At 39.8% G+C, this 144,179-nt stretch overlaps 1 protein-coding gene across 1 annotated transcript; it reads left to right on the forward strand.

Annotated features, from left to right (window-relative positions):
* Nucleotides 1-55,988: 55,988 nt before the first annotated feature.
* On the forward strand, nucleotides 55,989-116,448 carry adcy8 (adenylate cyclase 8 (brain)). Its single transcript, XM_061255966.1, has 17 exons — nucleotides 55,989-57,237; nucleotides 75,272-75,421; nucleotides 81,036-81,166; nucleotides 82,739-82,850; nucleotides 84,259-84,386; nucleotides 86,539-86,697; nucleotides 88,800-89,070; nucleotides 98,689-98,789; nucleotides 99,548-99,749; nucleotides 101,344-101,433; nucleotides 101,898-102,070; nucleotides 103,547-103,628; nucleotides 109,266-109,424; nucleotides 113,640-113,786; nucleotides 113,990-114,082; nucleotides 114,663-114,777; nucleotides 115,925-116,448. The coding sequence occupies exons 1-17, from the start codon at nucleotides 56,368-56,370 to the stop codon at nucleotides 116,446-116,448; spliced, it is 3,507 nt and encodes a 1,168-aa protein (XP_061111950.1). The 5' UTR covers nucleotides 55,989-56,367.
* The last annotated feature ends 27,731 nt before the right edge of the window (nucleotides 116,449-144,179 follow it).

A 144,179-nucleotide genomic window follows, 5' to 3' on the forward strand; every position in this document is an offset into this window, starting at 1 on the left:
TCAAAAGGAAAATACGTCAGAAATGGGAACCTGATTCTTTTCCTTGCCCTCAAGCCGCTCCTGGTATGACTGCGGCAGAGGTAGTCGCTGGTCTGCCACGAGAGGTGACGAGACAGGATAAGAGATACTGATCAAACGCCTGCAGAAATGCTTATCAGGAACGTTTAAGGCAGGCAGCTGGCATCAGATTTATTCTTCCAATTTCACCTCAGTGCAAGATGCCGACAGAGAAAGCAGGTGGGGTGCTGTTTTCCCAGAAGTTTGTCTGACAGGTTTGCGATTCCTCCGTTACAGATTTACAGTGTGTTTTCACACAATGGATTCCGATGGCGATTCATATTTATTCTACACAATACAGCACAACCTTCTTTTAATTATCTTGGTGGTCAACCTACAGTAAACACTTGTGTTTTTTGTCATGTCCTTTTAACCACATACAGGTGATACAGGGATGTTAGTTTGGGGAAGGAGCAGTTTCACTCTGCAGTTTGTGCACCAGTGAAGCTTGCACGAACATCAAATGAGGACATGAAAGCAGCTTGTTCAGGCATGCTGTGCTCACCTGATTGACCAGAGGGAGCCCACGGGTGTGTGATGAGAAAACGACACCCCACTAACCAAAATCCCCCCTCCCTACCTACCCTGAGGGGCAGTTGGGGTGACCTGGATTTAATACTAGACCATGGGACCAGAGAATAGTATCTCTCCCTGATGAGCCAAAAATAATATAATACAAATATTTGTATCTATCCAGTAGAGATACAACCATCAATAAAATATTTCAGAAGGTCAAGTCAGACTATGGCATAAGAGAGAATGCATGCGATTCTGGGCATGTGAAGGCTAGCCCATCTGGTCCGATCCTATAGAAGCGCTGCTGTAGCAGAAATAGCCAAAAAAGGTCCTGCTGGCCATGATAGAAAGGTGTCAGCAGAGTGCCCATGCTGACCCCAGCTCGCCATGTGAGCATCAGAACAGGACCATGGAGCAATGGAAGAAGTTGTGTAGGGGAAAATTCACAGAACGAAAGATCTCCCTCCTAAAAGCATGATAACCAATCACAAGTCAAAATCAGACTCCACCTTAGTGAGCAGGCTGGTTCCTCCAAAACTCTCGACGAAGTGTGCTAAAAGTTTATCAATATATCTGTATTAAAGTATGATATGTACCCTGTATAGTTCCAAACTGATTAACTGCTAAATTGTGCTAGGATTACACTGTGAGCCCAGCCAGCTGGCAGGGGGGGGGGGCCGTCTTGAACTGTGTAGAAAACTGTCAAGGACACGGGCAGAGCAAGATATGACTGTACAGCTGATTTCTCCGGGACTCTCGATGTTTTATGCCAGGAGTGTATCCATTTGACCTCGAACATTAATTACAGCTGAGCTTATGAAAACGCAAGAAACCACAGTGAAAACTGTCGAAATGAGAGCAAAGAATGCTATGTACATTTACTCCCTTAGAAGAGAATAATTAATCAAATGTTTAGTATGTCTGTATATTAGAAAAGTATATTAGAAGTGAATATTAATGAAATGTTTAGTTTGTCTGTATATTTTCAATGATTACTGCTGCTTAGTTCATCTTATAAAAGCAAAAGATACAGAGTGACGTGTATGGATGACGTGTTGGAAGGAGGGCATCCAGAACTTTATGAGGTCTGGTAGTTTGCCAAGAGCAGGTGCGGGGTGAAGTGAGGACACGTAGTTGGCAGAATGCCCTGAACTTTGTACAGAGTTGGCAGAGCATAAGGACCGTTGGCAATTTGCGACAATGACGTTGTGGGAGGAGCGTTGGGAGGAGTTACGATAAGAAAAGTGTGGGTGATTTGCCAGAATGAGGTTTGAGGAGGAGTTGTAGGTGGAGTAACTGTGTATAAAATGGGTGTACAAATGCCAGTCGGGGTTCAGTTCTGGAGAGCTGATCCGGCTTTATGCACGTGTGCTAATAAAGTCTGATTTTCCTGAAGATCTTGCTGCCTGGTGTCGTCTTTTCCCTCGCGAAGATGTTTTTCGACAAATTGAAGATTTGGACTCTGTCGTTTCCTAGACACGACAGTTGGCCTGGTCTCATGTTTTCTTTTACATCTGCATGTTTTCTTGTTATTTTGACATGTACCACCTACCTAAACATTGTTGCAGACCAAATATACTCCTTCATGGCAAATAATTGGCAATGGCCTCTTTCAGCAGGAAAATGATAATGCGCCCTGCCACACTGAAAAAATTGTTCAAGAACAGTTTGAGGAATATGACAAAGAGTTCAAGAAGATCTTGGCCTCCAAATTCCCCAGATCTTAGTCTGTTCAAGCATCTGTGGACCCCAAGTCCAATCCTTAGCGGCTCCACCTTGCAACTTACAGGACTTTAAGGATCTGCTGCTAACATCTTGGTGCCAGAGGGACACCATCAGAGGTCTTGCAAAGCCTCAGTGGGTCAGCGCTGTTTTGGTAGCACGAGGGGGAACTACACAATATTAGGCAGGTGTTTTTAATGTTGTGACCGATCGGTGTGTAATAGACCACAATGCTTTGCCATAGATGTACAGCATGGCAATTCACTTTTTGTTAACCATTTTATTTTAGCAAATTAAGAATCAAATGATTATACTTACACATAGCTTCTGATATATAAGAATTTGCAAACAAATTCATTTTCACAGGAAAGATACTTGTGTCACGGGTAATTATAATTTTGATCAGATGAACCTTTGAAGAGCAAAAGAGTTCTGCTTGCTTTTTAAAGGGCATGACAGACAATTGAACAGTGAGAAATAATGTATATTAAACAACTAGGTAGAAAGCCTTTGATTATTAGGAACCAAAATAATGTGAGCAAAATATAAATAATATTCTCTATTATTTGCTTCAGAGTAAACAGCCAATGAAATAAAATCTAATAATAACTAACACTGGTGTATCTACCATGAAAAATATTGCTATCCCTGAAGATGAGAGAGAGAGAGAGTAATGTTTTATTTCAATGTCTGAAAGACTGGCTGCTAGCCACCATAAACCAAAACATTTTAGCAACTGAACACACAATATAGAGTAATTTAATAAATGAATAATGTTTGATATGTACAGGTATGTGTTCCAGCAGATGATAAACAAATACTGATTGATTCTTCCAATGATTCATTAAACAAATCCAATACCAGCCAAACCCTTTGCAATCTTCATTTTGTAATAAAACATTTGCAGCCTTCCTTGCGAAAAAGTCTCACACAATCTTCTGTGAATTTCTACCCAATTGTACAAATGCATAATTAGTTATTTGTGCTCAATATAACAAAACGTAGGCTTCTAAAAAGTTCCACAAAGATCGTGAATACATTATAACCTAAATAAATTGCATGTAAATTACAGCTAATTGCTACACTGACAATTATCCAAAGTACTGACAGCTTTGGTATATAACTCACTGCCAGCAGGGGGGAGTTGGAATGGAACCACAGTGAGGCAGCCTGGGACAGCAGGTGTTCCACGGACAAGCAGACGAATTGGACAGACTGACCGGAAAAGAGTAGGAGTACAGTCTTGAGGAACAAAACATACTATATAAATGGAAATGTAAAAGCATTTTTTAACAGTACTTGCATTTCTTCAGGCTTCAAACTATGGCTCATCTTAGGTCATTTGATAAAATGGATGAATGAATAAATTTTAAAAATCATCATTGATTCAGTTAATAAAGATTTTATTTTGTGCCATATGTTACATGATGTCTAGCATAGGCATCAACATAAGCAAACTAACAGCTAAACATTAACACGGCATGAGAACATTATCAATCCAGCATCAAAGCCATTACCAAGCAGAAGATTAGAATCTATTATTGTATATACGCCATTACCAACCAGAAGATTATAAACTATTACTGTATATACTGCCAATTCAACAAACATATCAGCAGTTTACTCACTTTAAAAAAAGCTTCTGAACATTATGAATATTTTCCAAACACTATTCATTCAATTATCTGTGATACTTTTTTTTAAAGCAGTAGCCCATTTTCTTATTTTATAATATGCAAAGTTTGCTGGGAAATGTGAAATGTGAACATCTGCTAGTTGGGATTTCTACAGTCTATATGGAAGAAAGAGGCCAAAGGAGTGAGATACAGCAAAACATATCAATAACTGTTTGTTGTGCTCTGAAAATATATCTCGAATATGAATGAAACATCCACTGCTTCAGCCATTGTTGCAACAGGTGTGTGTGTGCCTGTGGGTGTCTGGGAAGGTTTAGCCTTCAAACTCAAATAGAGATGTGCAAAGTCATTGAGATGATGCGAGCAGGAGTTTTCTACCTGCTTACAATTGATTATTTATTATGTGTGCGTCTTCGGGAGGCATGGTGAAACTTTCCTGCTTTTGAAAAATTATCTGAGAATAAATCAATCAGCAACACAGCAAAAATGAACGCAAGAAATTTTGCCGAATGTAACAGAGTAAAAGTATGTTTCTTTTCTTGACAAGAGAAATTGGACACAAAGTATTCATGCATTATGGCTTATGTTTGGTGTCTTAGAGATTTGTTCAGGTATCAGGTTTGGCAGACCTGCAATATACTGTGTCCATGAAACCTCTGAAAGGCTATATTTTGTCCAACTTTTTTGTTAGACACACAATTGCGTATAACTGGACATTTCCATACTATGTATTTGATTGTGAGCTGTCTTGTGGGACTGAATGAGGAGCAACCTTTTAGTTACTTCCACCCACAAAGAAGCTTTCAGCAATCAGCGGATATACACTCAGTGACCACTTTACTATAACCCAGAACTTCTTTATATTTGTCCCCAAAGTTGATGTCAGCTTCGATACAAAACTTAAAATTCCTCAGGTGTCCCTAAATCTCTTGTAAAACCCCACGCTAACCCAATGACGGAATTTAGCGGGGGCCGAAGGGGGTTTTGCGTGTTTGTCCTTCTGGCGTTGCTGGGAGAACATTAGTAGGGTTAATTATTTTCCTCCGTACAGAGCACAATTATGTTTAAGAATATACTGGGTCCGTTGCCATGGGTCGGATATGGATTGACCTGCCCCATATCCCGCTTACAGCTGGCCAGAAACGGATCAGTACAATTCTTAATATTCTCCGTTCTCAAACGGGGCCGTATTGTATGCTTAGTGGTTACTATAGTTTTACTCGTTTATCTGACTCCATTTAAAATATAATTTAGAAATTTGGGTTTGCAACTTACGTGGACCTCGGGAGTGATTACATTCGACTTGTACCTGCGCCACCATTACTCAATATATGCTCCCGGGATTAACATTACTGCTGAAATCTCAGTTCGGTGGAGAACTCAGAGGCTGAGGGTCCAGTCAACACAATACATGCAAACCTGCCATGATAGTTGCGAGCCCAGGTCGGCGTAGCATTAACTGGGTTCCTTAGAGCTAATTTGGCAGGAACCCTTTAATTGGCAGAAACTTGCTGGAACTAGCTTAGAACTATCACAAATGTACCAAACCGCCAATCGGTTGGTCTTTTTCCCCCTGAGTATTCAGTTGTAATTTAGGCTGAAAAGGTACAAGATGAATTAGAGTCATGGAGATCACGCAAGTTACAAACAAAATAGTTTATTCGCAGACGGGTAGGTTATTGGCTTTAGAATATCACAATCAATTACAAAATACACAAATTAAGAATAGAGAGAGTAAATAATCATACCTAGCCTGCTTGGACTACACACAAACACAGAGTATAGAATATGCCGTGTGGAACATCGAATACAATCATCCGTTGCTAAACATACATACATACATACACAAGACATGTTGTGTAGGAAGTCGAATACGATCTTCCTGATACTTACATACACGTACAATATGCTGTGTGGGAAGTCGAATACGATCTTCCCAGATTGGTCTGTCTCCCTTGCTTTTATGCCAAATCTCGTCAAATCTGGAATTTAGACCCCCACCCTTGGGGGTTGTTGAGTAGGGAAAATGAGATGATTACCAAGAGAGGACGTGTAGGTTTTCCCTTGAGTTACTGGTATGTTACTGGAGTCCATTTGGTATGAAATGTATCTCATCCGATTCCTTGATTTTATCAGATCACAAACAGATTACCCTTAAATTTTATTATGTTGCAGTTATCATGAAACTTCCCTCCTGATTATCCTTTTTACATGCAATTCTTGTTACCATTACATAAGACTTAATGCAATAATACAAGGATCACATGGGCAATGTTTTCAAGGTTTTACCGGGTCTATTTACTATCTTAATAGCAGTTTTGAATATTTAATCTAGGAGAACAGTGACCGGTGTAATGGCAGCAGTGCCCAAATAAGGGCACTGCGGCATTGTCCGGAGTCTTCCCCCTTGGAAGTGACCAGGTATGGGGTCACAGGGAGGTCACCAATGTTCTGGAGGATTCTTTTCCCATGACCCAACTGCCCTTGGACCACTCATACATCTTTCCCTTAGTCTAAACAACATTGACCAGGAACCCCAGCTCTCAGGCCCCTCACAAATGGCAGCCCTTCCTGACCTTAAACACTACGCTATAGGCCGCCCCATCATATCTATGCATGCTGTAGTTGGGAGTTTTCAGGATAACTGCATTATGCTGTAAATATGTATTTGTGCCTCTCGTGGTAATATACCTTTTGGATAAACCTGATTTGGGTGTATGAAAGGAAAGGAGACACCCCAGACTGTTTGGTTTCTTCTCCTTATCTCCGAAATCCAGGCCTTAGTTCTTGACCCTAAAAGTGAGTCACCCATCTATAATTTACATCCAGGCCCACCAGGCAGGGGGCTAACACATGGCTTCTACAGAGACAGCTTTTGCCCGGTTTCCCCTCGGCTCCTGAATTGTTATGCTATCAAAGGTAGACTGTTACAAAAACTAGACCATTACACCAGTCGCACTGAATCAATCAGAATAACACCAAACATTACTATATTCTGACCTGGGATTATCATGAAACATCTTTATGCCATCTCCAATATTCCTGTGCTCTAACCTGTCAGGAATGTGAGAAAAGGGGGCCCCCCAGGGCCCAAGAAGGAGCCTCTAAGAATCCTTCTCTAGCTCTCCCCCACAGGCATGTGTGCCAACGGTGGGGGCTAACAATGTATGCTCCAGGAGGGGGGAAGTCAGCAAGCTGACCAGCGCATGAGAATAAATGTTACTTATGACTGGCTTACACTCTCGATATACAAAACAACCTTATATCTTTTTGTCCATACACATGAAACAGATTTTTGATACAAAATGTAAAGAAAATGAACCTTCACGTGTGTTTTATTTACATATACACTCACGGAGCCCTTTATTTACCTGTACACCAGCTTGTTAATGCAACTGTTTAATCAGCCATTCATGTGGCAGCAACTAAATGCATAAAGCATGCAGACGTGGTCAAGAGGTTCAGCTGTTTTTCAGACCAAATGTCAGAATAGGGAAATAATTTAATCTAAGTGACTTTGATCGTGGAATTATTGTTGGTGCCAGTATCCCAGAAACTGCTGATCTCCTGGGATTTTCATGTACAACAGTGAAAAACAGAAAACATCCAGTGAGCGGCAGTTCTGTGTGCAAAAACGCATTACTTAGAGAGGTCAGAGGAGAAGGGCCAGACCGGTCGAAGCTGACATGAAGGTGACAGTAATGCAAATAACCACACATTACAACAGTATGCAGAAGAGCATCTCTGAACACACAATGCAAACCTCTAAGTGGATAGGCTACAGCAGCAGAGCACCAATAAGTCTAACACATAATTCTAATAAAGTGCTCACTGAGTGTAAGTCTGACCTAAGCCAAATGCTGAAATATCACTGCTTTAAATTTTAAATTGAAACTCAAATGACATTCTAAACTAATGGACAGCCACTTAATTCTCTCACTCGGCAGGATGGAATTGGTAATAACATTGGGAGATTGGGAGAACTTTATGAATCTAGAAATATTTGATCCTTACTTGCTCCCTCTCAATAGGTAGGTAGGTCAGTGGGTGTGAAGGGAAGAAGTTGTCACAATGACCTCACCAGACAGGACATATATCTCATCAACACCAGCTACGGTAACATGCAGCATAAGCCGGTAGGGACATTTCCTGGGGTTGCCAGTCCCCACAGTGCAATTCCAGAGTGTTTTACAATTTATCAGGTATGAAACTGACAATCAGAAACTCAGCACTATGTCCTGAGAACTGAAATGTCCTGAGGGAGTGTAAATCCCAGAGAGGTATACTTGGTAGAGAGGTAAATCCCGGAGAGCTGTGCTTGACTCATCCATCAGCAATGTTGTGGAATGATAAACTATGAATACAATGCTCTTCCTTTGTGCAAACCAGCCGTCACAAAGTTGTTGTGTTAGCCTCCATCTGAAAAAAAAGTGTCGTATTAAAATCTAGCTGTGGGTATTTTAGATTAGCTTGTGGCTGATAATGTGATGTCTTAGACTAGATTCTGAGTCTTCAGTTCAAAGATCGTCTTCTCTTGCCTCTTGCCTTGCAAGTTTCCCATAGCTTATTGGTTATGTGCTGGAATCAATTCCCACTGCTATTTTACAAGGTTAAGCTTTCAACTTGTGGCAAGATCAACATTAAACATGAATAACTTGTTAATAAAAATTTTAGTCCTGCATGAAAGAGCTCATAATGCCAATGTTACCTCGGCCCCTTAAAAATGTCTTTACTCTACTCAGACATTGAACCTACGGTTTCTGTATTCAATCTATATTCGTCTTAAAATTTTGCTCACAATTACTTGCTAGGATTCCTTGTTTTCCCCAAGCACAGTTTGGCAAACCTAAATCAATGGGAAAAGTTTGTGCATGCATTTATAAAAGTCACATTTTCCCTGATTTATTAGGTCAATGACAAGGACAAATGTGAATTGAGTCTATAACTCAGTCTGAACACGGAAGAATCATCTTTGATTGAGGAGCTTGGAGAACAAACCATCCCTACTTTAATCCTCTCTGTAAAATTGGATATCGGTGATTCTCAGAGAGGGGAAAAACCAATGGCCTGTGTTGCCAAGGAGCTTGGATCACTAAAGCGATGAAACCTGAAGACACAATAATGTATGGCTGCCACAGATTGTTATGGGCTTGTAACTCAAAGGTTGTGTGTTCACTTCCAAGCTGGAGTGCTGTCTTTGTACCCTTGAGCAAGGTCCTTAACCTGAATTGTTTCAGTTAGAAGTACAGCTGCATAAGTTCATTTTATGTAAAAATATAACATACACAAATCACTACATTAAGTAGTCACTGTGAAAGCTGCCTATGGCAGCATGTTCCACATGCCATAATTTCAGTAAAACGCTAAACCGTCTCATCGTAACAAAAGTCAATACATGCAATTATGTATTATACTAAAATCTAATGGATGAACATGTACCCAATGAAGATGTACCCATAATAAGGAATCCATAGTTTATTCACATTTCAACTTGTGAGGGCAAGATGTGATGCACATGCCATAGTTTGCAAGAATATATTGTACCATACAGTAGTACACACTTGTCATGGATGTACTGTGTGAGAGTGTGTGTGTGTTTGTGTGTGTACACAGGATCCATGTTTTAGTCCTTTGTTAGCATAGTTACATTGTATTACTGTTGTAGTACTGCCTTAGCAGCCATGCATACAAATTCCTTGCTGGTTTTGCAATGCTGTCAGGTCTAAGATATAAGGTATAAGATATATTTTATTGAACCCTGTGGGGTACTTTGTCCTCTGCATTTTATATCAGGTAAATACATTTATATTCTACATTAGGTTGAGGCAGTTGCTAAATTAATATAACATAATGTTGCATTTATCGAAGGGCCTGGTCGAATGAGCCTTTAAGAGAACATTTTCTCAGATTCTCCTTTAAGTGCTATGTTTAGCTCAATACCTAGAAGCAAATTCCCAAGGTTCATTCTAATGTCTAAGATCAATGCAAGTGCTTCTGATGGTGCTTTTATACCCAAAGCCCTACAAAAAAAAACTTCAGAGAAAAAAGTTGGAAAGCTGTATTTGATGAAAACATTCAGATTTCTGAAATGTATTTCACACTTGTCATTTTTGGCACCCCTTTGAGGGCTGGTACAACTGCTGACAAATTGCTGTATTTCAGGAGTTAGTCTGACTCAGCAGATGACCAACAATTAAGTTTGCTGAGTAACTTTATTCTTAGCCCACATTTGCATGATATCATTATTGTTTCTTATCCTGGGACCTTATAATTTCATAATAATAATTGACTTCCTTGAGTGTGTGCTTATGGGGGCCTCTCTTCAGTTCAGAGCACTGGTTTTTCATAGGATGGCAATTACAGAACAGTAAAAGTAATCCCATTAATAATTACTTTACTTTTAAGTTACTTAAAAGGAAAAACATAAAAAGCCTTACTGAAATATAAAATCTGTAATGGGCACAAAATCCTTTCAGTGCTTTATTAAGCCAGAAATAAAAGATCCATCGATCCATCCATTATCTTAACCCGCTTATCCTGAACAGGGTCACAGGGGGGCTGGAGCCTATCCGAGCATACATTGGGCGAAAGGCAGGAATACACTCTGGATAGGTCGCCAGTCCATCGCAGGGCACACACACCATTCACTCACACACTCATACCTACGGGCAATTTAGACTCTCCAATCAGCCTAACCTGCATGTCTTTGGACTGTGGGAGGAAACCAGATTACCCGGAGGAAACCCACGCAAACACGGGGAGAACATGCAAACTCCACACAGAGAGGCCCTGGCTGACGGGGATTCGAACCCAGGACCTCCTTGCTGTGAGGCGGCAGTGCTACCCACTGCACCATCCGTGCCGCCGCAGAAATAAAAGATTGCAAACTAATATCTAATAAATTGTCAAGGATCAGAAGACTGGACCCAAGAGCGAGACCACAGAAGTTGATGTCAAAGTCTTTATTAACTTCAGAATAGTTCAGACATGCAAGGTTCAATATCCAGCAAACAGGAATGGCAGAGAATAGGCAGTTCGTAATCAATATTCCAGAAACAGGGTCAATAATCCAGCAAACAGATAAATAATCCAAATTGAAGTCGTGGTCACAGACGAAGGGTCGAAAACAAACATTGCAAAATCTATTACCTGTCAGGCTTTTCAACAACAACAAACAAATGTTGGATGAAAAATACAGATGGCTCCGAAAGTCTGAGACCACGTTGAAAATCTGGGACTTATTTTTCATATAATCGTAGAAATAAACCGAAAATTATAGGATTTTGAAAATGTAAAAATTATTTCAAAGCAATGCAAGAACTACTTGAAGACCAAATAACAGCAAGGAGTGCTGCACAATCCACAATCACCTGACCTCAACCCCATTGAGCAGGCTCAGGTATTTACATTTTTACATTACATTAATGGCATTAGGCAGACGCTCTTATCCAGAGCGACGTACAACAAAGTGCATACCCATAACCAGAGATAAGTGCGCTGAAATACCCTAGAGGGAAGTACAATTTCAACTGCTACCTGTACAACAAAGATAAGGACCAGGGCCTATTAGAATTTTTTTTTCGTGAGCGTGAAGTGGAAGTTCGGAGAGGGGGAGGTGCCAAGCGGCCTGTGGAGGCTGAACGAAGAGGTCTGGCAGGGGTATAGGGTCTGATGATGTTTTGGAGGTAAGCTGGGGAAGACCCCTTAACTGCTTGGAAGGCTAGCACCAATGTTTTGAATTTGATGCGAGGTATGAAACCAGGGCCATGTTCAGCCCTAATAAAACGTAACCAAAACGTTTATTTAAACTGAAACGGTGGCGCATTGAACATCCTGTGGCAAACTGTGGGTGAACTGACTGATGTAGTACGGGTTGCTCCTATGGCATCTGAGTAGGCATTCTGTGGGCTTTAAAGCATAGGTCTACAGTCCATCGTTACTGATTTGGCTTCACCCCTGACACACCCACCAAATGGGAGCAACACAACAGAAACCGTATATAAACATATTTTAAAGCACTGGCATCTTAACAAAGGTTAAATACATAGAACCACGAGTATATCTTGTTACCATAGTGATTGGAAATTGCACCGTGAAAAAAGGAATTAATGCCCTGGGCTGGTGAGACTTAAGGGCTTAATGCATTATTCAATCATTGCCGCCATTTTGAATTTTGCTTTGCTTTATATTTATGGGTCAGGTTGGGCAATACATTTTGAAGTTATGTTTTTGTCACGGATTATTTCCATTACAGAAAGCTTTGCTAAAGGAATCAGGCCGTAACCAAGTAACCATCTCATGTGAAACCACCTTTCACACAGCATACTGAACACTGGGGTGGTTCATTCCTCTTCACTGAAACATACTAACACTTTTCCAATGGGTGTATAATTTAATCAAAGTGTATCCCCTCTTTCTAGTCAGAATTTGATGCAGAAAATGACAAAATATTTTACAGCTTTTCTTCAAGAATCCCCTGCAATGCATCCCTATTCTTGTTGCAGACATTTTGTTTTCATTATCAGTTTTCATTCTTGGCGAGCCATGACTTTTGAGGCGAGGTGGTTATTTGTAGCATTATGCCACAGGCTCACATTATTTTCCCACTGGGCTATGACAATATAATATTTGATTATTTCAAAATGATAAACCACAGGTAAACATATGAGTCAGAGGTATAAAGATTCCTTGAATGTTGAACACACATTTTATATTTCATAAAAACCTGGTTGCAATAAAAATGTAAATAACATGTTCTTTGCACTCTGTCGATTATATATTGTATAATTAGCAAATGCATGCTAATTTAAACGATGTCCCAGTGTAACAAATTAACTGGACTGATAATTGCGGGTCATTTCGCTCTCTTAGATTGAACTAAAGGATTTATTTAAAACAAAATAAAGAAAAATATAGTCACAGAAGCATTGAATGGATCTGCAGTTCCACATGATGGGGGAGATCTGAAGTAGAGCAAAGCCATATACTGTGAATTTGACTGCCCAGTCAACCATGTATAACAGTTCACTGTGACCTTTTCTACAATGCAAGCTTGATTTGTGTTTTATGTGAAAAGAAATGAGAGGCTACAGGGAGAAGGGTCTTTCTGGTCCAAAACAGATCACCGTCAAATGATAGAGGACACTCAGCTTTCACCATTGTTGAACCTCTGCTGTTGTTGATGCTGTTTGTTTAATCTCTCTGCATAGTTCTGAAATTCTGTTCCTCATTTTAATTGGGAGAGTTCAATACAGCATAGTGTGGAAGCTTGCTGTCTGGGTGGTTGCACATTGCTCAAGAAAGGATAGATGTATTCCACATCACCAAAATAGTGACTTATTAGGCAGTATTTTAAGGCAGGAAGTAGATTTCACACATACAGTACAACTGCCGTTTGATGGCCTATTTTGAGGCAGCATCAGACGTGTCCTAATTTTTGAAGGTGATCCCACAAATCCCTCTGTCAATTAAAAATGTCTAGTTTACAAAAATGCCTAATTTTGTTCCGTTTGATTTTGCTGTGTGATGGCTAGATAGGTAATTTACTAGTTACTGAACCAGTGGTAGCTGTTAGTTAACATAATGGGAGCACTTTAATTTGCTAGCTAGCAAAAACTACACTACACAAAAAAACACTACATTTTTACCCAACTTGCCAATTTAGTAATTTGTTCAACATATGTTTAATGCAGGTGGTAACTTGAGAACAAGTGATTGGATGGGTAAAAGTGTGATAACATTGGTTGGATAGACTTGTCAATATCAGCTGACCCCAGATACCTTGCCAGCGTGATGTAGATGCTGCGTTCATAAGCTGTTCCATTTGCAAGAGATCACACCATTGAAAACAGAATACAGCCCGAAGTTAATTCATCCGAATACATCATGGGTATTATAACCTAAAACCTATTTCTGTATAAATAACTATTTCCATTATATTTAAGAGAGACAAATTATGGGGAAGACCAGGGAAGAAAAAGAGGTTCTGAAAGAAGTCGTGTAAACCTGTGGTCAAAGAGAGGAGAGGCACCACGGAAGACATTTAAAGGAACTAGTTAGCTCATACAGACTGTGTTTAAAATAAACCATGCAATATGACTCAAAGTGGAACAAAGGAACCAAAGACAATGGGAACAGCTGCACAAGCAAAAGGAAGCAGTTTATGATATACACGTACCTCTTCTCCAAATAATCTGCGAATCCATACTGGGTCAAAAATGAGAAAAGATTACAGTTATGTTTAAAAGATGGCTTTTTATTAGAAGTATAAAGCTAGAATGTATAAAGACAGGAAGCAAACAATCTGTATATGGTGAAAGGAATATGATAATCCGTTTATCATTGAAAGGTGTTCAAAATGCACACATACTGCTGCGTGTCCTTGTTTCACCTTGTTTCACAACCTATTGTTTCACTATAGGTTGGTAGCTGTGATCTGCAGCAGTTAGAGATAAGGCAGGAGCAGACTCTCAAAGCCTCTGACAGTTTTGGTTGGAGATTGCTACAGAGGGCAGCTAGGACCCCCCACCCCACCCCCCGACTCTCCCCAAAATAAAAAAGAGAGAAAGCATTCAGGCAACCAAATAAACCAAATAAATCTGTACAGCAGCTGACAGTTGTACTTAGTGTCAGACAGGCCAACCGAACCACAAATGCCTGAACAAAAAATGTATAAAGTTAGTTGATAGACATGTATTAGATTCTATTTAGGAAGAAGTTGAGCCGAGTAACAATCCTGACTAGAATAAAACTCTGGATTGGTTGTTGACAAATTTTTATTTACCTACTGCATGGTATCAAGGCTATGGGGCTGAGCCTTCGCTAGCACATTTACTAACTGAGCTACTTAGAAGCTGCCACTTTGCTTACGTTGTAGAAGAAGCTTTTGCATATCAATGATGGTTTTAGAAACTGTGTGTGTGGGTTCAGCTGCAGTTCAGGCTCCTGGAAGAGGGGATTTATTTCCAGGCTCTCTGCTATCTGTTAGCCTGAAGATGGACGTTCATCAAAACAGTCTGATTGAAATGTGCTGGAGAGGAGAACATGAGATTCATGCACTGCCAGTGCAGTAACTGTAGGTGCGATGTGCTTGGGTGCTCAGATGAAGCGGCCATCTTGTGAGAAAATGCATTGGATCCACAGCGCATTCATGAATCAGCTTTCCGAAGCACCAAGACTGACCCAGCTGAACTCTATACCCACTAATTTTAATGCTAACTTATCTTTCAAAGAAAATGTGCATACACATTTTAACCAATAATTACAGTGCTCACATTCTTTCAGAGGAAAGGCACACTCTAGGTGTACTCTTTGTTGCATATCTACTTTCACAAATGTACGTGTTTCAGGAATATTTCTGAAATTTTCAACATGAGGCCACAGCGGAGTACACTTTGTGTCATAGTCTGCTTTTGGCTCCTCCTTTACCATCATTGTTTAATACATGATGTTTACGTGAGAAATTTGTCATGAAAAATTACTAACCAAATCATCTGTTTCTCAGTTGTACACTAGAGTTTACCCTCATATATACAGTATCATTTCTGCACCATGGACATTTCTGCTACACTATAAACATATGGATCATGGTTCAAAGGAGTTCCACCTGCTTAACTAGTGATAGCATATCCTTCCTTCGTTCTGAAACACCTGCAGTGCATCACATCAATTTTAATGCACAGCCGCACGTCTGTAAAAATGAACACGTGGGATAAAAAATGCATAGGGGAGATATACAGCAAGTATGAATTAAATATAAACATGAAAACAAAAATACAATAAAAATGTAAAATAGGTAAAAGTTTTTGAAGGGTATATTTTTCTGGATTGAAGAAGATAGTAGCTTAATTCATTTTTCCCCCACTGTGATTTAAGAACTGTAATGGAATTTGCCTGCTGAGTGGATTAAATGTCCAGCTGGGAATTAAACTGCATTCCTGAAGAGCACTTTAATACTGCTACAGTAGTGAAACCAAGCTTATTTACAACTTCACCAAAATTGCCAGGTGTACAAGAACAATTAAAATTATTATATTTAAGGGTACTTTGTGCACTGACATTACCATTCTTGGAAATGTTCATATCATTGTATCATGTGATGCTGTTATACTGTATATCATCATCGGTCATTGTAGGAAAAAGTGAATGTTTGTGTTAGTGTAATTCACACGTACCTTCTGATCCCTGAGGTTTGGGAGGTTTTTGCTATGTAGTGCTAAGCAGTATATCAAAGCTTTTTTGAAAGTTAACAGTGTTAGTGCCTAGCAACAGTGTTATTTCATATTTTGTTCCTCAATGTGAATCTAAGCTCAGAGTCTGGGCGTATGGTGAAATATTGCTCAAGATGAATTGTTAGTAATTCATCAACTTGAAAAAAGCACAAACTGGGTAGGCTGCAGAAAACATTAAGCTAATGATAACCTATGATGATATGATAATCTAATCGAAAAACTAGCTAAAATACGACCAATGCATTTGCTGGCTATATTAATTTTCAAAGCAGTAAGAGTGAAACCAATAGCAATGAACAATGAAAAAAATGTAATCAAACTAAAAAATGGAGACTATTAAATGAAGCCAAAATGGCATTGGAATGGGAAACTGGCAATCACTCAGCTCTATTTTCATGTTGTTGTTGGTAAAAACAGGGGGCTTAGTAACTCTAGCCCAGGTACACAGCTACAAAGGGCGTACTGTATGATATCAAAAAATGTGTGTGTAAGCCCTGTGCTAACCCAAAGATGGAATTTAGCTTGGGTATCTGCGTGCTTGTCCTTCTGATGTTGTTGAAAATAAGTTAGTATGGTTAAATAATTATGAGCGCTATGTGGAGAGACTAGATCAGCCAATAAATAGTTTAGTTTGCCATTACATGTGTCAACTGCCATTAAACAACCATAGGTGAGGACAGTTGTAAACACAGTGGAAGTGACAGTTGGCTACTGCTACCTTGTTCTATTGTACAGGTTTCTGGGGGTGCCTTGAAACTGCCTGTGGGAAATCTTGAAACAATGTGGGGAACCTAGTTAAGGTGAAGCCATGGTGAATGCTTGTTGACTCTAGGTGCACACCCCAGCATACATTCAGTCCCTTTTAAGTTATGTAACATTTCAGATAGTGACTCATGCATCCTGCATTGCATGGAAATCATCTGTTAGAAGATCTTCTCTGGTACTAAAAGCTCAGAGTAGCCTTCATCATAAGGCAGTTTCAGAAGCCATATTTTATCCTTTACTCTACAGAATTAACTTCCATGCCAATCAACTAACCAGTTATCCGTAGTATCTATTATACCATTTAGTTTTTGGTATGAGTACCATATGATTGGGCAGACTACAGTTGATTGGCTTTGGCCAATAACAAGCATAACAATATGGCGGACCATTGATAAATGTTCTCTTATTTCTCCTAAACAGTCCATTAAAAAACGTTTTTGAAAACATGTGAGGCAATAAATAAGCAATGCTATAGCTGAAGCTTGATTTGTATTTGATCTGTAAAGCCTAGTTTGAAAGTTTTATCTGAGTTCTGTGTGCCAGGTGAGCTGCACTGACATGCACAGCAAGCCTCTCCATAGGAAATTAATAGTACAACATGATTAGTACAACAGGTCGAGCTTACATGATTAGTACAGCAGGTCGAGCTCACTCATAAATGTTCTTCCTACCCAAGTAAAAATGTCTTAATACGAGAAAAAAATTGGTGAACGCACAAAATTCTCTGAAATCACTCATCAGAGTGATTTAAGACAAAATCATACAAGTGGTTTTTGCATGAGGCCAATTTCACACTTTTAGCTGCAGTGTAAATAAAACTGTGATATATAGTACAGTTTATTTTTGGATGAGATGTATTGCCACTATTATATCTGATAAATTATCAGTGCTATAATCAGGGAGGCCCTTAAAGCCTCTTAATCTTCTTTCGGTATTAACATCCCTCCCTTTTCCTTATCTTTCCTACATTTTTCCATCTCCTCATACTCTTTTATTTCCAAATCATCTATATTGTTTTCCTCATCTTTTTGCTTTAACCAGGCATTATGCTCCTCCCCTGTAGGAGCAAGCCCACACTTCTCAACCAAGAATGTTATTATACATTCATGTTACGCATGGCCTCAGTCAGACCTTTAGCCTTGCTCTCTAGAACCCTAAATCTAAGTCCTCTGACTTCAGACTCCTCTGCTGACAATTAGGGCTGCTCATTAGCTCTGAACCACATATTTTTCCTCTTACGGGCGTGCTTACTACCACCTCAATGGTGTGTGCGAGGGGTTAACAATGCATTCCTGCTTAACCCATGTCCTGTCAATCTCTCATCAGGCGGGCCTAGGGCGGGGTCCTCGACACTATGTTTGTATGCAAGTGTTGACAAGATGTTTTTTATTTCGAACAAGCTTTACTGTTTGAGTCATTTTTATAATATTTTTTATATTATCGTGAAAAATATTGTCACTTTGGATAAGTTGTATGCACTTTAATCTTGCGGCTGTGTGTGTGTGTGTTGGAGTAAAATTGTAGTAAAAATAAATCACTATTCATAGAACCAGCTTTAAATGATGCCTTCTGAAGCATTCGAAAAAAGGTTGCACAAGGTCAGCAACAATGCTTAGGTACAGTCTGCTGTGGCATCCAAGAAAACCCCTACATAATTACACCACCACCACTACCAGCCTGCACTGTTGTCGCAAGGCAGGATGAATCCTTGGACTCATGCTGTTTACACCTAATTTTGTCCCTACCATCTGCATGTTGTAGCAGAAATCGAGATTCATCAAACCAGAAAATGTTTTTCCAATCATTAGTTCTCCAGTTTTGGTCATCACATACCCACTCTATCTTCATCTTCCTATTTTTAGTTGACAGGAGTGGAAACCGGTGTGGCCTTCTGCTGCTGTAGCCCACTCATTTTAAGGTTTGACATGTTGTGCATTCAGAGAGACCCTTCTGCGAACTGCTGCTGTACATTTTTTGTGCTATTTCTGTAAGATTGAATGAGTGTACACAATCTCCTCTGACCTCGCTTACTAACCAGGTGTTTTTACCCATAGAACTGCTGCTTGCTGGATGTTTTTGTTGTTGTTGTTTAACTCTAGAGACTCTATAGCGCATGGCAACCTGAGATACAGGAACCATTACATTTGGCACCAATGATCAGACCATGGACAATACCTATTATCTATTGGCCTAAAATAAAAAAATGGTCAAACCACTAGTAAGCTGCAAAAACAGGATGTACAGGTTACAGCCTGAAAATAATTATGTGAAAGAGCCTGCAGAGGTCTAGAAAAAGAATGATGTGGAAAAAAAATTCTTATGGACAGATGAGACCAAGACCAAGTCCTGTCTTCAGCAAGAGTAACCCATTTTCAGTTGAATTCAGGATTGGTGATTTACTTGGCCAGTCAAGAACATTAGATTAGTTTTGGCCCTGAAAAACTTGGAAGTAGTAGTGTAATGTTTGGGGTTATTGTCCTGCTTCAAGGTGTCATCCAATTAATTTTGAGGTATTAGGTTGGATTCTGAGCCCATAAGATATTTCTGTACACTTCTGAATTAATCCTGCTGCTGCTGTCAGCAGCCATCATCAAGGCAATTACCCCAGTTCCAGTGGCAGCCATACAGGGAAGGGGTGCTTTGGAGCATGAACAGTTCCTTTCCTGTTCCACACTTTCCTCTTTCCATCTCTTTGGCACAGGTTAGTACAGGTTGAATGCCTCATCTGTCCCTCAGACTTTGCTCCAGAACTCTTGTTCTAATGTCCTTTTTGAAAACTCTAAGCTAACGGTTCTGTTCTTCAGGCTTGTGGTTTGCATCTGACGGTGGTGAACCCTTTGAGGTTATGCTATTGTAGTCTGGTCTTTATGGTAGTCTTTGGCACATCCATGCCTAGATCCTGGAGACTGTTCTTGATCTGTTTGACAGTTGAAAATGGGTTTTTCTGCACAATTGAAAGAAGTCATCCACTACAGTGGACTTCTGTGTGTCCATGTTTTCATTCAGCCTCAGTGTTGCTGTCGCTTCATAATTCACTTCAGATACTGCCACACATTGACCCCTCAGACACAAGCCGATATTACAATTACAATTTACTGAAACTGGAACGGACAAATCCACCCACCCAGGAATCGACCCCGGCTTGATCAGGCCACGATGTGGCGGAGGATATGAAGAGGGATTTGTCAGTAGAATCAAGGAGTGGCTGTCCTGTGGGCCCACGGGTTAATGGCTCTGATTGCTTTTCCCCAATGAGAGAAACCCAGAGTCACAATCACCCTGTGTCACTGTCATGTTGAGAGAAAAAAATAATTAAAAAAATAAACGTAATCAACAAACTTCTAAAAAAATGCAATTGAGGGAAAACCATGAAACTTCACATTATGAAATCTCTGCATTTGCCTCAGAAAAATAAATGAGCAATTTTAAGTGAACCAGCATTCAAATGCTGGTTAAAAAAAAACAAAAAAAAAACAATAAAACATGGAAAAGTCAGGAAGAAGCCCTGGGATTAAAATGTGAGAACACAGTTGGTGCCTATTATGTTTCCAAAATAATACATCACTGGTAGCCACAGATACAGAATTAAATACTGTGGAGACCTTCATTAAGAAAGGTACATTGGTAAAATAAGTGTGAAAGTTCATTGTGCTGTTGCGACATAAAAGGTGACCTTTTTACCCTCAATACCAAATAGTTACCCGGGGGGACGAGAGGTGCCTAGCACCCTTCGAAGAATCCTTTTTGTGTTTTTGACTTTATTAGTAGAATACACTAATTAGGTCTGTAAATCTCCACAGCTCACTGGCTTCCTCAAAAGGCTGCACTGGCCACTGCCTTAAAGAATGTTGGTAATTAGGTTTACTCTTTCAGAACAACTTCAGTGTTTCAGATTAACATTCATCTGAAACATTCACTGTAAAACATATTGCTTGTTTAAAATGTCAGGGGAGTCTTTGGTCAGATAAAGCACAATATCAAATTAAATGTAGTCATATAGCCAATCTCTTTGTGCTAATAACATCTTGACAAGTGCTTTCCAAGGCTTTACATTTTTCAGAGAATCATTAACTGTCCGTCTTTTAAAATTAGACAGCATTGTTACTCATCGTATATCCCCTGGTGCACTTGCCATTTTGATGACACATTCCACTCTGTGAAACTAGTTAAAGAAATTTTTAACTTTAAATTAATTTAAGAGGGCAATGCACATCACATGGCAGAGGTGGACTCAAGTCATAGTTTTGTAAGTAAGCTTCAAGTCCCCTGCCAAGTAAAGACAGGGAAGTCTCAAGTAAATTCTGAAGTTAATGTAATCAGGTCAAGGCAAGTCCCTAACTCAAAACATGTAATGTGTTTCATGTGTCTCACAGGTTGTTGATGATGGCATACTTTGTGCTAATCATCATAGGGAGCAAGTAATCTTATCACCTTCTTATCGCACAGTTCCCCCAGTCCTTCCCTCCTGGATGAACAGATTATTTGCGAGTCAACCAATCATAATGCTTTGAATTCAGCTATGTGATGCTGCATCTGATCACATTGTTTGAAAATGAATTGTAGGTCAGGCTGACAGCCTTTTTTTTACACTTTATTTCTCTCCAAGGAAGCAGGTGGTCAGAGTGACTCGAGTCCACACCGCTGTCACACAGAACCACTGGTACACAATGCAAAATTGCTACTATCATGAATAAAGGGAGCATTTCTACTATAGTGAATGTTGTGCTGTGCTTAATTTCTCAACTTTTAAACAATTTAGAATTTTGAAGTTTTCCTCAGGACTAATTGATGTTGATGACTGTACCTTTAAAAATAATACAATGAAGGAGGCTGGGAAGAAGAGTAGTTGCTGTCAAGCCTCAGCAATGTAATTCCATGCTGTAGCCACTAGAGGGATGTTGTAGTATAATGGCCAGTGTTTAGTTATAGCATAATAGTCTAGTCGTCTAACAGCCAGTGCAAACGGCATGGCATGGGTTCACAACATCAAATTTAAGATTTTCTCTGTATGGAACATATGTAATTTTCAGTGGAATTTTCACAGACGCCCCCTTTCATATCCATGACCTCACTGACCTCTGATAACTGATACAATATTTATACATTTTACAATCTCATTATAAATTGGAAATCTGTTTGTAGCCTATAGCTTGTAAGCTTTAACCCTCCTAATGTGTTAGAAAGCTGCATGCACCTTTTGTGTTAGCGGGTCAAATTTGACCCATGTTTTAACTTGGCAGAAAGCACTAAAAAAGGTGTTGCTTTTTTTTTTTTACCTCATCCTGTAACTAACTAGATGGTATTTATTACATTATCTTAATTTGAAAATGGGTCAGATTTGACCCTGACACAATAGACTGTCTGTTTAAACTCTGCTTTTCAAGCCATTTCTCTCTTGTCAGGTTCAACCAATGTGCATTAATATTTACTTAGCTTCAAGAGACTGGTGTTTTCGTTCTTTGTTGGATAGCCTCAGGGAGTTGATAAAAATGTCCAAGTAGTGCCACAGAAGGCGTAGGATAAGGCCGCATGTCAGACCTGTTATTAGTTCATTCATATTACTCACCGATGTGGCAAACACTGTTGGGGATCATTTAGGGCCAGACATCTCTCAACAGAATAAATAATCATCTAACCATTTTGATTTACTGTGCTTATGTCTGAGTATAATTTGAGATCTTTACACAGCATTGTAACAGATTACCAGCTGGTTATGATTTAGAAATGTTTATTAATAGTGTTAAAATAGTGGATACTGGCACTTTATTTACATGCATGTTCAGAATTGGGTTGTAACTCACAACATACAGTATATTTCCCCCACAAATAAAATTAAGATGATTTCATTTTTAGAAAATCAGTGATTTCAGAGGTCATAACTACCTGAATGTACAAATCGTTTTTAGTCAGTATTATAGCACGTTTATGCAAATCTTTGGTTGTAGCAAAGATAATTATAGTAAATCTTCCTCCAAACTTATTTGTCACATTCTTCATAGGTGGCGTTTAATTTATGAGTGACAGCTGAAGCCTCACACAGAGGGAGCTTTATGTTTCCCCACATACAGTGTGCACTCCTCTGATTGGTCCCGCCACTCCACGAGGGAGCCTGGGCCGATGATGGGGAGGACATGTTGTGTGTGAAGAGAATAGCCAGCTGCCCTTGCTGATTACATGACAGTGCCGTCAAATACGCAACAATAGAAATATCAACTAGTAACATTCTGATGTGATCTCTCCCTGACATGCATTTCAATTCATCCAACACAGGCCAACGCAGCCGTTACGGGTGTTAACATGTAGAAGCAGTGACCTGTGTATTTGAATGCGGACCCTCATTAGTTGGATATCATTACATATCTTGCCAGTGACACCCATGACACTTTCTTAATAAGTTGTCTCCAATCAAGGAACGTTACTCTCACAAAGTACAAAATGTTATGAAGAGTCACCTGTTGTTCTGATCATCTTAATTGGTTCTGGCATTCAATTTCCAGTCAGGCTAGCCCAGGCTGACATTACCAAACAAAAACATGATCGTAATGAGCAAGTAGCAGCAAATTGGCAAACACTGCCAGTAAATGGCAGGTCATTTGGAACAGCTGTCGGGATTAAAATGACCCAATGCTGTTGGTTCTCTCTCTTCAATTTTTTTTATGGGTAGGCAGAGGGTGCGGGGCTCTAATTAAAGACAGCCATTTCAGTCTGGCCCTTAAGGTGCTCACAAACCAAACCTAGCGGCCCGTGATGTTCCCAGTCCAGCGAATGCTGTATATGTTTGACGGTTCTGTATTTGCATAAAGTGATCTACCCATGCAAATCAATGGCATCCAGGGCAGTTCGCCTGGCTCACTAAACTAGGATCAATCTTTCAAATAGGTGTTGCAGATAAGATATGAATCAAGATTCAGCAACTGTATTGCTTATTTCTCAACCAAAACGTTTTCATAAATATATTTTGGTGGACTGTTTAGGAGGAATAAGAAAAAGAGCAAACGCAATCACAATCAGGTGCCGATAGTGTTCTGTGGAAGACTACGACCGTCTTCGTATTGATCTCATGCGGAAATCTATCGCGGTTGCCAGATTTGGTTTCTGAGAATTTTTCTTTTCTTTTTGAGTATCATAGACCGAGTCCATTGTGCATATTATTGCTGTTTTATGTATCACCTGTCCTACCTGCTATGGATGGGGAAAAACACCACAGTGCATCTTCTTACTAAATGAATCCCAAATTAAAATATCAAAATAAGGTGTTATATACACTCAGTGAGCACTTTATTAGGTATTTAATAGACTTAATTAGACTTCTACTGCTGTAGCCTATCCACTTTTTATGATAAGTTGTGTGTTCAGAGATGTTCTTCTGCATACTGTTGTAATGTGTAGTTATTTGAGTTACTGTCAGCTTCCTGTCAGCTTTGACCAGTCTGGCCATTCGTCTCTCATTACCAGGGCGTTTCTGTCTACAGAAATGCTGCTCACTGGATTTTCATTTGTTTTTTGTACCATTGTTTGCAAACTCTAGAGACTACTGTATGTGTGAAAATCCCAGGATTTCCCAGTTTCTCAGATACTCAAACCACCCTATCTGCCACGAACAATCATTCCACAGTCAAAGTCACTTAGATCAAATTTTTTCCCCATTCTGATGGTTGATGTGAACATTACCTGAAGCTCCTGGCCCGTATCTACATGATTGTATGCATTGCACTGCCGCCACAAAATTGGCTGATTAGATAATCGCACGAATAAGTAGGTGTAATAAAGTTCGTAATGAAGTGCTCGGTGAGTGTATATTATGAAATGGATACAGGTTACTCCTAAACCTGTTTGAAAGATCAATTCCAAAGCCTTGAATGTGCAGTGAGAGCACACTGTACACTACTGTACACTACGGTGTGAGTCACCACAAGTAACAGGAAAAGTCATGTGGAAAAAGGATAGCTTGTGACATGTGCCCAAACAGAGCACCCACCCTCTTATATGAATAACTCAGTGGGCCACCGCACTCATTTCAGCCACAGGGCTTGTGTGAGTAGAGCTGTGAGATGGTGGTTCTTCATTAGCCGGAAGCATCAGCCCCCCACTTGTATGTACTGTACGCATGTGTGTGTGTGTGTGTGTGTGTGTGGAGGGGGGGCATGGGGCGTTCGGAGCAGCTGGCTGGGGGAACAAAGCAGGGTTGTGGCCCCAGGTGGTGCCTGAACGCATCTGGGGAGATTGTACGAGCCACTTCACACAGAGTTATAATTCCTGCGCTCGGGCGACAAGCTCGCGGGTGCCATGCGGGTGGTCTACGCACTGCTAACTCACAAACGCACACGACGGGTCAGCATGTTCACTGCTACCGGTAAATCGCCACCATCTCGGGATTCTGCAAGTACAGCGCCCCAGGTGACTGTTTTCGCTCTGGCTATGACACCGGTTCCCAAAAGCACTATCCATTTTGCGTCCATTTTAGAGACCAAAAATTACATGTTACGCATGATAATGTCAAAATGGATTGAAAACACAATTGATGGATGGCTTAATTCATTCATAATCATAACAGCCAAAAGGTAGAATCATGACCAGCTGTTATAGGTAGCTGTTCCCTTGAAATCCATTTGTTTTGTCAGACCGAATAAATGAGAAATGACTATTTATAGGTTTAGATAATTACATGGCAACAGACAACACAAAAGTAATTCGCTTTAGATGTAAAGCTGTTTTTCAAACCTGCTAATCTGCATTTAGTGAAATCCTTTCAGTCCGTTATATATATCCCCACTCAATATGGTTCACGAAATGTCCAGTCATGAAATGCATAAAAGGCTTTCTTTTGTAAATTATTTTCTTACCACAGACTTCTCTGATGACCCTTGTGGGGCTTGCATAGACTACAGTATCAATCATTCAATATATTAATAAAGCCATAATCACATTTTATATGCATGCATATATATAATATTTTAAAGTGTATCCTGCTTGTACACTCCTCCAGTTCTGTGTCTAGACTAAGACTGCTTACAAGCTTCATTGTAAAGACTAAAATATTACAATGATATGGTTATAGATCATAGCTGTATCTGCTGCGAGGTTCAGATATACACTCAGTGAACACTTCATTAGGTAGACCTGCACACCAGCTTGTTAATGGAAATATTTAATCAGCCAGCCATGTGGCAGCAACTAAATGCATAAAAGCATGCAGACATGGTCAAGAGGTTCAGCTGTTTTTCAGACGAAATGTCAGAATGGGAAAGAAATGTGATCTAAGTAAAGATTGTTGGTGCCAGACAGGGTGGTTTGAATATCTGCTGAATTTCACATACAACAGTCTCTAGAGATTGCAGAGAATGGTGCAAAAAGCAAAAAACATCTAGTAAGCAGAAGTTCTGCGGGCAAAAAAAACCTTGTCAATGAGAGAAGTCAGTGGAGAAGGGATCAGTCTGGTTGAAGCTGACAGGAAGGTGACTGTAATGCAAATAACCACTCATTACAACAGTGGTATGCAGAAGAGTATCTCTGAACACACAACACATAAAGCCTCTAAAGTGAATAGGCTACAGCAGCAAAAGACGAATAAGTCTAAAAAGTCAAATAAATACTTAATAAAGTGCTCACTGAGTGTAAATGTTCTTGGCAACATGAGGAGGCGGGTTACTCCCAAAAGGTCTTTAGACGGAGACACTGCTAAAGAAACCAAAGCAATGACTGAAGGTTATTTTGCCCGTTTTGCACCTTCTAGTACTGGAGACCATTTTTGTCACCGCTGCAGGTTTCTGTTAAACCAAGACCGAGGGCCAATTCTTTTGCTCCCCTCCCTCCTTTGTCTGGAAGCCTTTTCACCCCGAACGCAGCTGCGCTCCCAGCGCCCGTTGCTCACGGCGTTAAAGACCAGCAGGCTTGTCATTTCACCCATCTCACCTTTTTGAAATTCAGTGGCTTACTCTGCGAAATGAAAGCTGGAATTGCCGCGGCACGGTTCAGCGGGAGAGGTGGTTGCCGAGGGGAAAAGGTGACTAGAACACGTGGGGCTGTGTGGGGTTGCTGGACCGGGAGGATCTCCTCTAAAAGCCGTGGGACTGCGGATGATCAGGGGTGATCAACAGAAGGTGACGGGCATTTTCGTTAAAGAACCGCTGAGGTGCATAAAACAGGCTCTGGTGAGTCAGCACACAGGTGAGGCATCCAGACAACAGGCTGTTGGGTTTAATTGTTATGCTGCCCCCCACCTTGTTTCTTTTCTTGCTGCATACGGTGAAAATAATTTGCTCCCTCTTGGAGGGATGTAATGAGATGGGAATGCACAAATAAATAAATATAAAAAATCATAAAAAACGGTTGAGGCTGAACAATCACCTATTATGTGATCAGGTCCTGGTCAATATATCTATAAGCTGTTCCCTGACACTCTGCTCTTCGTTCACATCTGTTCATGGACCAGTAATGAGGAAGTTAATCATTACTCCAGCACGTGGAGCACTGATCAGGGGGGATTTAAGTTCTTTAGCCGCAGCTGAGACTGGTTAGGGAGTGGGGAGTCCTGAGACAAATTAAAGGCAGTCTCTATAGGTGGACAGGAGGGTCAGGTTTGACATTAGGTGATGAATTAGAAGCCTGGAGAATTCATCTGTAGTATGAGAAGGTAGAGTTATTCTGGGAAATACAATTTCTTAGTGGTCTCCATCTCAGTTCCCAAGGCAGTTCACAAGTGTGACAGTAGAAACTGGCTTGGGAATAAAATGTGTGGGTTTGAATACAAAACCTTAAAGGCTGATGCATTAACCATACATTATAATATTTGACAATCCATTGTAATATATTACTGCATATAATCTTATGAAATAAAATGAAAACTAACACCAAATTAATCTTTAATTCATGTTAAGGAAATTGGAAATAATGTCCTAAAAGGACTTGTGTTTCACCATGGCTGCATTCAGATATTTGGCACAAGTGATTAAGTCATCACAATAGCACTTTCCTTAACAAAATGTAGCTTGAAAACATTGATCTCCGAGGCTTTCTGTGCATACTGCTGATTAACCAGTGCTCCAAGGTAAATTATATATAAAATATAGTGATAAATGCAACTGCTTCAGTGAAATATAATATCTGAGTGAACAATGTGTCAAAATTTCATTTACCTGAGTTGCCCTCGATAATAATAAGAGTCGAGCAAACAAATAATGGAATGGAAATGCAATGCTGTCTGTAAATACTGCAGGCATGCATATGGATCAAGCAGTTTGTTTGACTTAATTATCATAACCTCCAGCTTAAATGGTGGGTATCAGTGGGTTGCTCTTTACAAGGAATTGGTGGTGTTACATTGCCTTAGAACACCCACGAGGGAATAAAAACAAAGTGGCTTTCGGGATTGTTTCACATTTAATATAAATGTCAATTAATTACATTGTGGCTACCTGTTTACCACTGATTTAAGGGTAATGTGTTCTTCTAAGCAGTTGTATGGGTGAGCTTGCATTTTCTAATCTCTCTTACACAAGCGATTCTTCAACAAAAAGATGGCAGTTCAAATGAGAGCAATCAACACAATACAGTGCTTTCATAGGAGGTGTGACCGGAATGCCTAATCAATGGTTTTCAGTAAAAGCTGCCAGCACAAATGGAAAAAATAATTGACATCTAAGCATTTCGGAGACTAAACATTTTTCTGCAACTAATTGACAGCTGTTTTCAGGAGGCTAAACACACACACACACACACACACATAGATGCACACCTACATTTTGTCTTCATGAAGCTGACAGCCTTCTCTTTGTCAAATCATTGCACTTTCATGTTTTTATTGCATTTGTGTTTGGTTTTACTCCTATTTGTTGATGTTTTGTGCTTTTTTGCTATTTCATTGTGAAGTTACCATTGGTTTAGAAAGGTGCTATTACTTCTTTTTTTCTTCCAGAGGGAAAAGGTACTTCACTATGTAAACTGACTAGGAATCACAGTTTGACCTGAGTGACTATGTAAATGAAGATTTGGCTTTAGCAGTATTCATATTTTACACCAGTGCTACTTCACGCCAGGGTCACTGTCTGTACAGATATTTATTCTAACCATGCGCTAGCCCCCTAATTTCACTAATTATTTTAATCTCTTGGTTCCACAAGTAAGCTCATTACTGAAATTTCCTCACATAACATAAGCCAACTGTCCAATTACTTTTGCTCCCCAAAAATGCCGGGATGTAATTCCTACATGGATCACCCAATACGGATGTACATACCTTCAGATAAAAGGTGACAGCCTGCACTTTAACATCATATTCATTGTATAATTTAATATCCAATATGCTGGACTACATAGCCAAAAGAACAGGAATTGGAATATATAGTCAGGTCCATAAATATTGGGACATCGACACAATTCTCATCTTTTTGGCTCTATACACCACCACAATGGATTTGAAATGAAACAAACAAGATGTGCTTTAACTGCAGACTTTCAGCTTTAATTTGAGGGTATTTACAACAGTTTCTATATGTGCCTCCCACTTTTTAAGGGACCAAAAGTAATGGGACAAACTAACAATCATAAATCAAACTTTCACTTTTTAATACTTGGTTGCAAATCCTTTGCAGCCAATTACAGCCTGAAGTCTGGAACGCATAGACATCACCAGACGCTGGGTTTCATCCCTGGTGATGCTCTGCCAGGCCTCTACTGCAACTGTCTTCAGTTCCTGCTTGTTCTTGGGGCATTTTCCCTTCAGTTTTGTCTTCAGCAAGTGAAATGCATGTTCAATCGGATTCAGGTCAGGTGATTGACTTGGCCATTGCATAACATTCCACTTCTTTGCCTTAAAAAACTCTTTGGTTGCTTTTGCAGTATGCTTCGGGTCATTGTCCATCTGCACTGTGAAGCGCCGTCCAATGAGTTCTGAAGCATTTGGCTGAATATGAGCAGATAATATTGCCCGAAACACTTCAGAATTCATCCTGCTGCTTTTGTCAGCAGTCACATCATCAATAAAAACAAGGGAACCAGTTCCATTGGCAGCCATAAATGCCCACGCCATGACACTACCACCACTATGCTTCACTGATGAGGTGGTATGTTTTGGATCATGAGCAGTTCCTTTCCTTCTCCATACTCTTCTCTTCCCATCATTCTGTTACAAGTTGATCTTTGGCTCATCTGTCCATAGGATGTTGTTCCAGAACTGTAAAGGCTTTTTTAGATGTTGTTTGGCAAACTCTAATCTGGTCTTCCTGTTTTTGAGGCTCACCAATGGTTTACATCTTGTGGTGAACCCTCTGTATTCACTCTGGTGAAGTCTTCTCTTGATTGTTGACTTTAACACACATACACCTACCTCCTGGAGAGTGTTCTTGATCTGGCCAACTGTTGTGAAGGGGTTTTTCTTCATCAGGGAAAGAATTCTTCTGTCATCCACCACAGTTGTTTTCGTGGTCTTCCGGGTCTTTTGGTGTTGCTGAGCTCACCGGTGCGTTCTTTCTTTTTAAGAATGTTCCAAACAGTTGATTTGGCCACACCTAATGTTTTTGCTATCTCTCTGATGGGTTTGTTTTGATTTTTCAGCCTAATGATGGCTTGCTTCACTGATAGTGACAGCTCTTTTGGATCTCATATTGAGAGTTGACAGCAACAGATTCCAAATGCAAATAGCACACTTGAAATGAACTCTAGACCTTTTATCTGCACCTTGTAAATGAGATAATGAGGGAATAACACACATCTGGCCATGGAACAGCTGAGCAGCCAATTGTCCCATTACTTTTGGTCCCTTAAAAAGTGGGAGGCACATATAGAAACTGTTGTAATTCCTACACCGTTCACCTGATTTGGATGTAAATACCCTCAAAATGAAAGTCTGCAGTTAAAGCATATCTTGTTCGTTCCATTTCAAATCCATTGTGGTGGTGTATAGAGCCAAAAAGAGGAGAATTGTGTCGATGTCCCAATATTTATGGACCTGACTGTATATATATAGACGTGTTCTTATGGTTATGAAGAATTTACTAAATTTAGGAAAAAGTGACTTTTGATTTTAGCTTATTATGTCCTACTGAAAACAGAGCTCACCAGCGGGGCTCTGTGGGTTATTGACCATTGCCTTGTCCCTTAATATGCCAGGGCACTCCTAGATAAAGGGTCATCGAGCAATGCCAATTCACCTCTGAGGCCATGAGGGTGCTCATAATTAATGTCATTACAGAGATCGGGGAAGTGGCCATCTGCCCCATGTGAATGATTGCTGTGATTAGTGTGACAGTCGGGAGGAATTCAAGGGGCTAATTGTCAGGTCAAAATGCAGAGGGCACTGGGCTTCGAAGAGAGTAAAATGGTCCAGGCTCTTTACCAAATAGTGCGGTCGTCTTGGACCCTGGTGTCTGAATCAAGAGCTGTGTCTGTCATGATTTATAAAGGAAAATCTCACCTAGTCCGAATTTCGAATAAGCAGTGAGGTGGGGTTTTTTCTGTGGCTGCTTTGGGGGAAAAAAAGCAAGCATCACAGTGCTTTTTCTGACAAGTCCAGTGCAGCTGCTTGAGTATGAAAGAACTCTGGGAGCTGTGCCGTAAGTTGACGTACAGTATGGCGATCGACAACGTAGCGTCGATCGGTCTTTGGGCGCTGGAAAGAGAGAATTTTCCAGCAAAATCCGAGCGATCTCTGGGAGGAGCTTGGTGCCCTGCAGTGGGGCGGTTGCCAGTTTGAATAGGGGTTGCACAGCTGAAATCCCCTGTGGTTGTAAAGAATCAAACATAGCTAGCCACACAACCATAACTACAAACGCAAGGCATCCCCCAGCCTGGGTCCACCTCTACGGCTGTTTGCCATGCGGGTAATCAGAGAGAAACACATGAGACCTGTGAATTATTAATGGAACATAATGTGAAATTCAAGATATGAGACAACAGCCTACACTTACATTTTGAGCTTTTAGCAGAAGCTCTTATCCATACAAATGTACAGAACTTTCATTCTTTGTACATACTGTTCATTTATACAGCTGGGTATTTATTGAAGCACAAAGGGCACAGCAGGACTGCACCTGAGAACCACACTGGCCATATCACAGCTGCAAGCCCAGTTCCCTCCACATTACAGTATATCAACATTTGTCCTTTGCCTTTGATTTGAAAAAGTTTGTGTTTTTCCAGTGCAAACAAAGTAAGACTTTTTTTGGTGATGAATTAACTGAGAACTGAAAAAATCCAATTACATTTGTATTTGTATTGTATTCATTTATATATACTGTATATATATATATATATATATATATATATATATATATATATATATATATATATATAGTTTTTTTTTTTTACAGAGTTCAATATTTAACTAATACTTATGCATTATTTGGAATGACATTACAAATATGTTAAAGACAATATATGTATTACCATATGTACAGTTTAAGTAATATATTCAATGTAGATCATATAACATTGTGGGAGACTAACACTACTAAATAATTAATTATCTTAACAGACTGCATTGCCCTCATGATGTCACATGACTGCTCATTGCACTCAACGGCTCAATTATAATTGCACACACAATCATTTGGAAGTGTGCCTCTGTGAAGCAAATTACTCATGATTTATGGCAGTCATCAAGCGCTCAAATTTAGACCATGGGCTAATTGACATTTGGATAACAGGAGGACTACTGCAAGCTACCTTTTTCTTTCCGAGCCTCTGTCGCATGCAGGCATCCGATAATAGAATGTCACCTTCAAAGCTGATGGTGTTGACTTTCATGTGAATCATTGTGCACTTTTGAACATTTCTGACGTATGAAGGGAACAATGAACTAAATGAATCTGCCGCCTTATTCATGTCACTGCTGAGAAAAAAAAAAAAATGAACCTGTGATTGGTTCACCTATGAGGTCACACTGATGATCTGAAAACCAATGGTCTGAAAGAAACGGGCATCTGCTGGCCAGCAGGACACAGGCCACATAAGAGTTAGCCCACCCCTTCCTCCCACCCCCTGCAGTCCCCTTCATTTTGATTGCAGCATTAGCATAAATTATCCTTTAATTCCATTTCACACCCCAGTTATTTTTATGCGCAAAGACATGAGGAAAATAAAACCCAATAAGCTTATCCTCAGGCCTTCTACTTATTATTCACCTATATCTACAAAATACTGATGTCCTCTGACAAGCCGCAGTCCTCTCATCTGAATACCAAGTGAAAATTAGCCCCGTCTTTGGAATGGGGGCACAATGGTATATGCTTGTGATATAATGATATAAAACTCATGACACTACTGGCTTATTGTGCAAAAAAGTGCAGACCTCTTCTCTGTATGTACCGGGGCTGTAACAGCCGGGATCAAAGGAGCGGAACGTTTAAGGGAACGAAAGCCATTCCCTTCCCTTACTGTGGGTGTTTGCTCGAACCGCGGGGTGCGTCTCCAATCGTTCCGGCTGAAGGGAGTCCATTCTGCTGCCACGTGGAGATAGGAGAGAGAGCTGAAGAATTTAGATCAGACTGGATACCGATACTTGTTTTTTTTTTTTGTTTTTTTTTTGGTGCTGCTTCAGTGAGCCCAATGATATCAAGATGTCGTTTCTGCACACATTGGTATGCTGTGGTGAATGCAGCAGCAGGCCTGCCCCTGAGATAATACAATGGTGGGGGATGGGGCAGTATTGAGAACAATAGACATCCTTCCCCATCTCCCCTATGTCCAACAGATAATACCCTAAATTTATTGAGTAGTTTATCTTTGAAATGCACCTGAACAGAATGTATGCCTCAACAGAATGTCTAACCATGTCTAAATATATGGTAGCTGATGGCCACAGGATGGTGGTTTAGCAGAAGTGTGACTCACAGGCATGCTATCTGCCAAGGTTTGGGTACCCCATACCTGTACAGTGCAAGTATGGGGTATGGTACTGGAAGGTTCCCCAGATAAATAACAACCACCTGTTCTCACTCATTACAAACCTCACACAATAAACTGTCAAATTCTGTTTGTTTCCTAATTTTATATTTGCTGTCATTGCGTCTTCATCTTCTGCTTCTTCTTCATAATTTCTCTGTCAATTTCAATGGCCAGCAGTTCACCAGTAAAATACAAAATACAGTCAGCCCGCTCATTATTACTTACTGAATGTGTTTTATATAACCATCTGGCATCATAACTTTAATTAGATGACAATTCAGACTCTTAAATACAAACGTTATACTGCAACCTATTCAGTGGATTCCCAAAGTTTTATAAACACAAAACTAATCTTTGCACTATATTAAGCCATTACTTTATTGGATTAAGAAAGAAAGACAGAGCAAGTAATTTTTATATAGTTTGGTGGACAATCAATAATTTAGTATACAGGCAGAAATAGCATTTTCTTCAGATACTTCAGATCTCTTTTTTTATTTCTGTTAATGTGAAATGCTTTCTACTGGGATATTTTTGAATTACCAGGAGGAGGGGGAGAGAAGCAAAAAAGACTACAAAATGAAGATGAGGATAACACACGCGTGCTGTGAGGCTTGCGAGAAAAGGAGGCCGACCCACTGTACGGCAGCATTGTGTTTCAAGGCCGAACCTTTTTGGTGATTCCATTGCATTTGGCACGTCTTTGATTTTTGTTGGATTACAGCTATTATGCTTTCAGGCAAAGCTTCGACCTGTGACTGCAGGCGTAGGGTCACTTCAGCCCGAGCGGGAGTGCACTCACTCACTGCTGATGGCAGGTGTTGAGATGAACAAACGTGCCATTTGTGCAGGCCTGTCATCGCCCTCTCGGTCGCCCTGCCCTGGGAGCCAGACAATCGGAAATGCTCTACGGCACACTGGACACATTTCATTCCAGCCTTTTCTGTAGTGGCATTCAATATACAGTTGGCCTCTAGTACGTGTTGGGTGCAATAAGCCCTATTCTTTGCGATGGGGTCACATTTAAACTGGATCAGTGGTAAAGACATATAAAATGTTGGCTGCACGTTTGTATGCGATGACAGATGACAGACATGTATGTGATGCAGTGGTTATAGTAGGGAGGGCAAAATGGACCTTTACAACATGAATTCAGCAATGCATTTCTTACAAAAAACATAGTTTGTGCACTTTTTTACTTCACAGTAGTGGATAAAACGTATAAAAAGTAAGTGCTAGTGAGTTATTGAGCTGTATTGATCCCTGTATTAGGTTAGCATGGTGTGGCTTGCATAAGCCAAAAGCACAAACCCATACAATTTAACGGTGATAGGTAAATACGTCAGAAGCATTCGGTATTGTTATTTGCTACATAAACTTAGGAGCATCACTCGAAATCTGACATATCTACTTTCAAAATCCATTGCACCAATCAGCTGGGACTTTTAAGTTATAAGGTTGGATATAACAAGTGTCCAACATATTGAACTGGCTATCAATCAGAATTCTGAGATTTTGAACTGGCAACAATTGCCATAAATGAGCTTAGACCATGGCCGATAGTCGATTCTGATCGGAGGCTAAGTGGTGATTATTTTCGTTTATACAACGGATAGGTCCGGGCTATTGTCTCTATTGGTCAGTTTGCGTTCCAGCCGTGCTAATATCCACTATATACGCACAGCTAAATGGAATGTTCTTTTAAAATTCCTCCGCGTTTGTATATCACCGTTATCCATCCATCCATCCATCCATTATCTTAACCCGCTTATCCTGATCAGGGTCGCAGGGGGGCTGGAGCCTATCCCAGCATACATTGGGCGAAAGGCAGGAATACACCCTGGACAGGTCGCCAGTCCATCGCAGGGCACACGCACCATACACTCACACACTCATGCCTACGGGCAATTTAGACTCTCCAATCGGCTAACATGCATGTCTTTGGACTGTGGGAGGAAACCAGAGTACCCGGAGGAAACCCACGCAGACACGGGGAGAACATGCAAACTCCATGCAGAGAGGCCCCGGCTGACTCGGGATTCGAACCCAGGACCTCCTTGCTACCCACTGCACCATCCATGCCGCCCTGGAATCAGATGTGCTAAACTTTAAATCTTAAATCTAAACTTAAAACTGGTTAACTAATAGAATTAATTGTACGATTGCAAAAGCTGAAAATATGAACTATGTACTGTAGTAGATTATGAAAACACAATGAGAATGATACAAATTTTATCAGAAGTCGGATAAAAATAAAAGCGACAATGGATGCGTTTGTGAGTATGTGTGCAGAATTGTGCGCGGCCCTGGCCGACGGGGATTCGAACCCAGGACCTCCTTGCTGTGAGGCGGCAGTGCCACCCACTGCACCATCCGTGCCGCCTATATCACCGTTATCTGCTTTGTAATTGAAATGAACGTAACTTTACGTTATCATTATCTCACCTCTAGTAGTAAAATAAAATGACTGAGTTTAAAGTGTCTTTTGATTTGGAAAGGAGCAGGAAGGGGAAAAAATGTAGTCAATATTCTCGGATCGAAATACCAGCAAGACCAACAAACCAAAGTCACAAAGCAAATTATGACTCATAACGACACATTATCCGGCAGTGTCCCGATAAACGTCTACAACAAAAACAAATGACTTGTGTGTGTCAGTGTCGTCTGGTGTAACGTAAACTGGCAAGCTAGCTAACGTTAATGCAGTGGGGATAGATTATTGCAATACCGTTGCTTAGCTAAGGCTAGTGTAATGGGGATACATTATTACTACTAACGTTAGCTAACGTTAGTACCGTTGCCTCGACAGTGGAGTGGGGGATACATTATTGCTAGCTAACGTTCGCACTACCGTTGCTTAGCAACCAATACACTACTGTTCAGCGGAAGAATACATTTACCATAAAACATAATTCCATTAAAAATACATTAATTTAAAGTTTATCTTGTCTTTCTTTAGTGAAATTTTGAAAGATAAATGTGGTAACCGTTGTATAAAAGCGTTATGGAACTCGAACCTGTGGTATAACGTGGATAGGGGGTGTAACCACCCCGCTGTCTGTCTATCGATCTGGTGAGAATGTGTGATTTAATGTAACGTCAGTGTAACGCTGGACTTGGCGACAGGGTGATAAGCAATGTTATACTTAGAAGGGGCGTGGCTATGGCTGGGACGTGTTGCCGGTCTGGTCTATATCCATGATATACACACGGCTAAATAGAATGTTCAATATTACTCCGCGTTTGTAGATCACCCTTATCTACTTTGTGACCGAAATTAACGTTATATGGCATCTGATATAACTGAATGATTTTGTGAAGTACAGTAACATTACATCGAGATAGCTAATAGCCGTAAGCACTCTAATGGTTTGGTAGATTGCTAGCTAATGTTACGAGCTACGCTACTATATGACATGCTGAAATGGTTGTTTGTAAATTGACTACTCTCAATTACCTATATTCTTTTTTTGTCTATCACCATCACAGAATAGAGAAGCTGGCTATGTTGGATACATTGTGTGATGTTTGTGTAATGTGTGGCCCTAGACGATTTCGGTATTTAAAAATGTTGCTGTGAAATTGAGAACAGGCAAAAAATGTAAAGTGGTCCAGGAATTACAAATAAGAAGTTGCAAATAAGAAACCAATTTAAGCCGCGTTTAAAACTTTGAATTTAACCAAGTTGAAGAAATCTGCAAAACTGGACCTTGCCATCTGGCTAGCCTCTATTCTCGGAATGAACATATGTAACCATAGCAACATTCTGAAACAGCGGCTACCTTAACAGCTTGAAGTAGTTAGGAAAAAAAAAGTTTTATTTTGAGGATGAATATTAATGACCCCTGGTTATATTTTTATCTTTGGTGAAATACCATGGTATAAACGGAATAATCCACTCCGAGGTGGTCATTATACGGTTTTAACACACTCCCTCCATGTCACCCCGCGCATCCTGTGTTGGAGTCCTGCTCTTATCATTGATGGAATGCTGGTAAAATGTGTTGTTCAAAATAAGGACAATTATTGTCCACAACATGTTAACATAAGGTTAAACTGATATTCACAATATTAGTATTGATTGATTAGTATTGAAATACTAAAATGAAATACATTTTTGGTTGCCCTCCCTAGTTATAGCATTGGACCATCAATTTTGCCGTAAAGCTTACATTTCTTTTTTTTTGCACTAGGATGACATCCAAAACACACAGTGACTTTGGGACAAATTTTGGTTGCTGATTTATTATTATTATTATTATTATTATTATTATTATTATTATATTACTAAACTGTGTAATATGCAATAATGACTACTGAAAATTCGATTTGTATCTTATTGATTCTTGAAACACCCAACTGGACTAACACACACAATGCCACAACCCTGACATTTTTTGATTTTATTCCTGGTCCGTCATGGGCGTCTCCAGATTATTTGAAAATTGCCAGGTTTAGACAAGGGCAAAGACATGTGGGCGGGACCTCTGGTCACCTTGTCACTCCCTTGTGATGGCAGCATGCTTGGGCCAGGAATAGAGCTGAGTCACTGTGCTGCTTTTGGGGAAGCACTGGAGAGCGCATGTATTTCCTTCGCACTGTCCCTGCCATGCACTGCCAGCTGTATCTGGGGTCGCCTCCAAGGAGCGGAGCATTAATTATGAGTGTGCGGTCACAGTTTCAACGGCAGCCCTCTGCGCTCCAATGTGACTGCTCTGGCAGCTTAATCACAGACTGTTGTGTGAGCCTGGTGTGGCGCCCATCAGCTCGTTCTTTTTGACGGTATCCTGCAAGTTCCAGCATGGCATCGGAGGAACAGTGCCCTACTGTAGATTTCTGCACTGCTCTCCTGACTAAATGCACCCACAGACCCCAGGTCGAACAATCATATCACCAAGTAAAATGAAAATGGCCTACATAATGAGGCTTCTGTCCATGTTCCTTGCTATTTGCATTTCCTTTGAGCAGGGAAACTGTAAACATAATACTCTGTTCAAGGTCAATGATACATAAGTTAATTAAGGACTTTTCAGTGTAAACAAGCGTATGCATATTTTGCCTTTTCTTTATTCTTAATTTCTCTAACATTCCTATTACATTCAAGGTCATTGTGCTGTGCTAACTGTTGTTTGGCTGTGTGTGGATGTCACAGGACACTGATGGAGGTTTAACAATGTTGTTAAGTTCATCTTGCATCAGCCCACATGCTGTATGTGTGTGCAGTGTACATGATGTATGTGCGTACATCCCAAATGCTGTATGTGTGTACATCCCAAATGCTGTATCTGTGCACAGTCCAAATGCAGCCCCATTACTATTCAGACCGCACTTCCTAAAATGTACAAATTAAAATCACACTTTGACAATGTGAACTGCAATAGCAGTCTTTTCACAGCACAACAAAGCCTCGCTATCCCCAACCATTAGCAAAAATCTCACCACCTCTCATAATCAATCTGTCATGAGATCATGTGGACAAGTTAGCAACACCAGGACACCAGTTACAATTTTAATATATGAGGGCATACAACATTTTTCTGTTAAATATCTGAAAATGTGCTGAGGAAATCACATATATACAAACTTCACCATATGTGTGTTTGTGTGTGCGTATGTGCAAGTTTGTGTGTACATGCTTGCGTGCATGTGTGTCTGTATTTTATGTGTTTTGGGGGAGCAAGGTAAATAAAAAGTGTTATATTGCTTGTGAAAGTATGCCAAACCACGAAAACAAGAAATACTGGTGCTGATTTATTAATCATTGCCCTAAGGACCCTCAAGCCCACACACACACTTTGGCCCAATGGCTATTTGTCTTACTTGAAACATGAACAGACCTCCCTTACCACTGTGCTCGCGTATTAGTGTGCTCGGGAGCAGCAGACTTCGATTTCCAATCGCACGGCTGACAGCGACGTATCCGGTCCGGCATAAATAAGCCACCGTGAGAAACACGGCTCTCTGGTCATGCTGAGTTGCAACAACCCTCCACAACTGAGTGATTAGAACCAAATAGTGCCATCTGATAAACCTGTGCAGGTGGGCATCGCACTGAAACAAACAGAAGATTGAAGGAAATTTTATATCATTGGTTTGTCATCTAAGATGGTGGCAGCACTTAATGTCATTAAAACCACAACCGCATTTTCTGTTTTCAATTTATGCGCTTGGAGTTAGGGTCATTTCAGTTTGTCTTAGTCCAGAAGTTGCCAACAACATATTGACTGATTTGTGCCGTGCTGAAAACTAAAATACAGTTTTCATGTTTCTCTACTTTTAGATCCAAAGCCGTAGCTGTATGGTGGGTTTGCTCCATCCCCAATGTTCCCAAATATGAAATTCTCACCTCTGCATAGGTCTGCATTTCGCTGTATATTCAGTCTGAGAAGGCATATGGTTTCTAGATAGCACAGGGGAGGACACATATAGATTCAGGTCATCAATAAAATGATTAGCTATCCCAATATGTTCTCTGCAATTCTGACCCGAGACAGCACCATCAAAGGTAAAGATTGATCTCATGGCTGGCTCTCACTCCCTCACTCTCTTTCTCTCTCTGAGCAAGAAAGGGATCCATTAAAAAGGCATTGATTGTCATTCTTGGATCAGGAGACAAGCTTTTGCACCGGGGATTGAAATGCATACCCAGTTGATATCTCTTCCACATCCATTAAAGCTTTGGAATTTGAGATGGTTATTGATCCCTGGGAATGTCTATGGCTGAGATTTGCAGACAACAAATTCCCCAAAGTGTTCCTGGGTTCAGGAGTTCCATTACGGATTCTCAGTGGTTTTGATGGCTTTTACTTTTTATGGCATTCTGCATCCATATACTTGCACACAATGGTGAAAACAACACAGAAAACCTATTGAACATTAATAGAAGTTTGGATCTTGGCTTTTGTCTTTGCTAGGTGTGTTTGCTAGCTTCAGGCAGATACAGTTGTCATTTTCCTGCCCAGCACCTATGCTGTTAATATAGCAAATGACATTATGCCCATGTGGGTGGGTCTTAAAATGAGGTGTGGTTGTGGTAATATTTGGCCTATTACTATCATTGCTATTTTAAGAGTGCAATATTAATATAGTGGTGTGCCTACAGGTGGGCGCACAAGGTGAATACACCCACCTGTCTCTTACATACAGAGGGGTATGCACTGACATGCATAAAAATATCAAGATTACAAGATGAAAGATTAATATTGTGTTTGTCAAAAATAAACAGTAAAAATACAACCTTTTGTAATGGATAGTAATAATATTGCTCTAAATTACACCATCACAATGATGGTGAATATAATCGGCCAATGGCGAATTTTGGACAATGGCTATCTATTAAAGACTGATAACACTTATAGTGTAAATTGTCATGCAATAGAAAATAGAGAGGATTCTGGAGTACTGTTTTGGATGTTTGCATAAATCAGCCAGAACAATTCAGTACAGCCTTCAGATGGCCTAATTATTCTCTGTGGCATGTTATATGTTGCATAAGACTGCCAAACGTCATGAGTGTCTCAGCCATAAAAGGGGACAAATTACAGGACTTTAGAAGGCGTGATGCTGAACTGCCTGTCCAATTAATGAACTGAAATGCCCCAGCAGCATGACTGAGAAGGAAATAAGGTGGCAGAAGAGCTGATTCATCTATAAGCTGGCAAGCAGACGGAATGGTCTATTCAATGTAATAAAGACCAAAACTTTGTCCAGTAAATATTTAATTAATTTGGACATTTTAGATCACCGTAATACATTCGTATGTTTTTCAAATATGTGTAGGCGGCACGGATGGTGCAGTGGGTAGCACTGCAAGGAGGTCCTGGGTTCGAATCCCCGTCAGCTGGGGCCTCTCTGTGCTGAGTTTGCATGTTCTCCCCATGTTTGCTAACCCGCTTATCCTGAACAGGGTCGCAGGGCGGCTGGAGCCTATCCCAGCATACATTGGGCGAAAGCCAGGAATACACACTGGACAGGTCACCAGTCCATCGCAGGGCAAACACACCATTCACTCACACACTCATACACACAGGCAATTTAGACTCTCCAGTCAGCCTAACCTGCATGTCTTTGGACTGTGGGAGGAAACCGGAGTACCCGGAAGAAACAATTAATTATCTTCAAAGTTGTAGTATCTAAAATGGCAACAAAATGTTTGCAAACAGCAGTGACATTTTTGAAAAGCCCCTAACCCCTCCCCCTTCGCCTCCTGCTCTCTATGTTAACATGGACAGTGCTGAAAGTGTAGCTTAAGTGGAGAGAATACAGTAATGAAGGAGAGGGAGAGGGACTGAGTAGCAAAATAATCTGTAAATAACTAGCTAGCACCTAACTAATTTAGAAGATCAACAGGGTTCTCAAAAGGTGTCCAAATGCTCTTGTCTCAAAGAGGCAGATTAAGTGGGCTCAGAAGTTTGTATATTTTTTTAACTAAATTCTCACTTATGTGACAGTACTGTAGTCAAAATGTGTGCAAGTTATGTTCGCTAAGTCAATGCCTATGTTATCGTGCCATGAAATTAGCGACAATACATATGATATTCTGTTTTGTTATGGTGGCATGTCATTATGCTCTGATAATTACAGAAAATTAAAGTGCAATTCCGATATTAAAGAGAATGTTTGAAAGGCAGTTCAAATGTTAAAGGGCCGACTATGCCAGATACAAGCAGCTTTACTCACATCTATTGCTGGGTGGATGCTAGTATTATTGCACATTAAATCCTCCAGGGGATAAGTAATGCCTACATCATATCAACCAATAACTGAACCAAAGCTAAAGAATGAATGAACTCATAGCTGGTTGGTGAATGATAGAAGCAGGGATGTGGTGTAATGTAGCATCAGAACTGATGCTTGAAAAATATGAAGAAAAGCAACACCAGTACCTAAAGCAGGAAGCTTGTTAGAACACTTATCCCTTTTCCTCAGCGTTGATTTAATCTGCTACCCGTAGCCACATATCAACAATCAGTGTGACATCCAGGCTGAGAGTGATGCAAAAATAGCACCTCATTAACTGGGGCCTACTCCGAGACACAAATGCTGAGAAGATACTAATTAGAGGAAGACACCAGCCCAAGAGGCTGAGCGGGCTCCGATGTGTCGGAGGTTCTTGATCGCTGGTGCACAGCGGGTACAGGAAGAAGAACAGCTCGGATACAAGAGCAGCAATCGCTTCATCCATGTTGGCTCTTTTCATGTGTACATGACTGACATCTATTTTTCTCAACTTTCATTTCAGGGTTTGTTGGTGGGGGGGGGGGGAGGTGAATAGCTCTCTGGATAGATCTGATGGCAAAATGATGTAGGTGTACTGCATCTGTGAATGTGTGAGTGCTGTTTCAGGGGACTTAAAAATGCTTTTGACAACGCTGCATGCTAAAAATAAATCTGCTTTGGTTGCAGATTGAATTAGAATATCATGGATCCTGAAATAAATGCATATTGCTCCCAGCTGTACACTCGTTCGAATGAAGCAGCAAGCATCAGCAGAATAATAAAAGTGTGGACTTAAATTATTATTCTTTCTTTTCCCAAGATTCACCTTATTTTGAGTGTACATGCATTTTTGAAATGGATGTGCCAGATTGAGCTATAGTTTATTTTAATCTGCAGTCAGTAGTTTAGGCTCAACAAATGTGTCACATACAGTACTGTAACAACACAAAACTACTGAAATACTAGGCAGACACAAATTCAATACCTGTACAAACAACAGACAATGTGGTTTGCAGGCACTTATGGATAGTCATTAGTCATTATTGGTGTATTAAAAGGCATTCACGGGGCATTGAATAACAGATTTGTACAGTGCAGTGCTGATTACTTCCTTTAATATGGGCAGATTTTATTGACCTTAATCCAAGCTTTTAAAGGTTCTGAGTACATTTTAATTGCAGTGGGAAATTATTTCAGATTTACCAAGATTTCAGAAGTGAGATTCAATCCAGATTTACCCAGTAGGGTACGCACGTGGCCGTGCTGTGTGTATTAATTTAAGGATTAGCAAAAGCCCTTGGGTGATGTCTTTGCTACATAGGGTGGATAAAGGGCTGATGGTAGGTGGGTAGACTGCAGGGAGAGCAGGATGAAGAGATTGGGGGATAAGTGCTTCACACATGTCATGCCGGTCTGAACCAGGCCTATATTTCATGACGTTATTCCTGCACTTGTATTTGTACAAACCTTTCCAGTGCATTCTCTTGCATATAGACATGGTGGTAAATGTAGTGAGCAAGGTGGGACATGCTATGAGCTCCAAAATGACCTTTGGGTGTTGAAGGCATCCAGGTTGAAGGCTGTCTAAGGCTCTTTCTGCGTGTCGTGCCCTTTGTTGACCCTATCGGAGTATTCCTAGTTAGGTTTCTCACACACAATTCAAATGAGCATATCTAAACTGGAATGCCATGATCGTGAAGGTCTATGGACTAAAGCGATTGAGTGAAATAAATTCACTTTTCCCAGGCACCCCTGCAGGGACAGAGCCCCTGGTTTTGATGTAAATGGCGAAAGTATTTCAGAGATACAATCCCCCTAAAACCTCTCCCAGGCATTTATCTGAGGCCATCTACAAAAACCCGAGCTTGTCTCCGCGGGGACCGATCACAGCCCCCGGCTTCACGATCGGTTGATTTCCCCCAGACGGAGAGGTGAACGTGGCCCTGACAGGGCAGATACTGCAGGTCCTAATAAAGCAGACGACCACAACCTCCTGGAGCCCTGCTACACCACGGCACTGCAAGCACGCGGCCGGGGGAGGAGCTGGTAGGAGGGGGGGACTTGGTATGACTCATCCCTCTCTGATGTACCGCCAAGGCAGCCGGCTATTTGCGGATAGTGTGCCGTTATTCCAAAAAGCAATTGTTTAATATCCATTCAGTATCGAACATTATTGGGCATTGCTTTACATTTGTTTCTAATTAAATCATTTCAGCATGCCACTTACTGCTGGAGAGAGGAAGATGTTCCTAACAGCCCTGTTAGAATGTAGGTAATGAAGCTTCCTTTTTATTCATATTTTATTTTGCCTCATCACCATAATTACAAGAAATGATTTGCAGTTTTACAGACATGAAATATTAAAGATAAGCAGCGAGCGTATTTTCATGTTGAAACAAGAAAAGAAAAAAGCTCAATAAGATACACATTCTGATTTTTACATTCTGACATCATCTCACATTGTTCAGACGTTCCAATATCATACAGGTACCTCTTTAATGTCTACATAATATGTCATATACAGAGAGCTCCATAATATTTGGAAAAAAAAATTTCTTGATCAAACAATTCACATCAAAGTGCACATTCTCAGCAGCAGAGTAGTCTTATCTGGTCTGCTCTGCCAGGCCTGTATTGCAGCCATCTTTTTATCCTGCTTGTTTCCGGGCCGACTGTAGTTGCTTTAAGTTTTCAGTATATGCAAGTATGTTTATATGATTTCAGATGGAGCAAATTTAATTAATTTAAAAGAATCAGTGGGCATAACAGCCATTTAAGGATGATGTTATGTCATTAATATAAATTGTAAACAAAACTGGACCCAATATGAAGCCTTGTGGAACTCCTTTAATCATTTCTCCATCACACTATGTCCCTGTTTTTTTCCTTATTTCTCAACCTCATAATGGCAACCTCATCATTTCTAGTTGCTGAAAGCTGTCTTATAACTGCACGAAGGAAGCAATTGAACACACCTGATTAAACAGCTGTGTAGCCATTTGTTACAAACATTTGGTGCAATGAATTGAGTAGGCTATGTACACTTATTAGGTAGACCTGTACACCAGCTTGTGAATGCTAATATTCAATCAGCCAGCAGCAACTAAATGCATAACATCATGCAGACGTGGTCAAGAGGTGGTCAGAAACGCATTGTAAATGAGAGTTGTCAGAGGAGAAGGGCCAGACTGGTTGAAGCTGACAGTAACACAAATAACCACACATTACAACATTGGTATGCAGAGGAGCATCTCTGAACACACAATATGTCAAACCACTAAGTGGATAGACTTAAGCAGCAGAAAACTGCATAAGTCGAAAAAATAAGACTAATAAATACCCAAGTGCTCACTGAGTGTATAAAAAATGCTGTATTTTCTGCATTCTGCAGTGTAATACAATACTCTTAAATAAAATAATGTGCACTTTCACCACAATGTGAATTGTTTTATTACAAAGCTGAAATGGTGGCGTACAGAGCCAAATCAATAAAAAAAATATTGTTTTGTCCAAAACAATAAGGAGCTCACTGAATTTTAATAATGTTTTAATTATACTCATAATATTTAAAATAAACATCATGAAGTAAACAAATACTCATGCTGGTAGCAATGCTGGAGGTTGGAAGTAGGTAGCTTAACCCAGCAGTCTGTAACAACCTATAATTTTCTCTCTGCATCCTGTATTTCATCTGTCAGTTAGCCGGGATCCACACAAGGCCTCAATCTCAATGCTGCGAATTCAGAGCTCCATGAAGAGAAGTCTTGTCATTTAAAGATGGTATCTTTTTTGTGCATTGTACAATAAGTATACAGTTCAGTGGTAACTTTATTAGGTACAGCAGCTTAATGCAAATACTGGTGCAATGCAAATCAGGTGGCTGCAACTCAATATTTAAAGCATAAAGTGATCTACTTGTTGTTCAACCAAACATTAGAATGTTTACACATTTACACAAATGTTGCGATTAAAAACATCCAGTAAGTGGCTGTTCTGTGGCTAGAAACACTCTGTTAATGAGAGAGATCAGATGAGAATGGCAGACTCATTCAAGCTAACAGAAAGGCTCAAATAGCAGCTGCTTACTACAGCAGTGCGCAGAAACACATCGCTAATCACACAACACGTGGAGCCTTGCAGTGGGTGGGATACAGTAGCAGAAGACCACACTGGGTGCCACTCCTGTCAGTTAAGAACAGGAAAATGAGGCTACAGCGGGCACACAATCACCCAAATTGGATGACTGAAGATTGGAAAGCATGCCTAGTCTGATGAATCTCAATCTGCCACATCACACAGATGGTAGGCATGCGTTTGGCGTAAACAGCATGAATCCGTGAATCCGTCTTGCCTTGTGTAAACAGAACGGGCTGGTGGTGATGGTGTAATGGTGTGGGGAATGTTCACTTGGCACATACTGCATGAGGCCATTTTTTACCAAATGAGCATCGTTTGAACACCACAGAATACCTTTACACATTGTTGCTAACCATCTGCATCCCTGTATGGCCACAGTCTCCCCCTTTTCAAATAGATACATATAGCAGGATAATGTGCCATGACACAAAGCACACATCTCAAGCCGGTTATACTAATATGACAGTGACTTCCCTTTACTCCAATGGCCTGCCAATCCCCAATATCTCAATCTGATATCGCACTTTTGGGATGAGCTGGTACAGGAGGTTTGCAGCATGAATGTGTGGCCAAAACATCTGCGTAATGCTGTCGATTTATGGGCCAAAATACGCAAGGAACGTTTCCAGGAATTAGGTCCTACTCAATACTAGATAGGTGTACCTAATAAAATGTACTGAGTGCATACTATTAACCAAAGTAATCATATGAGCATTTTCTTTTAGGACATTTGGAGCCTCCAAAAGTATTTTGCTTAGTAAAGCATACAACACTTTTTACTCTTCCTCTTCTTGCACTGTCCTCAGATAGCAACAGGTCGAGAAGAAGATTGTAAAAAATAAGTACAATAATCACAATAATAACATCTTTTATACTAACATATTCATTGAGTCTAACACATTCCACAATTTCACATGCTATGTATTATTGAAAAGCAGATTTGCTCCTTATTCATAGGTATACTGAATAACAATATAATATTTTCATAAAATGGGGTCACAAGGATGAAAATGTCTTCTATTGTGGAGCCAAATTAGTTTTCACTGTGAATATTTCAGATACTGGAGAGGCTAGAGAGACCAGAGATTATACTGCATTTTTTGCACACGGGTGGGGATTAAGCATTTACTGTACGACAGGATTACCGATACTGGTCAAAGAAGTTTGTTTGTGGGCTCTTCTTGTTCCAGAGAGCCTATACAAAACGTAGGTAATAGCATTCATATGTACAAGTACTTCTGTAGAAGTATACAGCAGCAAAATGGACAACAATGATAATTCCTCCAATTCTAAGTAAACAATGGACATTCTATGAATGTTTCTCTGAGTTTTTAAAATTGCATTATTATGCATTTGGTTTGCTGAACCCTTACTGTGGAAAGGACACTGACATTACCTTTGTGTAGTGTATGTAAAAATGCAAAATGCCGTGAGGCTTTGACCACGTTTTGTGTGATTACAAACAGATAACATATAATATTAAATCAGAAAAAGCTGAAGAAGCCAAGGTGACCCCAAACTTTTGAACGGTGGTGTACATCATTTCATTATTGCTGCATGCATCCACGGGCTGAGAATTTTTCATTTTAATTACAGAAGCTGGTCAGTGACTGGCACTCAAAGCACATTTTTCACAGGTCTCAGCCCAAAGGAAATATGTGTCTGTCGCCAAAGTGGTTGGCCTTCAGAACCCCTCAGAGTCTTCCCCGGCATTTCATTTCATCAAATCTATTTTCCGCAACTATTTTGCAGCAGGTAGAAGCACAGACCCCCCACCACCCCTCCCCCCCTCGACCTCTCACTTTCAGCACTCCGGGTAGAGCACTGCGGTATAATTCTGGGCAGCCCGATCTGACTGTGCTAAATGTAGCTGAGATTAAAGCGTCTGAAAAACAAATGCATCTCGCTGGAGAAGAGGAGCGGTGCTCCTGGGTTGTGAAATAGCGGAGAAAATAAGCACTTCGCTCAGTCACGCCTCAAGCTGTTGGCGTCTGAGCTCCCTGTCCTGGTCCTCGGCTCATCGGCTGACATTTTCTCTTCCAGCACAGCGCGTCCTCTACTTTTGGAAATCATTCGGTAGAGAAACTGACCCCCGCCCAACCCCCCCCCCCTCCCCCCCCCCCCGCTTGTGTAGGATTGCAACCCACACTGTTGTCCTTCCACTACTGTCATGTGCTCTGAGTACGACTTTGGAGTTTGGAATTACAGTTGTAGTCATTTTTTTCTGCAGAGCATCGTTTCACACCGCCAGCCAGGGATATCTGAACTGCCCCCAAAGCCCAGCTCCAGAGGGAGTCACAGACAGTAGTGCACTGCTTCCTTTAAGGGGGATGGAAGGCTATTATTTCCCAGAAGCAACTTCTTCTGTGCTTAATCTTGATATTTGTAGACAGATGTGAGGGGGGACTGAACTAATCCTTACCTTGGGGTTCTTTAAACATAGATCCAATTAGTCTAGTGGGTCCCGTCATCCTGCTTGGCTGCAGTCAGACCCTGACCATCGTTGGGTGTAAATGGCGAAACTGCACCGGGTGTCCTCGCGGCTATGATTTCCTCGGCTCGCGGCTGCCTTGTCTCGAGCAGTTGTCCCTTCCGTTGTCAGGGCAACAATGTCTGAAGTCAGCTGAGTTGTCATATCTGGTCAATTAGCACTGATGTGGGGTCGATACAGCCACGCCTGGGGGTGCAGCTGCTGCAGCACTAACTGATAAGGAATGTAATATGGTGTAGAAATACTTCAGGTATTCGATTCTGATTGGCCCAGAAGGAACATGTGACACGCCAGAGTGAATTGGAGCGATGCGTGCTGAATGCTCACGGAGCATGTAACTTTCAGTGACAGTAGTCTCGCCCGCTGAAAGATATTGGTGAACTGTAACATTAAACAGTTGGATGTTGCGGGCTGTTTTACTTATACCTTCTACAGACCATCTACATGATGCCACGCCTAGGTTGTATCACACTTCTTTGCTTCTTGAATCACTTTAAAATATGCATTACCTGACTCTGAGTATATTCCTGTGAGGACCAAAGGCAACTCTGGAGGAGGAAGGACATGGTTTTCAGGCCTTGGGTAAAAAGGACTCCCTGCTTTCTGTATTCACTGTATTTTTCTGCCTTCTTTTTTACACTGCTGGTAAACTTCCTTCATGAACCCTGACAATTGTTCAGCTCCCTGTGTGCGTACAGCACATGAGCTAATTCATCTGAAGACTACTGTCTGTCTGTACTGTCTGTATTATATAATTGTCTTTTCTCCACCAATTTAGAATGCAAATTCATCATTCAGGCCCAGACAACTCCCCACCAAACTTGCTATTGAACTCTCTGGGTGGCAGCTATGGCCAGTTATGCATCACGAGAGAACTGGGTTCATAGTTCACATATGTTCACATGCAAATTATGGGACGTATGCGAATATTCAACCACGGCTCATGGAAGGAGAGTTGCTGAAGAAAACTGATGGCAAAAGTTTATTTTACATTCAGAAAAGTTCACCCTCATAAGGAAGTTATTGTTTGTAGAGAGGCATGTATCCAAGTAACATCAAGATGCACTGATTTAATTATTAGTCTCCATTGTTGGAAAAATGTCAGGTGGTATCTCAAGACACACACACACACACACAGAAAACAAACAGATTTTGGGTAGGCTTATTGAACCGTTGCCACAGTAGTTCCGTGTGCTTACTTCTGAGTGAAGTATTTTATCAAATAACAGTAAGCCGTGCTGACAGTTTGGTGAGGTGAAAGGTTGTTCTATCATGCTGGGCGGTGCGGAATCGACAGAAGGGTACAGTGAATTAATTCTTGTATTTTTATTTTAACTCCCAGGGAACTGTTACATTTTCAGTAGCCAGTTGTTCTTGTAGCTGAAAGAAGGTGGACCTGGGCTAATTATCAGCCTCAGGTGAGCACTGCTGTCCAATGCACTGCAGCCCTCTCAGACTCCGGAGGGGAACGGAAAGAGCTGACAGCAACACCCCAGCATACCTCCCAGCATCACTGACAGTTCTGTAGCTGAGCTTTTGAAGAGAATGAGGGTGAGAATTCACACTTCCATCTTGACTTTATAAGAAGACAGCCTCTGAGTCTATTACACTTCTTCCCACTGCATAAAGATTACCAGCAGTCACGATTATGCTGCATCTCAATAGTGCCTTTTATGGATGTGTGCGTGTGAGTGTGTGTGTGTGTGTGTGGGGTGTGTGTGTGTGTGTGTTTGCGTGTGCGTGTGTGAGTGTGTGCATGCACGTGGGTGCATTTGCATGTGTGTGAACATGTGCTCATTTTCCCTGACATTAGCTGGGACCCAGTGTGTGGTACCAATTTGCACCCTGTAGCTACCAAGTACAGTTACTGCAGCCTTCCATAAAATAAAATTACAGCAAATTGATGGATGGATGTCTAAATGTATCAACATTAATTTCAGGGTGACTTGACAACGGCACGTCTTCACATTCCATTTTCCTCATGCCTGAAACACGAGCCAAATCGTTTCTAGAATCACAAAGTCTGACAAGTGTCGCATTTAGCAGTTTGGTATCATGTGTGCATGAGCACAGTAATATGTGCAGAAATATCTTGCATGTCAACAGACTGTGACATGTTCATTTTAAGAGGACGTGTGACTAACAGCAGATCTGAAATAACTTGTCGCCTGGAATTTATGCCTTTCCGAAGAAGATTTTTTTTTTTTTCATTTACCACTCATTAAAATGTGTAAAAATAAGAAACCGTTAATTGCTGCTGTTCTGCAGGTGATGAAAACAGACACTTCATTCACTCTCTAGACAAGTCACATTTAATTGCATACAGCAACAGTAAATTAAATACCACATCTATGCTTCAACAGTCAGAAGGCTCTACCTAAGGTGAAATGATACTCCTTTGTCTCCCTATGCAAAATAAGTGCCCACTTTTATTAATTCAAGGCAGGACCATGGTAAAACAATTACAGAAGGTGGTTATTTATTCGCCTCACAGCAAGGAGGTCCTGGGTTCGAATCCCCGTCGGCCTCTCTGTGCGGAGTTTGCATGTTCTCCCCGTGTCTGCGTGGGTTTCCTCCGGGTACTCCGGTTTCCTCCCACAGTCCAAAGACATGCACGTTAGGCTGATTGGAGTGTCTAAATTGTCCGTAGGTATGAGTGTGTGAGTGAATGGTGTGTGTGCCCTGTGATAGACTGGCGACCTGTCCAGGGTGTATTCCTGCCTTTCGCCCAATGTATAATGGGATAGGCTCCAGCCCCCCTGCGACCCTGATCAGGATAAGCAGGTTGAGATGGATGGATGGGTTATTTATTCAAAAACAGACAGATGCAGTTCAAAAATGTAAAAAACATTCACGTCTGTTGCAGGGTCCAGAAAATGACATAATTCTCCAAATAATCAGCCTCTGACCTTGTCTATTATCAGTTCTTACACAAGCAGTAATGTGGGGCTGCAGTTAAGAACATGTACTTGTGGTAAGAAGGTGGCAAATGCGACTCCCGGGAAGGTGACTACTTTAGTAAGTTACTTCCATCTGTTCATCTGCTGACTTTTAATATGCCAAGCAGAATCTTCACACCAGTTGTAAAAAAAATGTTGTACATGCATTTTCATTATGTTTTCAGAAAAAAAAACAATGGAAATGCAGTCTCCCTAATGTTCCCCCTACATAAAAAAAAGTATGGCTTTTCTAAGGCTATAGAATTAATTTGAGAGGTCAGTAAGAGGCATCTAAGATTATTTTACTTCTCAAAAAAATGTAACAGCATGAACCTAATTTAGCGCTTTGGTGGAAGTTTTAGTCAGTATGAATTTCATGGAGAAGGCCGTTACGTTTTCTGTTCGGCCATAGATACGTCATGGACAAAATGAATACATTCTGCACACAAATCACACATTTCCTATCAATTTAACCTAAAAAATGTAAACTCCATCAGTTTTTCTTTCCCAAGGGCACATCTCATTTCATTTTGCGACCTCCGAGAGCCTCACTTCAGTCCATCCTGATGGCTTATCCATGCCGGCAGTCTATAATTTGATATTGAAATAATTAGGTGTCAGTGCGCATGGCAGTGACTGGCCACAGTCACACTCTCTGCGGGGAAGTGCTGTCAGCACAGATGCACCCTGTGTGCTCCAGACGCCAATATGAAGGCAGCGAGATGATTTGCCCTGACGGGATTTCTACCATCAACAATAAAAAAGCCGGCAATTACCTTGCAAACACAAAGACACCCTACCACCTGTGGCAGAGTTTCAGATCGTGGGCCCATTCAGCAATGTTGGCTGAGTGTCCAACAATCATTGTTTGGTACAGCAAGCACAGGGGAAGTAAGAGTAGGATTACGTTTCTTTGTCATTCCCCCAGTAACGGAAACACGGGGAAGCAGCCGCTTCCACCAGACATTAACTTCCGTTCAATGGTAGTCTTTCTCCTGAGGAATGTGGTTTATCACAGACACTAAAAAACTTTGATGTGAATTGGACCAATATTTGCAGAGAAAATATGTAACTGTGTTAGGAAGACCGTGTTTGCTCACGATGGTCCAAACGTCGCCGAATAAGCCTGCCCGGTTCATAGTCTCTCGTTAGCAATAGCTTCCCCACTACAATGTCACAGTGGAGCACTATTACCATGTCATCGTATACTGAAATGGATTGCATACGTGACTCATACCAGGTTTTTATGAAAACAGAAGGAATTAAACTTTACACACACAGAAATCAAATCTGATGTGGAAGTAATTTTTTTTTTATTCATCAGGAAAGTTGCACTTTTTGGAACAGGGTTAGCTAACGCAGTGTTCAGAACATGGTGACTTTACAGCCCAGTATTGGCAAATTAAATGACAGCTGCCATTTCATATTCTAAAGCAGGTGCTATTATTAAACACAGTAAACCTTCTTAATGAGATGTCCTCTTGGAAAACAAAAAAAATACTATCTACCTATGGCCCTTGATCTTATTTTGTCCTTTGTCATTACTTATTTTTTTCATTGAAAATATTAATTTTATATTGATTTACACTCAACACTTTATTAGGTAGACCTGTACACCAACTTGTTAATGCAAATATTTAATCAGCCAATCATATGGTAGCAACTAAATGCATAAATGCAGATGTGGTCAAGAGGTTCAGCTGTTTTCCAGGCCAAATATCATAATGGAGAAGAAATGTGATCTAAGTGACTTTGACTGTGGAGTGATTGTTGGTGCCAGACAGGGTGGTTTGAATATCTCTTTCTATATCTCATAAACGTCTGATCTCCTTGGATTTTCATGCACAACAGTATTTAGAGTTTGCAGAGAATAGTGCAAAAAACATCCAGTGAGCAGCAGTTCTGCGGGCAGAAACATGTTGTTAATGAGAGAGTTCAGAGGAGAATGGCCAGACTGGTCTTAGCTGACAGGAAGGTGACAGTAACGCAAATAACCAGGCATTACACATTGGTATGCAGAAGTACATCTTTGAAAACACAATGCATCAAAGCTCTAAGTGGATAGGCTACAGCAGCAGAAGACTTGAAATGTCTAACAAGAAAACAAGAACATTGCATTTGACCTAAATATGGATAGACAGATAGACTGACAGACCTGTGTGAGAATGTGGCATGTGTTGCTATCTATGCTCAAAAAACTATTTAAAATGATTTAGCCTATCTAAATATATGTTTTCTATAAATATGCAATTGCGTGATTAATCAGGATCTCTTAGGCCTACACAGAGATAAAACAAATGGAAATTCAAAAACTATAATTTAGTATAAATGAGTGTGAATAACGGGTGTGTGTTAATATGATCATGCACAGAATTACCAATCGGCCTATTGACTTGAGCAAAAACAATATCCCAGCACGTGCCGAACTCCTTCCTACTGTGGTCTATCCACTAAGCAAATAAAAGCTTAAAATAACTGAAAAAATGTACTCAAGTCCTCAAGACACGGGGGAATCGCTGTCGTAGTGACTTAGCTAATCTGTCCTGTTTTACGCGGACAAAACGACAAGCAAGCAAGTTAGTTTACTAAAGCATATATGAGACCGTCCGAATCGCTTATACTGTGCTGCAACTACAAAGACAAGTCGGAAATTGTAGCATTTAAGGTAGGCAACATGAAGCGACAGAAAAAAAAATAACCGCATTGGCGTCGATCTCTTATATAATGTTGATCATAGCAATATCAGCCAAATATCAGAAGATGAAAAATACAGAGCTCTTCAATGACAGTTGGTTGACATTGTGGTCATTGCGGCCGCCCATGCAAGTTCTCCACGAAACGATTTAGCCCAAAGTCGATTGGAGGAATAACGTTAAAGAAATATTTAGAAGTTTTATCTTTATCTTTAAGTTTAATAAATATTCCCTGCTCTTTCGTATTATGTTTCCACCCTCCCACTCCCGGCCTTCCGTTGTCAGCTGCGGCAATGATGAAAGACAAAAGGAACGCTCCGTTTAAACAGAGAGTGATCAGATGACGTCAGATAGACGCAGCAGACACTGTTCGTCCTACCTCCGCTGGTCAGGACTCCTCTCCCGCAAATCTACTCGCCTTAATACGAATTCTAGTCAGAAGAGGAAAGGCAGCAACCGCTGCTTACAAACCTATGGAGAAGAAACCATGCTGAGCAAGGAATGTGTCCTTTGCTCTGGTTAACGACGGATGATATCTGGATTTGTCCGTTTTTATTTTTATTTTTTTTAGGACAACTCTTCAGCAGAAAGGAGGCTGACTCATCACGGAGGGACAAGCGCGTGCGATCTATTCATCACTGTCCTGGGTCGGCCAGTTGCGTCTGCATGTCCAGCGAAACGACATTTCACTAGATGTAATATTCTGCTATGTCAAGCCAAATTGAGGAGTCGGCTGATTGAAAGGTGGATGTGCGAAATTGACGGGGCGCTGTAAGATAGCCTTTTTTCTTTATTTTTTTGGAATGACAAGGAAAACCAGAGCCAGCCGCCCACTTGTCAAGTTGAAAATTCCTATTTTGGAGTGTGAAAACCTGTCAAATCTTATGGGATGCATCATATGGCAATCAAACTGATAATTCCAGCGCATGGATGCAGCTACCATGGTAAAAACTATGCTCGCTAACTGTATTTTCCCCCATGTGTGAACGCATGTTGCGAAATAGACAGCAGTGCCAAGACCTGCTGCATCTACGACACATAAGACATTGAGCATGCAATTGTTATCGAAATTAAGGCAGTTGTTCATATTTACTTTGCTCTAATATGCAAACGTGTTTGCACTTTTTGCGGGTTCCTTTAAAAAGTCTCATAGATAACTGAAAGTTAATCCTGAATGTGTTTTTGTAATATATGCGTTTAGATATAGATGTAAATCTGCGGGGGGACATGTCATCTGTTATAATGGAGTACACAATCGGCACATGGTCAGTGGACCATTCATATTCGGCAACTTAGCTTTGTATTTGGCATTGAAGCAATATTTTTATCGAAGGTAAACGTGATTTTATGAAATGATTTGCGTCGTTTGCCGAATTACTATATGTAATAGGCCTACGAGGATGCGTGCAAGTTTATTACCCACAATTGCACTCTTATTCAAGTCCGTCTGACACACCCCAAGGATAGAAGACGCGTCCTTGGAAGGCTACAGAATGGAAGGCAGGAGCCTCTCTTCAAACTCTTAAGTGGTTGTATGAACAAATAAACCGAACAACGTCAAAGACCATTGGAAAAAACACAATGGAATTGTCCGAGGTTCGGTGCTCGAGTGCCAGCGAGGAACTGTACACCATTAACAAAACTCCAACCAGCAACAGCAGTACGAGACCCAAAAGACTGCTCTGGCAAAACGCCGTGAGACATATAACCGAACAGCGCTTCATTCACGAGCAAAGTAGCGCGAAATCCACCACTCCCGAAGAGTCCTACGGCCAAAGCTTACGGAAACAATCGGCTGGCAGGACCTCAGTGAGTGACAGACACAACAACGGGGGAACCAAAGTATTCCCCGAAAGGGCCAGCAGCGATTTGGGTTTTCTCCAAATTGACTGCGCCCCAAGCAATTCCGATTTTTTTCTGAACTGGGGCTACACGTACAGGGGTGTCATTTTCCCCACCTTGAGAAATTCCTTTAAATCAAGGGACCTCGAACGTCTTTATCAACGCTATTTTCTGGGTCAGAGACGCAAATCGGTAGTCGTAATGAACATACTGGACGTGGTGACGAAGCTCACCCTTTTGGTTCTACACTTGACTCTGGCTTCAGCTCCGATGGACCCTATAAAAGGCATGCTATTGGGTTTCTTCACTGGTATCGAGGTAGTGATCTGTGCCTTAGTGGTGGTTAGGAAAGACACGACCTCTCACAGCTATTTGCAATACAGCGGCGTGGTGACTTGGGTGGCCATGGCCACGCAGATTTTGGCAGCTGGTCTGGGCTATGGGCTTCTTGGAGACGGGATCGGATACGTACTTTTCACCCTCTTTGCCACTTACAGTATGCTTCCTTTACCGCTTACATGGGCTATTCTGGCAGGATTGGTCACGTCGGCTCTTCACATTGTTGTACAACTGATTATCCCCCAAAACGCACAAATATCTACAAATCAGGTAGGTGTAAACACTCTTCCACTTTCAGACTAACTGCCACACTGTCCAAGAGAGGGAGCAATCACATGACGTGAACACTCTGAGGAGTCTCAAAGACGTATGAAATAATTAAGTGTTAATCAGATGTATCAGGAGGGGATTGCATGCAGTAACCTACATGTGAGATATTGCTGCTGGACGCTCATCAGTTTATGATCTCATAGAGTACATTTTATGAATGTAGTTGGATGTGCTATTCCTGTGATTATTCCATTTTTGAGTGAATGACATGTGTGCTATTTTCCATTAATTGGTTCTGCGACTGGTTATGCAAACAATTGGGCAGTGGTATATTCCCTAATTTTACTCTTACAACACACATTTTTCATCTCGCCTCAACATGCCATTATAAATAACTCCACAAACACGAATCAATGTTACACTGTATTTTAATAGAAATATTCGAAATATTGACATTAAATTAATTACACAAAGTAGCGATCCCTTCTGTAACTTCCATATCCATATTGCCGTATTGAAACTGTATACAATATCTGCATGTACTCGTAAGCTTGCTTTCTCGAGTAGGTTAGACCGCTGTCCATGTAAGAGGTTCTGAAATGGGATATTGAGAAAAGAAGTCATATAAATACGTAGCTCCCCCTACTGGTAGGATTTTTTAAACGGGCGTTGCTTCCTTGTTCTGCTGTTTTTTGCAAGCACGGACACGGAAAGTAGGGTTAAATCTATGACGAATTGTTAAATAGCCTAAATGTCCCTAAAAACGACATACTTTTTGTTCGTCGCTGTGTGTCATTATCCATCCCTTTCTACAAGGTCATACCAAATATCAAGCGATTATTTTCCATGCAGTTTTCATTCGTGTGTGCAATAGGTTACAGCTAGAAAACTAAATAGTGCACCAGTACTGTGTAGGCTACAGAAATAACCGGGATCAAGATCACCTGAAGATCTAGAATCTATTGAAACCGTGGTTTCAAAGCAGCCAAAACAGTAGGCTAATCCACGCAAACGCGTTAAACTAATGCAGTAGAACATATGTGCAAAAGCACAGTTTGAATAAATCGTCCGCTCTTTGTTGAAAGCTGACTTTCCATGTTAAAAATAGGAGGTTACAGAGCTGTCTGATTCCGGCATTAACCAGGCGGTGTGCAGGAAAGAGGGGCCGGGCTTCACAAATCTCTCCTGTTGACATCATGAACTTGGGCGAGAAGGCTGCGTCGCTTCCATCCAATCAATCAAGACCAGCAGGGCTCAGTAGTTTTCATTATCAGAGTGGATAATCCAGGAAGCCCAACAAAGGTCCATGACAGCACTGCCAGGATAAAACGTGGGTCGGGAAAAGAGCCGACGCAGCGAAAACGTCACATTGCAGTCAACAGTCCCACGAAGTGTCACAGTGACGTAAAGAGAACGTTAGATGGCTTTGCTGCATTTAAAAGTAGGCTATACAAGCCTGAAAGTTTAGCAGGCCGGACTTTTTGACCGTATGGCTAATAATGGTAAACTTGATTGAGTTTTATTGAAGGCTGGAATAGTGGGAGACATAACACAGGCTTTTCGTCTGTCTGCCGTGTGCAAGGAGAGTTATGTATTTCGATGATTGCATGGAGCTGTCTTTGTAATGCATGCTTGTCCTGTCAATTAATGCAAGTTATTTCTGATTTACTATATATATCCACAAAGCTCTAGAGTAGGTTTGGTTCTGTTTAGCATAGTTTATGTAAGAGCTATAGGCTATCTAGGCCTATTTATTTCAGTGTTTTTATCTAGTAGTCTTATTTAAGTCTGATTGACACAGGTCTGAAATTATTATGTGCAGATTATATGGATTTACTATGTCATACACTCACTCACACACCAACGGCGATTGGCTGCCATGCAAGGCACCTACCAGCTTGTCAGGAGGATTTAGGGGTTAGGTGTCTTGCTCAGGGACACTTTGACACACCCAGGGTGCGATCGAACCGGCAACCCGCTGACTGCCAAACAATTATTATAGTTACTATTGTAGTAACTATAATAATAATAATAATAATAATAATAATAATAATAATAACAATCTCAGAACATTCATTGTATAAATGTGGTACTCGTGTTACTAATTTTTATACTTTTCAGTAAACTAATCTGCAATCTTTGCCACTTAGTTGAAGATTTTGTTCTCTTGTTTCCTTAGTCTGAGTTAGCCGGATAACTTTCTGATAACTGAATAGCACTTTATACGTCAGTCTACGTGTATGTTCCTGGGTTTTACTCTGTGCGGTTTTTAGCTAACTCAGTAATCCAGCTTTGTGGATCAGGGCCCTGTTTCCATTTAATCCTTGCATTTTACTACAGCAATTATAAAGAGCTTGATAATGGCAAATTTTGTGCTTCCGGTTTTATACCTGGTGAGCTAACAGTTCAATGCCCAAGGATCTATCTCAATTTTGTTTTCAGCCATTCTATTCCATAAACATTTATATCATTATTTTAAGTGGAAATATCTCTGTGTTTCCAGAAGATCATTGACCAACCTTTTTATCTTATTACTGAACGCAGTTATCAGTTGTTAAATTAATCCAGCGTGTAAATATTCATGCACAAATATTCTGGAGGTTGATAAACTTTCCAAGTTGTGAAAACACCACACCAGGTCAATACTGTTTTCCCTCCCTTATGCTTTGCTACATGGATACACATCAATACTTGGAGCTACTCAGCAATCTTTGCACAGCGGGGTTCATTTCAAATTCTGTCTAAGCTTCAACAGATGATTAACCACTAAACAGTTAGTCTTTTTCCAAGAAAAACACTTTTCTCCACACTTACAAGAGTGGTGTAGAACGCCATCCTCCCAGCCTCTACAATCATCTCTAATGGAAAAGGCCATTAGAATTAGAAGAAGTGTTTTTTTTGTTGTTGTATTTTCTTTTTACGTAATTCCGTCCATCTGTCCGTTTGTCCATCCATCTGTGAAACACTTATCTGACAAATGATTTCCAGAAAATGTGCTGTACACATTCATGTTCCCAAGAGGAGGACATTCTACTGGTTTTGGTCACCTCATGTCCTTCCCTCTAGCGCCACCAACAGACCAAACTTCAGATTTGTAATTTACGTATTGGTTGGATTGGCATGGAATTTGCTGTGAAGATTCATGCTCCCAAGAGGAAGCAACCTAGTGGCCTTGCTGACCCTATGACCTTTCCTCTAGCGCCACCATCAGGCCAAACATATCTCAGAAAGTAATGACTGGATTTCCACGACATTAGCTCTACGTGTTCATGCCAGAGATGCAGGGGAGGTTATTTAACCTTGGCGGAGGTCTGCACTCTACTGGGCACATTTATTATAATTTTATAATGTGCTTAAGTTTTAAATGTACCATAATATCTTGGCTCCAGTATTTCCCCATATTCCAATCGGAATATTTGCAACACACAGCATGGTTTACTGATGCAGATCAGATCAGGACTATTTTAATATTTTTGCATATGCGTCAGTAAATGCTTGGGCCCACATAATTATGGCTAATTAATTAATACAGGACTGCCGGAAATAAGTCATTGGGATGCTGATATTGGTATAGGCTGCTAGAGTATTTTAATGGATGTACATCTCCTGTTTCCTGCCGTGGACACATCTGGGCATTTCTGTGGTCACTCCCGCTCCTGTACAGAAACACGGCCAATGGGATAATGGCATCAGAGCCTGTCTGAGTTTTGTCCAGAACCTGTGCAGCAGGATCATAAGCAGAGACTAAACCTGAGCTACAAGGGGTGGTCTGTAGTGTAGTGGTTAAAATAAATGACTGGGACCCGCAAGGTCGGTGGTTCGATCCCTGGTGTAGCCACAATAGGATCTGCACAGCTGTCAGGCCCTTGAGCAAGGCCCTTAACCCTACGTAGCTCCAGGGGAGAGGGATGATGCTTTGTCTCAACAAATGTAAGTCACTTTGGATAAAAGCGTCAGCCAAATGACATGTAATGTGACTAGGCAAAGCTCAAGTCAGAGTCACGGATGAACAGTGGATGTTTCGTGGCTTTGGCTACAGTACACAGGATCACAATGAGTATTTATTGTTTGTTATTCTCAATGGGAATAATATTTTCACCCGACACATTACACCTCATTTTCCATATTGGCCATTTGATTTGAACGTGTGCACTTCTCTTTTTAACCCACAGTCTGACTTTTTTTTCTTATTGGAATATTAATGTGATGTCACATTACATAGCATTTTATTTAGCAGACACTTTTATCAAGGTCATGTATCATAAGTTGTGTCCTAATGTTTTGTAAGTTCTCAGAGTTTCTCATTTCCTGTGTCCCATGTTTTCCTTTGCCCCAGAAACATGCATTATAGTCATCTCTGCTTTTGGACACTATGTATTCACTCTCATTGCATGCTGAACTGCAGGGGACAAAAAGGGACACAATTCAATGGGTTCTCATTGTTTTCTGGTCTATCCCTTTAATAAATGTATGAATAAGATTTACCAAACCAGGTCAGGTCAGTCAGCTTGAACTGTGCTGATTGCTCCTCTCTGCATTTTACACTGATGGAGGTGTGGCCCCTATATCACCTCCCAAATATGGTGCTGGGTGGTTGTTTATGTGGCCAGTTTGTGAACAGGGCAATACTGAATCAGGGTGATACATTATTTTCCATTTTACAAGTATGGGGGAGAGAATCAGTGTAAATAAGGCTATGTAATAACATATAACTTTTTATTCACAATGTGGAAATTAAGCTTTATTTCAAACAGCACAATATGGTTTGACTCCAGAAGAAACTGCCTGTCACAAAGACGTTAGGACCATAACATTGACTAAGTCAGACGCACAGCTGTGTCTTCAGGTCGGAAATATTGGAGTAATATTCTGGACCTGGCTACTGTGGTGGAATATGTTGCGGTGTCTAGGTTATAAAGCATTCCTTTCCTAGGCTTCATTTACAATGTGATGAACTTCTATGGCTTAATGAGTCTACTGTCAGTGGTAGCCACCACCAAGGCTGTTTATGTACTGTGTCAAACACCATAAACATGCACTGTGAACAGATTTGTCATTAGTAAGATAAATGCACAGTGAATAAAAAAATGATGCAATTGAATGTGCCCCACATGTGTTTGAAAATGACTCATACACAGCTGTACTCTTCCATCACATCTGTAAGGTCCTCTAATTAACTAATTTTATGCCATAATATTTTTATTGTTAGTTCACCTCTAGCAGAGCTTACATAGGTACTGGATATACACAGAGTAAAGGGTACAAAGAGTTGATTTAACACTAATGACCATTTTTCTCTGTGAAATTGACAAAGGCAATAGATACATTAGCATGTGAATAGTGCAACTAGCCCCTGATGCATTGTTTTCTGTTTTCATAAGAGTATTGTAGATTTGTGCACACATTTTGTACATTCCCTGTCTTTCACATCTAAGATATTTGACCTATTAGTATTTTTGCAGTGAGAACCCATTTGCACAGTAAGTCACATAGTCACCACAGTTACTGTGTTTCCATGGCATCAGCCCGGCATGCTCATGAATGCATTCCACTGCCCTGTTCCCAGTGAACTGGGTTTGTTTGGGAAGATGAGAATTTCAGTGCCTGTGAGTGTTTGATACCTACAAACAGAGTGTTGCAAAGTCCCTCAGATTTGATTCTGCGCTGTTGTCAGCTGATGGCAGAGTCTTTTATCTTCCCCTTTTGTGAGTCCTCCCCCCCACCTCCTGCCCCCCTTCTCCATAATTACCATTTGTGCATCCTTTCTTCTTTATTGCACTGAATCATAAGCTGCTTCCTGGTAGGCTCTTGTAGTCTCTCTTCTGTATGTACGGAGGCGCTTGTTCACTTGCCTCTCCCTTTCCACCGGATGTAGGAAGAAAATGGACAGCTAACAGTGCTCAATAACTGGTGTGCAGCTAATTGTTTAATGCTTTTGTTTTCGGTGATAGAGACACTCCAGGAGTCAATATTCTTGGTTAGTGCAGAGCGGGCAGGGAATGAGTGTTAATCATGATGGGCCAGCAGAGTGACCAATCTGGGTCGCCACATCATTAGCCAAGCTGGATTGATGCTATGGCACTGTGCTAAGTGAAGCTAAGGAAGTCTTTACATATCATATAGGTTGGTCTTAGCACAGATTCTGTTGGACCACCAGATGTGCAGCACTGTATTCTTAATATTGCACAATTGCATTCATATCAGTTTATGACACCATATATTTTCCATGGCTAGAAACTGCTACCTTTATCTGATTATATATTACTTATAGGGGGAGACATAAATGCAGTGTTTGACTTACAAAAAGATAGATCTACGACCACTGCACAGCAACTAGCCTCTATTGCTCTCAATAATTTAGCAAAAGATTTAAATCTTTCTGATGTATGGCGTGACAAACCCATTGCAGTAGGACTTATACTTGCTTTTCATCATGTCACAAGACATTTTCTAGAATAGACCATATTTTGTGCTCTCATAGTTTAACAAGAGCTGTTAAGGAAATACAGATACTACCTGCTATTCTTTCAGACCATAATCTTTTACCGGTCGATTTGCTTTTATTTCCCAAAATTACTAAATCTCCCAGATGGCAGTTTAATGCATTTCTTTTACAAAATTCTGATTTAAGGACAGGTTTAATAGAATTTTTAGATTGTACTAATGACTCAGTTGATCATCCTAATATAGTATGGCAAGTCACTAAGGGATTTATTAGAGACGTCATGTCATTTTCTGCTTTGGAGAAGAAGTGTCAGATATTGGGGAATTTTTTTTATAAAATAACTACTCTTCTACAATTGCGTGAGATATGTAAGAAGCTAAAACTGAATTAAAAGATGTATTACAAAGGCGAACTGAATTTGTCACGCATAGTCAGACAAAAATATTATTTTAATGAGAGTAGATCCAGCAGACGTGGTCTTCAACTAAAACAGCGAATCTCGCACTTGCATAGAAAACATCACCCAAAGGTTTAGTCTCAGACCCTAGAGAAATAAATGATGTTGTCACACGCCGTGTGACTCCTCTGGGGGGGAGATGTGGCACTTCCAGGATTTTTGCCGTTGTTTGTCGCATACTGAGAGAGAGCCAACGGCCACACAAAATAAATAATAAATTGTCTTCGCCCTTCCCCCTCAAGGGTTCCGGGCACAAATAATAAACTAACACAATAAAGTAAAATAAAGAAAGTAAGACCAAGTGGCATCTTTTCAGCTTGCCACTTGGAGCTCGGAGCTAGCCACTTTTCAGCTGTTTTCCTCCCAAACGCTCAGTCAACTGAAGGATAAATGAAATTACCTCAAACCCACCACCCAAAACTGTTGCTCTGGAGTGATCTCCCAGTCTCTGCCCAGCACTGTGGAAATGAGCACACTTTAAGCACCTGGGCTGATAACCCTGGGCTGGTAACACAACCCAGATGTGTGTGCACATGCGTGTGCTCTCTCCACCAGCAGGGGCCAAGACAATCTGCTTCTTCAACAGATCGAATCTCACAGATGTCTTTCACACCTTTTATATATAACCTTTTTATACACCTTTTTATATAAAAAATGTATACGAGATTGGCAAAACTAATTCAAAGTGGTGCACAGAATCCTGACAAATCCATATCTTTACTTGAATTGGAATCAGCTCTTAAGTATTTCAGTCATCTAAAAACGTTAATCATCAACTGATCCTTTTTAAAACCACAGAACATGCCGGACCTCATACAGAACATACTGAGCCAAATAAACAAATAATCCAAACTGTACACGATGTTCCCTTGACTTTTGTACACATGGGGTGGGAATGTTCTGAAACCCATGTATTTTGGGGGAAAGTTTTAAAGACATTTTCCGAAGTTCTCGATAAAGAAATCCCTATTGAACCAATTGTTTTTTTCTTGAATGATGACACTGGCTTTACAATTAACGAACCAAAAAGGGAAGTACTTTTAGCTGGTCTAACAGCAGCGAAAAAGATGATAATACAAAGATGGATTCTCTGCCTATATTAAAATGGTGAACAGGTTTGTCAACTGCTAGAGTAAATGGAGCCAAAATTAGATAAAGAAACATGGATAAAAACAAACATAAGATTACTGACCTACTGAGAAATCTATAGAAGGCTATATTATTATTATGATTATGATTGTTATATTATATTATGAATTTATAATATTGTGTATTTTCTCATACTTTTTAGTTATATTTTTAATAATGACAAATAAATGTGAAACAACTTACTGAATATTACACGTAGCCAGGGGTGGGAGGAGTGACGTACTATGTTTGTGTTGTTTTGATGTACTAAATAAAAAAAGTTGATCATAAAAAAGAATGGTGCTCGGTACCGTATCTGGTAAAGAAACTGTGGCTTTAGCAAAAGGCATGGGTGAGATGAGACCAATTTCATGATTACTGAAATTAACTGTTGCTGTGGTTATGCGCACTTGACATAGATTTTGCTCATACAAATAACCTGTATGAATGGTCAGAATTGTCAGTGTGAGGGCGTAAATAAGCAGGGTTCTAATGAGCTGAGATCTTGTGATCTGAAACCTTTGGTCTTGAGTCCAAAGTAATTAGGCAAAGTACTGCCATTATATCCTATAGAAAACTATAAAAGTAATTCAATACATTGTCGGTGCGATTTCCCCGCATTTTCTCGCCAATTTCTAGACAACTGCACTTATCCTACAGTCTCTGCCATCATTTCTGAAAGTGTAGACAAGCACACACTCTCTCTAAGGCATGTGATTTCGCCAACCGCTTCTTTTCACACCAATCAAGCTTGCGCTGACATTTTTCACTCCTCATCCACTCCGCTCCACTCCCGCACTCCCACCTCTCTCCTGCCCAGAACTATGTGGAGCAAAGGAAGGGAGTTGATGAGTGGATGAAAGGAGAGAGCAACAGGAGTGAAGAAAATTCTGCTTCTCTGTAATCAAAGTCGACGTTGACTATTTCATATCATAAGTGCAATTTTTTGCCGAGCCCACAAATATTCCCATAGCCACAGCTCTTACACATGGTCAGCCTATTTAAAGCTGCAAAATAGCTTCTACGTTTCAATCACACATAGTAGGCTACCGTAGCCTGTCCAAACATGAACATTGCGGTTCACGTCATAACACTCATTAATATGTAACCAGTCTATCTATACTGTAGCTATGCTGCACCATGATCTATTGTCAGTTCATTGAATAGGATAACTATGGGATTTCACGTTCTCTGTTATTTCCATTTTCTAAAGGTTGGAAATGTGAAAAGACTTCCGCAGTAGCATACATCGCCGGGGAGGAGGGGAGGGTCAATGGCCACCCGACGGACCAGCATGCATTGCTACAGAACGATGGGAGGGGGATGGTATCAGAACACGAAGCTTTGCTACCAGCACTTCCCCTGTAGGACTACTAGCCACAGTTGGCTCTCACTCTCACATAGCTGCCAAAATATTACTCCCCAGATTTTAGTGTAATCTGAGGATGCTGCCAAAATCCATTTACTAAAAATATTAAAATATTATTAAAAGCTTTCTATCAGAATTGTAATCATACCACAAATGATTACAATTATAACTTTAATTTTTAAAAAAATGTTCCTGAATAATATTAACATTTCAGTCTCAAAAACAAGGTGTACGAGCTGAATCTTTATAAAAAATAGAAATAAATGCAAATAATAATAATTCCTTGTTTCTTCCAAATTGGGGTGTACAAACATTAGCATATTCACAAGTTGTATATTTTTCATCAAACATCATTTTGTTTGATGTCAATGGCATCCTGTCTGTTCATCTGGTTTAAATGTTTTGATTGAGCCAAAATGCTACCTACCAATGCTACCATAGCCCAGCCCAGGCACTGCCTCTCTAAACCTTATAGTGTGTGGTCGTATGTTATATTCAATATTAGCTCAGTTTTGCATCTGATTATAATTGTCATATTGAAATCATATACTGTAAACAGTTGACTAGGCATAAAAAAAACACCACACAGCATGCATACTTCCATCAGTAAGCCGTGTGTTGTTCAGCAGTCTGAAAATCATTGGCATCTTGGACATCCACATGCTGGCAGCTGAAGGCACTCTCCGTGGGGCAAATGGGAGCAGATTCTTAACATATTTTTGCAGGGCGGCATGTGGCCAGAAGTCACACTTTGGGCTAAACATTACCAAAGTGTAGTTAGGAAGGGAAACAATCTGCAGAGGGCTTTATAACAATTACTGAATACACCACACACGTGTAGAAAATGAGCACACATGGGCCTACTGTCGTATTTCAGAACTTTTTCTAGTTTACTGCTGTTAGCTACATGCCATTGTAGGCATTGTACTAAGTGTCTAGTATTTTCTGGTATTAGTTTGTTACTTGTTACTTGATATATCTGTGTTATATAATTAATGCTTCAGTCAGTGGGACAACAGGACCAGACCCTTTAATGTATAAAGTACATGATGACCCCTAATTCATTTACATGGGCCGGAAGTATTCTCTTGTTTAAGCTGGGAGTCCTTGTTGAGACAAGGTACCCCTTTCACCGCTGCATCACTGGACCCTCTCCCACGGGCCAGTTTTTAACGTGATTACGCCCTGTTTAAAGCACGCTTTCCATAGTGTTGATTGTGAGAGAAACACGTGAGCTGTGTGCACATATCTATTTTCGTTTATAACACTACTGTTTGGTTTCTCTGCTGGGAATGCTGAGAATTCCAGATCAATATTGGGAAAATAACCAACAATGGAAGATTTACTTCAGTGGTGCTAAATGTTGACCTGACCATGCACGGTAAATTCAAAAGAGCAGGCTTCATTTGAACAAAGCTTTTCTAAAATGAGACCACTTGAAGTATTGTCCAATGAATGCGTACTGTGGTGCTTCCTTGTCACCATTTCATTCACAGTTATCCTTTATAAGTTATTTAACTGCGCAATAGCCTATTCCACCTTTCCAGGTATGTAGTAGGTTGATTGCTTTCACTCCGATAGCGTGCTTCGTACGTCAGTGCACACAGACCTCCTGAGGGAGTGAGGAGGTGGTACGGAGAGGAAACCAGCAGACTGCAGTGTCAAAGGGAATGCTCATAAATCCCTGAAGGCCTCGATCCTCTGACTCAAGGGAAAGATCACAGCTTGACCAGACAGAGGGAGTCTAGCCCGTCATATGGATCAAGAGTATAGGTTTACAACCAGTGGGTTACACAACACCGTAAGATGATTAGGTCCAGAGAGAGGTAGTGGGCGCTTCATTGCCTCCAAAAGGTAGGTGTAGGCAATCATCCAAACCAGTTAGCACACCTGATATTCCTAGGATTATTTTCCGCAAGCGATCGTTACGACTGGCTGAGTTTCTTTGCAGGAAATGTCAAACAGAATCCTTCACAACACAGCTCCCACCTGGGCAAATTCAGTGCATCTGACGGATATATTTCAAAGTATTCATACTTCCAAAGCACTTCTGCTTTTCGGTCTCATCCAAGAATCCTTTATATTCAACGGTATAGTATGAGTAAACATTATTGTATACAAATTAATACAGTGGGCCCCTTTACATCGGCGAATTCAATAGTGCATCTAGAGTGAGCGTGTTGCCTGGTGGTGAAGGAATCTGTTCAGTGTCCCAGTCAAATTCAAGGCTGAACGTAGCCTAGAGCAGGAATACACTGCATGTTCCAGACTGATTCCAGATCCCTGCTCTGACATTAATGGCCCCATGTCCCCCTCGGTTCATCTGGCCTTTATTTCTCTAAGGTTAAGGCCATCATTGTCTCCACAATCAATGATACCCACAGGATAAGCGGACCCCTGAGGCAAGACTCATGCAATAATGGATTTCACATCCAGACACCACCGAATGTCAGAAGTAGTCTTTGCCTAGAGGAGAGCGCCGTGATCAATTCCTAAATCGATTACAATTACTGTTGTCTTTTTTGTGTGACTGGTGTTAATCCATGTTACCCAAGATCACAATGGAAGACAGATGAAAGGATGCGGAGGTGGAAAGATCAGGCAGGGCAGGGAAAGGGAGTGCCTTTTTCCCAGTGTATTCGTTGTGAGTGATAAGGAAATGCGCATCGTCTGCGGTTTTTGCACTGCATATATTTATCCTTTAAGGGCTGTTTATCTTTACTCGGAATCTATCGCGTACTCAAGGAGAGCGGTTTATCAATTATAAATGTATTCATTGCTGCCCCACACAACATGTTGTTATTTATGGCCCAGAAAAGAACAGCGGCGTGACAGTGTAATTAGGTCCCTCAAGCCATCGTCAATATCCATTAGTCAGAGTAAATGGTGATAATCTCACATTTCAGAAGTGAACTCTTCAAAATAAACTATAGTGGTTCTCTCTGTGAATCATTGTTCTACCAGTGTTTGTGACTGAGGCATATCACTTCCTATGATTGTCCTTACAAGATAGACTATGAACATGGAGTCCATGTTCCATTCGTATACAGTCCAAATAACTCTGTTGTTCTTGTAGCTTATAAATCTATATGGATGAATAGATTCATTGTTGAACCAATTAACAGATTCTTGAAAAATCGCTGGCCTTGCCGAATTAATCACAGAAATATTTTACTATCAATAGATAGCATTCAGCACAAGACTTATAGCATCTCAATGGTGCAATCTCAAATAATTAACAGAAATTGAAATAAAAATGAATAAGTCACTTTGGAACTTTGTGCAGTTGTATTTTTAGCAACATGCTGAGTGTGGTTCAGAGATTTGTTTTTGACGAATGTCAGTCGCACTCGTTGTTTGTTCCCTTGGTAAATTAAAGCTTGAGAGAACCACGCCATAAATCTTTAGACAATGAAGACTGTGCTGTCATTGTTGTGTAGGGAACATGAAGTCAATGATGTTGCTGAAATATTGATGCCCTTAGATTGGGTGCGTTGTTCCTTAGAGGTGGAGATATGATTGAAATGACAATGGAAGCACTTAATAATTAACATGCAGATTGACTGGATAATGAATATACACCACACAATGAATAAGACAGCAGCTAGGTGTGCCATGCAATGCACTGACATTACAGAGGAGAAACAGGAGGTAAATGGGGGAAAAATTATGATCCTTATTGCACCCATCAAATCTTTCATTGGAAAAGCAAAAAAGGCCAGGTATTTGCCTGTAACTATGAAGTGAATGTTTTGTCCCTTTCAAAAACCTGTTTGGAAAGACTGCCAAAAAACATTTGCCATTAGCCATTTTGATTTAAAGCATCCCATTTTAGCATTAATGTACGCTTTTACAATCAACATCATCTATTAGTAAGCCAACACGATTCTTGTCAGGATTGTTGCTGATAAGTGCATGGGTGGTCACTGTCACTCTGCTGCTCTTCCTTCCAAAATAACATGGCCCACCTAATTGCCTCCATGTTCATATTTTCATTGTGCGTACACTCTGCCTTTAATCATGCTGGGGATCAGTGACAAATTAAATATGTGAGGGTGTTCCCGGAGAGACGCTGACAATAACAATACGCCAGCGGGCTACATCTATTTCAGTCCTGTTTATCAAATAACAACGCTCTCATGTGCCACCTTGTCCCATTTCAGTCCTGTTTTTCCCCTTTTTGCGGACAGCCAATGCACAAGGACGAAAAGCCCTCCATTATAAAAACGGTCCTAATCTCTCGCAAAAGCCAAGAATTCTTGTAAATGTATTACATTGTCAGAGTGGCTATCTGTGGTCTCTTCTGGTAGGCCGTGCACTGAAGTGAGTGGCTGTCTTGTAAACAGGCTTGTAACGACAGGCTTTCCGTGCCCTCTGAGAGTAAGGAAGCCAACTTCAGAGCCTGGCAACTGTTGTGTTGCTCTCTTGTGTGGAGTTATTTATTCTTCTTCTTCCTCTGCAACCTGGCTTCCTTATTTGTGTGCTAAGAGCATTGTAAAGCAATTAGCCAATTCAGGAGCATAAGAAAACATAGGAATGTTTGATGACAATAACCATTCAGTCCATCTAAGTCCTTCATTCATCATTCATTAGTAGGCCCGCTGAAGGCAGAGCCAACTACTGTTCTCTCTGATCTTTATTTTTCTACATTAGCATTCGGGGACCTGGGAAATGAGACATGCCAAATGTTGCGACTTCCCTAGTTCTACTGCATCTGTTGTCAAGCAGTATTATTTTAAAACAAAAGCTTTTAAATAAAGTATTCATTGACTTAACTATGCATGCATGCTTCAGAATTCCAAACCGGCAATTACCTAATCTGGCAACAGTCATGGTCACTGAGAATCTTCACCATAGGCCTAGTACTCATTAATGTTAGCTTGTTTGCTACCAAGCTACTATCTCTCAACCTTTACTGAGCCACACTAGTTTTAAGTATAACCTACTGCTTGCTATTTGCTCACAAATTAGCTTGTGCACTGAGTCCTCACTACAGCTAAAATAGCAGTAAAATAATAATAAAATACAGCTAAGTTAGCAAGATAGCTAGTAAAAACTTAATATCCGTTTTACTGTTTCAAGCTTTACTTCCAAAAAACAAGTTGCTCACATAGTTTATAATATTTCTTTATTTATTTATTTATTTATTTATTTACTACAATCCCATGATAGTCTATATACCAGAATTCCGTGAACATATTCAATCAAAAAACATACACTAAAAGTGAAATTCTTCAGGAAGTAAACTGTCCCTTTAAACTCCCAGTGTATAATGTGGGTTGACATGGAGTGCAAGTTGCTAATTGCTGGTTTGTTCCATTTTAAGTGTTGCCAGGGCCTAGCAGAGATGCATTAGTGAGGCGTGAAGGAGCAGGTGTCGAGACACTTGTCTGGGCTTGTCTTGCTTCATTTCCAAGGCTGCCAAGGGAGTGCATTTACCCTTTGTAGCTGTTCAAGGTCTCAGGATGTACAAAGCAAGGAGTAATTGTACAGAACTGATAACGGTTGCATGTAATTTCATCAGTCCCTGTTTCCATCTTCCCCCTTCCCAGTACACCTCCCAGTACACCCCCCCCCCCCCTTCGTAATTATTAGCTAATTCATAATGCATACTGTACCATGTATTACACACTAAAGGCATTGATTTACAGTTCATTAACAAAACAAACAACCACAACAATTTGGTCTTCTGTAGGTCCTGTAATGGTGTGGGGCATATTTTCCCTTCATGATGTGAATGCATTCACTACCCTTTGAAGGCAACATTGAGATCAATTGATACTCAGTGGTACTGAGTGATCATCTCCATCTTATATTAAGTATGACTCAGTTTTATTCAGACAGAATGTTGTGTCTTTCAAAATGTCACTGCCTCCATTAACTGAGTAGTTGACTGGATAGTGGCTGGAGGAACATTACACTGATGACCTCTATAGCCATCTCAGTCACAAAATCTGAATCCAAACATGCATTAATGAGAATGATGGCTCAGATGATGTTTTCCACATCCATCAACTAACATTCTCATTAAAGACTAGCAATGAATTCCTGCCTTAGAATTCCAGATGCACATACATTGACTCTATGCCAAGACACATATGAGCTACACATGGTGATAGTCTATATACTCTAGACTCAACTAGAGTGGTACTACTGGATCTGTCTTGGCAAAATGTCACCTGATTGGTATGCCAAAATCTGGTGCATGGCAATTCAGCTAATGGGATTTGCAAGAACAAAATATATTTTACCAGACACCTGTTGTCTTGGTTATTTATTTTCCTTTTTCAGTTAGTGATCCTTTTTGTTTTCCCAACAGTGGAACATATTTGCCAAAATGGAGCAAATGAAATAATATTTGTTTTTGGCATTTACTTTTTATCTTTGACGTCATCTATTAAAGGAAATTAGTTTGTTTGAAATTGCTAATCGCGAGAGAGACGTTCTTATCTACCAAATGACAATTGAAAACAAATCAAAATGGTCAGATAATTTCATAGTTCTGGCTGGAGTTTTGAATTGTTGCTGAGAGTTCTCTGTTTGACATAGAGCTAGATTTAATGTTTAATGTTCATGACAGTATTTACAGCACATGATTATTTTATCAATATGTTTAAAGCCATTAGACCCACAACATGACAGCCACTTCATTATAAGTTAATAAGTTAAGTGGCCGCAAAATTGAATGTTTAGAGATTGTATTTGTCGGCATTGATGTGAATGCTTTGATGGTTCTATTTGTAGGGAATCAAAAAACACTGTGATTAAGAGTGTGATTGTAGGATTTTAAAATAGATGAACAGCAGTTTCAATTATAAAAAACTAAATGTTAGCCTTTTCATTTGACATGCGATAAAATAGCATTGTTCCAAACAAGGTGACCTGACTGCATTCATTGGAAAGGGAAGACAGGTTCTCTCTTCTTCCCTTCATTCTGTCAGTTCCTCTCAAACGGATGCTTTCACTGAGCAGTTTGTTTTGCTGTGTCTGTTCACTGCACCTCTATTTCTGTTTGCGAAAGGTTGAGCACCAGCTTTGGCCTCAGGAGGTTAGGCTGTACTATTGCATGGATGAGACAAGATCCCAAAATACACCTCTCCCCTTCCCACAATGTTGTCTCAGCTGCTCAGCTGTCCTCAAGCCACTCGGCTGTTAATTCCATTCTCTTGAGCTGTTATGTACATTTCATAAATGAATATTAGCTTATGAATACATATTACCTTTACCCCTGTCACACCTCACAGTTATAAATATTTCAAAATACAATCATCAGCTAATAGAATCGTGGTCCAAATGGCAAGATTTAGGTAGTTAGCTGGTGTCAGTGCTGTATTGTTCTGCAATACATATTTTTGCAAGAACTCATTTTTGACTATAGCATTATCAAGTGTTTCGACTGGGCTCATACAGCAGAGTTGCAGCATTTGTGTGCCTGTGAGTTTATATCAAAAGTTACATCATATTATATCAAACCACTTCTGTTTAATAAGCTTTTTTTTTTCAAAAAAAGCCACTGCCACTCATTGGTTTACTGTGGCCATGTTTTTTTCATGGGTACTTCTGGGGGGAACTGCTCTGGGGGGATTTGATGTAAACATTGTCCATCAAATCAAAATATATTGCACATTTCACACACCTTTGTCACAACCCTGAAACGCCCCACAAGAGCAAGCCTAGGACAACAGCGGCAAGGAAAAGCTTCTTCATCCTTGCAAGATGTTGCAAACCGTCCATAATGGCAGCATACTATAATGACTGGAGCAACCCATAGGGGCCATAAATATGTTCCTAAATTAGGAACATATACCTTAATTAGGCCAAACGCATGACCAATGCTTTAATTAGGAAACCCAATTAAGGTATTGGTCACTGCAGAAAGTGAAATATCTCAATGAAAGAGATATTATGTGATATTTCTGTGATTTTCTGTGAATATATTTGAGCCATGTGTGTTGGTCTATTGGAGCCTTTCTGTGCCTGGCAACTAGAACTACATGGTCCCAGAAGGGGACCGCTAAAAATAAAATAAAGTATCACAATGCTTTAACATTTCAATCACATCTCCTTTTATAAAGTATTTGTACTACTTATTGTTTTGTTTTATCATTTCTCACTTGATATCATTTATCAAGTTTTCCTACTATAAGGTGTTCTATGGCATGCATACACAGAGGGATGTTAGATCCACCGTGACTCCAAATCCAATGAATTACCACCTATCAATATGTCAATATAGCAGATACATTGCTCCAACAGCTAGATAAAATATTGATCCCATTCTGTTCAACAGAAAGTTACAGTGTTATTTATTTTCTTTACAAGTAAATTCTGGTAAGTTCTGCCTGTAACAATCCAAAATAACTTTTCTTAACCTTAAGACTGTGAAGACTGCATGGTCTTTAACATTTGAATGTACTGTACTTGTACAACAGCAGGTGAAAACTGAAAAAGATCTGAAAAATCTGCCAGGAATTGAACCCGACCTTTCCTGCCACAAGCAAGAATTATTGTCTTGCTATTTGTGACAGGAAACTGAGGTGATGGGTCCAGGAGGGTGCGTATTGCAGTGTGTGTTGATGAGTGGTGACTGTTTGTGTTCCACGGCCAACCCTGTCACTCTGCTCTGTTCCCTCAGTTGGTGGCCCAGGCGGTGTTGTTCATGTGCATGAACATAGCAGGCATGTTCATCAGCTACCTGTCAGATAGGGCCCAGCGGCAGGCCTTCCTGGAGACCAGGAGGTGCATCGAGGCCAGACTCCGGCTGGAGACGGAGAACCAGAGACAGGTGAGACCACTCTACATCATCATTGTTTTAACAACCTATCAAAATACATTCTCCTCACTCATGAATATTCATACAGAGAGTGGTGACAGAAAATATTTGGCTCAGCTAGGAAGGACTGCAGAGTGCTAGGTCTCATAAGTGATTATTTTCATCTGTCTGGATTGACAGAGTAGAATTGTGTTCTCAGAAATATTCATGTGAAAAAGGAAGTTCCCATGTATATATTTCTTTCATTGACAGCTTATCAGAGCATGGTCAAATCATAATTTGCCATTGATTTGCCCTTGTGTGACAACAGTTCCCTCCGCAATGGCTTCTGACGGTGCCTTTTTATGTATGGTACTAAGAACATACAGTAGTGTGCAAAAATATGTGCACTCCAGGTCAAAAATACTTTTACAATTAATATCTAAGTGAACAGAATTTAACCTGACTTTTAAATGGTACAAAGTTAAACATGACACAGGTCTTAAAATTTTAAAGCAAGATTACTTTTTCTTTACATTTTTTACAGTTTCAAAATAGTAAAACAAAGTAAAAAGGCCAAATTCTTAATTTTGGAATTGTTCCCCATTCTTCCTGACATCTCTAGCTCAAAAATGTTCTTTGGCCTCCTTGCATGTACACCATGTTTCAATAATATTCAAGTCTGGGGGCCGTGGTGACCATTCCAAAACCTTAATCCGTCTTTCCTGGAGGTACTTCATCGGTTGATTTTGAGGTATGCTTTGGATCATTGTCTTGATGGAATACCCAACTTCTTTTCAACTTCAATGTCTGGACTGACAATCAAACATTAGCCTCTAAAATTTCTTGATATTGGGTGGAATCCATTCTTTCTTGCACTCACACAATATTTCCTGTGCCCCCAGCTGCCACACAACCCCAAAGCAAAATGGATCCACCTCCATGCTTAACAGTTGGCAAGGTGTTCTTCTCTCCAAACATACCTTCTTTGGTGGTGGCCAAAAAGTTCAATTTCGGTTTTGTCAGTCCAAAGCACCAGGTCTCAGGTCATTCTTTTTGAAAGCTTTCACAGTCTTCCAGACCTTGCCTTGACTTCAACTGTTCCATTTATCTTCCATTTTCTAATAATGTTTTTGACAGTGGAAATCGGTAGTTTGAAATGTTTTTAGCCTTCTCCTTCTTGGTGGAAATGAACCATCTTCATTCTGATATCCTTTGGCAACTGTTTAGAGGAACCCATGGTTGTTACCACTAGACAGAACAACCACTGTAGTTGGATTCTGCAGCAAGCAAGGAGTTCCTTCAGAATTAAAACTTCAGCCCGAGTAAATAATCTAGGTATGGGCCTTGGTAATCATCAATGAAAATGAAAAGCAATCTTGCTTTCAAATTTGCAGAAAGGTCTCATGTTTAACTCATGGAGTTCAGGTTTGCGTTCAATCACACACAGATTCATTGTAACAGGCACGTAAACCAGGGGTACCCAAATCTTTGCACCCCACTCTTTTCACTTTTCATCCTGGGCCTGAAAGTCTTGCTGCTGTCAATGTAGAGACACATGCCAGTGTTTGCTCGTTGGAGTGTATCCGTTCTGTGTCAGGGAGAGGCACTGGTGGAAAGCTTTTAAGGTTGAGTATTTCCTGAATATAGCCGCACTTTAAATGCAGAGGTAGGGTGTGTGGTGTGTGTGTGTTGGTTGGGGTATTTTAATGGAGTGGTGCTCACTCAACCACCGGAAGGCACTGAAGATAATATGGGTGAATGATCTCTCCCTCCTTATCAGATGCAAGACTGAGGAAAGCAAACAGTGTAACAACCTTGCAGCGCATGACATTAGACTCTGTCCAGTCATTGGCCTTTCCCACCATTGGTCCAGAAAAATCTCCACCGAACCGTGTGAAGCTTTGAGGCAGAGCAAGCACAAGGGAGACTGACGTAGCTTTAAAACAAATTTGATCTGCCAGTCTACCCTTCTGCCAAATTCTTTTCTGTGTTGCTTTTGGCTACACATGCCCTTTTTCCCGAATGGAAGCTCACAGCTTGATGTTACCGTCAGGTTGTTGATTAAACCGAGTTTAAGGCATCGAAAGGTTGGGAGTTCAAATGACTGCAGGCAAGCGCAAACAAGGGCGCAGGTGCAGCCCAAGCTCGTTTATGGGATTGCATTACGGTAATGGCATTAGTAGCTCTCGCCTGTGGATTATGTAATGGATACATCCCACTTGCCAACGCCGTTTATTTCATGTTAAGCACAGCATCAAAGGTAAAGCAGCAGCAATGTGAACAAATGTACATTGGAAATGGCAAGAAAAATGCTGAAGTCATTAGGAATCGTTGCACACACGCTCAATATCCTTGCTGGGCAGCAGAACGCCCTTCATCTGTTAAGGACAGTGTGATGTATTGATGTCTTTTGGCACTGTGACGGAATTGTGGTTCTTGTCACCTTGGCTGCATATTCACAAAGTGTGATTTGTTCCACTGCTCAGACCCTGTGCATATGGATGCCAGATATCAGTTTCAGGGTTTGGTTTTTGAACCTGTTCAGACTACATGCACATTGATGTCTGTGCTGTATTGTGCTAAATTGTAGACTGTGGGATTCAAACCCCTGCTTAGAATATGTCCATATTTAAGTCTGTGCTTGATTGGGGCTGACAGACCTGTATATGGTAGCTGAAGACAAGGACTCAGCCAGATTTTATGTGTTGGAATACAGACAGTGACATCATGGTGAAGGTCAGAGTGCTGAGATTTGATTTAACCTGCATCCATAAACCCATTTTAACACTCAGCTAGTTGATTGCTCGTTCTCCAGGGGCGTATCCACTTTCAGCCAATCTGTCCATTTCCCGATGACATTGACCCCAAAGCCATGGCAGATATCATCAAGTTAAAACACTTGAGTAGGAAATTGCAATGCCAATGTCAAGCTAATCTGGCTTCAGGACGGAAGCATGAAAATAAATATTTCAGCATTTTTTCCAGCTGTGCCCAAATAAAGTAGTAATCTGAAGATCTCACAGTAAAGGCTTGCTCTGTGCACCACCATCATGCTCATTGTATCCCCAAATTTATACTCCCAAATCTGGCATATCCAATCACAAGTGAAGGCCTGTTTGATCCCTGTCAAATCTTGAGGGCAATTTCACCATTGTTCTCTGAAACCGACACATATTTTTCTTCCTGAGTCCACCAACAAAGCTAGAACAGGCACAGGCACAGGTCATCTTGTCAGATCACCCGATCGCCTGAATTAACCAGAAGAGTTACTATTGAGTCATGAGGTAAAGAATAGCCTGCTGTTGAAAATGTTGCCTTTGTAAGCATTTGCCATTATTCTGCAAGACTCCCTGTAAAGGCTTGCACCGGCCCAGTCTGGATTTGAGCCAGATTAAACCATAAGGTACGTTCATGAATCAAGTCAGATTCTTTTTTTTATTACTTACAGTATATAGCACAAGTCAAACACAATGAAACTCAATGTGCTTACATGCAGGCAGCTACATACGTACATACTGTAGATACACACATACATAGATAGATACATATATACCAATAGCTACGTATGTATCTACAACTGCAAATATCCAAGCAGACAGACACACAAATTTGAGTCCTGTTCAACTTGCAGATTGAGGTCTTAACAGGTTTGGGAACATAAAGAGGTTTTCATTTTCATGACTGGATATTGAGGAGGCAGACATAATTAGCACGGCGGTGGTAAGGTCCTCACTCGATTAGAATCTTAATTCTGATATTTTCTACTCACGCCATGAGGGTGCATGAGGGGCGAAGCATTATAATACCACCTGGGAATTCTCAAGCAGGGGACGCCGGGAAAGGCTTTAGTTTGTTCTCTCTCTTTCTCTGTCCCTCTCTCACACACAGTCTCTCACTTTGGTGCTCTCTATGGGGTAGAGCTCTTATGAAACACTTCAGCGCTGTTTCACGTAGAGTGGGATTATTGAGAGGAGGCTGTGTGAAGCCATTACTGTGACAGTCCTGGCAAATACTAGGCCTTTTCAGTCTGGATATTTTTGTTCTTGTTTTTTTCTTGTTGCAAATATTATCTGGAATGGTTAACCCCTTAAGTATCACCCCTTTTCTTGATACAAGCTTGAAAATGACATACTCAAAATAAAATGAAACACATTGAAAGTGGAAGCTTTTTTTTCTCACTGATTGGATTTTCTGTTTTTGACAGGATACAGATTAGTGTAGCTGTGGCTGGTGTGCTTAGAGACAAAATTGAGCTATGCCACAACACTCGACAAATCCTATTTCAAATTTAAGGACAATATCACCAGAAAATGAGCATTTTGCATCTATGTACAAGTACTTTTGTAGAAGTATACAATGGCAAAACAGACAACAATGATAATTCCTCCAGATAAATTCTAAGTAAACAATGGACAATCTATCAATGTTTCTCAGAGTTAGAACATTTTTAGAATGAGAAACTATTATGCATTTGGTCCACTCGACCCTTGAAAAGGACACTGACATTACCTTATTTCATGTAGTATGTGGATTTCCAAAATTCAGAGAAGGTGAGGTCCCCCCACATTTTTGTTTACCGCCCATATCTTGAACTGTTGTTGCTAAAGAAATGACATGTTAAAATAGGTTATGCAGATAGAACCACAAGCTTTATTGCTTTCAAATGGTATATCCTGTTACCATAGTGATTGAAAATTCCAAAGAAAGGGGAAATATTTTTTAAGGGGTTAAAGAGGACTTAAGGGGTTAAACTGCTTCCCCATTCACAGGCTGATGGTTAAACAAATCTGGTTGGAGTGGACATGAAAGAAATGATAGTTACTGTGAATATTTTTATTTTAATTACATTTATTTATTTTGCTGATTAAACATGATCAGCTATTAAAGTGGTTCAGTGTATTTTGTGATGTGATTTTGATCTTTCTAAAAAAACTGTCAAATGGGATACCTTATGTGTATCTCTTCTGATCTTTGTGAGACAACTGTTGAATGAGATACAATTTCAGATGTTGTGAAATGTACCTTTAAATTGTATTTGCTGCATGTGAATAGACCCAATATAACATAGAAATTCCAGGAGAAGCATTTATACAGGGATTTGTGGAGATAATAATCTTGTTATCTCATTTATATCAGGTAAATCTCTTGGAAAGGCTATGACAACTCCTGTGTGTATGTTAAGGGCATGATAATCAATTCACAACTCTAATCCAAGTTCCAATTCACAACTCTAATCTGGTTACCCCACAGGGGTCTCATAAACTGAGGCATTTTTTCTATTTACTGACAAAACGGTTTGGCTGTAGCTGAAATTAAATTGTGTAAATGATTACAAAAGTAACGCTACCTTACATTGGTAATTTAAGGCAAGAATAAACTGGTTCAAGTTTTGCTGAGAAAAGGCCCTCAGACTTTAAATGAAAAAATCTACTAAAACATAAAAAATAATGTTTTCTACATGCAGATGATTGTATACTGTACGTCAATACCCAGGTCACAATAGGTGAAATACCATGCTTGACAAGATTTAAACAAATTACTCCAGGTGATCCGTGTTGGAAAAGACTTCTGTTCGCACTGGGTCCAACAGGAATCTATTCTCCCTCTCGCCCCCACCCGCCTTTCTCCCCTTGCCCGTATCCAGGAAAGGCTGGTACTGTCCGTTTTACCTCGGTTTGTGGTGCTGGAAATGATTAATGACATGACGAACGTGGAAGACGAACACCTCCAGCACCAGTTCCATAAGATCTACATCCACCGCTATGAGAATGTCAGGTAAGGTTGTCTCATCACTAACATCATCACTTATATGATGTACGAGACTTATTCTCCAATGAAACATTGAACCTCATTATGCCTTCTTGTAGATAATTTGAACAAGTTTGGACATTTTTTGTTTGTGCTTGCCTTCAATCTTGAGCTAATGGAACATGTCGAATGATACTATGGCCTCGGATTGTATCACAGAAAAATGTATTGGATAATAAAAATTGCTGGATAATCTGCTAGTCCTATAAAAGTGTCAATATCTCAACAACAATTATGTACTAGTCCTATAAAAGTGCCAATGTGTGAACAACTATTTACTCCACACACGGTGGGTGTACATGTGCATATTTGTGTGTGTGTGTGTGTGTATCAAAATATATCTAAAGAAGTTATGAACATTTTTATGCAATAGTCATTTGAGCTAGTCATTATTCTCACTGTGAGTATTCAATATAAAATATTTGTGAGGACATTAAATGAATGGTCTTCCAACTGTCAAATTATTTGTTATACTAGGGTGAAATAAGGCTGAGAAGTTTTCAAGAGTGATTGTTTGAAAGGTCAGGCATATTATTGCAATTTGTAAGCATAGGAAATGAAGGAAAATGCCTTTAATCAGTCCATTCATAATGCTGAAAAGAGATGGAAAAATATTTTTTTCATGACATTAACAGATTCTGCATTGCATGAATATTTAATGTTTTGTTTGAGCTGGAAACTATTAGAAATTGAGTGCTTTATTGCCTGCAGGGAGCATTTCAATAGCAATGATTCCATCCTACAGATTATTGTTGCTGCATAAAGGTTAATTCCTGTAGTACGCATAAATGAGGGTTCCAGTGTGGCTTTCATGTATGTAATTTCCTGGCAAACATGCATACATGTAGCTAACAAACTCAAGGCAAGTTCACCTTGTGGTGGTACCATATCTGTACTCCACAACCCTATACTAAACTGGATTGTGGCATAAACAGATTGACAACAAATTTTAAACCTCTCATCTTATTTTTGTAGATGTGGAGTTGAATATGGAAATGTTCTTGTAGACCTTTTATGATGAGTGTTTTTGGTAGTCTCACACCTCTCTATCCATCCAAAAAATGTATTTTTCCTTCTTCATCAAGAAGAGTGTTGTCTGTTTAAAGTCTGACATGCTTCTGATGGATTATTCTTCTCTCATGTGCTGCCATGATTTGACATTCATGCCCTCCTCTTTGATATTACATTGAAAATCTTTTGATCAGTCAGTCAACCGGCTGCCAATATTTTTATCATGCTGTCTCTTATTTCAATGTGATCTGCATTTTCTTTTCTGTAGATTATTTTCCCTGTCTAAACCCTGACTTGGCAGCAACCAGTTACTCCTGCTGAATTTAGAGATGTTTATGGCCAGGCATGATAGGATTGAAATACTGATCTGCTAATGCAGAGTATTTCTTATTCCACACATGCCTGTAGGTGCCAACTTTGATAACGTGAATTCATTTTTATATTTAAATTGTTTTTTTATGTCTGCACTGTAGCTGAGATGATTTAGCAGAATGAAATATTAATGTTGAATTTCCATATTTTATTCAGCATTCTTTTTGCAGACGTGAAGGGTTTCACCAATCTCTCCACAACCTTGTCCGCACAAGAACTGGTGAGAATGCTCAACGAGCTGTTCGCCCGCTTTGACCGCCTTGCACATGTAAGTTGACCTGGAGTTGTACTTTGCTAAAACTTTGAAAAAGTACACCTGGATTTTAGAAAGTTTGATGATGATTTTTTTTTTGTATAATGGTGATCCCTTTATGGAACTTTGCAATTGCATAGAGAACTCATCATGACCAGAATCCTGTATAATTAAATACTATTTAGAATTTAATACATTTAATTAAGTAAAATAATATTCATTGTTGAAAAAATGTATGTCATTACTATGGCTGAATTCAATGATAGTAACATACCGTTTCTTTTTACCTTTTTATTTTTATTTAGGAATGCAATATGGCAAACCAGAAAGCTTAATGGTTTTGAAAGTTAAGAATTTCATAGTTGTTGGTGTACTGGGCTTTCAAATATATAATGAACTGTAAAAATCTGAATGCAGGATAACTTCATTACCTAAATGAATTCCCTGCAGGTATTTCATAATGACCTCCATTCTTCCATTCCCATGAATCTTAAACTGTCCAGTTCACAATAAACCAAGCCTTTATTTTAGTAACTGTCTAATGGACTGTGCACAGTTCATTATAAAGCTACAATGATAACTCAGCCAAAATAATAATAACGCTGACGAATAGCCATGACTGCTTTAAAGTGCATTTTTGAATATCGCGTAGAGAGGAAAATTCAACGTATCACTTTTTCCCTCTATTTTTAATTGAATGCAAGACATGAATCGAAAAATAAGGGTCCTAAATTCATCTTCTGTTAATCAATCATTATTGAAAAATAAATATCTTGGGCATCTGTGCAATTAATATTTGCCGTTCATAGTCCCTGAAATGAAGGGTTTGTTTGAAAGGAACGTCTGTTTGTGTTTCTACATCAAAGCTATTTTTGTTCTTTAATCTTTCTTGTGTAAAAGGCAGCACCAATAATAAGCAGTGGGGTGTGAACAGCACACCATTAAATCGTTGTAAATAACTGAGATGGCAATTAATACATGTAGTTTGATATCGTTTACTTGCTTTGCCCAATACATGTCCTTGGTTACTCTTCATAGGATATGTATTAGATGTAATATCTGTAGCATGTAATAACTGTAGCATGTCGCCAGTCAGGGCTAGATGATCATATTGTGTATACCACATACCATTAAGTAAGCATACACACTTTTGGCTATCAACTTACATCCTCTTAAAAAGAGCAACCAAGGTTAAAGAGTAGGCATCTACAGCAATGGTCCAGTGCAAATACATGGAGCCCTCTGCAGCTCTACTCAATGGGGAGTGAAACGGTATTTAAATAGAATCATATAAATATCTTGGACCATCTCGAAAACAGCGTGGTGTTAAGGCCGTGGCATTGGTCAGGACGACATCAGTCAGTAATAGCGTGAGGGCAGGCTCTCCGTTTGCGAGACTGATCCAGACACCCCACCTCCACAGGAGCACCACTGCTTGAGAATTAAGATCCTGGGCGACTGCTACTACTGCGTGTCCGGGTTGCCGGAGCCTCGGCAGGACCATGCGCACTGCTGTGTGGAGATGGGACTGAGCATGATCAAAACCATCAGGTACACGGGCCACCGTCGCACAGCCGTGACACACACGTCAACCCCGCGGCGGGCTGGAGCCGCTGGGGAACCTCTCCCTTTCCAGCGCATCTTCGGTTCTCATGACAGAAGCCTTCTGCGCGTCAGTGCCATGACAGAGTCTGCACACGCTACATATCAGGCAGAAACAGAAGACAATAATTACCACCACATTTGACTTAAAAAAGGATAATCCTCCTTGTCATTGATGTTAATGTATGCTACTGTAAGTCTTCAAGGAGTTGTACCGTATAGAGTCTGCATGTTTTTTCTGGTGCTTTCACTCGCTATATCCAGTGTACTGCTGTTAGTTTCCTCAAGAGGAAGGCTATATTAGTGATCAGTACAGCTGTGACTGACACCTGTGTACACATTGACCACAGAGGGGGGGATTGTATGCTGTGACGCCTCCAAACCAAGAGTAAATCTGACAATTAGAAAAGGTTCATCGGGCAAATGTGTGACTGTTCATCAGAGGCTTAACCACTAATCAATTTGTGCAATTCCCCATAGAAACCAGTGTGACGGTGCATGCATCTAAGGTTATGTCTGAAGGGGCAAGTATCACAGTGCAGAATTTTAAGGAGTTACGTTGTTGGAGGAGATGCTGTAGCTGCTTGACCCATGGTTCTTTGCTGCGATGGTTCACACCTTTGATAATTTACATTTTAATAGAGTGGGGAAATAACTGGTGGTCTTAGTATTTGGCTCAATTCTGAAAATATTACCAGAGCTAGATTAAGATTTTTTTAATACAAACAACATTCAACCCTTCAACATTCCGTTCACTAGCAATTTGACGGTAAATACCAGGAGTTAAGTGTTAGATTTAATTCCGTGGTTGGGTTAAGGACTAACATGGCAGGTGGTAGACCTACCAGTCTTAATAGCTTTAAAAGTTCACACAAAGTAATGTAATTCAATACAATGATGATATTGGATACAAACACAATCTTTAATCTATTCTACATTGTGAAGTTAGTTATGTGTTTGTTTTATATTTTGTCATTTTATTCTATTATAGCCAATGTTGATGCTTAATAAACAAAGATATTGGAGAAATCATTGATTGGCAATTTTTATACTGAGAACCGTATATTTTTCAGAGTGAGAACCGTATAAAATCGTTTCAAAATGTGGAATATTCGCGGTTCTACATCATGAACATTATGAAAACAGAATATATTATATTATGTCCCTTGATACAAATAGACATACTCTCTGCCCAATAAAGGAATACTGGCTATGCTGTTAACCCAGCATTGACTTTTGGAATGTGGCAAAACACACATCACCACACACGTAACCTTCATGAATGTACATTATCGGCCTGTGTCAGTTAGAATGATGCAAAAATAGCCCATTAGAGGCGACAAAGGCCAATAGCAGCCAGGACAATGCTTTCTGACTGGCCATTTAGTGGTTATATCCAAGGTCTCTGATATCCTGAAGTGGACAATGGCACCCATCTTAGAAACACGTGACATTTGAAATCTTGACAGAAGCCATAATGCTGTCGATCACGCCTCCACTGGACTATTATCTATGGCAGAAATTTGCACATTTTCGCATTTGATAGCTTGGCAGACTGAATTCTAAAAGCCCAGAGAATTACAAAAGACCTCAAACTCTTCTTTATGCAAATTATAATAGGAGGATTTTATTGACATTATGTCAAATGAATCAAGAAAAAGTGGAGTGTCACATTTTCATGTCACAAATACAGAGAGAATATGGAAAACCCAGTTATACTTTTACTTATAGTAGCAGCATATATTATTATTTATTGAATATAATTATATATTATTATGTACTGAATATAATTTACATTTTTAAAAAGAAAAATGAGATATAACTGTTTTCATAAATGCAATGTATAATGCAACATCCAGTAGGTGCATAACCATACCCACACACTCAAACGCACAAATGCATATACTGTGTATGTATAGTGCCGTGTTCAGTATGTACATGTATGTACTGTACTGTATGCACTGTATGTGTATATAATGCAATTATTATTAAAATGTCCTGCTTTGTGGAAGTCAGTAGTCCGTGTAACCAGCACAGGCTGAGGATGTGATGGGGATTAAATCCAGGCCTCAGTGCTTTTTCTGATCTGCTGTCGGGGCAGGTATGTGAGGTCTCGCACGAAGCACGACATCGACATGAGGATTGGGATCCATTCTGGCTCTGTGCTCTGTGGTGTGCTGGGGCTGAGGAAGTGGCAGTTTGACGTCTGGTCGTGGGACGTGGACATCGCCAATAAGCTGGAGTCAGGTGGAATTCCAGGGTGAGTGGCCAGGCAGGGAACTGTGCTTGTGACCTAAATATCACAGGTTCAATTCCCAGGCAGGAATTGTCATTTGTAATTGTACCCATTAGCTACTTAACCTGAATTGCTTCACTACCTTGCTGTATGAATGTAAACTACACTCAGTGAGCACTTTATTAGGTCTTTATTAGACTTATTTTTTAGACTTCTACTCCTGTAGCCTATCCACTTAGAGTTATGTGTTCAGAGATGCTCTTCTGCATACCAATGTGAGGTTATTTTTGCTTTACTGTCACCTTCCTGTCAGCTGTGACCAGTCTGGCCATTCTCCTCTGACGTCTCTCATTAACAAGGCGTTTCTGTCTGCAGGACTGCTGCTCACTGGATTCCACGGTCAAAGTCACTTTGATCACATTTTTTCCCAATTCTGATGGTGGATGTCAACATTAACTGAAGCTCCTGTTAATTTTCTGATAATGGCTTCTTTAACTGTCATTGGCACAACCCTGCAATGACAAACAATAAACAAACCCAACAAACCCAACAAATAGCAACAACAGCCACAAAGACAATCAAAAGCCTCAAATCCATGCTACACACTGAACACTCTCCTTTACCCAAGGAAATGATTGAACATACTACCATACCTGACTAATCAAAAGCCATTTATGCCCAATGTTATGGCACCCTCAAATTGGGGGACTATGTATAGAAAGTTTGCAGTTCTTGCATGGTGAAATGGAATAAGCTAAATGTATGCACTTTATATTGTGGATTGTGGATTGTTATTTCTAAAATTGCTGACTGCTGCACCAAAAATGTATTTGTACCAAGATTTATGGATCTCATAGTATAAGAAAAGAATAATTATTATTAATATATATATATATATGAATAAATGAAAGATGCATTTAAAAGATTCATGCTCTCCTTCAAATCCCATTTAGAATGCCTCCCTGACTTCAATTAATTAAAATAAATATATTGCATGTTGTGAATTACAATAGACTTAGATTTGTGTGGTAAAGTATATATCCATGATTAATCAAGATTTTCTTCTCTGGAAGGTTTTAAAATATCATTCAACATTATTGAAAAGTATGCATGACCTAAATTAAATTGTATTATGTGCAGTGATTACATAAGGTTCCCGATATGAAGTACCCTACGCTTGATTGGACTATTTGCATATTAAAATTGAAGGGCCTGATTAAAGTTAATCAAGCTTTTATCAGAATATTGACCCCAAAGGAAATCCAATGGATTTAATCAGTACCTCATTGTAATGAGTTGCCAATCCATCTGAGTTAATAGCACATTGTTAGAGTGCTTGGAAACAATTTAGATATTACAGATGAGGCTGGGTCGATCTCTAAACTTAACAAGGCAATTATTCTGCATTGCCCTTGAACTGACTACTGCCCAGCATGACAGGCACACAGTATCTCTTCATCTGCAGTGGTCTGCATTATGTAGGTCATAAGTTTGACTAAGCCATTTGACGTTCATTCTGGGGACACTGACTGGAAAAGTATTTAATGTTTTCCCGGAAATGGTGCCCTGCTTTAGAATGCAATGATGATTCAACCATTCCAGTAATAACCATTACCGCTTTATCAATTATATCAATTATTGTCAGAACAGTTTTTAGCTGAAGCAATATTTATTGTAGTTTGCAGGGTAATTCATGAAAGCATTCAATACACATTTAGACAGTGAAGGCTTCTGGTCTACATGAAATTAAATGAACTTAAAGCCTCCTGACAGATGGCTAAGAGTTCTGGGAGACCTCCAGCAGTCTGAGAGAATATATTCAGATCTAAAATTCAATGAAGGTCTCCCATTCATTGGATGGTAAGAGCTGGCTTTGTCATAAGCAATTAGCACTGCCATCATGTATGATTTATAAGCATGCTTTGCCCCAAATTGCCACTAGCTTTGCCAGAAATTCTCCCTCTAGCTTGCTGTGTGGTTTATTGGCTTCGCCTTCCAGAACAACCCACCGGAGGGTTCAGCACTTGTGAAGCGCGTGTAGGCTTCCTGGCAACAAAATAAGGTGCATTATTTTGCATTATTTTGCATTCTTTTGCCATCATATTTCGTTCTTCTTCGACCCCTAGGAGGATCCACATCTCCAAAGCGGCCCTCGACTGCCTCAATGGGGACTACGAGGTAGAGGAGGGTCACGGGAAGGAGCGCAACGACTTCCTGCGCCGGCACAATATTGAGACCTATCTGATCAAGCAGCCAGACGAGAGCCTGCTCTCCCTGCCTGAGGACATCATGAAGGAGTCTGTGAGCTCTGCCGACCGGCGTAGCAGCAGTGCCACCTTCACCGAGGGCTCCTGGAGCCCCGAGTTACCCTTCGACAACATTGTGGGCAAGCAGAACGTAAGCGCCACGTCTTCCCCCTTCCCGCTTCATCTGGGTGCATGTGCGAGTGATGCCAAGGGGTCCTTTCGCTTTTTTTGGCTGGAATTTTAGAATATGGTTTTAATGTTCATTTGTGTTATTTTATTGTTCGCCCTTGTTTCAGTTGATCATGTTTTTTTATGTTATATGGTTATTTCGTTTGACTAGTTTTTGATGATGCGCTTTTGTTAAAGGTTCTAGTTTTAGGACACTGTTTTATGCTATATGATTATATTATTATGTTAATTATGTAGCAGATGGCATGTTTGAGTGCATGACTACCCTGCATATTTTAGCCTTCCCGCTGCTTGCCCATCAAAGGCCCAGTTCACGCCCTCTTTTTTACAGTTAAGAGATCAAAACACAAAAATAACCAGAGGTCGCATTTCAAGTTCCCCTTGGCTTACGTCACATTAACCTCAAACCCCTTGAGAGAGAAATTAAATGGCAAAAGCATTACAACAGAAGGCACTGCCCTTTGATGGTGAACCTAAGGCCGTATGGTAATCGATCTGATTTTCTGCGGTCCTGCCCCAGGTGAACCGGCTCGGAAGCAAAATTGGCGCACAGATTTTTCTTCCAGCTTGGCACGAAAACATTTTAGCATTTCCACAGTTAGCCATGTTGCATCCCAGCAGATCCCTGAGTCTTATCTGGAGTTGCAACGTGCTTCAAATTTGTCAAGCGACTGGTTCCACAGCCCCTTTGAGTTGTTAAACATTAATAAGGTCACTAAACTCCTCCATTCTGGAGTCATTCATATTCATACAGCGGAATCCTGGGAGTCACTGCTGCAGTGTTCATTCCTGGCGACATGCCATTCAGTGATGGAGCTGTGCGGGATCCACTTATGTCTAGTGTGCTGGTGTGAACATGCTAAACAGCCTCTCTATGTAGCTAAATAAAAGATACTACCATGAAGTTGGGCTCTACTTACTCTGCCCAAGAAATATGCTGTTTTACCATGATATAATCTATGGAATGTATCCAGAGTAATGCAAATATTTGAGGTACATGGTCTCTTTGTTTAAAAGAGAAAAAAAACCTTTTTTTTATGTAAGACACAACATCTAGCTGAGGATACGTTGAGCATGAGCCAGAGATTAGTTGCGTGTAATAACTAATACCAAGTCTTCTACTTTCACATCACACCCCTTCTCCCATGTAAAAAACTGCACCCTCGTTGTCTTGAAGGGCTGTCAATAAAGTCCCAATTAATTTGAATTTGATTCCAATGAGCTCCCGACACATTCTGCAGGGGCCAAATTCAGCAGACTGTACCCTGCCAAAGCTGTTGTTAGCCGATGGTCAGTTTGGTGTATTTATGTAGTGGAGTCGAGACAGAAATGCAGGTGTGGGAAATTATTTTGCAGTATTACCAATTTTAGTTCCATGTCAAAAGTGGATGTAGGGTTTTTAGTCACTTGAAATGTAGTTAAATTGTGTGCAGTATTTGGGTCAATTACTTCAATTCACACTGTCCTTATACTGCAAGCATGAGTTTATTTAGCAAAGAGTTTGTCTTTGTGTTGTTCCCCAATGTACAAATTACTTTTAAGTTTTTGTTTGCTTGAAAGTTGGCTAATGTTAGCTATCTACCTTGTCAATGTAGCAGGGTTAGCTCAGCAAAGTTCACTAGTTAGCACGGTGAAGTGCAGTGAAAGTAAAGGCTCGTAGCAGGTTGCCGTGACAACACTCCCTGATGGCATAACCCTCCAATTCAAAGAACGTCGTTGCCCTTGGCTAGAGGCGAGTTTGTCTTTAGGTGACTGTTAACGCATTTGTTCAACAAATATTTGGACGAGTGAGAGGCTGGAATTCAAATCCCACCTCTCACCCGTTACACCAACATGGCTGCTGTCATAATCACCTGCTGGTTAACACTAGAAATCTCAGAGCTGACATCATAAAGCATCTGGACTTTAATATCAAAATTGCTCTAACACTATAAATGCAAATGTTTTGCATCCATATTGGGTCAACTGTGTAGGAATTATGTTTTATACAGTAAAAATTGTAGGGGACCAAAAGTAATCGGACAAATTAACAGAAACTGAAATAATCATATTCCATATTTAGTAGCAAATCCTTTGCAATCAATGACTGCCTGAAGTCTATGAGCCATCAACATCACCAGATGCTGGGTGTCTACCCTGGTGATGCTCTGCCAGGCAAGTACACTACTGCAGCACTCTTCAGCTCATTTTTGGCTATGTATCTGACTGATTTATTCTGATTTTCCTGCTTAATGATGGCCATGTTGTGAGACAACAACGACAGACTCAAAATGCAGATGTCTCTCCTAGAATCAACTCAAAAACCATAATATCAAAGCTATGAATCTGCACTTCATTGTCATTGTTTTACTTCCCAAGGCCCAAACTTGACACAAAATGTGTCATTGTCCAAGTACTTATGGACTGCACTGTAAATATATTTTATTGATATTGGCAATTATACACAACTGTGAATAACTATTGTTCATTTTGTTTTATTGTTAGGGATGTTAGTAGTTTTTTTCATTCAGGATTTGAGTTGTCTCATGCGAGATTTAGGTAATTAACCACATTTGACTGAGAATGCCTGTAGCTAGGGAGGTTAGCGAGGGAAGTTAAGGAGCATCATCAGCCTTTATTGTCTGTTGAAGAGCTAATTACATTGAATGTTTCACGATGTATGGTACTTCATTTAGAACTAATTTAGTTAATTAAGTAAGAGTGTGTGCAAGTGCATGCAAATAAATAGCCTTTTTTTTCGTGTGTTAGGAACAGCAACCGTAGTCTAGGGTGAGCACTCAAAAATCTGAGATTTTCAAAGTACTGTGACAGTTGGTCCAGCATAAAAATCACATTTTTGTATTCATAACAAGGGTAGTGGGTTTCATTTGGTAAGGAATGATTATTTTTTGGGTGTCACACGATCCTCTGTTCTGTGCCCCTGTACTTTCCCTTACGACTCTTTCTTTTCATGCTTTGGCTGACAACCGAGAACCCAACATTTACTGCATTTACTGCAACACTTACACACACACACACACACACCTGAAACTGTTGAGGTACATCATTCATATCTCTTGTAGAATTACAAGGCAGGCCATTGTAGTGAATGGTATTTCAAGAGATGACACCATTAAGTCACTGTGGAAATGAAAGATGACAGTGATATGAGTTTTTTTGCACTGAAGCAGAGGGAAATGTGAGTATTCTTTTGACAAAAACAGCATGCAGCACTGTGCCTCTGTGTATCAAATTCAACAATTTAAAAAGTTAGAAAGCCTAGTACGACTGGGTTTTTTCCCCCCCAAAAAAAATATTTCATTGTAATCTCATTTCAGCTTTTGTAAATGTAAATATAGAGATAACCCAGATAATTCATAATGGTTCATTTCTGTGCCGAGCCGAACAAGTAATTATTGTAAATAGGCAATCCCCTTAAGATACTATGCTTGCTGCCTTCAAATTATTTATGCTAAGATCAATTCATAGTAATATTGAAAACTATTCTGGTTAACAGGGAGCATCAAGGACAACCCACAAAACGGATTAAAAAACTGGCGAATATATACTATACTTGTTAAAATGTTGACATGTTGACTTTGATTACAAAATAAAATCCTGAATTTATATAAATCTTATTTAGCTAAAGGACTGATCGTTGTTTTCTTGCGTGTTTTAGCTAATTGCACAATTAAAAAAGGGCATCACTGCACTTTTGCTTGTAGCAGCTGTATAATAATTTTGCTCTTCACATTTTTCAAAAAAATGTCCAAGTCCTTTAGCTATCATTCTGGTCACGACTGGTTGTAAGCTTTTTATAGCTCTTCAAATAATCAGCAGAATAAGGACTTGGAGTATAAATAATCCCCCTAGCTAATGAAATCAACTTCAGCAAGTTTCCTTGACTCCAACAACATTTTACTTTTTCAAGATATCTTCTGATGAATGGAATAATCAATTTGACGATATTATATTGTCAGGCATAATTATTTTTGTCATGCATTATGATTGTTTTGAACTAGTGTGTTATTCTTTGTAAAAGATGTTGCAATTCTTCATTTAAAAAAAAGCCTCTTTACAGACTAGCGATGCATGAATCAATTAGTTAAACATAAATAGCATCATTAAGCATTGAGAGTAAACAGTAGATGACTGGAATCCTTCTCCTGTAGGCAAATTCTGTGCAACATTCTTACAATTCAAAAGAATCTTATACGCCAAATGCCTTTAAGACTTTCATAAAAAAAAAAATACATGTCTTCTCGTGCAATAAATATATTTCTTGATTCATGCATCCTTGTGACCATTCGATGCTTCAGGCAAAAGCACATAGACTAATAAGCATCTCAATCAGAACTAAATACATAAATTATTTTAGAAACACAGCCTGAGGAAGTGATATGGCTTCATGGTGAGACTCACTCTGCCGATCCTCTGCTGTAGCCAGAGAAATCCTTTTTTGCCTGTGAAGGAGTGCTCTGCACAAGATAAAGCCAGATCTTATCCATAGCTCCTGGGCTCTTTTGTGCGGACATTGTGTGAGCTTGTGCAACAGCGCCACACAATCGAGCCAAGCCAAGCGTGTCCTTCTCTTCCTTCAACTGTCGGAAGTGTTTTCACCATGAAACAAAGACGTTCTCAATTATGTACTTCTTTTTGTTTCGTTCTGGTTCTTTGTGCCGGTGCTGACTGGATCACGGGGGGGGGGGGGGAAATGACAGCTGTTGTTCTGTCTTCCGGAGAGGCATTTGTATTATTGTATTATTTAGCATTATTGAGAGAGGCATTTTTATTATTTGGTTTATCTTTTTTTCTTCCTGTACGCATGACAGTAAGGATGCACGTGTCAGCTGTTCTGAGGCAGTGTGGCAGATGCAAGGTGACATGTATTGTGGGATGCTAAGCCGTGCTGTGTAGGACTGTACTGAGGGAGATAAGAATGTGCCGGAATAATATCAGGACGGGGTACTTCTCTGGGCTGGGAGAGGGGACCACAAATAAACCTGATGGGGACACTGGCCACTATGGCAGACTCCCTGGATCCACATTATTGGATCTCTTACCCTCAGCTACCTCAGACCTTCTGCAAATTATATTATTACTTTGGGTTTCAGCTATCTAAATATTTGTGCCAATACAGCCTTGGCCTTCCGTATCATTGTTACACCCTACAATAGGCAAATAATCTTTGCTGAGCAAACTGTTTAAGGGTTTTCAATGTTTTATATCCTGAAATGAAAATAAATATCAGGTGGCAGAGAGTGCATTGGCATATTTGCATAGGGTCAAAGCTAGAGTTCCCTGGGGTGCCTGAATTGAAATATATATATAATATTTAGTTTGTGAGGAGGCCATGCATGGAAAATAAGACTGAGAGAAGCACTGATATACTGAGATGGCATTCATCATCATGTTGAGTGTAAAGCTAACACTGTAAAATGTTATTAATAGCATGTGATAAATGCCATATGAATATATTAGCTATACGAAGCTATGAAATGTGAAGGGGCAAAGTTAGTGCGCTGCAATTCGAACTGTGCATTGTAACCTTTGGTGGATTTTCCTTTGTCTACCTTCTTAATATCACATTTATTATATAATGTATATGAATGTAAACACGTGATTTTAAATAATGTATCACTTGCCGTAACCCTACCCATGGCACAATTGTGTGCAGAATACTCTTGAAATGTTAAAGAGTACCATCTGCTGTGTTTGATGGTGCATCAAAATAATGCATGTGTGTGTGTATGTTACAGAGCATGCACAGAATGCCAAATTAAGAATGAAACCATGGACCTGTCACTGCGAAAGAAGTCAGTTTGGTCACTGGAAGAAGCCTTATGGTCCTGATAATGTGTAAACTGAAAAGGATAGCTTTTCGTTTGAAATATTTTCATAAACAACATTTGTATTTGTCTTTTATGAAAGAAGAGGATGGGGAGAAGTGTGTAAAGTAGGTCTTGGTGAAGTCAATTCCTACTGTTTCAAAAACAAAAACAACTCCAGCTCTATTTTTTAATGCTCCGATTCAAGTATCAAAACATACAGCACTAATGAGCATTTCTGAAACTAGAAACCCAACTTTTTAATGGTGTAAAACTGCATGTCATGCCCCAAGGATAAAAATAATAATATGCATGTGCAATAATTCAATAATGTGTTGAATAAGTTAGAATTAAAAAACAAGGTTCAGGTCTATCTGAAAAACAACTCTGCCATGATAGGTGAGTGTGCATGCATGGCTTAACTCTAAAGGTCGTAATGACTTAGAACAAGATATTTTTTTCATTTCACACAACTTACTGTGTACATGTCAACTGACTTACCTACAGTATCATGTACACAGTATGCCATGTACATCACCAACTCTAGTATTCATATGTATTCCACATGCATCACCAGTTCTGCAAGCAGTTATGTTTGAATTACTGTAACCACACTATGCTGCATATTTCCAAACTAGTTATTTTGCTACATGGTTATTTACATTAGGAAAAATATGAGAAGAAAAGGAAGTATCACCCCAGGCAGACCAAAATTAAGTCTTGTTTTCTCAAAAGATTGTTACTGTGCAGTTTTTCAATTTCAATTATAACCTAAATCCAGAGAAGCTGTCTGAGAAAATGTCTGTTCCAGTAGTTACGTTTGATATCAACTGAACACAGATTGACGACAGGGTAAAAAAGCCTAAATTTAAGCATAACGGCAATGGAGGGATTTTTAATAAGTTTTTGGATTACCTTTCTCAGACTGGCTGGGGAAATAACAACCTAATTTATTTATGTATTTATTTATATATTTAGCCAGGTATGAGTCATTCTTTATTTATTTGCTGTTGTGTGTCACAACAAACTGGAACTGGCATTTTGGATTTCTAAACAGAAATTATGTTTAGCCATCAGTCATTATATGGATTTTCTGTCACCAAATATAGTGATGTTGGTCCTTCAGCATCACCTGGCAGGTATTTTAAATGATTGTCATCATCAAGTTAAGGCAGCTAGTAATAATGGCCTAAATGTTATGTCTGTGTCACAATTTCTTCTGACTCTGCGACAAGAAATGAACTAAACATGTATGCAAACCTAATCTATTTAAGGTAAAGCATACGTTTTATAGTAAAATTGTTTTATGAAGAAAAGAATGTTTGAAATATTGAATCCAGATACATATTTCTCACCAATCCAGATCGAAGGCTCTCATAATAAATAGTCCAGCAGTGATAGACTTGCATGCTAGCTTTTTTCATTTGAGGCCAACAGATATTGCAAGATGTCAAATAAATTTTGCATTGTATACTGTAAATCTAAGAGCAGCTTGCATTTTAATCTCATGTTTTCCCACAAAATGAAATGAACAAACAGTATTTATCTGTCGATGGTTTATTTGTCCACATGCTGATTTGTATATTTGCCTTTTTTAGTGTTTTCATTATTTTACCACTTGATTTATTTGTTTATTTGCTTATTTATAGAGTAATGTATTTGGCATAGTTTTTTTTTGTTTTGCTCCAGCATTGTTTCAAAGACCCTTGAGTGAATGGGTGTGATATGCATGAAATGCTATGAGCCATTCTCTGATCTAGAAACATTGCATTATGTTTTGTTTTCTTTTTGTTTCTGTTTTTTATTTTTAACCGAAAAGGGGGACAAGCAGGTTTACATTATTTGCATGTGCTTTCCCCCTAGACTCTGGCTGCCCTTACGAGAAATTCAATAAATCTGCTTCCAAACCATCTCGCTCAAGCTTTGCATGTCCAGTCTGGCCCTGAGGAAATTAACAAGCGCATAGAGAGTGCCATCGACTTACGGAGTGGCGATAAATTGAGGCGTGAGCATATCAAGCCTTTCTCACTGATGTTTAAAGACTCCAGCCTGGAAGAAAAGGTAGCTGGGTCTTAGACAGGTTCTTTTTCTCTAAGATACAAGTTTAAAAAGAAAAAAAAAGATTCGTCTACCATACTTTTATCATGAGTAAGCTAAAGGTTCTACACACATAAATGCGTAACTCTCAAAAATGGGGCCGTTCGATGATGGGCCAAAGGCATATTTAATATTATTTTTAGGCATGTTTGACTCTGATTATCTCTTGTCATTATTGAGTCATTGCTGCTGTCAATGCCACATTCTTTAAAACACATTGTGCTACAGTTAGCTTAACTAAAGGTAAATGCTTTCTTAAAAAAACGAAGCCCACAAATAGTGATTTACTGGACTATGACATACAATTCCAACAATGAAAATTTGGTTAGTATGCAAAATGTACATGTTTGGCATAGTGAGCCAAATACCGTAAATGCAAAAGAACGTACTGACAAGACAACCACACAGCAACACTCTCAGCATTAAATCAGCTCTTTTTCACTGAAAATGTTGTTGTGTTGACTTGACTTGGGTAGTCGTATCAATGCAAATTATTCTTATAATGAAACTGATGTTAGCTCAGCTCAGCATCCCACAATTTGTATATTGACATTTTATACTGCCTAAATTAGTACTGCCTGTCATTTTCAATATTTTATTATGGAATTCAGTTCGTTTTGGGTGATAGCTAAATGACGAACACTTGCAGTTCAGATGTAATCACAGAAACTGAAACAGAGATGATATTTAAAATTCTATCATGCAGCCTATATTCTGAAATGCCTTGACTAATGACATGTAAAAGTGTGTAATTACTGAGGCAGTATGATTATGCACAGTTTAGTATCTACACCACAGTCTTGTTTCAGTTTCCCTAGCAAGATATGTGTTATTTCAAAAACCTCACAAAACAAAGACGTTCTTTGGCAAAGTTGATTGGCTTCGGTGATGGGTGAAACAACCCCTTTAGTTTACTCATGACCAAACGTGTGCCGTGGACTTGTTGTCCTTAAAAGTCTGACATTTTCAACCTTTTTTTACGGTTTATTTGACCCTTTTTGTAAAAACCCTCTGTTACTGCACCTTTGGCGTTTGAGTTGAAACAACCTTCTTCTGTTGCCTTCCCTTTGTTTGACCATTTCAAACCTACATTCCATTCCCCGTTTTGATTTGGTTTTGCTTAATGTTCAGTTAATCGATGTTGAAGTTCCTTCTTTTGGCATAGCCGTTACAGACATATAAAGCATCCTCTTGCTAATTTCCCAGCGCCCGTTTATAACAGAGAAAAGAGGCAGAGAGCAGGGTCAAGAGCTGGCTGTTTTTCTTCAAAAACAACCCTTTCATTTTGCAAGGTTTTATCCATTGTTTTCTTCTTAGCAGGGGCTTGGCTTTATTATTTTATTTATTTATATTTTTACAACTTATTGAACTGCTTGGTAGTTTCCACAGATGAATTAAATAAGTAGCACAACAACCAAAGAGCAAAAATTGGACTGATCTCTTCATTTAAAGTTAAGGACAGTAAGTTGTAAAGTAATTAATAGAGTCAAAAGTATAGGTTGTGGTCAAATGCTGTCTCAGTATTAAACTGTGCTCTCTGCCCTTTTGCCTATAGAAGTGGCATGCCCATGGCAAAGCATTGTGGGATGTGGACGGCTTGCTGCTGCCTTGGTGTTTACTTCTCTACTGTGCGTCTGTTTGAATTCTTTCTCCCCCCCTCCCACCCCTCCCCACAGTACTCCCAAATGCGGGATGAGGTCTTCAAGTCCAACTTGGTCTGTGCATTCATAGTTCTTATATTCATCACGACCATCCAGAGCTTGCTGCCCTCCGCCAGGTAACTACAAAAGTAGCCAAATCGGACTCTGTTATTTTACTTGGGTGAATCACGGTGTATTGATTTAGATCACATGGGGGCTCTTTGCATCAGGGAGAACTCCAAAGAGAAAATCAAATTGCATGCAACTTGCCTCTCATCTACGAATTAGAAGTGAGTTTGTGAAAAGGTGATGAGATTGTGTCTCCCTAGGCGCAGCACTACTCATTTTCATTCCATGCTCTCGTTTTCAGAACATCAAACAGTTTTGGAGTTAATCAATAGTCATTGACTTAGAATTAAATGCAAGTGCTCTTGTCTCAAACATGATTTTCAGCTAAGGTAACTCGCCAAATTCTGCTTTTGATTAAATGTGTACTTATCCATATCCATATCTCTTAGCCACAAAGGTGGTTCTTAAGTGATAAAAATTTGCCGTGCATTCTCATTTCTGTCTTGGAGCATTTTCTGAGTTGCAGAATGAGCTCAGTCTCACCAGGGTTTATTAAAGAGCTCTCACTGTAGGCTAATACTCTGAAAGAGCATTAGGAAACCAAAATTCTACAGACAGTATATATTTCAGATATCAGCTATATAATTTATAAAGGCCCATGTCATGTCATTTTTGTATATTTTATCGGTTGTAGAAAGATGTAACTGGTCAAAATAAATAGAACAAAGAACAGTTGCCTTTGATAAAATAAATAAATGAAACCAATGGATAGAAATAATTTTCACTGTAGCTAACCGTGTGCATGTGCGTGTGCCTGTGTCTGCAGGATGGTAACCATGGTGATCCAGTTCTCCATACTGATCATGCTACACTCAGCCCTGGTCCTGGTCACCACCGCTGAGGACTACAAGTGTTTGCCCCTGGTCCTGCGCAAGGCCTGCTGCTGGATCAATGAGACCTACGTGGCCAGGAATGTCATCATCTTCGTCTCCATCCTCATCAACTTCCTCGCTGCCATGATCAACATCGTAAGTACGGCTGATGTCCTTTTGCTGCAGGGTGAAAAGTTGAGCAGTGAAAAAATATGGTTCCGAAGGAGGTAACTGCAGCTTTGCCCTTTCACTGACCGTCTCCATTGTAAATATAGATGAAATGCTTGAATCGATTGGTCACAGGTCAAAACCTGTATAAATGAAATGAATTAATGAATATTTAATATTATGTAAAAAAAGAATTTAGTTATGGTTTGATTAATTGAGATCTTTGTTAATTAATATTATTAGAACGGCGATTTAAGAGAGATTCCAGGATATTGTCATATCTTATTGATTCATAGTCATTTTATTTTCCATCAATTCTACTTTAATTGCAGGCTGCACTTTTACACTGAAGATAACAGTGGTTTATATTCTTACACAGTGCACCCACGCTCGCACACACACACACACACACACACACACACACACACACACACACACACACACACAATCCCAAAGAGTATGCAGGTACTGTACATATTTGAATTTGGGCAGTGCTTTCCAATGGACAGTCATTTATTGTTTTTCTCATCTGTGAGAGCAACCACATTCCAATTCCAATTAAATGGTAAATGGTTGGCATTTATATAGCGCCTTTATCCAAAGCGCTGTACAATTGATGTTTCTCATTCACCCATTCATACACACACTCACACTCACACTCACATGCACACTCACACACCGACGGCAATTGGCTGCCATGCAAGGCGCCGACCAGCTCGTCAGGAGCATTTGGGGGTTAGGTGTCTTGCTCAGGGACACTTCGACACAGCCCGGGCGGGGGATTGAACCGGCAACCCTCCGTCTGCCATATAACTGCTCTTACTGCCTGAGCCATGTCGCCCCATTACACTCGTTTATAGCTAAACAGAACATAACAGTTGAGCAATCTCACAGCAGAAATCTGTACAGCACCACTGATAACCTTCACCAAAGACCATAGAAAAACAGAGCACTGCAGGAGAAATGCATTATCTCATGTGAACAATGTGTGCTTTCACAGTCCTGTTGTAATAAGTCTGCTCTCTAATGACTTTTGGGAAATAATCTGAAAGAAAGATATATTGACAAGACCGTGGAGTACAACAAGAACACTGCAGGGTCCTTAGGGACAAAACAGCCAGGGAGTCAAATTGATTTGGATGCGACTGTTTCTTTTCTAAATTTGTGAAAGGAAAAATATGAGCCATTGTGTTTCATACACAGTAATACACAGAATATTCAAAAAAGCATGAATGGAAAATGAGACTGATTGTTCGAGGCTTTAAAGGATTGTATTATTAATGCTGTGTGAGAACAATTTGTTCACATGAACTTTCATTGTCCCCATTATTTCCGGAAGATTAACAGCCTGCTGTTTCATTGAGCTATTCCTTCTTAGATTGAAAATTTTGAAAATATACAAAATCAATAGCACAGAACCGAAATTAAACCACTTCCATTATTTTATATGCCATTAAAAATGACACAGCACAAAGGCTGATTAACCACAAGCCACAAAGTGCTTGTGAATGTTGGTGTATATAATTTTATTGCATTATGTATGTTATGGTAATACTTTTCCTTATCTGCTGGGTCTGATCAGCTGTGGTGCGATTTTGACAAGTCTACAACCATCAGGAACCAGACGTACAACTCATCTTCCTCAATACCTGACATCTGTTTCTACCCTGAGGTATACATTCTTACAATCCAACTTTTTGAGTGAAAGTGTCATTACCCATGGATGATATATGTATGTTGTAGGTATGTTGTTTTTATCCCATTATTTTTGAGTTGAAAAACAATCTAAAAAGATAGGCAAATATCCTCCTTCATAGCAAGCAACAATATACCAAGTTAATAACAATAATTAATGTCACTGCGGGTGTCTGAGTTTGATTGAAGAGGGACTGCACTTTATGTAATTATGTATTATCTCATTACTCTTTTCCAGAATTGAATATTAACAGAACAGAGTTTACGTTCTAATCTCACAGACATGTAATTATTGTACAGAAGCACTTTTCTGATTCATGTGTTAAGTGATTACCTTTGCATCAGACAGCGCGAATGTCAACCCGTCACTGCAGATGTAGCGTGCCTCTGTACACACTACACGTTTGATGTTTTTAAAAATACATATTTTCTCGGTCATAGTACTTTGTCTTCACCGGCGTATTGGCCATGGTGACCTGCGCTGTGTTCCTGCGCCTGAACTCGGTTCTGAAACTGGCAATTCTGCTCATCATGATCGCCATTTACTCCCTGCTCACTGAGGCATTCTACACATCGCTTTTTGTGCGCTACGACACCTTCCACCACAACGGAGAGTGAGTATGACTGACCGACTCCGTCCTCCAACTACCTTGTTTTCATTTGCCTACAGTATCAGAGTCACAGCATTTTTCAATTATTTTATAGTTGGTATGTTCTCTGGCAGATTTAGATGGTCTCACCAAACATACCAGAAAAAACAAGGTGAAAATCTATCAATTTAATGAAGTCTATAGAATGCAAATGTTTAACATTACAGTACATTAACTGACCCATTTCTGTAACATCAAATTTATGTGAGTGGCTGAAACTCAGATTATGATTATTTGGTCATCAGGCATTATAAATACATGTTTCTGTCAAAGGTCAATACTGGTGTGACTATTCCATGCTGAAATATTTGACTTCCTGGTGTTCACCAAAGCAGTGACAAGAGTTTGGCTTTGAATTGTATTCAACCTGCATACACCCTTGTGAGAGCGTATGGAGGGACTGCAATTGCAAAAGAAGAAAAAGAACTGCAATTGTTTAAATAGCCTATACAATGGGCCAGCTTGTGCAAGCTCATGCAGGAGTACTCCTTGTAAATTCCAATAGGCTATCCACAAAAGCACTCTTGCCTTGTGAAAATCCATTGACAGCCTTTCCAAAACCATCATTAAAATGAAATGACCAAATGCATTCCAAAGTAATAGCAGGATCTACCAAGTTCTTCAGGATGGAATAAAGCCTGCAAATATATGTTTTTTAACTCATTTAAATATGGTTATCATCTCCAACAAGAAACAAGCCCAGGGACAAGGAAAGAACTGTTGACATTTTATTATGATAGGTTATCCCCAAAATGTGTAACAATGTCCCAATAGAACATTGATGGCATGCACTACAAAGCAACATAAAATTGTTGTATTATATACACACCAAGCACTTTATTAAGAACATTTTTACTTTATTACACCTACATATTCATGCAATTATCTAATCAGCCAATTGTGTGGCAGCAGTGCAATGCATACAGTCATGTAGATATGGGTCAGGAGCTTCAGTTAATGTTCACATCAACCACCACAATGGGGAAAAAATGTGATCTAAGTGACTTTGACCGTGGAATGATTGTTGGTGGCATTCAGGGTGGTTTGAGTATCTCAGAAACTGCTGATCTTCCTGATCAGCACTTTCACAGGAAAGTGACAGTAACGCAAATAACCACACATTACAACAGTGGTGTGGTATCTCTGAAAATAAAATGCATCATAACTCTAAGTGGATAGGCTGCAGCAGTAGAAGTCTAAAAAATAAGTCTAATAAATACCTAATAAATTGCTCACTGAGTGTATGTTACATTATATATGAACTTATATACAATTGTATGTGATGTGTTGGGGGGCGGCAGGGTTACAGTATGTAACATATTTGTCACCCAAAAACAATATAGTTGGATTCAAGCCCATGTGCTTTCTATTCCTTGATAAAATTAGTACATAAGCCCAGTTTATATGTTCAAGTAACTATTGTGCCTGGACTTGTTTCAGCAAAAATTTCCTGGGGACCAAGGAGACTTCTCTTCTTTTGATGGCAATGTTTCTACTAGCTGTGTTTTACCATGGGCAGCAGGTAAGACATGGACTCAGAAGTCAAATTAATGTATTGGTAAAGCTGTATACTATCATAGATGTACATGCCACCACGCTGGGGGTTTGGTTTTGTTGGTCCTTGATGTTGCCAAATAGGACTATCACATTATGGAGTTTCTGTTCCCAGATTACAATCAAATGGTGTCAAGGAAGTGAAGTTTAAGGTGAAATATCGTTAATTTTTTTAACAGCTATTTTAACAATCAACACCCTTGTTTAACGTTCGATACTCGACACAAGTGCATCAACTGTTAATACCCTTAATTGATCTAACTTGTAAAATAAATTAATTCAATTGAATGTGTTAATTATTACCAAAAGATTCTCAAATAAATTGCTGAATTTGTTGATAAGCAGAGCTACCTGTTGTATCAACGGTTATCAAAAAGTACAACTCACAATGAATAAAGTTAAGAGCTTTATTAAGTTATGCAGTAATCAACATCTAAATCTAAAGATGAGGGTCAAGTACCTTGAACACACACACATCTTATCTGCAGACTATGAGCTGGCCCATTGAAGTTCCCCATGGCCAAATGGTGATTGAGGAATTAGTTCCCTGACAATGGCTATTTCAGTTTATGCTTGTGTCAGAATAAAGTGAAGTAAAATAAAATTAGTACTACATACAGAACTAGTCAGCCATCTCTTCACCCATATAGTGTAACCACTCATTCAGAATTACTCAGAACAGGTCAGGCTATATGTGCATGAGTTTATCTATTATTTTTTTAATTCATCTACCAATCAAACAATGGGATGGTATTGCTTGCAATGAATTGGATTAGACCTCCATTACTCAGATTCAGCTTCACTGCAGAGCTATAATGCCATTCACAATTTACCATCAAGTAAATGATCAATTTTTAAATGACCATCAGCACAAGCATGCCACTATTAATTACATTCGTGCTGATGGGAACAGGGAGGAAATTGAATAGACTATTGCTGTGCCTTCAGTTATGGGTCAGTACAGTACATTATGTTTAATGTTTTGAAAATGCCATCAATCTATAAGCTTTTCAACAGAGTGCTTTTCCATCAAGCAGACGCCAATTTCACCCATTTAAATGAATTAATTGGAGTGAGTTTCCCGATTGCGACGTGTCTTGAAAGTGCACGTCATACTTCACAAACAATTTGAAGACAGCTCAACACAGAAAATGTCGCTAGTTTTTGCCAAAAGATGACGTGAAAATTATTACGTGCGAGTCTTTCGAACATATTTTCTTCACTAGAAACTGCATAAGAAGGAGACAAGTGAGGAAGTACTTTAGCATGATTATCTCTCATTAATCAACTGGGCTTTACCTGGCGTTGCCATTTAGAGGTTTTTTTTTGCGATGTTTCATACATCCTGCTAGAATCTGTTCTGACAATAAACCGATTTAGGCGACTGACATAGTTTGAATATGCTTTTGAATTAACAAAAATTTTACTTGCAGAAGTAGTAGAACATAAGATCACTTTCCCAAAACTGCTAATGTCTAAAAAACGAATGTTTGTGGTGGGCTAGTGGAAATAGTTTTCGTTTTTTAGGAACACAGAGGCCCATTTTGTCAGAATATTCAGTCAACTGCCGTCGAATTAGTGAGAGACCAGGCTCTTGGGTTTTAGGTTCTATTATAAACATAATATTTTCTCTGCATGTATACAGTTATTTTGAATATTCACAGTCAAACATAAACTGTAGTTTGTTGTTCATAGTATGGCATTATCCACATGTTTATATACATATATCACTGAATACAGTTGTACACATTGATACACCCTACCTCACGTCCTTCATGCCATGATGGTCAAATGCCAATTTATCAACACGAACCAACCTTCATGACACCTGATCAGCTGGTGGTTTTCACATATCATCTTATAAGCTGCTTCAGAACTGTAATTGTTTGGTTTGACAAAGTTTCATAGTCTATTATCCGTTTGTGTATGTATCAACAGGTGTACGTATCAATAATATGATACTTTCTTTGCTGCAACCTCTCATACAGTTTCATGTTGACTGGTCACACTGAACATCATTGTGAATAAACTGGAATGAACTGGAATTGCACCAGTTCAAAATCAGTATCCTGGGAGGGAAAATTAAGTGAATTGAATAATTTTTAATGCTGTTTATTGTAGTTGATGTCAGCATGCTGAGTAATTTCCAATATTTTTTCTCAAACGAATTACTTGTTATGCACTTAAATTCAGATTGAAGTATAATTTACCATACCAACCAAATACAGTATATGCTTTCTCCGAATAGATTTCACAGATATTCTGTTTCCTGTCACTCTCCAACTTTTCATAAACCAGTAATGCTTACTTTGGCCACGCAACGGGGAAACAAATTGTCTTGTGCATCAGACCTAAACTTGTGTCAGCAACTATATCTTTTGCCTAAATTCCAGATTTTTTATTATGAAGATTTGCAATTATTTTTACTTTCCTTTTTTTTGCGAACTGGAACAGTAATTTGAATAAACAGGCAAATTGAACTTGACTGTTTGCATACAGTAAAGGGAAGCTGCTGATAAGAATGACTTATCAATTACTACAATAATTGTTCCCAGAGTAGTGGTCCTTGTGTGTTCCCAGTGCTTATTATCTGGCTTCACCACATAAGGTGAGGATGAGTTCCCACCTTAGGGGTGGTAGACAGGACCAATCGTAGCACTCAGCTCACCATTTGATAGTATCTGCGCCATGGGTCTGCTGCTTCAAACATCTGCAGGGAGAAACTCGTGAACCATGCAGAATGTATCTGCTCAGCTGGCCTGCAATTAAGCTGTCTTCGGATGCCATGGATACAACTCAAGTATGTGGCCCAGGGGGCTAATTACTGCTTGGCACAAGCCAGGCAAAGTAACTATTTCTTGTCTGTAGGCCTAAAAAGACATGGCAAAAGCCCTGATGTTTTTTGGACAGAGCTGTATTGGGCTAATATGTTTTTCTCTCTCACCAATCATATATGAGAGATGAATATGTCTGAAACCAAATGCTGCTGTTTTCCTTGATGCATCTTTTGGTGGTGTCCCAATTTTCTGGAATTAATAGCAGCACCTGGGCTATAATTCTAAGTCATATTCCAACTGGTGTAATATTACGCCATTATTAATAAAAAAATAATGAGAGTTTAGCAGTCTGTTCTATTCTCCAAATCACAGAATGTAGCTGAGAAATTCATTAGCATTGAATTACAACAACAAATTACCCTGTTTTTCAGTTCAAATTTCAATTCATCAAAATATCTCTGCAAAGTGGGTAACTGAGTAATGATGCTTTGTGATGAGCACAGTTAGCTACAGTGCAGTAAGAAAAACAATTTTTACTGAAGTAAAGTCAGGACAAAGTTGTCAAGGAACTTGAATTCAGTGAGAACTGCAAATGAGATTGTCAGTTAAGTCAATTGACATACCGGGCCTCAGGAAAGGAATCCAATGGAATTCAATTATTTATGAAAAAGAATGTTCTTAATTATTATCTTCCCAAACTGGCAGCTTAGTTTTTTTTGTGTGTGTGTGTTTTACACATGCAGTGAATATCACAATCCTTCACAAATAAGCTAGGCATAAAAAGGTGTGCGTGTTTGACTGTGTGGATGCATGTACAGTGGGAGCAATAATTATTTGATCCCTTGCTGATTTTGTAGGTTTGCCCACTTACAAAGAATGGAACTGTGTAGAATTTTAATCATAGGTACATTTTAACATTGAGAGACAGAATATCACAAAATAATCCACAATAACAACATCATATAAATTTAATATCATATTTTCACATGAAATAAGTATTTGATCCATAGAACTTGGGGTTGTACTCAGCATTTCTCTTCCTCCAAACACGGCGAGTCGAGTTGATGCCAAATAGCTCTATTTTGGTCTCATCTGACCACATCACCTTCTTCCAAGCCTTCTCTGGATCATCCAGGTGTTCTTTGGCAAACTTCAGATGGGCCTGTACATGTGCCTTCTTCAGCAGAGGAACCTTGCAAGCGCAGCAGGATTTTAATCCTTCACGGTGTAGTGTGTTACTGATGGTTCTCTTCATGACTGTGGTCCCAACTGCCTTCAGGTCATTAACAAGCTCCTCCTGTGTAGTACTGGGCTGATCCCTAACCTTTCTCATGATCATTGATATCCCAGAAGGCGAGATCTTGCGTGGAGCCCCAGACCGAGGGAGATTGGCGGTGACTTTGTGGTTCTTCCATTTCCACTTCTCACCAAGCTGCTTGCTTATTTTCTTGTAGCCCATCCCAGCCTTGTGCAGGTCTACAATTTTGTCCCTGATGTCCTTAGACAGCTCCTTTGTCTTGCCCATGGTGGAAACGTTGGAATCTGATTGATTGTGTGGACAGGTGTCTTTTATACAGCTACATAACGATGTAACAAGTTGACACAGGTGTTTTGGGTAATGAGTTGAGATTAGGAGTGCTTCTTAATGGAAAACAAACTGGTCTGTGGGAGCCAGAATTATTGCTGATTGGTAAGGGATCAAATTTACTTATTTCATGCAAAAATACGATAATAATTTTATAAAATTTATATGATGTTGTTATTGTGGATTATTTTGTGATAATCTCTCAATGTTAAAATGTACCTATGATTAAAATTCTACACAGTTCCATTCTTTGTAAGTGGGCAAACCTACAAAATCAGCAAGGGATCAAATAATTATTGCTCCCACTGTACCTGAAATGGATAGACATTTCCATTCACTTACAGTACAGTTCTGTATTGTATTTCTACCATGCAGACTTACCTTGAATTATGGAAATTATTTTGGAAATCATGCTGTTACACAAGCTCTTCTAGTGAATAAATAAAGATAATGGCAGATCAACAAATTATGTTGTATAGATCAGTTTAGGCCATGTTACTGAAACAGTCAAACATTACCATCAAAGTCAGCATAATCACTATTCAAGGACTAGTTTTACAAGCCTCCTAAGTATGACATAGAGGTATGCTTTTTGTAAACATTGTCTCCCCATCAGGAGTAGTAATTTTCAGCAGTAGGCCTGAATTAGAAAAAAAAATGCTGTCCATTCTTAATTGTTTGATTATGAAAATTACATTTGTGCCATAGGTTTCTGCATTCCCTTTTTGATAATTGTATTAGTCGGAGATGAGCTGAATGTTATTTGAATTGATTTTTTCTTATTTATTATTATTTAATTGAGTTATTCATCTAAAATAATCTGGTTTATTTGAGGCCCACTGTAATCTTTTTATTCTATCTTACAAAATAGAAAACTTTCAAATATTATTTTAACATACTGTGAAATGTAATTCCTCATTTATGTTATTTCCCATTCAATTCAATTTTTCAGTCATGCAAAGAAGTGCTAAAATAGCCTACACAACACGCTTTGTAATGATGTGCAGTACAGTATCATCAATCTTTTTAAATTGTTATGACATTTTTCATTACTTGCATATACGTACATAATGTATATTGTATATCAAAACATCGCTCATACTTTAGTGCATGGCTGGAAGTAAACAAAGAAGGACGTGCAGTATCATAGCTGTTAGCATGACACCAAAATGGCATCCTGCCAGCTTCTTTTCCACTTTATAGAGCCCGGCCGCTCATTTGTCTGTCTTCTCTCTGCACTCAGCTGGAGTACACGGCACGGCTGGACTTCCTGTGGCGCGTGCAGGCCAAGGAGGAGATCAACGAGATGAAAGAGCTGAGGGAACACAACGAGAACATGCTGCGGAACATCCTCCCCAGCCACGTCGCCCGACACTTCCTGGAGAAAGACCGCGACAACGAGGTGATGGGAGAGTCCCGCTGACCGGCTTTTTTGATCATTTTCCCTCTATTACCCAAGGGAGAAAATACTTCTCACCGCACCACACTTTCACATTAAGCCACAGATATGCATTTTTCTCGCTTCTTCAATTTTGTACGATATTTTCCGTTACATTTGTAGCTGAAACTTGGAGATACTGCATTTTAGTTAGGTTGAACACAGTTACTCCTGTTACATCCTGTTACATCCTGTTACAAATGATGTTCATACAACAGTGATACACTACATGGAACATCCAGTATATTCAGATCATGACACATACAATGCTGTCTCTAGGCCATGACTCACTGTGCTACATGTCAGTTCAGCATGAATGTTACCAATGGGTATGACAGGTGTTTCATCATACTTATTAAAACATTGGGATATGTAGATTATCATGATGGAGGCCCATACAATTTCACAGATTTTGACATGTGTGCACAAAACAACACACTTCTGCTTTCACAAGGACACTGCAACTACACTTAAATGATCAACTACATTGTGGGAGTTTTGATTCACAATTCTGAAGTCTCAGACAAAACGTAGAAGAATCTTTTGTGGTGAGCCAAAATCAGTCGTTTTGGATCTCTCAGTGTGACATAATCACAGACGGCCAATTTAGTGAATCTTAGCCTCTGACGGAAGACTGGCAGTGTCAGATATGTGACAGCTGCTACGATCACAGACATTGGATGTCTAATAAACAATCAATAGGAGGATCGTAATACATTACATGACGTGTGAACAATACACGTAGCACTCTAACCACAATAAACACATTGTTTTAAACATTGTTTCATTCAGTCTGTTTCAAGTGTCACCTTCAATACTAAAATATTACTTGTATGTGGATAAAGTAGCCTAGGCTAATTAAGTGCACCGTTAAAATGGTATGGCTTTTACTTCCGATCTCAAACCGTTTTCGCAGCCCGAATAAATAGTCGCAGTTGAGATACCTGAGATACCATTGAGATAACAATGAAGATAATATCCAAAAGCAAAGCAAGTTTAAAAAAAATTTCTGGGCAAAAAACGCCACAATTAGTCTACAGCTCTCTTGCTCCACCATCCTTAAATTCTGCAATGTGGATGTCAGATGGCCTAGCCACTGTAATCGTAGGATGGGATCTCTTCTCTTATTATAGAATTATTGGATCTTAACATAAAGTGTGACAGCAATGAATGACGGGATATTGTCAGGGGTATACTGTGTGATATGTAACAATTGTAAAAGACGACCGATATCACAGTGTACAGCCAACATTAAATGATCAACCTAGTCATTAAGCAAATTCTCATACCAAGAGCAATTTGCAGTAAGTGCAACTAAGTTATCACAACTAAGTTATCACAATCACATTATATCACAATCACAAAAACATTCAGTCTGTAGTCTATCAGAATCACAAAAAAACTTGCCAGTGTCACAAAAACGTTCACAATCTCAAAACACATTACAAACAGCCCTCCGATCTTCTATGCTGGAGGCATTGAATAATGTCAGACTGTTCTGTTCTCTGTAAATCCAATCCAGTGCGGTTGTATTTGTACTGCAAGAAGATTGCTTCACCGTGCCTTCACAGCTCCTACACTGAACCACATAATTGGTTTTGGGAAACTACAGCGGTAAATAAATAGTGGGATGGAAACGATGTTCTCGTCAAAGGTTTTCACAGTGTTAATCCTTTCCATCGACTGGAAAGCTTTACGAGTTTAGGCTCCTTGCCTTGTGCATTTGTGTTTGCTTTTTCCACTAGGTAATTGCACATTGGCAATTTGCTTGTGTGAAAGGATCGATTTTCAGTTTGCCCACTCAACAGAGTGAAATGCTCTGCTATTGTTGCCAAACTTGCAAAGCGAGCTTCCCTGATGTGTCAGCTGCAACATCAACCAGCTCTATGGTAATATCTGCTGCTATATTCCTGTGTCGATGCATTGGCCAAATGATAAACGTTTTGGGCTTTTAATTGGTTTGGTTAATTAGCTTCAGTTTATCAGCCACAAAGACTGGATTCAATCAAAATTTGTATTTAACAGTGACAGTGACTAACAATTTAAAGCTGAATAAAAATCTTGTGGAAAACAGCTTTCATGAGCAATCGGTAAAAGTAACTTGCCAAACTGAGTTTGTGTAATGATTGTATTTTTCTTGTCACAAAATGAATAGCTCCATGGCTGGGGATGTTGCAGCAGGGCGATATGATTGGCCTTGGTCTGCTTGATATAGGGTGGGCATACGTGGCCAGGTTTCCTCTGGTTTCTCCCAACAATGCAGCAGGAGCTGACAGGGTGCTAGTTGACATCAATAGGGCCACCAGTTTGTCTTCCCTTGTTGTCTCGCATTGTACTTCATCTCTCCAATATAATATAGCTGCCAGCTATACTGTAGGTTGCAATAGCCTCTTTGTCAAGCCCTATCTTAAACAATTATCTCATTTGCACCACTTCAATAATCTAAGTTGATAAATTAATCACCACAAATGAAGCACAGATAATGATCCACAACAATGTTTACAAGCGACACACATTAAATCCAGTTGTTTGATAACGTGGACATGCTGCAGTAATGCACAGCGGCATGATAAGTTTTGTAAGAAGCAGTGGGAAATGCCCACATTATAAATGATTCAAAATGAAAACGGTTACTGTATATAACATTTAATTTGCAGAAAAAAGTTAAGATAATAAATACATTCAAGATTCAACTAATTAAAGTAAAACTGATTGAATTAGACAAATGGAATATGCTTGCTCCTTCAAAAGGTTGATCATCTTACCTAAGTCAGGCTTTACTAAAAAATACCAGTCCTCTACTACCTGTAAGTATGTAGAGGAAAGTTGACGAGTGGAGAAAAGGAGAGAATGAGAGGGAGTGAAGAAAGTCGGGACTGCTTATCCCTCATAATTTTCCCAGCAAAAAGCCAAAGCTACAAAGCTTGTAAGTTTCAAGCAGAAGTAGCTGGATTGTAGGCTACAGTAGCTGACATTGCTGTTTGTATTGAGACACTATCTGTAACCAGCAGCATTGGATCAAAGAAAACATGTATACAAATATAACAATTTATTGTAATCCCAGAATCCCAATGTGTCTTGTCGTCTCATCTCGTATATTGTATATTGTTGCAATACTGTAACATCCTATATTATTTTTTCAGTTCATTGGATCTCACATAAGCTAATTCACAAACATTTCTGTAGATAAGTGGAACAGATATGTCCCTTCATAATATGTGAGCTAGGCCTATTGTTCCCCAATGTTCTGTGTTCACACTGCAAACAATCATTTCCCACTGTAACATCTGAAATCTAAATTATTGGTAAGAAATATGCCGATGTAATTTGGAAACAGATGGTTGAATAAATTAATTAATGCATGCTCAGGCACTGAAATAATGGTAGCTGCCATGCGTTTTAGAGTCATGTTGGATATTAGCCCCAAAAAAGTGACATTTTGTAGTAGTAGTAATAGTAGTACTAGTAGTAGTAGTAGTAGTAGTAGTAGTAGTAGTAGTAGTAGTAGTAGTAATGGTCCTGTATTACATTGTGACTCATAGAGCACCACAGACTTCATTTTCATACTGTTCCCTCAAAATTGCATACAGACAAAATCAGAGAACATATATATATATTTATACTTCAATTAACATGCTTATACTTTTACAAACAGACATATCACCCAATTAAAATTTAATATTTCTTTACTGTTGGTATTACATAATTAGATGGCAATATCACATGTAAATAGGCTTGCCGTTAATAATGCAAAAACTCATGGTCCAAAACAGCTTGAGTATTTCATTTCACATGTACAGAGACATTTATTAATTTTAGTCAGGACAGATAATTGGGTAATTATTCAATGATATAACGTAGCTATTCTTGAACACCACCTTCCTACATGATCTAGCTATTTATTAGGACCTGAGCAATGAAAGATGCCGACGTTTGATTTTAATTTAAAATTTGAACACTAATGGCTTCGGCTGAGGTGAAAACAAGCTTTTTGTGTATGCGACTCACATGACATAACACTGCCACCTACTGGAATTATAGTGACTAGGAGGATAAACTCTCACCAGAACAGCACAAACCTCGACGATGACCCTGGAGAACGGTGTGGGTACTGCTGGAGGTGGTTTAAGCGGCTGCTCACCGGCTGTCTCTAATCGGCTGCTGTCTCGCTTCTCACAGGAGCTCTACTCCCAATCCTACGACACTGTGGGAGTGATGTTCGCCTCCATCCCCGGATTCGCCGACTTCTACTCCCAAACGGAGATGAACAACCAGGGCGTGGAATGCCTGCGTCTCCTGAATGAGATCATCGCTGACTTTGATGAGGTAATCCTGTGGGAAATGACTCAGTTTCCCCTCACCTTTTTATATCATGCCACTTTGTCGTCTGCCTCGTTCTGCGATGTGTCATTGTTTGAACAGAGGATAATTCTGAAGCTTCCTGTAAAACTCAGCCTAGTTAATATCCTCGCTGCCTTTGGCCTTTGATAAGTCTGGTATTCTTTACTTATTTGCTTTTGTTTTTGCAGCTGCTTGGTGAAGACCGGTTTCAGGACATTGAGAAGATAAAAACTATAGGCAGTACATACATGGCAGTGTCAGGGCTGTCACCCGAGAAACAGGTACAAGCAATACTGAAGATAGTTTCAATTAAAAATTATTTCTTGGTTGAAATATGAAATCGTTTGACCACATTCAATTAATCAATCTAAGGTTAACAATGTGTAGCCCTTGTGCTAGAGCACATGTAGAGCTCTATAAAGGTATTATTATATTATCCATATCGATTATATTATGCATTTATAGAAGAATGTAGATAGGATTAAGCTTTGAATGGTTGAATGGAATAGAATGCCGTGGAATATGGTCTCTCCACCGTCCTAAGTGTGAAAAAGTCAAAGGGCAGATCCAGTATGTTTGTTTGCTGATAGACTTTAACTAGCCCCATAAAACATGGCTGTAGTGGTCATTTGCTTGTTTGGTTCATACAGTAAATTCTAAAAATTAAAAAGGCTCATAGTTCTTATCGATGTTATTCTCAAAAATGCATTTCAGCCAAGAGATATATGTTAAATAATAAATGTATCACTCTTTGGTTTGCAGAGAACAGCCTGTAAGGTCCTCTTTAAGACCATTGCTAGTGTCACATGATGTTATTCTTCCAATCAAAAATAAGCTTCTTCTCCATATTTGTCAATCCAGCAATGTGAGGACAAGTGGGGCCACTTGTGTGCCCTGGCTGACTTCGCCATCGCCCTGAATGAGAGCATCCAGGAGATCAACAAGCATTCCTTCAACAACTTTGAGCTGCGTATCGGTAAGCTTTTCTGCCGTCATATCCATCTGCAATTTTAAATTGCAGGTGGGAACAACAGTATTATATTTTATTATTTATATTTAATTATGTGTCATATTTTAAGTTACTATATTATATTTTTATTTTCCATTTTAATTTAAACTCTATTTAAATTCCTTTATTACAGAGTTAGTACCAATTATGACCAAATGCTGCTGATTGGAGACTACAGTAATATGCTGTGATGAGCTCATGCAAGTATGAGCAGAATGCCTGTTTCTGTGAATAGTACAGTAAACCAGTGCCTCACAGTGCCATTGCATAGTCAAACTGCATAAACTCAGTGTTGTGCATTCAAGGATCAGTCTCTCTGATATGTGCATTGTCCATAACTTCAATAATGTAAGCTTAAATCCTCTCTCTTTGACTGATATTTTGTCTGAATATGTAAGGCCCAGTTACTGAAATCATAATCATTGAGGACTGAGAACTGCTGGTATTCAACCATTCCATTGGTAGATTGAGAGTCAGATGTGAAGGCAGTCTGACCAATCAGTAGCACTAATTGTTCAATTAATTACATCGGAGAAAAGAAAACCAGGGCTGGATTTGAATTTGAGGGCCAGAGTGTCCATGATATAAGTCTTCATGGGACCAGTGTCTCAGTGTCTCTCCAGACTCCAGCACTTGTCACTTTTCCAAAAAGCTAGTGATTTAACTGCACCATGTTTCTTAGACATTATTTAATCATCCTGATTGGTCTTACAAAGGCAAAAGCCATAATAATGCTGAGTAAATTAACTTTATTTGTTGATAGTTGAGGACAAAGCACATGAGCTTGAATGGAGGCCTTAGTCTAGCGGTAGACTGGAGTTTTGATGCTTTTTGTGTTTTATTTTGTTGTGTTAAATTAACTTGGAAATTAATAGCTTAATAATTTCAAAACTGCATTCCTGTTGGACCCATAGATACTAACTGAATATTTTACTGAGAATTGCTTTCATTTAGAATGTGAAATGCAATTTGTACGGTGACACAGCATCAGTTGATTTGGTAATAATTTGCTGTAAATAGTTACGGTGCTTTTAACTGAAATTGATTAGCTCAATGTAGCGTGCTGTGGTACATGTTCCGCGTGATAAGCCTCCCCCCCCGCCTGACTCTCCAGGTATCGCGCACGGTTCCGTCGTCGCCGGGGTGATCGGCGCCAAGAAGCCGCAGTACGACATCTGGGGCAAGACGGTGAACCTGGCGAGCCGCATGGACAGCACGGGCGTCAGCGGCAAGATCCAAGTGCCTGAGGAGACGTACCTCATCCTGAAGGAGCGCGGCTTCGCCTTCGAGTACCGCGGCGAGATCTACGTCAAGGGCATCAGCGAGCAGGAGGGCAAGATCCGCACGCACTTCCTGCTGGGTCGGGTGCAGCCCAACCCGCTGACCCTGCAGCCTCGGAGGCTGACGGGCCAGTACTCGCTGGCTGCCGTGGTGCTGGGCCTGGTGCAGTCGCTCAACCGGCAGAAGCAGAAGCAGATCCTCAACGAGAACAACAACTCGGGCATCATGAAGGGACACTACAACCGCAGGACGCTGCTGGCCGCCGCGGGGCCCGAGGCGTCCGCCCACGCGCACGCCCACGCGCACGGCCACGCCCACGGCCACCCCGAGGCCGCCGACAAGGCGGAGCTGCCCTGAGGCCCCGCCCTCCGTTTTCCGTCCGTTTTTGTTTTTTTTCTCGTCCATCCGATGTCAGCGTTACATTTTTTGTATTTCTTTTATATATGAAAACAATAAAATGGGTTTAATTTTTTTATAAACGGGGCCTGCGTGTTGTGTGCTGGTGACAGCGCGTGTCTAGTCTGTCTTTTCAGCCGTTACCGTGGTATGACATGTTAAAGTGTTTAAGTGCCACTGAGTTTGAACCAGAGCATCACGCCCGTTAGCATTAAAAGGTTTCAACATGCTGGGCACATGTAGAGGTTTCAGGAGAGCAATGACATCTAAATCAATGAAACATTAGGGATGTATGAGCCAAAATAGGGCTATACAAAACTAACAGTTCTCCGGACATCTCTGTGTAAGGTCTTACAAATAACAGGAGAAAAGTGACAGCCATAGGTGAGGAGTGTTAAAGGGCATAATGTCCTAGAGAAGACGGACAGAAGATGTGAATTAATTTATGATTTAATGGTGGCATTGATGAGTGCAAAGATTCCCCTCGGAGAAGTGGATCACTGATATTACAGCAAACATGGTCTAAAAACAATTTGTTCAAGCGAAATAAGGTATACAGAACTGAGAGATTAATGAATGTTTTTCTCTATCAATACAAAATGCAAAACCGGATGAGATCATCTATTGTAGAGATAGAGATTATACCCAGGGCTGTTTCACTGCAGGAGTTTATGGCACTTTTGCAAGAAAAACAGCTCTTGGCAAGATTCTGACGCACATCGACTGGCTTGAGGGTCAGAAAGGCGGGATTCACGTACCCCACAATAAACTTGAGCAGGTGATGAACACATGAGAAACTTTGACAAAACAATGTCATGGTGGAAAAACGAATGGAGAGACAGGAAAAGTGAAGATATTTCAGTATTCTTTGTTAGCATTAGAACTGATCACTAAGCTGGCACAGGATGGATGCCAGAGGACAGAGATGTGCTGTTTCTCTTTCTCATGGGCCTGATTACGAGGAAACTGAAGGATTAAATGAGCCGATTGCTGCAATTAGTTTAATGATAATTTGACACATGGCTTGACACAGAGGCTCATCCGACCCTGTGGGGGTAGAGGCCTGAAATGCATTGCCTATAACTCCCCAATCTGTTTTTCTTTCTGCTTATAAACACCATCTATGCCTAGTGCCCATGTTAACTACTGTCAGAGCAGGGCCAAGGTAAGTTATAATACAGACTCATTATACAGATGATAGTAAATACTGTATATTCTAGGCAATGCACAAAAATTATTGCAATGCTTCACTGGGTCTAGTTTTATTTTATTGAATTATTTATATTTTCTAGATCCATTTGTAAGAATTTCAAGTGGGCTAATAATGCAGAAGAAATATATAAGAGGTAAGATCATTACATTTGCTGTCGGTTCTCGCATTAGTTGGATAGCTTCCTGTCACTATAGACTTGTGTGAGATTCCTTGAGTTGCACACTGATCTGAAGCAATATGTTTGGGCCTGGTGACTGGAACTGATCTTCGCTACGCGTACGGACTCACAGGCCACCGCCACGATCACCAGCAGTTGGCTGCTGGCCCCAACCTCACTTGTCGGTTACAGCATATTATGGGAAAGATGACAATGATACTGCACATCACAGACACCTGCTGCGAGACGATAAACTTGACAACTGTCACATTGAGGATATTACTACCTAACTCTGAAGGTAATGGAAAAATGTACTCATATGCAAGGCTTCGCAATATAAATGTGAATTAATATGTCCAATCTAATCTAGAATCTAGCATGTACACCGAAGGTTTGCCTGGAAACATATGATGAGAAAAGATGCTAAACCCACCCTGTGCCACTTCACAATCTTGGCAGCAAGATGGCAGCACTGAGCTTCCTTAATTCCAGCCCTGTCATATGTGGAAAGGATAGTTCTCCCAATATCAGACGACATGAGGCCAAAAGTCAAAGCATGGGATGGTGGCCCTGAGAGGACATCTCAGGAAAATGGAAAATGTCTGTCAGTCCATGTAAATGTCCGTCAATCAATGGAGAATGTCCGTCAGCCCATGTAAAATGTCCGTCAATCAATGGAAAATGTTACATCACATTACATTAATGGTATTTGGCAGATGCTCTTATCCAGAGTGATATACAGTTGATTAGGCTAAGCAGGAGACAATCCTCCCAGTTAAGGGCCTTGCTCAAGGGCCCAACAGCTGTGCGGATCTTATTGTGGCTACACAGGGGATCGAACCACCGACCTTGCGGGTCCTAGTCATGTACCTTAACCACTACGCTACAGGCTGCCCTGTCAGTTCAAGTAAAATGTCCGTCAGTCTATGGGAAAATGGAATGTAAAACATCCATCATTCTGTGGAAACCATCCTCAGTGTATGGAAAACGCCCTTCTCTCTAAGGAAAACATCTGTCAGTCCTTGGAAAAAGATATAAAATATCCCTCAGTCAAAGGAAAACCTCCTTCAGTCTCACATGCAGGCATGAACTTTTTTCTCATGTGTACTTTGTTAGTGGTAGTATGCTATGTGTCCCTGCATGGCCTGCTTTATTTACACGGGTCAATTCCTGGTTCCAGTGCACAGTAATGACACACGGTCCTGGTTCCAGTGCACAGTAATGACACACGGTCCTGGTTCCAGTGCACAGTAATGACACACGGTCCTGGTTCCAGTGCACAGTAATGACACACGGCTGATGTAGCAATAGCTCATCCAGCACAGGGTCCCCATCACTGCACTGGGCCATTGGGATTTATTTCAGCAGAGAGAAGATCGCCCCACACTGACCCAACAACACATCTTCCAGTAAGCAACTTTGTTTTCCCAGGAGGACGCCCATCTAAGCACTACATATCCAAGCCCACACTTACTTGGCTTCAGCCATTTGGCATGAGCAGGGTGCATGGAGATTTGGCCGCTGGAAAGTACAATTAATAATAGTGTAATTAGGCTACCAGTTTACCAGGTTGGCTGTGAGCAAGTATTTGTTTATGGGAAGAGTACATTCTGTACTAACTCAAAAAATGAATTTTATTTTTATTTTCTGGGTACAATGGAGGGAATAACAATGCAGTATATCAGCACTTATCAGTCCATCAGTTACATTTGAGATGCATTTATATTTGGTTTCATATAAATAACAGATTTGAATTAATTTATATCCTTGAAGTTAATCACAATGTGCCTTTTCTCTACTTTTTCTTTCGAGCCTATATTTTTCTTTTTGCATAAAGATTTTAAAATGTTTCATTAATACTCCTGAATACTCTGATTGCAACTGAAATGCAATTGATGTATTATTTTTGCTTCATCTATATATTCATATTTATTAAATACAATGAACACACCACACAGCAATGCTCACCCAAGTATTGTATACTCTGGCGTGTATTACTTTTTGAAATGGCATTTTTTTCATGCCCATTGAAACATCACCTTACAAAATACACTTCTTATAAAACAGTGAATTGCACTTATTTTGTATTTTTATGTGTTTTTCATTAACATGTTTAATGTTCGGAATGTCTGTAATGAACAAAAGGAGTTTGTTATTAAACATGTTGCCATGTTCAGTATGAAATAGAAATCAGCCCATTGAACTTATAGACCAGGGGTGTCCTGGAAGGTAGTTGCAAATGCAGGTCTTGTCTTGTAGTTTACACACACTGAAACTAATATATACTATGGCCCTGGCACACAGGGTGAAGACACAGCTCCTTACCAGCAGATGGTGCCCAAGATACAGATTTGTACTATAAGGGATTTTTAAGACAGACACAACATTTACTTATTTACAATGTGCATTAATATACATGCACATTAAAACATTGTTATACATATTATTATGTTATTGTAGGATTGATAGGATTAGTTGGAGAACCTTAAAATGTAAGGTAAAACAGCAATTATTCGACGGGATCCAACTGTCATACCACTGAAAATGTAACACCGTATTTGAAAAAAATGCATTATTTTTCCACAAGATGGCAGAAGAAACTACCTTGAGACCACTTTTAACTTATTTTATTGTTTCAATATTTCAATGTTGTGCAAATGTATTGCTCATCACAACAGAATGGTATATCCATACACAATAATACTTCTTGACCAAACATGCTTAACAGAAGCCTTTCCTGGAAAGCCAACAACATTTGAGCTGTGCTCATGACAAGGTAACACGGCAAGTCACAATCCATAAAATGTGAAGATGTGAAAATATGAAAGTGGTGCATGTCAAATAAAATACTGATACATAATGACAACTGTGGCCCATTTACAAATGGCATTGATAAATTGAGGTGCGATAATCCATGGCCACGATTTGTGAATGTGCGAAGAACGATAAAGACTCCAGAAACCGTGCTGATGGCAAATGGAGAGCAGAGAACGAGCGCCATCACCTCTGACCCCAGACCCATGGAGTTACCCAAACATAAAACACAAACCCATTAAATGCTGACAGGATTGTGGGCCTGACCCTGCTCAATGACTTAAAGTAACAAAGAACAATGTTGGGCGAATAGCAGGTCGATCAGCCTGAATACCCTGTGGCCTGATAAGCTGATATCATGAATGCCTGGTGATTGAGCCTCCCGGAGGAAAGCACCTCATGTAGACTGCTATGCTGGGTTTGGAAGCTTCTGTTGGAAAGCAAATGGGAGGTTGATATGGTTATTATTTGTTCATTATGGTCATGTGGTCAGATGGAGTTCATAATCAGCCATTACATGATGAACCTGGAAGACCGCAGTGATTAAGGATCACATTGCAGCTGAGATGGCGGGTGATTTGGAGTTGAGCACTTCAGAGTTGGGTATTTGGCATCCATGGGGCTGAATGCCTAAATGATGCCTCTTCTCCCCTCTCCCAGCTCTGAGGGTGCATGGTCTGACTGACAGAACAATGGCTGTTTTTGAAAGTTCAGCCAGAGGCCTACAATAATTTTAAATGCCACCAACTTTAGAAGTTTTTTTTTACATTTCAGAGCAGCTAGTAGGGAGGTTCCATTAGTGAGCAAGGCACTGAGAGAGAGAGAGAGAGAGAGAGAGAGAGTGAGGGAGAGAAAGAGAGAGAAAGAGATATTCCACTCGTGAGCAAGGAACTAAGCGAGAGAGAAGGGGAGGTTTAGTAGCCATACTAATTTGAATAACAGCAAGTTCTTTTCTATCTTCTTTCATATTTTCCATATGTGCAGCAGAAGCACATTGCCTGGGAACAAGGCACAGGTTTCAATTAGGAATTCCAGGAGTTCTCAGAGGACGTGGGATGAGCAGGAAGTCGTCAGGACTGGATTATCTCTCAGTCCGCGCTTCGCAGCACTCTCCTCCCCCAACCGTCTTCCTCCTCGCCTCACGCGATGGGTTTCCATGGCAACCCCTCCCGCCCGCGCTCTCCGCCATCCACCGGAGGGTCCGCGCCGCCCTGCAGACAGGCGCCCGGCGCCGCCCCTCAGCTTTCTTCTGTAACAGGAAATCTATTCCGAGGTGGACGACCGAGACGCGGGATAAACGCCATCGTGACACGCGTGTGCCTGGAGAACCGCTGCGGTTCCGTGTCGATTTTCCCACACACACAATGACGTGCGAAAGCGCTGAACGTTAACCGTCAGAGAGACCGGGAGATGGGCGTCTTCTGTCACGCCTGACTCTTTATATGCTCAGGTCTTTCGGAAAGATATTCGACTGAATTACTGATACAATACATTTATATGTTCTTAGTAGAAAATTGTTGTAATCCGCTGGTAATCCGTTTCAGTTTTTTTTTTTTCACCAGAAAGGAGATCAGGGTGTCAAAATTGAAATAGGTATTCCAATATCATATAAACTACAGCCAAATTTACAGTGATTGTTATAAGCTTGAGTGAAATCTCGGAATCTTTGACATCCTGCTTAATAACACATTTATTAATGTTCAACTAACCATCAATAATGGAATTTAAACATGTATAATGTCATTATTTCTGCATTGTTAAAAATGAACCAATAAACAATGTCCTCAACAAATGCAAGCTTACCATTGTTGGTAATCCTTCTTAATCCAAAAGACAATACATCTATGATCAATTTGCAAATATGAGCCCACCTTATTTCCTTCTTCAGGGGACCTCCTTATTTAGCAGTGCAGATTTTCCACTGGATGTGATTTTCGGTTTGCCTGAAAGTATGATTTTAATATCAGCGGACATTAATCTGTCTGTTGCTGTTGCGGCCTGTGGTCCAAACATTATGTTCGTAAAGACACTGGAGGATTTCTACTGAGGTCTATGGGGATACCTGCAGCATGCAGAATTGACACCAAATGACTCATTTTGCATCATATAGTGACACCAAGGGCTTCTGCTGAAACGTTCATATTGAGCAAGTTTGCTAGGACTCCATGTTGGGTAGTGAGGTTTGCTTAGTATAAAGGAATGCTTTCAAAGTTTCTCTTCACATGCACGATGTAATGGAATAGGGCAAGACTGATCCCTGGTGTATCTAAACCCACAGGAGAAATACTCGAACTGTCACTGTATGCTTTCTTGTTGCCTTCCATTACAGTACTCATGCACTACTGCTACAGGAGTAATGGTGATGGTAAGGGTATTCTGTTCATCTGGCCAGATGACCAGTTCTGCCACAGGTTGTCTTATGAAACCTGCACACTTACAGTATTATAGAATGCTATTTGAAAGGTTTGATGACAGGAGAATATGCATGCTCGAGTGTTTACATTTAAATCTGATACTGGCAGAATCAGATCTATACTACATGCAGATGTGTTCTATTCCACATCCCATTTCCAGACCACAACAATTATCAAATGCAACACAATGTGGTTTTGACATTAAATCAAATCTAATCCTGTATAAAAAAAAACAGTGTAACCAAGTTTGTATTTGTTAGCTAGAGAGAGGTCTATGGTCCACAAGTCAGTACTATTTGCTCTTACAGTAAGTAGTTCAATGAGCACAAATCAACTAATCATCCAACCGTTTAATTTCTCTTTGTTTATTTTCCCCATATATTTATTAATTTTTTTTAAACACTGATAAGATGTGATTATGTGATATGATATGAAAATATGTGTGGAAATCACAATATGGCACAGCAGTCAAAATATGTATCGTACACAGTAGGTCAAGGGCAGCATCGCCTGCTGTTTCTGATTGTCCCTGGGGCAGAGAGTAGCGATGGAGATGTTTATTCCAGCCTGCCACTCGTGCTGTAAGAACATGGAGGAGGTTTATACGACGTCACACAACAGCCGCCTCTTTGTATGTCACCACATTGCGTTGGCCAATCAGGTTTATCTATATGTCTCCCTCCACCCGAAAAGCAAAACACTTCCTTGCTGGCAGCTCTCTGTGGTCAATTGCATCGTGGATAAAAGGCTGTTGCCATGGCTATGTGACTGACGCTCCAAGGTGGGACTACCAGGTGGGTGGGACGGGTAGCTGTGTAGAGATACATTCCTTGTGCCACTGATTGGCTGCAGCACTTCAGCCCCAGCCAATCCTGAAATCTCTTCATATTACGGATGGGTTTAGGACAGCCTTCCTTTAGTGGTATTTAAAGGAACCAGTTGCAACCCTGGTGATTGTTTATTCGCTTATGGCCTGGCTTAGTTCTGTGTGGGGATGTGTGTGTGTGAACATAGAGGAAAGTAAGTTTGAGTGTATTGCTTTGACAATTACATGTGCTCTGCATGTTGCGTTTTTGTCTTATATACAGTTTTCTTTCTTCCAATCCTTACAGATATTAGCGGGGGAAGAAGTCACAAGCTGGGCCATCATTCAGTGAAGGACATACAAATATAAATGCACCGATGTTTTCACACACCCACAAACACACACACACACACACACACACACACACACACGTAATATGTACAATACAATATATAATGCAATACAAAATATAAAAATCCCAATTCCCTGTAATTCCATGTCTTAAATGCATGAGTTTAGGTTTTTTAAATTGTATTTAATTCTGGAGTTCTTCAGCATACTATTCCCTGACATACACTCTTTTCTCGTCCAGTAAAAAATGAAAGAACAGATCTTAAAAGACTTATTAACAGGAAGAGCGCCAGGCCTTTGGCATAATGTCATGTCTGCTAAAAACATTCCAGCTGAAGCAGGCTAGCTGTTGAGATATTCCTCAAGGTGATTCCGGTGCAAGGCACAAGGCACATTTTCTGCATCTGAACATTTTCAAAAACATTGAATGCTGCCATTCTTGTGACTGACGGCCGCTAAACAAATGTCAATGACTTGGTCAATGGGGAGATCATATAGCACAGACAATATCGGAGTACACATCATGGCATTACTGATATATTTACAGTACAGGACATGCACACATGGGTATCATGGGAAATGAAAACAAATATGTCATTATTGATCTGTTATTGAGTTTCAATTGCGTGTCCCTAGCGAAGGCAAAGCAAAAATATATATCACAAACCCCTTGAAACACATGGATGGGGTTCTTGTGATGAGTACCGTGCGCTCAGTTTAACCCCTAACAAGCACTCCTGAACATTTCAGCCACCGCAAACAAGGCTGCACGCCATTAGGAAAGCCTGCGTTGCACTCCACTGTGCACACGAGGCATTTGTGTGTTTCTCCTTACACTGAACATCAAAGCTGAAGCTCGTCATAAGAACAGTGGTCTCTCCATTCTCAGAGCTTCCATGTAGGGGCGTTCGCGTGCATCTCAAACAGGCACCTGCACACATATTATGCGCTTTGACAGTCTATAACAATTTTAACCCCTGATGACGTTCGTCCTTTTGGCATCTTCCAGTCGGCTCGCAGCTAGTGGCAGGACATCGTGTTCGACTACGTCTGTAATGATTTACTGCCATTAATGATAATGGCTTCTACATTATCTGAGCCTCAGATATGGTCTGTCATTAATGCGCGATCCTAATTAACGTATTCATGTGCCACGCTACGTAGTTACAGATTTCTAACAGATAAGGTCTTGTAGCTGCTGGCATCCGCAGCGTTCACTCTTCCCCGGAGACCAGTGTCCTACATTTTACTGCCGTGCAGCAGTTATATAAGCTCCGCTGAAGCTTCTGTGGCCTCATGTTGCTTAGCAACAAGCCTTGAAGCCTCAACAGGTCTCTATGGGATTGCTTCATGAATGACTACCTGGAAATGGCTGGGTAGATTGATGATGCAAATCTGTAGGAAAAAAAAAGGGGAACCACACAACACAAAATGTTGACTGTTAATTCATTATTCATGAATATAGTACTTCACTTCCCTCCACAATGAGACAGAAGACCTTACCTGACCAAAATCCAATTGTGCACTGTCCTGAAATATATGAAGTACTACATGAATACTTACTTTCAGCTTAAGAAATGTCACCTACCCTAAGCATAGCAAGAGTTTTCTTGATGTTTCCTGTCTCAGTTAGGTGGTTTGGAAAAAGTTATGAATACTGCAGCAATAGTTTTTGTTCAGCCATTTTGGATATGATTTTAACGGTACAGCGAGCATAAATCCTATGCAGTGCAGTTCAAGTTCCCTGTGTTTTGGGTTATTGCTCAGCCATTTATGAAGAAGCACTACAGAGCTTATTCTGTCTTTCCGTTGTCTTGGAGTCACAACCAGGTCTCCAGATACTGTTTAAATATTGATTGCCCTTTCATGAATGATTAATCAACATTTTACTAGTCACTATCCATGGACCAAATTCTTTCATAATGCATATTCCTGAAATATGTACAATATGTTACCCATAATTCTCATTTGTAGTATGATTCCAGCAGTTTTGTTGATTTTTTAAAGTTGTATTTCTTACTAGTATACTATTGCTATTTTTAAATGCCATTTAACAATCACAGATATTAGATTGTGCCTCACACAGAGTTCTCATTCAATAGACTCAATAGATTCTACATTTATTTTTGTTTGTACTATTACTGTGGAACCCAGACCAAGACACAATACAAGTTGGGTGGATATCTAGCCACATTGGTTCACGTAACAAATTGCCTGTGAGAACAAATTAGTCTCACTAACTGAGGTTAGTCTAACACAGCACAATAACTCATTCAGGCCACTGGGAATGCCGTGTACTGGCGCGCTACCATTAAATATAATTGGTGCTTACCTCTGTCCAGGACACAACAATAAATCTGAACATTTTGACAATGTTTCTGGAGGTTTGCAGTATTTCCCTGTTTACGCCAGTGTTAGCGTGCTCGGCAAATTGTAAACATGCAATAAAGTAGGGCCTTACTTTTGCTCTTATCGAGAAAAGCTTGCCCCATACCACAAAGCATCATTCTCAGACATGATAGGACTTCTGCCATGTTAATGGAGAGAAGGAGTCTACTTGTGAACCAATTGTTTTGTTCCAGTGACCTAGTATGTGCTATGGTAGATAAATATACCATCAAGACTTTTTGTGGGTTAATGAAATGAGTATCTACAATATGTACTGCTTTTCAATATGGTTTATAAAGGTAGCATTTTTTTTAATACATCTCAGTCTAGCTTACGTCCCATCCTGCAGCCTTGCATTTATATATTTTCCTCCACCAGAGGGTGACATCTCATTAACACTGCACATATAGTCAATGCCATTTGCTTTTAAATCATAAACAATATGAAATTTGCTACCATAAAGCTAAACCCTCATTCCTTGTCCATGCAGTAAGCCCAAGTTTGCTCGTAGATATGAAACAAGCGGGAGTCCGCCCACAGTTCGAGTTTTACAGCTGATGCTAACCACATCGCCCCCACCGGCTTCACACACACTGCGTCACACAAGGCAATGGTTCCGTAAATAATCTCAACCAGGGACGGGGCCTTGTGGACAAGAGGGGCGTGTGCCGTATCAGGAGGAGAGAAAGGGTGTACATTAAAGGCCACCAACGTGCCGTTAAAATTTGCAGCAACAGCGAGATTACAGCCCTTTATTGCCATCCCTGTGCAAATCAGCCCCGTCCAGCCTGGAGTCCCTAAGGGCCATGCTCACAGGGACTTGGCTGATGCACCATAACGTGCACACTGGACTTCCCCTCAGGGATCTGAAGCAGTGGAGCAGAAGACATGGGTGATATTCCTGTAACTCCCTTCAAAGATCTCTGCTGTTGAATCAAGGACACATTCAAGCCTATCTTTTTCATCGCTCCACAAAGTTTGACACAACAATTGACATCAATACGTGGTTATTGCCAATACTAATTAATTTTGTTAAAGGTAAACCATTGCTCAGCATGTCTTCAGGAAAATCTCTGGGATAAGATCGATATGTGGTTTGCATTTTGATGATTTCACACCCAGAAATATAATACTCTGAATGAATGAGGTAACCCAGATGTGATTTCTTAATTTGCATGATGATCAGCCCATCAAGGGGGGGAACGTAAACCAGAATTCGAAATCAGGAGGGATTGTCTTTCTAATGGCAAATTATCAGCACATGCTGTTTTCTTTGGTGTTTTCTTTTCACATCACTGTCATTAAATTGAAAAGGCCAATACATTTTTCTGAGTATATTCAGGGTTGATGGTCAGCTAGATATCCAAAAATAAAGCACATCCCAAGCCAAAACATTCAAAACTACAGGATCCACACATTCACAAAGTATGCTCCATACACAGCAAGAAACGTCGAGAAACAGAAGCAAATCAAGCATGTTGTACATTTGTATAACATCAGCAGACACACATGCTCTTTGTGTTGTTATTTTTTAGCGCAGTCTATTTTTTGTATTTTTTTCCTAATCGACTGAAATCAAATCACCATCAGGGAATAAATGGCATCGTCTCTACTTTTTAACTAACCCTTGCGTATGCACTTTTGTAATTCACTCTGAATGCCAGTGTCTGCCAAATGCCTGAATGAGAATGTAATTCAATGAATCAATGATCAACATCATATCCCACATTCCCCTCACCATGTCTCCAGTCTAAAACCCAAAAGCATTTATCTACAGACCATCACACCAGACTCCTCTGTGAATCTGCAGAAAACCTCTAAGCCAGCCAAGTGTTCAGGAATTGCTCAGTCAGCAAGATAATATTGAAATCCAAACACAAGAGTCCAATTTTCCCTCCCACCCTGACCCAGAATATAATATGATTGCTTATATAACTCGTATGTACTGAATCAGAGTATAAGGGCCTCATTTGTGGACTGGGATATTCATTCCATTGAACAGTAACATCGATTTGTGACCATAAGACATGGGCTCTGACAACATTTTTTTCTGGGCATTAGTATGCCAGTTAATGAATAATTATGTGCTGTCAGTCCTGTTTAGTCCCGTTTTCAGTCAAAATGACAACCATCATCTCCACGGTTTGTGCGTTATAAGAAGATAATCAATACCATTTGTTTTTGTAGCATGTCTGAAAGCATTGTTTTGATTGGTTGGACATTCGGCCTTAAGTGAGTTTGATTGCACTGAGCTAAAGAGCATTTCAAGTCACTTTCTTACAAATAATAGTTTGCTTCGTGGATGTCATTTGCATGCATGTCTAATTGGTACTTACCACGTTACTAAATGGTCTGGAAAAAAGGAAAGCAGAATTAGAAAATAAAGCCCAGTGCTTTGTTTGAATGTCATGAATGTGAAAAGTAAATGGTCCTCACGAGATTTATTCCTGCAGTAAGTGCTTGGTGTATGGCCAACTAAAATCCTTCACTATTTCTCCTTGCAGAGCAACTGTAGGTGATTTAGGTGCTGCTTTCTGAATGAAAGTTGAATGACATTTCAAATCAATACTCATCATAAAACTGTCTGAAAAAAAAAATGTTTTTCCCCGCGATATGTCATATGCACCCTCGTCAAAAATTCTGACAGGCCGGTTCTGTGGCACGTCCTAAAAAAAGCATTGTGCTTCACAGTCGAGATGGGCCTACAATGGTCTGCTTTGGAATTTCAACTTTGTCAATGCTAGCACATAAAGGCATATTACTGGCCACAGCATCAGCCAGGGATTGAGGGGACGTGATGGGATTGTCTCAATCCGTAAGACCCACACCACTGGTTCATCTGCCTCTGGACCTGCACTAGAACTACAAAGTTTACTCCGCCAATGTAATGACATCTCATTATTCCTCAGCAAGTACAAATGAACAAAAGTTACAGTTGGCTGCACAGTCACTGGTAGCATGTAGCACAGTATTGATTGGGGAGAACATTTCAGGGATAAAAATAGGTTAAAGAAGGTTGTTTTTAACAGTGTGTTTACAATATGGTCTGCATCAGGACATCATGATGTAAACGTAATCCAGAGGAACCACTGTTTATGCTGGTTTTCATTCAAAACGTTACAATTTTCTGAATTGCACCAATTGTTCTTAATTAGACATGCTAAATTTCCATTGAAGGATAATTTACCTTCTTAAGAACACATTACTCCTGTATGTCAGAAATAGCTGGATATGGCCGCATTTCAGGATTAATAACACTTCAGATCAACTCATCTTTTTTTCTGCAACTTAATTTTTGTTATTTTTCAAAATGATTTATGAATAATTTATGAAATTATAGACTGACAGGTCAGATTGTGTGTAACCATTGAAAATATGAATATCTTGTCCCTTAAATTAAACCATTAAATCAGTCTTGAATGATGTGTTAAATTATGTTTGCGAAAAACGAAATGGAACAACTGGAAATGGGAAACAGGCCATACAAAATTATTGGCTTTCTGAAATTTAATTACAGAATTATTTTGGAACAGCAAGCTGGTCTTGCAAATTGGTAACAGATTGGTGAAACTGGCACATTCCACAACGTATTTACAGCATACCACCTTATTCATTTTAAAAGTATGTTTACTAATGAACTGCTTGAGGAACAGAGGTAAGTTATAATAATGAATAATGATCCGATTCCACATGTGAATTTAACCCCCTGTTCCTCAGTGACAGAATAAGATGCATTCACCTCTCCTCCGCACTGCTGCCCAAAAGATCGATGACCTCATTCAAATTACATCCCACTGCCTGCCTTTCAGGAAACAGCCTTCAAGGTTGTATTCTCTTTGTACTATAGAGTGCTTGATTACCTCCTCCATGATGCATTTATCTGAGAATTATAAAATTGCACAGCAACTATTAGGTCATCACTATGGGTTACAGGGGTTTTCATTAGTTTAAAGTGGGAACCAAAACTATTCATATATTGGACATACTGTACATACAAACACCTGTAGCATTACTGGTCTTTAACTCATGTCTTCATGTTCGATTTGTGCCCAAGGTGTACCAAAATTCAAATATTCAGAGATTCTTGTATTGTGCCTTCCCCCCACATCATGACTATATTTACAGGATGAAAAATGAAGTCAAATAAAAATAGGAATTCTGGGCACATTTAGAGGAGAGAAAGGAACTTTGTTGCTAGGCAACTGTATCAAGACGAAAGGGAAGGGTAGGACAAAAGCAAGACACAATTCCTTTCTCCTCGACTTTTAATTTCAATTTCAGAATGATTGGCCTCACAAAATCCACGCAATGTGCTTCAAGAAACTAACGGTTATTTATGAAAATACATTGTTTATCCTTTTTGGTGCAAATAAAGGGATAATTGAAACCTTTGAAATAGATTAAACTTCCTTTCATTTTAAATGTGACTTAGATTCCTTTTTTCCAGACCACAGAATGTCTGTGGCAATAATGTTTTGTTATTTCCGTGACCAAGACAGATTGCAGGTGTATCATAATAATATTAAGCCACTAAATCTCAGGAATATATACCTCAGGTATATTAACCCTTACAGTCCCAAGTGTGGCATATGGCACTCAAGCTTAACTACTGTAAAATCCCAAGAGTGCCTTATGGCACTCTCAAACGTATACCTTTTCAAAAGTACTGCTATGCTATTGTTTTGAGCCAATATTAAAACCCTACTAGATGTTCAACTTTCTTAATTTTCTCAACCAAAGCAAAAACCCCTTGGGATCTGGGTGCTTCATATTGGACTTGGGATGGAAAGGGTTAATAGAGTCATGAGAACAATATGCCAGCTGAAGTGATTTGCTCTGGAGGGATTCCACTCAGCTTTTCTCTTCAGTGCCACCAAAAAATTCTTAACTTCTGTCATAAGAGACATCAGACATACATTTGATGCTTGCCATTTCAATCGAGTTGTCCGATTGTGGGGGGTGGCAGCTTTGCAGTTGATTGAAAAACAACTGTAGTGCTAAGGGCTAAGAGCTGGTTTCTGGTGAAATGCATTAAAAATAGAAAATCTCACAGGATTGCTGCCAGTTCTTTTTTTCAAGTTTTTTTTCTCAACCCAGTTGAACTGAGTGATTCCAAAGCTCTTTGGTTCAGTTAGCTGTAACAATAAACAGTGTCATTGTGTCATGCCTGGATGTGTCTAATCTAAGCATAGAGGTTGTGCTTACAGAAGGAATGTGACCAAATACTGTATAAAATATGACAACTTGTGTCCAACTGAAATGCTTAATTTATAAGTCACCAGCTCAGTTGATGTTAAGTGGCTTACTGTGCTTGCTACTGCACCTCAGTGAACAGTAATGTTATGGTACAAAATGGCTGATCTGCATCACCCAAGAGGGTCCTATACATTGCTGATGATTGGACTCTCACACTCACACACTACCAAAACTGAATGCTTTGCCCCTTGATGTATTTGGTTGGAAAATTATTAGTAGTTTCCCCTTCATTTCATGAAGGCTCCCTGCAGTATGTTGCATACAAAGCAATAAATTAATCCGAGGGAATGTTTTTGTTTGGTCTCAACACTTGAATTATGAATGACTGCCACGCCCAAGCAGCCACTGTCCCTGTGTCCAATTGTATTCCAAGAGGTACCTTAAATGCCCTTTGTGTGATTTATTGCTTGATGTGAGCCAAATATAAACTGATAATTCAGGCCTTGTTCAAGTCCTTGAATATCTTATTTGACGGCAGAGGGTTTCAGCAGCAAACAGAACATGATTGTATAAACAGTTTTTTATTTTATTATAACCTTTTTTACAGCTTCTTTGTCTCATCATTATCAGTCTTGAAGCATATGGCAGAGGTATCGTGATCTCAGGCAAAGCTAGCTTTGGGCAAGGGGTCAAAGGTGAGGATTCTTTTAGTTTCTGGGAATGGAGATGATACCCCAGACAACAGCTTGTTCTGATGAAGTCTGTCTGCAGCAGGAAGCCATTGATGAACACTTGGACAGAGCAGCTGGACAGTCATAGCCCATGTCACGCTGGTTATGATGTGGTCGTGTTGGGCTCATTGCTCATGTGGAAAGATTCTGCTGACCTGCTCAAAATATTTATACCGCTTCCCACAACCGCCTTCCCAGGATGACCTCACACCGGGGTGGAAAACGCTCAAAAGCACCGGATTTAGCATCCTTCCCTATGTGGCATGTTGAATTTTAAACACATCAAGGTGAGTTCACTCAACCGCAATGCGGCAATTATTTTGATATTAAGAAATACATTTTCTGTTGATTTTGCAAACGGCTGAGAAATGTCTAAATATACTGTAGAGGCTTATTTGTAATTGATGTTGCCGGCCAATATTGTATAAATAACAGATGCCTGAAATAATTTTTGTGTGCGTGTGTGTGCGTGAGTGTGTGCTCGTGCAAGGGTGCATGCATCCATGTCAGCGTAGACATGCATGTACTGTATGTGTGTTAAGCAGGCCTCCTCTCTACCCTCTCATCACTGACAGTGCAGATTGCTATATGGAAGAATTTCCACACAACAGAGTGACAACAGCGAGTCAGGACCCTAAGGTGAGATAGCATGAGGAGCACTAAAAGCATGCACACACACACACACACACACACACTCACACAAACACATGCACACACAGCTAAGGGAATGTAGTGAAGGGAATGTGACAAGTATGCCGATGTAATCCCGTGCAAAGAGCTTAAACAATATTTCAACATCATGGTAAATTGATCAGTTTTGATGCTAACAGTGGCAGACATTGGGTGGATGATGATGTGAAGGCCTTAGGCTTAGCAGCAGCGGGCACTCTGGGGATATCGGTTTACTGTATATCTGCTCTTTATCCAGCATACAGTGCAGAATGTAGTGTAATTTTACAGAGACACTCAATTGTAGAAGAGTAATATTTTACATGGGAATTCATCGGCAAGGAAAGTAAAGAGCTTGGATGCAGCTGGAGGAATATCTCGATAGCAATAGCTAGAATAAATCAGTCGAACATTTGATATGAATGATTCTATTGGAATAGTACAGCCTGGCTCTAAGTCGTCTCTGTCATTATTTTACATATTTACAACTCAAAATACATTTGTAAAACACTGATAATAACACATAAGAGAGCCTTAACAATAAGGATGAGTGACTGAACGCTATGAATACAGGCCTTGTGGATTTGTCACCTCCTGTGCACAACAACAGCACTGTTTACTCTGCTGAAAATGTTCCATTGGCTCAGGCAGTAAAGCAGCCAGCCCGCTGTTGCATGGTTAATGGGGGAAGGGCCCGGTTGCTTAGGAACACGGGGCAATGTTTTTTGAGCCTGTCGCTTTCGTTCGCTGTGTTTACAGCATATCCCAAGAGGTTCGAGAGGATCCAGTCTCTCGTCTTGATTAGCCTGCAGGCAATATAGCTATGAGACATGGGCCAGGCAACTGCTGTTCATTCTAACAGAATTACCTTATTCTCTCTAATTCAGTGCAATCCAGCAGTCTCTGTTGCTGCAGATGACTCCTGACTGACTGAGCTGGACCACTAGGGTGGTGCTCCTTGGGAGTCCCGAAGTCTTATGATCAAAGATATTTTTTTGTCTCCCCCTTTCTTGTGTGTGGCAAAGGTGGTGTTTTTTTAACCCTGGCCATCCTCGTTGTTCAAACATTTAAAATGATATTCATCAGTTTGTGTTGGCACGTGGTGTTTTGCCTTATCATGCACAATAATATCAAGCACAATAATAAAATCATACTTAATTTGAGTGAGTTTGAACTAACTTTGCTGTTAGGTCCCACTGTACATTTAGTACCTCTTTACACTTTTGTAAATGCATAATAAATATGTTCCTGTTTATTAAATATGACTCCGCTTATGATCCTATTAATAACCACACAGCAAGTCAGTTAGCTAGTATATGTATTCCTAGCTGGAATTCAAAACTTATCAGGAAGCAAATACATTACACAAAATTAATTTGAATGTTGTAATGAGCAAATGAATAAATTCTTGCATACAAAAGAGAAAGATGTGAGAATTGAATATTTAAAACAATTATTTACAAATATGCCAGCAGCTACACTAACTTGTGCCCTGATGCTGTCGATTTGCAGTCATATTAATGAATGGAGATAATGTTTATTGACACTGCAAGCTATCTATCCAAAATAGATGAGCATACCCATGGACAGAATATAATTAAAGAGCCGAGATGCAGCAATAAAACGCAGTCACAAGTAGTGGAGCATTATATTACAATAAAAAGATTTTATAGGCATCATCAACAATGTTCTATTGAATTGTACCATTCAGAATTCAATGGTGTCTGGGTGTTCTTGGCCTAGTTTTCCTGACTGGGGAGCTCTGTAACCTCTGCAGGGCATAAGGATAAAATTATACAATTTCCAAAATTTGATCAATAAAAAACTATAACCCTCTCACCATTGCACACATTGCAGTTCCATTGTGTTTATGAGCTACAGACCTGCACATCATTGAGGAGTTATTCCACAGCAACAATCTGCATCTTTTTCTGTCTTTTTCTCTGTCTGTCTCTCCTCCTAAAAAAAACCTCATTTTGTACATCACTTGTTCCAATTACCAGAAATGCATGTTGAAATTATTTTTCTCTGAATTAACTATTCATTACAATCAATTATAGACATGTCCCAGTGTAAACGATGTACTATGCAGCAATTGAAAGCTTTTAATCATAATTAGATGTTTGTTCAAAGGATATAATTAAGTTGTATTATATTAATATATGCAATGTTGTTAGTAGTTTATGCATAATTCATAATAGGTTAATGTTAATATTTGGAAAGTATGTATTGTTAATTTTTACCATGTTATATAATCAAGAATAAAGGAGGTGGGGACACAAATTAGGACTGTTGTGTATATTTATTTATTTTTTATATTTATCAGGGACAGTGCACAATAATCAGCATTTTCAGTTTCCATATCAATGTCAATGCGCGAGAGATAGCTAATGAGCTAATGTATTTCAAAAGAATTTATACGTTCTGTCCAATAAACATGTCCGATTTGTCAGACCTTGCTGCCTGTCCAGACACTTGAACAGTGTTTTAATAGGATGAGCCACCCAGCAGCCAATATGAGATCCTTGATCTATTCATTTGAAAATCAACAGGTGGAATTAGTTATCACTGATTTAATTTCCTATGCCACAGTCCACACACAGTGAAGGTGGGTCAACCATCACATTGATTCTGACTGATCAACAGGCCTCCAGTATGATGACCCTGAAGTAGGTATTCTTCAGTCTAATGAAAACGTCCAATAGTCAATGGCAAACCTCCAACAGTCTGTGGGAAACCTCCTTAACATCCGTCAGTCTGTGGAAAACATCCTTCAGTCTATGGAAAACCTCCATTGGTGGAACTGGAACCAAGTGTAGACTTCGAACAAATAAAAAAAGATCTTTATTAACCAGGTCAGACAGTCCAGGTTCAGAAGCCAGCAAACAGGAACAACATGGGATAAGCAGTTTGTTGTGAAGGGGCAGAAAGGGGAATGGAGAGCAGAGAGCAGGCGAGACAAAGGGTTGTAACCAAGAGATCAGTCCGAGAGGGAAGTTGGTGGACATTTTCCTTAGACGGGCGGGTATTTTGTATAGACTGATGGATGTTTTCCTTAAACTGAATGAGGTTTTTCATAGACTGATGAGCATTAAGCATGTTTTCCATAGACTGACAGAAGTTTTCCATGGACTGAAGCATGTTTTCCATAGACTGATGGAAGTTTTCCATGGACTGAAGCAGGTTTTCCATAGACTGATGGATGTATATTTTAGACTGAATTAGGTTTTCCTGAGATTTGAGGGCCACCATAGGCCAGTTGTCAGTCCTGGTACCCCCATGAGTTTTTTCCTCAGCCATTCACACACACATACGCAGGTAACTTGCAGTCATTGTTAATGGCAGGTGATACATAGTAATCAAGGTTATGAAACATCTTTTTTTGACATCTTTGGCTGTCTTCATCTTCAGTCAAAGGCTCTGTGGCTGAATGATTGGAATCTGTTAAGGAAACTACTGTGTTGATTTAAAGAGTTTGAAATAAAGAGATTAGATTTTGAATATCAATGGCCTGTGTAAGAACTTTAAAACATAGAAGTGCCTACGTGAATATATTTATAATTCATTACATTGCATCTTCTTGAAATGAAGAATTCTGGACTCTGCCTCCACATTCTGCCTATAATTTGGTTGCCAAGCAATCTGTTCATAAGGGGTTGAAGGGATGGATGCCAGATATTACAAATGTTTTCCTGATCTCTCTGTGTCATAATGACCAAAATCTGTGACCTTTTGTAATGAAATGGATTCGTTCTCACTATATTATTCAGACTTTTAAATGGGGAGGTGGTCTGAAGTAGTGGTTATGGAATTAACCTCATAACAAGAAGGTTATAGGTTAAAATTGTGAACAGGACACTGCTTTTATGCCCCTGAGCTAGCTACTTAAGTTCTGCACAAATGAGCGATTTTTATATATTTTATATTGTATGTAATGTGAGCTTTGGTGGTCATCAAGGACAAGAATATCTGCTAGGAGAATAAACATTGCATTGTAGTATTTTATGTTATTTTTCATTGTATGATTTGCGCATGTTTCATAACAGTTTGTAATGTGTCTGTGAAGTATTTTTATTCCGATACCAATTCAACATTACTGAATGAATGTCAAGATTGAAAAAAATGTTTTTTTTTGCTTCCTATATGGGAACCCCTGCTAGCCCATATGATGCTTAAAGGCGCTCATTCATTCCAAATGTTTCCTATGCTTCTAATCTTTACAAAATAGTTATCATATGTATGGCTGGGTGTACTTCATATATATTTGCGTATTTTTTGCCATTTCTTATTTTCCCCAATTTTACTGCTTTCTTGTGATTCTGTTTTATATGGCAACTGTCCACCTAACCTAACATAGCTTACAGTGAATTTTATGAATTTTAACCATATACAAATGCCAGGAGAAACAAATTGTGATAATGATTCTGGAATGCACTGGGATCAAGACTCCTGTCCTTGTCAGTTGTTGTAATGAAATGTTTGATGGCCACTGTCAACAGTGTTGATGCCGGGCACTCCATCCCCCATTATGGCAACATTGTCAGTGACCACACGTGCTCCATCAATGACTCAAACCTCACAATGTACAACAAGATGTACAAAAATGTACAAAAATAAAAACGGACACACGGTACTCCAATTGTATTATTTTAGTAATGCAACATGAGTAACATGAGCATACCTTTTCTTGATGGACCAAAGCAATGAAATACATCTGCCTACTGAAGCATTTTAGTTGTATTTGTCCTCCTGAATTTTTTTAAACTTCAAGCACGTGTTACTATTGCGACAAGTTATTTAAACAATTTACCTCTTCATTTACCATCAATTCATTTTACAAATCAGTACTTGTTTGCCGCTTGTTTTCAGTATTCTGTGATTTCAACAACTTTGCCATGACTACTCCATGACTTTAGCCAAGTCTTATTCATAAGTTAAAAATCAACCAAGGCTTTAATCCATTCTTCTTTATCATCGAAATCAATTTACATCAAGAATTTCCCCAACAACTCATATACGCATAGACAATGCCTCTGCACTGAACTATGCAAGGTTTTTTCCCCTCTATTTATTGAGGGAGTCACACAGGGACCTAGGTGACTTGTACATGTTGTGATTGCACAAGCTTAAAGAATAACAAACATGTACATTTCTCAATTACCAGGGACCTCATTTACAGAATGTAAAAGTGTGAGTATGAATGATTTATCTGCCATATGCACATTTTATCTATGAATCACAAATGACTATGAAATAGGACACACAAGTTTAATTATGCTGCAAGGTCTGGACCTTGCTTAGAAGCACTTTATATCAAGTTCTTTAACTAGCAACACCGGGATGGATTTCATCGCACATAAAATTTATGATCAAGTATGTGCATACAACCATTTTACAAATGAGGCCCCAGGCCTTGAAATGACCCACTGGGACCAGACATTCCTTATTCTGTTATTTTGGACGTTTTTCCAAGAATGCGGTGAATACAAACTAAGTGCTGTTCACTGAAGGTCTGATGAGGTATACAGAATATCAGGAACAAACCAGTTTTGGGTTTGGAAAGAAATATATAATAAAAGTCTCATGTGGATATTTAGCAAAAATGCGTACCTCCCTACGTAGATTTCTGCTTGCCTGTTGCTTTTAATGGAGGCTGCCAGCTAATTCATTCAGTGGCTATGATCCAAATTGCTTCCTGAAAATATAACTGTCTGTACATGCATCCATTTTACTGTATTTGTTTTCAATAATATTCATGTTTTTTGGGGGTTTTTTTTCATCTGACTCCAAAAATCTCCCTCCTCCTAAAATCAACTTGGAAACCCAAAAATATGTGGAAATGATGAATGGTGTGTCAACCTAGCTGCAGATCGAGCTTAATTTTGCGTTTGGAATAATGAGGCTATTCCGTTGCAAATGAGGTGAAAAACACAGAATTGCCAAATTGATTCACCCAAGCTGCTGAGGCAAATAAGCCCAGAAGTTGATATACCCTGGAAACATATTTCCAGGGCATATCACTTTTGTAAAGGAGCATTAGCTTCCTCTTTATTCTATAAATTCTGCTCATAATTTTAGGGTAGGCCAAGCATGCCTTCAGAGACTTCACAGGGCTTTCTATTCTACCAAACTGCAGTCCTAAATGTCTTTTCATGCTGCTCTAGGAAAGAGAACACAGGTTGTAGAATAGCACTGACAGAAATAAATCATCCCTCTCTCAAAGCATTTTGACAGTGCTCACAGGACATGGGGCAGACACTGGCAGAAGAGAAAGGGGGAAAAGTGACATCACTTTGTTTTCATCAAAGATGTTTGTTTTCATCGATTCTGAGCCTTCTGTCTGAGCTACACTAAATATATTTTTTGTTGTTGCGGGTACAAGGGCTTTTGCATCCCATGATGCCGTTCGGTTCATATTTTAGGAGTGTCTGTGGAGTGTGTATTAGGTGGTCCTCATTGAAGTTATGTTATGTTTCCAAGAAATAAAATGCTGTATGAAAGAAAAATATTGACCTATATAAGTGGTAGCTCCCAAGAGAAAGATGTATAACCCCCAACAAAAAATGCAGCTGTGCTGCTCTTGAATTATAGTTCTTAATTTATACAGCAAGCTTCCCTATGTGCTACTGGCACTCCAAACACAAACTGCATGTCACACTGTGTGTGTAAATTTAGGTTGTAAAATGAATTGCCGTATGAAAAAACAACACTTGCATGGACTGTTTAGAAGATTGAATTAACAGCATGAAATGGGAGTGATGGTGTTGACATTAATGAATGTGATGAGAAGTCTACATTGAGGACATATTAGAGAACTGAAGCCTGCGGGACAACACTTCCCTTCCCTTCCACATAGACTTATAATTCCTGACATTTAACCTGTCTAACCTTCAGATAAATGTACAATTCTCCACACAAAATATTTTCCTGTTTTTGTTATTAGACTTTCCAGACCCAAACCAATCATTGTGCTTGAACACGGAAGAACAGAAACCCATCAGCCACAAAGTCGAAGAGTGCTGGGGGGTGTACTACCAAGCGAGATTACCGAGTTAGCAAGCTAGCCCAAGTGTTAACCCTGGGTTTTCTGTACTGCGAAGCGGAGTTATTTTTAATTGGGGTATATCGCCAGGGCAACGTATGCTGCGTAACCCGGTCATGGAAGGATATGAAACCTGAAACATATAAAAGCACCACCAAAGGAATAGGTGTCTCTCCAGGATGTTCCTGTAAAACTCAGTGGTGTTATCGCTAAGCGGAGACTGAAGATTAACTGACTTTCTTCATGGTTACACTACGCAAAAGATATAGGCTAGATTGACTCGATGGCAAGAATGCAGTAGCCGACATAAAGCAAGCGTCTTAAAACCTGCATGTTGATACCTACGTCATAGTACATGTAAGTAAGTAAGCCTGATAGCGGTTGTTTGGTTTTGTAAAGCCAGGTTACGCAAAGAACCCTGGGTATGTTAAGCTCCCTTCATAGTACACGCCCTGGTCTACCTCAGGCTCCAAAGCCATCATCAGTTTTCAGTCTGGTGCACTGGTCCGTTTTCTCTTGTACAAAGCTCTCCACATATGCTAAGTTATAGCGACAGTATATCCAAAGGCTTTAAGTTTCTAAGTAAGGTGTTTACATTTAGCATTTAGATGCTGGCTAGATATCTAGTATGTAGGTCAGGCTTTCTTGCTACCCGGAGATTGTAATATTTTTCCAAAAACGTTTTATTTGGTGGCTCAGAATGATACATTTCTCCTTAATATCATGCTCAACTATAGCACAGTAATTAAGCATGTGGAGAAGTTATTGTCAGCATCAATCCAAGCTCATACTGCGCTGGAGGAATGCAAAAAGAAGTTCCTGTTCCAACTAAAAATGAGTCATATTCTGCTACCTGTTTCATTAATTTGAAATTATTGGAGACATCGCTTGGCACTTCTACATCGGCAGTAATTAAATATGAGCCTCAAACCAAATATTTTCATAGCTATGGAGGAAATTGTTCGATAATAAACAAGACACAGAACTGATACATAATGGCTTAAAGACGGCTCTTTGAGAGACACTTTTAATGGCAGTGATGAGATGGAGAGAACATTGAAATCAGAGCTGGCCTGTGTTAGAGTAGCACTCACTTTAATGCAAGACACATCTCAACACCCCCGGGAGATTAGGCCGCTTCCACATCAGTGCCTATTTTATGGAGTATTTATAGATTTACACACGCAGTACAGCAGCACGTTCATATGTACTGTACACATCTCTCTTTCATTTTCTCCCTCTCTCATTCACTTTCTTTTTCTGCCTCATGTTCACATACATACAGTTCCCTTTGTCATATACGCTCTTATTCCAGAAAATGTTAATTTATACCGCTTTAACCATCTCTCTTCATTACTACTCATCATAAGTTACGCATAGGACTGATCTGATGCGAGCTTATGCATAGTGCTAGTGCATAGGACTGATCACTGTCTTTCTCTCCCCTTCCTTGCACCAGCTTTAATTAAAGCCTAATGTGTCGTGTTGAAAATTGGCCTCTAAACACACTTCCGGAAGAAGCTTCCGGAAAACCATTGTTAAGCAGCAGCGTCTTGGGGTCTCGGGGTTCTCACAAAAGCATCCAGCCCGTCTCCGCGGGGCTTTAAAAGCCGGCAGCCGAACCGTGCGGCCACGGCAGCGGGAATGTGGTTGCCGTGGCAACGCGGCGGGCCAATGAAATGCACGCGCTCCCCGGAGACCGGGCTGCCGACGTGCATGGGAGCTGAAGCAGGTGGCCGAATCCGAGCGCGCGAGACAGCTCTGAGGAGCAAATTACAACAATTCCACTCAAATCGATCTATTTTCATCCAAACAGCCCAATTTTCACCTTAGCATTAGCGGCCCCGAGGGGAGGAAGCAGAAATAAAAATAAATAAATAAATAGATGGAGAGAGGAGAAGGGAGGGACATTTTTACTGCCGGTAATAGCGGCAAACAGCTGCAGCTAATCACAGTGTGCCACAAACCCTAGTGGTTTTAACAATCACTGGCCGAAAACCTTTTGAATACATTTACAAACAGCACTGAATGTGTGCAGAGAAAAAAAATGAGGCTTTAAGAAGCAACTAATTGCTAATGGCTTTCAAAAGCTCAGGTAGGTTTTCTGTTGTGTAATCATTCATAATTTAAAACCAAGATGTGTACCAGGCTCTGGGGTTAAAGTAAAGATGCGTTTTTTTTAATTATGGCACATCAAGGACTGAGGTAAATGCAAGGTGAGCTGAGGAATATTTCCAAAATGTCAGCCATGCCCTCAGGCCAGACAGCAAATGGCTTGCCCGGCTGTAAAGGATATTGGGGAAGAAGGCCCACTGGCTCTCTACGACGTGGAGCCTCTCAGATGAGCACCTTCATGTTCTTTCATGAGTCCCTCAATTGGTTTTCTGCCCTCAGAGGCTAATGGAGCACACATAGAGTATGTCACAGTAATGTTTGCCTCATGCAAGAACATTCAGTCGTAATCTTATCATAAATATCTCTAACTTTTTCCATGCGAAGTGTGCCACGTCGGATTTATCAAACGCACCAAACTTCAAACCACTGTCCGAAAAGAAGATGGGCGTTATAATACAGTGTATACTGTACCGTAGGTTCTATCGGATATATGGCTAATGCATTAACAAAAACAAGGGAAGACTGTACCTGATTGGTTACACTGCATTTCCTTTTGTTTTTGGAAAGACATACTAATAAGGCGGACCTTTGATAAACTTTATTTTTTAATAAAACAGTCAAGTAAAATATGTTTCTGAAAATACATGAGGTGAGAAATAGGCAATGGAGTTGCTGAATATCGATTAATATTTAATCTGCAGAGGCTAGTTGAAAATTTTTATTTGAGTTCTGTGTGCTGGGTGAGCTGCACTGACATGCTCTTGTTTATATTCATACCACTCACTTGTTCCAAAGAAAAATACGAGAAAATAGGTGAAAATCACTTGTTTTAAGAGATTTAATCGACTTAAGAACAAATCTGTTCGTACAAGTGGTTCTTGCCTTTTGCCCATTGTGTATCACAATTATACATATGTACAGGCACATTGCAGTCAATCTTTTGTACATAAAATAATTCATGTGAATCATGTGACAGTTGTTTCAATAATTCTATATAGATATTTGTAAATATCAGTATTCAAAAATTAAGCTATACGTTACATTTGTTTTTACATGTATCCAGTCTCTTCTAACATTTTGACAGTATGTACAAACCACCAACAACCTTCCAAAGTCAAAGTCACTCCCCTTCCAAGGTCAAAGTCACTTAGATCACATTTCTCCCCCATTTGGCAATTGACATCATCTGAAAAACAGCTGAACCTCTTGACCATGTCTGCATGCTTTTATGCATTTAGTTGCTTCCACATGATTTGCTGATTAAATATTTACATGAATAAGCTGGTGTACAGGTTTACCTAATAAAGTGCATGTAAAGCATATTAGATTGAATCGAGTCTAAAACTGGTATTGTACAGATGTTTTAAGAAAAAAAACATAAATATGTATACTGTCTCAGATCGCTGTTTAATTTAAATGAATTCTTAGGAGCTTGACGTTACCATTTCAAACCGAACAGCAAATTCTGATTATGCAGTTATTAAAATGAGCTATTTTGATACCTCAGGCTAAATATTAATTAAATCTATGAATATGTATATTGCCTCCAGTGGATTAAACACTTATTGAGAATCTATTTCTTCGGTCCGCAACTGCTTAATCATTTCCCCTTATTTTTATTTTTATTTTTCATTTTAAAACCTAAATCTCTCTTACATAATTATTAAGTTAGAGTGCGTTTAGAAAACTTGATAAAAAAATCTACATATACAGAACTAATATTTATCGATTTTCTGATGATGTCCAGCTGCCTGGCACTTTTTCTTTAACTTTGTATACAAAAAAATAATAATGTCA

Source organism: Conger conger, chromosome 9, assembly GCF_963514075.1.
Source record: "Conger conger chromosome 9, fConCon1.1, whole genome shotgun sequence".
Classification (NCBI taxonomy): domain Eukaryota; kingdom Metazoa; phylum Chordata; class Actinopteri; order Anguilliformes; family Congridae; genus Conger; species Conger conger.

What these genes read in the sequence shown, in the direction of transcription:
- adcy8 (XM_061255966.1), top strand. Translation starts at nt 56,368, where the DNA reads ATGGAATTGTCCGAGGTTCGGTGCTCGAGTGCCAGCGAGGAACTGTAC. An exon ending in CACAAATATCTACAAATCAG is followed by an intron (nt 57,238 to 75,271) that starts GTAGGTGTAAAC and finishes CTGTTCCCTCAG; the next exon opens with TTGGTGGCCCAGGCGGTGTT. An exon ending in CAACTTTGAGCTGCGTATCG is followed by an intron (nt 114,778 to 115,924) that starts GTAAGCTTTTCT and finishes CTGACTCTCCAG; the next exon opens with GTATCGCGCACGGTTCCGTC.